Source organism: Cinclus cinclus, chromosome 26 (genome assembly GCF_963662255.1).
Source record: "Cinclus cinclus chromosome 26, bCinCin1.1, whole genome shotgun sequence".
Taxonomy (NCBI): Eukaryota; Metazoa; Chordata; class Aves; order Passeriformes; family Cinclidae; genus Cinclus; species Cinclus cinclus.
This window is the reverse complement of record NC_085071.1, coordinates 4,717,665-4,859,749: the sequence shown is the minus strand read 5'-3', so window position 1 is coordinate 4,859,749 and position 142,085 is coordinate 4,717,665. Positions and strand designations below refer to the sequence as shown.

Genomic DNA, 142,085 nt, shown 5'->3' with positions numbered 1-142,085 from the left:
TGAGTTGCCCGTGCTTTGTACAGCACCAGGCCCAGTGGTTCAGGGAAAGCCTGGGCTGCCAGGTGGCTCTGCAATATTAATTGAGGTGTTAATGAGTGGGGCAAAGCAGGTTTTCTCTCAGTTCCCCCCTCCCTCCCTCCCTCACCTGTTGAGCTCCAGGTGTTCCTTGAGTGGAGCCGCCTCTCCCAGCGCTGGGGCAGCCCTTGCACGATTCCCTTTGCCCGCCTGCCATTACCATAGGAATAAGTCACGATTTAAAAACCACCTCCTTGGAGTCGGGTTAAACCCGACTGGAGTGGAGTCCTGGCAGGGCTGATGATCAGAGGTGAGCACACCAGGGCTTGGATCCTTTCCTTTGCTCAGGAGGTGCCAAATTCTAGGCAGGAGCCGAGCTCCGAGCTGCTCCAGCCCTGCCCTTCCCACTGTTTGCTTTGCTGCCTTTTTTGGGGTGTTAGCTGCATTTTTTAGGGTCTTTCAGAGGTGGTTGGTGGGAGGAACCAAGGATTTTTCCATCTGCAAATACCCCTTGTCCCAGGGATGGGACTCACTGAAGTGTCTGTGGGAGCAGAAGCTCTGGGTGGTTCCACTGGTCCTTAAATGCTTCTTGAATGCAGTGTTGGAGTTGGATAAATTGGAATAGGATTTCCTCCAAAAACCTGGGGTTTTTTTGTTGTTGTTTTATTTTCGTTTTGGTTTTGTTTTGATTTTATATTTTTTTGGGGTTTTTTGGTTGGTGGTTTTTTTTTTTTTTGGTCGGTTGGGTTTTTTGTGGATTATTTTGTTGTTGTTTTGCTTTTTTTTTTTTGTTTGGTTGGACTTTTTGGTTGGTTTTTTGGGTTTTTTGTGCTTTTTTTGTTGTTTTGGGTTGATTCCGGGGTTTTTTGGGGGGTTTTTGGGGGGGGGGGGGTTGGTTTTTTTTTTTGTTTTTTGGTTGTTTTTTTTTTAACTTTGGTTGGGTTTTTTGTTTGGTTGGTTTTTTTGGGGTTTTTTGTGGTTTTTTTGTTTGTTTTTTGGGGGGTTTTTTGGTTGGTGTGATTTTTTTTGTTTGGTTGGGTTTTTTGTTTTTTTTTGTTGTTGTTGTTGTTGTTTTGGGTGGGGTTTTGTTGTTTAGGTTGTTTGGTTGGTTTGATTTTTTCTTTTTATTTTGCTTGGTTGGATTTTTGGGGTTTTTTAGTGGTTTTCTTTTTTGTTGTTGTTTTGGTTTTTTGTTTGGTTAGTTTGTTGTTTTTTATTTTGTTTGGTTGGGTTTTTTGTTTGGTTGGTTGACTTTTTTTATTATTATTTTGATTGGTTGGGATTTTTGGTTTTTTATGATTTTTTTTGTGTTTTTTGTTTTTGGTTTTTTTTTTTTTGTTATTTTTGTTTTTTACTTAGTACCTATTACAAAAACATTTCCAGCAGCTTTTCCCCCCTATTCCTCCCTCTTCCCACCTGTCATTTGACCACAAGCTGGATATCTCCTGTGCTGCTGCCAATTTATTGCACCTCCCCAAGGTGCCATAAAACCCCTCCAAATCCTGCCTGGCTGAGGTGGAGGACACGACCCCCACGTGCACGAGAGGAAAAGCAGGAGAGCAGCTCCCAGAGGTTTTCCATCACTTGTTTAACCTGGTGGCCCTTGAGCAGCAGTGGAGTGAGAAATGGCTTTTCCTGCTCTCTGCCCTTGTGGATAATTACCTGGAGGTTGCTGCCGAGTGCAGGGAGGGAGGAAGGAGAAGCTCCTGCATGTCAGAAGCTGCTGAGGTGGCCACTGTCACCGTGCTGGGGGACACTGAACTGAAATCACGTCCCAATAACCTGTTGACATCGCGACTGAGACATCCTAAATAAGCAGAACGAGCTCTGTACTCAGCCAGGCAAATCTCCCCTTTGTTTTCAGTGGTTTCTCTGCAGAGCTGGGTGCTGCCCTGGGCTCTGAGTGTCCTGTGGAAAGTGCCAGTAACACTGTCCGTGTGAGAAATAAAAAATGAAAAGGGAAAACTGAGAGCTGGAGGCACAACAGGATTTTTCCAAAGAGAAGATGTCGGGGAGAACTGGGAAGTTCAGGATGAGGACTTGGGGTGTGAGGTGATGATGATGATGTGATTTTAAGGGAGGTGAGTTTATTCAGGCAATAATTAATCCCCATTCAGCCCCTTCACCTCTGCTCTTGCTCAGGACTGATGTACTGGTTTGAAAAGCAAAACCAGTAAGACTTCAAGTCAGTAATACAATTTTTAATTGGAAAGAGAGGAAAAAAAAAGGAGAAAAACAAAATACATGCAATAATAAAAATAAAACCACTGACAGAGTCAGAATACAACCTGATACCCTGTCAGTCAGGGGGCTGGTGCAGTTTTCCTCCAAAGGGTCCGGCGATGATGTGGAAAAAATCTGGTTCTTCCTCTGGAATCCAGTGGGAAAAGGCTGCCTTTGGCGTTCTAAACCTCAGTTTTTATCTAGGTAGGAAAGGCTTGGCTCTTCCTCCTGGCTGGAGCATCTCCCAATGGGATGATGTAATCTTATCAGTTATACAGTAGGACTCAATGGCCCATTAACAGAGGATACTTCCCCAGAGATAAGGATGATCACCCTTATCAGTGATGGCCCATTAACAGGAGACATTTCCCACAGAGATAAGGATGATCACCCTTATCAGTGATGGCCCATTAACAGGAGACATTTCCCACAGAGATAAGGATGATCAACCTTATCAGTGATGGCCCATTAACAGAAGACATTTCCCACAGAGATAAGGATGATCACCCTTCTCAGATGGTAATAGAATATGTATCTTGTATTGTAAACCAGGACAACTGACTTGGGGAATTCCATTTTTTGTAGCACTTTTACAGGGTTTGTTCCACCTCCAAATCCTGATGGAGAGGCGCTGCTGGACCAACACCTTCCATTTTCCTTGACTCCATGAAAGAAAAAAGCCCTGCTGAAAGGCCCTGAGCAACTTTGTGTGATTGAAACGTAAAATCCATCGCAATAAAAAGCAGCCAATGTATCCAGGAACGTGAATTAACTGAAGCAAGCACTCTGAAGCCTTTCAATGACACCAAATTAATAACACTAAACCCCAGTGCTGGGTGATGAGCTGCCTTCATTGTGAGCCTGAGTACATTTCCACATTTACAACCTCGCCGTGAATTGTGCTGCTCTTGCCTGTGTGGGCTCCTAATTGAGATTTGAACTGCTAGATAACTATTAGCATGCAAATCAGAAATTGTGGGAATAATAATAATAATAATACAAATGTTCTTAACCTACTCAACTGCTGGAACAATACTGCAGACAGAGAAGGATGATCCTGCCAGTGAGGTGGCTTCTGGATGTGAAGATTAGAGAACAAAAATACACTTGGCCTGCCTGGGTGCTTGTTACTTTATTATATGTTATTATATATGTAATACATATATAAATAATGTATTTTTTAAGCTACGTGAGCTGCTCTTGTTGCTGTACCCCACTGATAATCTGTGCAAATGCCACAGCACAAGTGTGGAAGAAAATTATTCTGAATTCTCAGACTGATTAACCCTTCCTGTGCTGCTAGAAAGGTTTGATTTTAGTGGCACTGCTGCTGCATTGGGATTCTCTGCACCATTTTTTATTTCTGTGCTATTATTTACTGTTGCAATTAAAAAATAAAAGGTCACTCCCACTAATAATTTGTTTCCTGGTGTATCAAATCTTCTAACACAGCCAGGATTAATTATATTTGTCCAATAGTTGTGAAATATTGGTGAAACATTTCAGTCTGACTTGCTGGCCTGAGTGTCAGAGTCAGGCCTTATTTTTCCTTTATTTTCTTCTGTTTCCTTCTCTTTCCTTCTGTTTCCTTTCTCTTTCCTTCTGTTTCCTTTTTCTTTCCGTTTCCTTTTTCTTTCCTTCTGTTTCCTTTTTCTTTCCTTCTGTTTCCTTTTTCTTTCCTTCTGTTTCCTTTTTCTTTCCTTCTGTTTCCTTTTTCTTTCCTTCTGTTTCCTTTTTCTTTCCTTCTGTTTCCTTTTTCTTTCCTTCTGTTTCCTTTTCTTTCCTTCTGTTTCCTTCTCTTTCCTTCTGTTTCCTTCTCTATTTCCCTTCTCTATTTCCTCCACTAGCTGGGGGAGAACTGGGTGTTTCCAAGCCTCCCTTTCAGTGCCTAATTCCCCCAGATTCATCCCCAGGAGGGTCAGAGGGAAATGGGAAGGGTCTGCCCAGGGATGTTTGGAGTGCCCATCCCTGGAGTGTCCAAGGAAGGGCTGGACGTGGCACTGAGTGCTCTGGGCTGGGGACAAGGTGGGGATGGGTCACAGCTTGGATTTTGTGATGTTGGAGAGCTTTTGCAGCTTCAGTGATGCTGTGAAATGAAGCCAGAGTTGCTCTACGTTGGAAATTCCAGGGCTGGCAATTTTAGGAACTCATGGCGTTTATCTGCTGCTGTAAATGGAGCTGCCAGACTGCCCTGGCTCCAGCCAGGATCTCCCCCTCTCCCTCACACCATTATCCTGCCTTTTAATGGCGTGTCCATTCCTGTGCTCCCTTTCAGCCAGGGAGCAGAATTGTCATTTTTATTTTATTACCAATGACAGCATGAGATTTTTCAAGCCCCTACAAACAGTGTTTGGCCGATCACTTTGTAGGTGATTGGGTTATGGTGAATTATGGAGTTCTTTCTTTCTGCTTCCAGCAGATAAAAATACATTTCCTCAGAGCTAATCTCAGTGTAAAACCCAAATCCTGTCTCCATCTGTAACGTGTGATGTGATTTGAGCAGGGGCTGACAGAGAAGAGCCTTAATGAGAGGAGCCATCACCACCACCAGATTTTGGGGCTGGTTCTTCTCCCTCTGAGGGCCTGAGAGAAAACAGTCAGAGATTTGATGGGCCCAGTTACAGAGGCTTTGACAGAGGAGCTGAATTCCTGGAGTCGCTGGTGAAATGTTGGTTTGTCAACATCAACAGCAGCAGCTCCAGCAGAGTGACAGCCCAGCCCAGGGATTCCACTCCAGGCACATCCTTGGCCATAATCCCTTTGCTCAGGGCTGAGGTACAATTATACATGATTATAATTATATGCAAGGGTATCAAACCCCCCTGCACAGCCTGTGCTGCTTAATGCCAGCACACTGTGAATTTCTCAAACACCTCTGTGATCACCTCTTGCTTTGTCTTCTTATCATCAGGATTTAATATGAGGACTGGCAAGTGAGAAACTCACCCTCTCCTCTCCCCCTTATTTGTTGTCACTCTTGAATTAAAGTGGGGGGTTTTAAAAATAAATAAAAATTTAAATTGCATTTTATTTTCTTACCAGCTGCTAACTCTCCGAGACCAATTGGGAGATCAATTATCACAGCGGTGAATAAATCTAATTTTTCAATATAATTTACGGTAATTCCATATCCTCTGCCCGAGAAGCAAATAGTGCTGGCTGGTTTCCAGAACAGGGCTTGGAAAGAACTTCAGAAGAATCCTCCCAGAACCAGCAGCACCACTGAGCTCCAAGAGCCAGGACTCGTGGTCTGCCCGTGGTGCCACAGTGGGGAGGGCTGGATTTGTGTGCTCCAAGGAAATTCCCCTGGAAAATTCTGGAATTGGCTTTGGGGAGAGAACCACAATGGAATTCTGAATATTTGTCCTGGTTTTGGGAGGATTCTGGTTTTGCTGTGAGAATTCTCTGTTGGACTCAGCTGAGCTCTGGACCATAAGCCTCATGTGGGATTTGTCCCTGTGTCTCTCGTCAGTGGCCAGAATAAGGAAGATGCTGTGTGCACTCCTCTGGGTCAGATGGGTTCAGGGATTTAGCACAGGACCGACCCTCTGGAATGTGGGAATTACATGAGGAAGGTCAGCCCCCAGTGTTAGCAGTGGTCAGGAGGCAGGATGGTAAATCTGGCCAATAATCACATCCCAGGATGGCAAATCTGGGTGATAATCACATCCCAGGATGGCAAATCTTCCCTGGGTCCCACCTCAGTCACTGCCCACCCCCCCCCAGATGTCACTCAGCACCTGTGTGGAACCACCTGAACCAATGGGACCTGGAAATCTCCCACCCCTGTGCCTCTAGAGCTGGTCTCCATCTGGAAATCTGTGGGGGAAACTCAATATTCCCTGTTCCAATTCTATTTCTCCAGAATGGCTCCATGGCTAAGTCAGAAAGGCTGACACTGGCAGCAGTTCCTGGGCACTGATGTCATTTCTGGTGCTCAGGTGACTTCAAATGGGCTTAAATAATTCAAATAAACACCCTGCACATGTTGGACAGGGTGGAGGAAACAAAAAGAGGCTGCAAAACTCATTGTGTTCATTTCAAAACTCACTTTAAATCTACCAGGAGTAGGCAGTTAATTGGCAGGAAGTTAGAAATCCTTTCATTTTGGAATCTCTGGGTGTCACCATGGGTGCTGCACATGGCCTGAGATGCAAACAAGCAGGGAAAGGATTTTCCATGTTATTTATGGCTCATCCTCACCCAGTGACAGCACATTATTGTACCTTGTATGAAAGATTCATCCCCAAGCTGGTCAGATTGATCCCTCCTCTTTCCATTAATGCGCAAACAAAGAAATTATTGTCATTTCTCAGTGCAAAATGAATGCAGTGCTGTTGAAGCTGTAGCACAAACACGTGCAGCTCTCAGAGAGCCTGGAGCAGGTCACCTGCCAGGTCACAGATTTTCCCTTTTACCTTGTTCATTCAATAACTGCAATTTCTGCCATTTTCCCCCTGATGTTTGTACATTCCCCAGTGCCCTTTGCGGTGTGTGTGATTTTCCACATTAGGATTGAGCCCTCTATTGTCCAAATGACAAGTTCCACCCGAGTAAAAGCCACACCCTGCATTTTGGGGCAATTTGGGGGTGCTGCTGTTTCAATCCTGTGCTGAATGGAAGGCACAGCACCTCTGACTCCTTCAGCAGAGGCAGGAATTGCTTTTGAACATGCAGGAGTTGCACAATGAGATGCAGAGGTACAGGACAATATCCCTGAGCCAAAATTCAGTGATGGATGCAGTGCTTGGGGACTTACCAAATACCTTTAAATTTGAGTTTCTATGTGAAATGTTGGGATTCAGGCAGTTTTACTGAGGGAGGGCACAAGGCCCTGTAGAATTTTGGGCACCTACCTTGTTGGCAGATTGCAGCAATGCCACCCTTCTTGTCTGTCTGGTTTGCAAACTGCTTGGGCAGAGCCTGCTGTCTGCAGGACACAGTGAAGTCCTGGAATTGTGTTCTTTGGGAATTGCTCTGTCACGGATATCAGTGGATCCTGAACTGTCCAAAAGGCCTGGGAGAGTTTTGCTTTGATGTTCAGAGTGGGAGTTGAGCCGGTGGAAGTCATCCTCATGGAGTGATTATCACAGAACAGCCTGGGTTGAAGGGACATCCAGTGCCACCCCTGCCATGGGCAGGGACACCTTCCACTGTCACAGGCTGCTCCAAGCCCTGGCCAGGCTGGCCCTGGGCACTTCCAGCCCCTCATTCCCCCATCCCATCTCAGCAGGGCTGCTCTGGCTGGATGTGTCAGAGCAGTTGGTGTTTCTCTGTGTGAGCAAAGGCAGGAGCTGCACACCCTGCTGGGGCACACCAGGGATCTCTGTCACACCCAGGGATCTCTGTGTCACACCCAGGGACCTCTGTGTCACACCCAGGGAACTCTCTGTCACACCCAGGGATCTCTGTGTCACACCCAGGGAACTCTGTGTCACACCCAGGGACCTCTGTGTCACACCCAGGGATCTCTGTGTCACACCCAGGGAACTCTGTGTCACACCCAGGGACCTCTGTGTCACACCCAGGGATCTCTGTCACACCCAGGGATCTCTGTCACACCCAGGGATCTCTGTGTCACACCCAAGGAACTCTGTGTCACACCCAGGGAACTCTGTCACACCCAGGGATCTCTGTGTCACACCCAGGGACCTCTGTGTCACACCCAGGGAACTCTGTGTCACACCCAGGGACCTCTGTGTCACACCCAGGGATCTCTGTCACACCCAGGGATCTCTGTGTCACACCCAGGGAACTCTGTGTCACACCCAGGGATCTCTGTGTCACACCCAGGGAACTCTGTGTCACACCCAGGGATCTCTGTCACACCCAGGGATCTCTGTGTCACACCCAGGGAACTCTGTCACACCCAGGGATCTCTGTGTCACACCCAGGGAACTCTGTGTCACACCCAGGGATCTCTGTCACACCCAGGGATCTCTGTGTCACACCCAGGGAACTCTGTGTCACACCCAGGGATCTCTGTCACACCCAGGGATCTCTGTGTCACACCCAAGGAACTCTGTGTCACACCCAGGGATCTCTGTCACACTCAGGGATCTCTGTGTCACACCCAGGGAACTCTGTGTCACACTCAGGGATCTCTGTCACACCCAGGGATCTCTGTCACACTCAGGGATCTCTGTCACACCCAGGGAACTCTGTGACACCCAAGGGTCTCTGTGTCACACCCAGGTATTTGCACACTTTAAATCACACCCAGATATCTGCACTCTGAATCGCACCCAGGGATTTGCACACTCTGAATCACACCCACGGATCTTCACACTGTAAATCACATCCAGGGAAGGGATCTTCATACTCTAAATCACGTCCAGATATCTGCACACTCTGAATCACACTCAGGGATTTGCACACTGTAAATCACACCCAGGGATCTGCACACTCCGTATCACACCCAGGGATTTGTACACTCCATATCACACTCGGTGACATTCGCAAAAGACTTGATTGTTTGCACCCCTGAGCATTTAGCCCTATAAATATTTATTCACCTCCTCTCACCCAGGGATGGCAGCAGAGGCAGAAATGACCTTCCCTGCGGCTGGGGAAGAGGGGGACCCCTTCCATGGAGCAGCTGGAAAGGCTGGAATATTCACACCTCTGACACTTGCGAGACACAGCGGAACAGCAAGGAGCCACAGGAGGCAGCGAGGGGCAGAAATGAGGGGATGCTGAGAGCAGAACTGTTCTGAGCTCAGTGCCAGCACAGCTCTGTCACCTCAGGGCTGCGTGGGCTTGGAATTGCTTTCAGTGCCTCTTCATTAAGGTAGATTGTCTTTGCAGCCTTTGGAGAGCAGGGGAAACTTTGTGTTAGTTGGCTGCTGCTCCTAACTAGTGGCATTGTTTCATTGGTTTCAGATGTGTGGCTTTAACATTGAAAATCCTGATTTTAAACCTCCTGGCTGGGTGCAAGGGATTAATTCCTTTTTGCCTGAAGTAAGCAGTTATTGACAGTAAATGAAATGGTGGTGGTGGGACACAGGGACTGTCGAGAGAGGAGCGGCCCAGGTGCTCTGTAATTCTTCACTTTAAAAATTCTTCTGTAAACCCAGAGTGTAAAGCACTTGCACAGGAGACGGTGACGTGGCCACCGGGAGCTCTGAGGGGCAGTAGCTGTGCTTAAACCAGACCTTAGAGTGTCCAAGTGATTCAGTGCATGGGCCAGAGGAAGTGGTGAACAGGAGAAACGTTCTTCATTTGTAGAGGGAAGGGAAATGAAGCCAGGTGTCTGGAGGGAAAGGTTTCTTGACTCCTCAGCATCGCAGGCGGCATCCTCCACCTGCGGGGCCCGAGTGAAGGCACCATCTGTGCCAAGTGGGACTCACAGAGTCTCCTCCTTTGCTTCAGGGCACGGAGATGCTGCAGGATGAGATGTGTAGAGGAAGCAGGAAGCCTCCTCTCAAGATAACTACCGATTATTTAATGAGCTGGTAAATAACCAGCTGCGGGGCAATTGCACTGTGAGCTTCTCTGGGCTGCAGGGATGGGCTGGGTGCAGTCCCTGTCACCTGCCCCGCTCTGTGCCCAGGAAAACCCCGGTGTGGGTCGAGATCCAAACCCCCTGAGCTGTTGTCTCTGACAGATCCAGGAGCAGCAGCTGTCTCCAGACCCTCTGATGAACCGGGATGATGTTCCAAGGCTCTCTGGTGACACCTCTGCCTGTGCCCTGGGGCTCCTGAGTGGTGTCAGGAGCTCCTGGATAATCCACTGGGAGTTTGTGCTGCTTGGCACCGCTCCCTTGGACAGTTTTCCTAGGATGGGTTAGGTTGGAAGGGACTCAAAACCCATCTCATCCCAAGGCCCATCTTCCACTAGATCCCTTCCAAGCCCTGGCCAACCTGGCCCTGGTTATTTGAACTTCAGTTGAGGGTGAGGAATTGGAACAGAATCACAAAAAAAGTCCCCAAACCCCCAAACCTGGAAATCTAAAAAGATATAGACAGCACAGAGCTGCTGGAGGTTGCAGAACCATTTTGATGTTCATATGCTAATTGTATCCCAGCTCCTCACAAACTGCAATCACTCCATTGTTTTTGTGCCTGTTTTTGAAAGGATTTCATTGAAGCCTCCTTAATGAGGCAGGCAGGGAGAGGGGAGGAGGTGTGTTAGGGATGGAAATTTCTCCTGAATGCTCCATGTTAATTCTTCTTTGATTTCATCTTAGCAAACTTGTTCGGTTTAGAGGCAGAAACCTCTCTGAGAGCCAGGCCAGCTCCCGGGAGAGAGCTGGGTTCCTGCTGGGTGCCTGGCAGGGACAGCGGTGGCTGTCACCCTGTTCTCCCTCCTGGGATGCAGGGAGGGTGCTGAGAAAAGCTCAAGGGAGATCCCTGCCAAAACAAAAAGCCTCTGGAACATGCTCCGTAAATCCATAAGGCTGGAAAAAAACTTTAAGATCTCCAAGTCTGACCCTGAGAACAACACCACCATTGTGCTCACCACTAAGTCACGTCCCCAGTGCCGCATCCCCAGTGCCACATCCCAAATGTCACATCCCCAATGTCACATCCCCAGTGCCACATCCCCAGTGCCACATCCCAAATACCACATCCCCAATGTCACATCCCCAGTGTCACATCCCCAATGTCACATCCCCAGTGCCACATCCCCAATGCCACATCTCCAATGTCACATCCCCAATGCCACATCCCAAATACCACATCCCCAATGTCACATCCCAAATACCACATCCCCAATGTCACATCCCCAGTGCCACATCCCAAATAACACATCCCCAATGTCACATCCCCAATGTCACATCCCCAATGCCACATCCCAAATACCACATCCCAAATACCACATCCCCAATGTCACATCCCCAATGCCACATCCCCAATGTCACATCCCCAGTGCCACATCCCCAATGTCACATCCCCAATGTCACATCCCCAGTGCCACATCCACGCGTCTCCCGAAGCTTTCCTGGGACGGTGACTCCACCACTGCCCGGGCAGCCCATTCCAAGGCTTTAGAACCCTTTCTGTGACAAACTGTGTCCCTAATACATGATCTAAAAATCCCGTGGCACGACTCGAGGCACATCCTGGAGCGCTGCTGCTGCTGGGGGTGATGCAGCTTTGCATCTCCTCAGCACAGAGCCCCAGCCAGGCCCGTGGATTTTTGGGACAATCGAGATGTGCTGGAGTTCTGTGGAGCCCGGAGAGCTGCAGGAACTGCGGTGACCCCGCGAGTGCAGGGAGGAGCCCTCTGTGCAGGTAATTACAATGTCCGCGGGCTCTTTCTCAGTCCTTTGCAAATGTTAACCCTGTGGGCAGCAGCAGCATAAAAAGCCTTTTATTTTCCCTTCTAAATGTGCTGCTGCAATTACATTTTTTATTTTTTTATAGACGAGAGAAGAAGGCAATGAGGCTGTTGCCAGGGAAGGGTGCTCGTCATGGAGGTGACTTTTATTTTGTGTCTGGTTTGCATTTATTTATTTCTTTTTCCCAGCACGGGACACAATTCCAGTGAACTGTGGGATGCGGGAATGAGGCTTGGTAAAGATGGTTCAGCTGAAATAGGAGCAGCCCTAAATCTTCAGCAGGAGCCTGCTGAGAACCCTAACACTTCCCAAATTGCAGCAGAGCTCCAGCAGCCTCCCTGTCACAGCTCTCCCTGTTCTCCATCATTTTGAACACGAGCTGATAAAATTGAAAGGACAACTCTGTATTTCTTGCCCACTCAGCAGTAAAATGTATAAAACATTTGGAATCTCATAAGATTTCCAGACCAAAATGTTTTCAGAGTAAGTAGCTGCAGTTTCTGAAATGAGCCTGCCTGGAGGGTGAATTTAAATCAGAAACCTTTTTCCACACCCCACCCCTCCCAGTTTTAGCACATGCATCCTGGGAAATGATGCCACGGCATCTGTGGGAGCTTCAGATTTTTAGGACTAGGATGAGCTACAGGATGATCACATCTGACAGTGAGCGTACCCTGCAGCAGGGACTGCCTGGAGCCCCATCCAGCCCATCTGCCCCTCCCAGGTGGGATTCAGAGCCTCCAGGTGAGGATCAGGCAGCCTGGTTCCCTGCTGAGGTGTTTCCAGTGGTTCATCATTCCCCATTCTGTTCCCAGGCCTTTAGGATGCAGTTTTCTCTTGGGAATGAGTGTGGTGCTTCCTGCTGTGCAATGGACAGGTATTAAAGCGACAAGAAGTCCAGGGGAAATTCTTATATTGAGATGATAAATTCAGTGGCAACTCCTGGTTCAGAGTGACAGCCAGTGGTGCATCTCATCTTTTGTCCTGTTAGAAATTAAAAAAAAAAAAAAACACCTTGAAATATCCTGTTTTTCCAGTACAAAGACAATGCTTTGGAGGATGACAAATCCCATCCCACTCAACCAAGTCAGAGCCTTTACATTCATTAGCTCAGTGCTTGTTTCCCTCCTTTTGATGCACCTGGTTCCCACCTCCACTCCTGCTCATGCTCTGTGATTGCCTTTTTTTTTTTTTTTTGGAGGCATCAAAGACAGGCATTGCTGTGTTTAAGAAACATAAACTTTTAATTTGATGGCATTATGATCAGCTGAAGACAGGTCCCTTTTGTTCATGTTGCTTTGCTTAGACATGTGCCAAGACAAATTGAAATGTGAAAATAGCTGTCCTGTTTAAACAATTATATTCAATAAGGCTGGAATGGAAGTTTGTTCTAGGAAATAGGAGAGGGTGAGGACTGAAGGACTCTGAAGTGACTTCTGTCCTGGCTTTGTGGCTGATTTGTCATTTGGCTCTGACTCAACAGCAGAAGGAGGAATTTGTCACTGCTCCATGGGTGCTGGTGCTCACAGTCTGTGTCTGTGCCCTCCCAGCCCAGAGCAGACCTTGAAGATCACTGAAGTCACCTCAGAGCTTTTCTGAGCACACCTCAGAGCCAGCTGGGCTGGGGCTCTGCAAACTCATCCTTTAGTGAGGAGCAGAGGCAGCAATTCTCACTTTTATCCATCCTGACAGGGCTGTGCTGTGGTGGCACGGGTGGCACAGGTGACACTGGCAGGACAGAGCTGTGCTTGGGTGGCACGGCTGGCACTTGGGGTGTGTGGCTCTCCAGCTGCTGGAGCTCTTCCCACCCTGTTCTCCTCCAGGACTGAGACTCTCCTGCCCCGTGGGCAGGGGTTGCTGCTGGGAGCCTGCAGGAAGCACAGCAGGAGCTGATCTCAGCTGTAACACCAGGGGAGGGGGTCTGGAGCCACCTGAGAGGGGACAGGGGGACACAGAGCTCAGGGGGAGCCAGGTCCTGGCTGGGGTTTTAGGGGTTTTTAGGACCCGTGGCATCCTGTGACATAAATTAAAGCTCATTCCTCGCAGTGCTGATACTTCTCAGCAGCGTTGCAGATCATGGAATGGTTTGGGTTGGGAAGGAAATTAAAGATCTTGTCCCACCCCTGCCATGGGCAGGGACACCTCCCACTGTCCCAGGTTGTTCCAAGCCCCAGTGTCCAGCCTGGCCCTGGGCACTTCCAGGGATCCAGGGGCAGCCACAGCTGCTCTGGGCACCCTGTGCCAGGTCCTGCCCACCTCCCAGAGAACAATTCCTTACCCATATCCCACCCAAATCTCCCCTTTTCCAGTCTGGAGCCTTTCCCCTTGTCCTGTCCCTCCATCCCTTGTCCAAAGTCTCTCTCCATCTTCCCTGTAAGCTCCCTTTGGGTCCTGGAAGGTCACAGTGAGGTCGCCTCTGGTCTCTTCTCCAGGCTGAACCATCCCAGCTCTGCCAGCCTTTCCTCCCAGCAGAGCTGCTCCATCCCTCTGCTCCTCCTGGGGCCTCCTCTGGACTTGCTCCATCAGCTCCAGGTCCTCCCCCAGTCACTCCAAAGCACCTCCAGCCCTTCCTACAAATCCCACACCTTCCCTTGGAGGAGGTGAAGGAAGCGACTCGTGTTTGCTGCTTGTGCAACCACAAAAAAGCCATTTCCATTCCCACAGTTTACCCAGCTAAACCAACAGCAGGGACTGTGAGAACCTTGGGAGCAGCACAGGTACTTCCAAACGGATCAATTGGAATTGATTCCTGCAGAACAGTGGCAAATAAACCCCCACATTTCCTGGGCTCTCAGCACAAAGCTGTTGTAGTGGCATGTAAAATATTTATACCCCACTACTAAGATGTAACTTACATTATCCATAAATGAGTTCAACAAAACCTTTTCAGAAAGCATTTTATTCTTGAGCAGGGAAGTGCTTGGCGCTCTCCAGAGTTCTGGGCTTTGATTCTACACCTCCTCCCTTATTTCATCTGTTCAGGAACAACTTGCATTTCAGGGAATGGTGTTTAAATTTTTTATTTCTTGTCTGTTTGGGAAGCTGTGTCATTTTGTCAGGTTGGGGGTTTTTTTGTTGTTGTTGTTTTCTATATGTTTCTTCAGTCTGGTAAATGTATCTTTTTCTCTCTTTTAAAAAAGAGAAAAAGTTAATACTCCATTTGAGCTCTTGAACTGGGGAATCAGCTTTGAATTTCCAGCTCCTCTGCCCTGGACTCCTGGGTTTCCTTGTGCAGATTTAGCAGCTTATTGAAACTCAGCTGAACTTAATTATCAGCAGATGTGAACACCTTGCAGAGCTCAGTCAAATTACACTCACTGTGCCTCCTGCAGATGAAAACCGGTGTTAACTTTGTTTTCCAGTGGGAGGAAGCAGGAGGATGAAGGGACACCTGTGTGAGGATGTGGAAGGATCCCTGTGAGGGATTCCTGTGTGAGCTTCAGCCTTGTGCTACCTGTGCTGGGTTGTTTGGGGTGGATTTATTGAGCCATGGAATGTCCTGAGCTGGAAGGGATGAAGGATCATTGATTCCAACCCCAGCCCTGCACAGACATCCCCAGATCCCACCCTGAGAGTGGTGTTAACATTCCTGGAGCTCTGGCAGCCTTGGGAATGTTCCCATTCCCTGGGGAGCCTGGGCACTGCCCCAGCACCCTCTGGGGGAAGAACCTTGCCCTAAATCCAACCTAAACCCTTCCCTGGACCAGCTCCAACCCTTCCCTGGGTCCTGTCCCCATCATGGGGAGCAGAGCTCAGAGCTGCAGCCTCTGCTGAATCTCCCCTTGATGCCTAGAGGAGCTGGAACAGAGGCTAGGCAGAGTTAAGAGGAACAAAATGGATATTTATTGAGGGGCCTTCAAAGCCACACCCTGGTAGTGCCACTGCCTGGATGGCTCCAAGATGGAATCAAAAGAGAGCTTGGTCACGAGATCTCACATTTTTAAAGGTTTTGGTCCATTTGCATACAGAAATCAACTGTTTAATTAACATCCTCAAATAATGAAGTTTCATCCTCCTTGCTTGCCCACCCTCCTCTTTTCACGTTCTTTATGCTCAGGGCCTGAAGTTTGAAGAGATTGTCCCTGAGCCCCCAGCTGGAATAGGACTGTTCTGTCTTCACCACCCTGTGAAAAAAATCCAAGGAACCCTTAATATAAAACTAAAAGCTGCACACCAAAGCAGAACAGAAAAACTTAAAACTTAAGGCGTCACTCTCAGTCTCCTCCTCTCCAGCTGAACACACCAAGTGCCTTCACCCACCCCTCGTGTGGCCCCTCCAGACCCTTCACCATCCTTGCAGCCTCCTTTGGACACTTCTACTGATTCTTGAATTACTCCGAGTTGAGGTTTTTCTGTTCTGTGTGAGCCAGAGGAGCTGTGCAGTGATCAGGAGTCGTGTCCAGCTCTGCTGCAGCCTCACCGGGGCCAGGCTTTGGCTTGGTCAGGAGTGGAGCAAGCTGTGATTTTTGGGAGGATCGGGGGAAATGAGACACAAACCAGCTTGTGGTTTTCCAGGAAACTGTGGGAGCAGCTTTGCTTTGAGGGATTCTCCTGCCAGCCCCAACTGGGTAATTCCATCAGCACTGCCCATCCTCTCTGGTGTTTCTCCCTGTACAGGACATTTTCAGGGACAGAGTGTGACAGTAATCTCCATCTCTGTTCTTTAAGGTTGCTCTTGTTCCAGGAAAAGTCTTGCAGGTTTTTTTTTTGTCATTGTTGCCGGTGTGGATCCATTCCTGTGATGCCATGATGATTTTTTGCCTTTTTTATATATCCCTTAACAGTGTCTGGCTCTAAATTTTAGGATAGGGCATCACCTGCCCTGAGCCATTCTTCTTTGAATGACTGGGTTCTGAGGAGCCCTTTTTAAATGGAGCAGCACAGAGAGCTGATTCACTAGTGCAATTTCTCTCCTTTCCCTGAAAGAATTTACCTTCATCAAATTGGTTTGCACCTAAAACGTCCCTTTTCCTCCCCAAAACATCCTTGTGGTGAGAGGCTGCTGTTGCACAGAGAAATGTGCTGCTTTCATGACTTTAATAATTAAAAATGCACTTTAAAAAAATCCTTCTGCACTCTCTATAGGAAAGGTCTGGTGCATTTATTGTAGCCTCTCATGGATCCTTATCATTTTATGGGCACTTTAATGCAGAAATAAAGATCTTTTTTATATTCCAAAAGCAGATGTCTTTGGAACTGCCATCCTGTTCTGCACAGCCCCAGCGTTTTCCTCTTTAAGATGTTGCATCTGGACCCAAGTTTTTACCTTTCCTTTTTCCAGAGATGAGCCAGTTTAGGGCAGGGGGAATCTCATTCAGCTGGCCCCGTGTCCTGCTGTCACTGTCACGTGCTGGGGGATCCTGCCCTGCACAACCTGAGTGGGACAAGCGTGGTTCTGCCTCAGAAGTTCAGACCTGAAAATTCTCATTTATTTATTTATTTATTTATTTATTTATTGCCTTTCCAAACTTGAGGTACGTAAAAGCATCTTTCATGTGGAGATGGACTGAAAGCCTCAAGCTGAATCCTTCAGGAATGTCCACCCTCATCTTCCTCCTCGCACCCAGCATGAAATGGATTTTGCTGAGGTGTCTTTGAGGCCCAGCTCAGCAGCAGATTAAATCCTAATGTAGTTATGAGGATGTGGCAAGGTTCCCTTTGTACTCACCCCATTTTCCATCTCTAAAAGGAGGAGAAGCCTGAGCTGCTCCCAAAGGGCAGCTCCTAATGAAGCTCCCAGGTCCTGCAAAGGATCCAGATCAGCGTGGATTTGTGTCTGGAATGATCCTGGCACTGCAGGGGGAGGAGGGAACTCCGAGCACTGAAGCATCAGACAGGCTCCAGCTTTGTCTTTGCCTGCAGGATATCAAAGGATGAGAAGATCCAAGGAGTTAGAAGGGGAGTTCTGTTCAGCAGAGTCACTGGAGCAGAATGATGGATATGGGCTTCTCTGGAAGCTTTGGGTGGTGAGGGATGTTTGCTGAGGCAGTGGTAGGTGGTGCAGTTTGGCAAAATATTCTCAGAAAATAAAAAAAGCCACAAGATCTGGGCTCCAGCTGCTGGCCAGGAGCTGCAGCTTCTCCCCTGCTCCCAGCTGGGTCCTGAGCCTCCAGAAAAGCTCAGCTGGGAATCCCTTGGGCAAAGAGAGGAGAGAGACAGATGAAATTCTGATGGTTCATGAAATTCCTGGACTTGAGCAAGACTTGGAGGTTTTGTAAAACCGGTGCCACCTGCAGAGGTGCAAGAACAGATCTTCTGCTGGGTATTTGTTCTGTCTTCCCTCAAATGACACTTAGTTTTTGGTTTAACATTTGCTAATCTATTCCCAGCCCACGGTGAGTGGTGTGTGCCACTGCTGCTTTCAGCCACTGCGAGGGGAGAAAGTTCATTTCCATGCCTTCCCTCAGGGTCTGACAGTCAGGGAGCTTAGGATAGTGAGAGAACCTGGGAATTACTTCACCTGAAGAGGAATTGCAGAGTGATAAGGCACAGCCTGGTGAAGAGCTGCTGTTCTCTGTGCCCTGGCTGCAGGACAGGCTGTGCTAATTACCAGCAATCTCCATTAAGAAATCCCTTCACTGCTGAAAAATCCTGGCTGGCTGGAATATTTCTGAGAGACACGAAGTGGTGAAAGCGATAGCGTAGGGTTAAAATGTTTGCAAAATCATGGGAATTGTATAGATTCAGGGAGTGGTAAGAAAGGTTGGGTCTGGTAGGGCTGGGAGAGGGAACTGGGCCCTGGGAATGAATTAGATCAGGTGAAACTGCACCTGCATAATCATCATATGACAAATAATTGTTAAATGTAATGATTGTTTGGTAGTTGAATATAATTATTGTTTAATTGTAATAAGAATCATGAGAGAGGATGTTATTGTAACAAGAATCGTGAGAAAAGATGTTTGGGGGACCTGATGAAAACGACAAGAATTCATGCTTGGATAAGATCAATGTGTACAATAGAACAATACGGGTTTAATAATTAATATACAGTTATATAACAAAAAGGGTATAAAAGCATGTCCATCTCATATCCTTGTCAGAGTCAGATTTGGGGTTGTACCCCGACTCCCAGAGCTCCTCAGTAAGAGCACCTGCATAAATCATCCTGTGATTGTGCGTTTCCAGGCTAACAAAAGCAGCTCAGGATTCCCAGTGTCCTGCTGGGTGGGATCTCCCCTCTGGGGGCTGCTCCCCACGGGGTGACCCCGGCACAGCCCCATCCCCAGAGCCACCCTCCCAGAGCATCACCTCCCCTTCCCCAGCTTTAGGAGCCCTCCAGCCTCCCTTCTCCCTGTTACAAATACCACTTTTGGTGATGGATCTATTAGAAATAATCACTTCAGCTCCCTGCAAACATCTGATTGATGTGTGTCCCCTCTCCATGTGAGAGCTTTGCCCCTCAGTTCCCTGCCACAGTTTGGATGGGTGGAGGAAAACAGCAATATAGCCAAAAGCCACAATCATTTTTCTGCAGATATTTCCTCTTTCTTGCACTTCTGGTATATCAGATTACTTTATCAGGGCTACTGCTTGAATTATAATATCGTTTATTACAGCCTATCAATCAGATTCCATCATGTGCAATCCCTGTTGTTGATAACGTGCCTTTCCCTTAGCAAATGCTGTAAAAGAGGGGGAAAATACCAGAAAGGAGAGACAATTGCTCAAGGGGGGCGTTAATCAAGAGGTTTGTCCAGAACTTGACAGAAACAACAGAATATTTTGCAGTCTGCAGGAACTGCCTGGATTATTTGAGGGAGGGAAAAAAAATAAAAAAACATATCAGCTCTTCAAAGGACAGATGATAAAATTATTTCATCTCCTCAGATGGCTTTGATAAAGAGTTGCCTCTACAATTCAGAGCAGTTTGAAATGGTGCAAAAATAGGATGTTTTGTGTCAGTGCTGTAGGAGTGGAGAGTAACATTTGCACAGAGCTGGGGAGGTGTCTCCTCAAAGGGAAGGGTTCAATTCTCCTGTCAGGGCTCGCAGGTCGGGTGGTGCAGTCGGTGATTTTTGAGTCTCTGGGTGATGGGAAGGGCGCTGAAGGGAAAACAAATCCAGGGCAGTGTCAGGGATGCTCTGCACTGAGTGTGGCGTGTCCTGGTTGGAAAGAGAGATGTCTGCTGAGAAAGGCAGGAGCCTCTCTTTGAAATGGAGAATGCGAACCCCCTCCCTCGAAATTATTATAATTTTGAAATTAAGGGGCTCTCTGGCAAAGATACAGGAATAGGAATAACAGTTATTTAGCAGGAAAATTAAAATAGAAGCACAGCATAATTAAACCCAGAACACCGACAGAGCCAGAACACAACCTGACACCCTGTCAGTTTGGGGCTGGATTTTAGGGGAAATTTCTGCATGGAAAGGGTGGTGAGGCCTTGGAACTGCCCAGGGAGGTTTGGAGTGCCCAGGGAAGGGCTGGAGGTGGCACTGAGTGCCCTGGGCTGGGGACAAGGTGAGGATGGGGCACAGCTTGGTCTCAGTGATCCTCTGGGATTTTTGCAGCCTCACTGATCCTGTGCCACCTCTCCGTCCCTGGAGGTGCCTCCATCCTGCACCAGCTCCTCACAGGGGACCTGGGAAGTTTTCTGTCAAATCTTCAAACAGACCAAACTCCAAGCTGGGAGTTCTCTCCTTAGAAGTTTGTATTTTTGCAGAAGCACAAGAGGAGACTGAACTATTTTTTTTATTTTTTCATCCACGGTTAGATTAAAATTAGAATTTTGTTTCTGGAGTATTTTTAGTTGTGGGTGTTGCAGGGAGGAGAAGGAGCTGATCTCAGGATGTGTGTGGCAGGTGTTTTACCTTTGAAAAATCCGTGTGGAATGGGGGATTTGTTGTGCTGGAGAGTCCAGGAGGTGGAGATTGAGGTTTGTGTCTGTGCAGTGAGAGATTCCTTGTGCAAGAAATGCAAATGCAGCTTCCCCCCCAAAACAAACAACCATCCCAGTGGCTCTTAGAGGCTGACATGCAACAAAAACCAAGAAAATAAACAAACCTGACCACAGCATTAATACAAATCACATAAAAAATAACCTCAAGACCTCAAACCCCCCCCCCAAAAAACCCAAATAAAACCAACCAAACTTCACCCACACTATTGCTGCCAACAAAAAGTTACATAATGAGGTAATTTCAGTTGGATTTAGGCTTTGATTTTTGCATCTTGGTGTGAATCTCGTCAATGTTTATAAAAATGGTCTTTTTTTTGTGTTCATTGTGACACAACACAGAGAACCTTCAAAGAAGCTGTAGAGAAAAGGGAGTTGTTATTTTTGATAAATTATGTACGAAGGGAAGGGTAAGGAGTAGCTCAGTCTGTCCTTCCTCTCTTAGGACTTGAACACAAAAAGGAAACAAGGTTTGAAGTTTTTTGAGTGTTCAATCAGTGGCAGAGACAGTACACAAGTGCTTTTTAGGGACATTAAGGTCACTGAACATCCTCAGAGAACAGGACACACCGACATGGCAGTTGTTGATTTGATTTGATTTTTTCCCCAACTCTCTTTTTCCATGTGTTTCTCTTTCCTTACATTTTATTCCTTGTGCTTTGACCTACAGCCATTTTTAGGAGAACATTTCATTCCTGTGTCCCCTTTTCTTGATGCTCCAACCACCATTTTTAGGTAATCACAGACTGACCAAAGCTGTGGGGAAGATTTTAGGTGCATCCATTCAAATGTGCCAGGGATGTCTTTTCTCAAACCTCCCATCCTTGCCTGTGGCACTTGGGGATCATCTGGGTGGATGTGGAAAATCCCAGGAAGGGATTTGTATTTAAGAGTGGTCTGAGTCTTGGGGCTGGAAAGAAATCACAAAATCTTCATTAAAATCACCTGCAGCAAAAGGGATTGGAGTCACAGCTCCAAGCAGGATGTGAAAGTCTGGAGGATGGAGGAAAAGCTTCTGTGGGTGGTGTTCAGTGTCCAGAGAGTGTGGAGGGGAATTTCAGGGCTGGGGACAGCAGGTTCATCCTCCAGGATTTTATCAGAAATGGGCTGAAAGCGGCCATGAAGAAGAGAGAGCAAAAAAATCCAACCTTGGGATTGGATTGACACTGAATTGAGGACAGGAACTGAATCTCTGCTCAGATCCTGAAGCTGCAGGAATTGCCAGAGCTGGACCAAAGGATGGACACTGCAGAGACTGGGCAGGGACCTGATGATAATTGGTGAAACAGCAAACGAGGCTTTTGCAGGAATGCTGCAAAACCCAGTAATTCCTGGAACATCCTCTAAAAATAGCTCTGTTGCCCAAAAAAAATCTGCAGCTGCCCCATCCCTGGCAGTGTTCAAGGCCAGGCTGGACAGGGCTTGGAGCAACCTGGGACAGTGGAATGTGTTCCTTCTCATGGCAGGGGGTGGAATTGGATTCAAGGTCCCTCCAAACCCAAACCGTTCTGTAATTCTATGAAAATATTCTTGCAAGGAAAAAAAAAAAATCAACCAAATCTATCATAGAGGGGAGAAAAACCTTCAATTCCCACGTGTTTAATAGCAAGGACAGTCCTTTTGAGAGCCCTTTAGTGCCCAGGCTGTCCAGCTTTCCTTGGCAGACAGGGAAAAACTAAGCAGGAAAACATTGGCCAAAATGCAGCCTAGGGTTTCAAACATCCCCCCTGGGAGCACAAATCCAATTTCACAGGTTGGAAATGTTCACTGGAGCTGTGCTGGGTGTGGATTTTGTCTGCAGAGATCCAATCTCAACCTGGATCTTGACAGTTCAGTGAGTCCTGGTCTCAACTAACCTAAAAATCCTGGGAAGGATTTCCCTGCAGCCCGAGGTTCTGTTCAGGTAGCTGGGATGTGTTTGGTGCTGATAAAAGCTCCTGCTAAGCACCCACTTTGTGTGCTTGGTTTGGAGAGGCAAAAGAAGAGTGGTTTTTGGGGTGAGTGTTGAAGTAATTAGAGAAAAATGAGGGGGTTCTTGCTTCTTTCTAAGCCCCTCAAAGAATATTTTGAGTAGAACAGAGCCAGCTTTGGAAAGACACGAGTTGAGTGGTTAAATAAATCTTAACACCAATCTGATATATTAAGGACATACAAAAATTTGGCTTCATAATAATGGCTGCAAGTTGCTGGCTGAATTATTTTCAAAGTGTTTGTCCAAAGCAAAACACAGAGGGGTCAGGGGAAGAGACAAAACACAGCTCAGCAACCAAATGACTTCTGCAAGGAAGGGGAAATCTGCTTTTATTAAATGATACTGGCACAAAAAAAACCCAATTTCCTTCCTGTCTTGACTTAATTTTTCTCTGCTTGTGCTTTGCCTAATGAGCCTGGAGATCCCCTGCTGCTTCAGGCCAGTCTGAGGGGCACTTTCTCCTTTTCCTTCTCATGCTCCTGTGCACGGAGAGCGTTCTTGAAGCCAGACCTGGGGGGCTCAGGTTGCCTGTGCTGGCTGAGAACTGCTGGGCTTGGAGTGGCGTTTGGAGCCTGGCCTTGGCTCTTTGGCTCTGCTCCGTGCAAATGCAGGTTTGTTGCTATCCCTGGGTCAGGAAAAATCTCCCTGAGGCTGCTCTCCAAGCAGCACGGATCACTTGGAAAGCCTCTCTTTGCACTGTGCCTTCCCTGGGTGCATGGAGCTGCATCCTGCTTTATTTCTCCGGCTGTGGGATGGGGGAAGGACTGCTGGGAGCATTTGGCATCTCCAGGTGAAATGTTGTTGAGATCCCTCCCGTTTTCCCTCTGATTTCTGTGTCACGAAGGCCTTTGCTGACCAGCAGTGACCCCGCATGTGCCTGTCTCAGGCTGTGCCTGAGGAGCAGGAGGATCTTCCCCTGTGTTTATTGGCCTTTGTCTCACCTTCTCCAGCCACATCTGAGCTTCTTGCTGCTGTGGGAGCTCTGACTTGTGCTGGAAAGGGCTCTTCAAATGTTGCAGGGAGTCACAATAGCGATGGAGATCTCTGCAGGAAAAGGGAAGGTCCTTCTGTTTTATAAACCCAGCTGGAAGTGCCAGTTCTGATGTCACAGCTGGGAGGAGGCTGCTGAAAAACCAGAGCCCCATGGATCGATTTCCTCACCACCATCAAACTGGAGAGAAGAGTAATGAGGTGAAGGGAAACCAGGAAACTGTGTCCAGCCAGCTGGAAACCCTCCAGTGCTGAAAATGAACCAGAAAAAGCTGATTTGTGGGTCTGGGGTTGTGGTGTTCAATGTGTCCTTCTCAGCACCTTGCCAAGGGAATCCCAGAATGGATTGGAAGGGACCTTAAAGCCCATTCAGTGCCACCCCAGCCATGGGCAGGGACACCAGTCCCTATCCCCAGGTGCTCCGAGCCTTGTCCAGCCTGGCCTTGGACACTTCCAAGGATCCTGGGGCAGTCACAGCTTCTCTGGGAATTCCCAGCCCCTCCCCACTCTCCCAGGGAACAATTCCTCCCCAATATCCCACCCAAAATCTCCTCTTTTCCACTTCGAAGCAATTCCCTGTGTCCTGTCACTCCATCCCTTGTCCAAAGTCTCTCTCCATCTCTTTTGTGGGTTCCTTTAAGCACTGGAAGGGGCAATTAGGTCCCTCCAAGAGCTTTCCCTTTCGCAGGCTGGACAATCCCAATCCTCCCAGTCTTCCACAATTGCAGAGGTGCAGAACCCAGTGTGTGCAGTGCCAAGTCCCAGCTCAGGGAGGTTTCCTCCCCAGGGCTCTGCCAGGTGTTTTTGGGATTGTGCTGGCCCTGCCTGTCACTCTCTGCTGTCCCCTTCCTGCCTGGCCTCTGCACAGCCAGCCTTGTTTGCCAAACGCAGGAATTGGGGGTAAACAAATTCCTTACGTAACTTTTCAGTTGCCAGGAAATGTGATGATTTTTGACTCCGATGGATTCAGGGCAGGGAAGGTGCCTACAGAAATGAGTGGCTTTCCTTCATTCCAGGACACGGTTGACATTGCAAATCAACTCCCAGGGCTGAGATCTGTGGCTGGGGTAAATAACTGTGACTCCCTGAGCTGGGCTGGATCACTGGAATGTTCATTTAGCGTTGCAAGCTGAATTGTAACAGCAAACTGCTTAATGACTGCTCTGTGTAATGCCCTGAGCTCTGGGGCCAGGGCAGACAGAAGCCACCAGCAGCAGTCACAAATGTCCTGTAGGACCTGTCTGAGAAACCTGGCAGGATCATTAGTGACAGAGAATGGTGCTGAGCAGCATTTCTGCTGTTCCTTCTTCCTGCAGCATCCTGAATTTCCAGTTAGAACACTGTGCATGTGGAATTCTGTCCACGTTGGGAGCAGCTCTGTTTGAGAGAGCCTTGTCCAGGTTCTCAGGTGCCTGGGACAGGTGGATATCACTACCTGGGAATGAAGAACTTCAAAGCATTTTTTTTTTTTTCCTGCCTGACTGAGCTGCACTTAACCATCCAGTCCCAGTGCTCCAGTGTCTGGTGGTCATTAGCCACTGTTCTTCATTTACATGGCAATCAAATGGATGATTATGAGGAGGCATTTGAGTTCATGAAGCACCAGGAGAGCAAGGAGATGCTATCTCGATGCAAAATTATTTTATTCTTAAAAGCTCTTTTTGTTTAAATATGCCTCATCTCAGGGGTAGTTTAAAGTGCATAATAGTCCATAGAACAGTTGTGCAGACTTGATGCATTATGATATATTTATGTAGTGTTTGAAAAATTACAAAGGGAAGGGTTTACTTGCTTTAAAACACTTTCCACTAAAAAGCCAGTGATTGTTGTGAATAATAGAAAATTGTGAGTGAGCAGTGTGAGGTGACTTGCTGATGTTTTGAAGTTCTCTTGTCCCAAAGCACTTTTCAAGGCTGTTAGGGAGGGTTCAGAATTAATGATTGACATTATTGGAAATACAGAGATTGTGTCAGATGGACACGTTGGGAACAGCCCTGGGGAGAAGGATTTGGGAGAAAGGGGACCCTGGGGAGGAGGGTTTGGGGATGTTGTGGCATGAGGGGCTGGACATGCCCAAAAATCCCCTGTCCTGGGCTGATCCCACAGCTTTGGGGTGACCTAACTGTGACCTGAGGGAAAATGCCACATCCATAAAATCCCTGAATATCTGCTGAGTGGGCTGGGCCAGGTGCTGCCATGGATGCTTTAGGATTTTGGCTTTTCTATTTTTCATCTATTTGTAATCCTGCAGTTCTTTGGTGTGTAACTCTAAACTCCATATCCAGTGTGAGCTGCTGCTCTCCCATTTTGGGCACACACAACAATTCCTCTCCAGGCTGGGAATCAAGGACACCTCACTGCCTCAGGCCATGAGAGATGGAAACAAAAATGACTGGGGGGAGCAAATTGGGGTAAATGACTTCGTTACCTGAAGCTGGAATTGGGAGATTAACCCCCAATATGCAAATGGACCAAACCTATAAAAATATGAAAACGTGACCCATCATCCATTTTTGGGTGTAGCCCCTGGGGGGCTTTGTCTGCTCTAAATGTACCTGAAGGCCTTTCAATAAATAGAAATAAATTGCTTTTTATTCCCTTTATTTTGTCTGGCCTCTGTTTTTGGGTACTCCCAAAAAGGATTTGATCACCATCAGCTCTTCCACTCCTTCCCATGGATTCTCCTGGCTTGGCACAGTGCCTGGCCCCTGCCCAGGGAGTTCTGCCTTTGATGATTTGATGAGTTGATTTCCTGGGACAGATGGGAGCTGGTGGAACAGCAGAGCTGCTGCCTCCTGCTGCAGGGCTGTGGCTCCCGTGCTCCAAGCAGAAGGTGAATCCACAGGGAGGATGGAGCCCAATCCCACCCAGGAGCTGGCACCTGATTTTCAGTTCCGTGGAGACACTCTTGCTTCTTCCTCTTTATTTCTTGGTGTTTTGCATTAGTGAGGCTTCCTAAAATAACAATATTTGTGTTTGCACCAAGGTCTGGCTTCGCAGCCCTGTGGATGAGGGGGATTTTACAGCTCCTGGAAATCTGTGTTTGCTCTGACCTCAGCCAAGGGCTCAGGACAGGTTGGGACTTTCTGGCGAGGTTAGGTTGGGATTTTCTGGCAAGGTTTTGAGTGCTTTTGCCATCCCTGGCTCTGATGCTCTGGCCTTACCAAGCTCAGACTCTTTGGGAAGAGGGAATTGCAGGATATTAGAAGGCATCAAACCCTGCTGAGCTCTTCTTGCTGCATGGATGTGACAGAACAAACTGAAACATCCTAAACCTAAACCAGCTGTCCTCTGTCACTCCTTTGTCACTGGATCAGCCTGGCTGCACATCTGAGGCTGCCTGAATGAATGAGGAGCAGAAGGGTTCCCCAGCAGCAGGGAGGATGATCCCATTATCCCACAGGAGAGGCAGGGCTGCTCTGCAGTGCAGGGAAAAGGACTGGGGATGCTGGAATGGACAAGTGGAGCTGGATGGTGAAGCTGAGATTGTCTCTCCTCGCTTTTCATTTCAAGTGCTCTGGAGGCTCAGCATGAAGAAAAGGCGTGGGACAGACTCAGCAGCCTGGGCTGGGAGGGGTTTGTGCTTCACAGCCCAATTCACCCACAAGACACCAAATAAACGAGGCCCTGTGGTATTTGTGCAGCCAAAAATGGGATTTGGCCATCCAGAACCACTTGTTACTTACTGGGAGGACAGAAGATGTGTCTGAACTTGCTCTTTAAAGGGAAGTTTTTAATTTTGGAGGGTTTTTGAAATCCTGGTCTGTATTTTCCGGCTCCCGCATCTACACTGGGCCACCATATATTACATTTGATCCCTTTTGTGCTCTCTTTTGGAGAACTGAGCAAGTGAAGCTCTCCCTTTTAATTCATATTACTTACCAGGCAGGGTTTTCATAGCCAAGCTGCTTGAAAATAGTAAATCTGAAAGGAAAAATCCATTTAAAAATCATTAAAAGCATTAAAAGTGACCTTTACCTGCTGCAAACATAATCCATTAATAATGTGTCTTGTACCGGACAGATAATGGGGATCTTCCACCCAGGGATTAAAGGATTGTGCAAACTCAGCTGCTGATTTCCTGAGGAAATGTGTGCTTTTGGAAATCACAGGAGGGACCCCAGGGGTGCTGTCACCTGGATTAGGGCTTGCATCTCCCAGATTTCAAAATATACACAAGTTTGTGTTTGAATAATTCTGAAAACTTGGGATCTCCGAGCAAGGGGTGATGCCACAGCAGCTTTTTGGGGGGGTTTTGCATCAGAATAATCTCTGGAGCTCTGGAACAGGGATTAGGCTCTGTGGGACAGATTTAGGGTGGCTTAAATCCATCTTGCTGGTTGAATTTACCTTGCTCTCCCTCTGTTCTGAAGGAAGAAAATCCAACAAGAAACATGGCTTATGAGTATTTTTAGCTGTAAGTCAGTGTGCAAGGGTTGGACAATCCTGGTGGGATCCTCTCTGGAAAACCTGAGCTGTTAAATTCACGCAGGACACAAGTGAGTTCCTTGTAGCTCTTGTCCAAAGCAGGAACTAGAAGCTGGTCTGGAATTCTCCCTGGTACCTGCCAGAGCTGAATATCACCCAGATTCCCAGGGGACACCGGGGCGGCCATGCCCTGAGGATCTTCATTGGGATTTCAGATTTAAAATCCACATTTGTGCCTCGGCTCTGCTTCTAGAGAAGGCTGTGACAGCCCAGCCAGCACGGAGCTCCTGGCTCGGTGTGCCTGGGGACAGGGAGGGGGTGTTGGCATTGTCACCCTCATCCATCTCCCCGTGCCTGAGTCGCTGCTGCAAAGGGAAGGTAAATAAATAAATGTTGGGAATGTTCCGACAAAACCTCGCGCAACTCTCGCCGCAGCTGAGGAGGCTTCGCGGGGCCTGGGAGGTGTCAGCTTGATTTATCACTCAGCTTCTGCAGAAAGGGAACAATCCTGGTGGCAGAACACAGCCTTCTCCATTGAAGAGCCATCGGATTTCCCAAGGAGATGGCCCTGGCAGGGCAGAGCCGGATCAGAGCTGCCAGCTGCACCGAGAGCTTGTTCCTGCAGCGAACTCGGGGGAAACCATGAAAGGAAAATGAAATGGAAATGGAGCAAAGAGCAGCTGCTCTGAGGAGGAGCCTCCTTTGCAGGGTGAGGGTGTCCAAGCCTTGGCAGTGACCCCTCGGGGGACAGTTCTCTGCTTGGACTGACCTTTCGTGGCGTCTGCACCTTGTGGTGAAGTCCCCATCCCTGGAGGTGTCCAAGGAACACCTGGACGTGGCACTCAGTGCTCTGAGCTGGTGACAGCGTGGGGACGGGTCACAGCTTGGACTGGGTGCTCTTGGAGGGCTTTTCCAACCTAAATTCTGGGATGCTGTGACTTTGCTCGGGACAAGTGGAAGTGTGAGTCCGCAGGACAGCCCATCGTGTTCTGCCCCATGAGGAACACATTTTGGATCCCTTGGGACCCCCCAGCCTTCCTGGAGGCAGGAGAGACAAGGAGGAGCTTCAGGGAAGGGGAAAGGATGTGGAACAGGCATTCTGGAGCTGGGGAGAGGAGCCTGGAGGAGGACACCTGATGCTTGTGGGATGAGAGGAAGAACTGAACCCTCTGTCCCAGCAGCTCCTACACGAGACAGCCGTGCCCCATTGCAGTGCCATGCTCTGCATGCGCTGCTTTTTCTGGGATCAAGGGAGTCTGGACTGACAGGGAACACACCTGGCCTGGTGTTCCTGACACCACGTGAATTCTTTTGCCTTTTCTCCTTTTGCCTTTTCTCCTTTTGCCTTTTCTCCTTTTGCCTTTTCTCCTTTTGCCTTTCGTTTCTGCTGGGGCTGGGATGGGAATGCTGCAGCTGATCCCGTTGGTCACCTCAGCTGTGCCCACCATGATTTTCCTCTTCCCACTTCCCTGGTGCTCTCTGGCACCTGGAGAGGCACAATTTCACCCCAGTGTGCCAATTTAGCTGAAGCTCAGCCCTGGGCTTCCTCCCCTTGGAAAATATCAGTGTTTAGGTTCTCAGCTCCTTAGATGAGGACAGGGATGTTGCCGACACCCCCAAGAGCCAGTGCTGTGCTCTGGAATCCTGCTCCCAGAGCCGGGGCTGTTATCCCCACAGGGAAACTGGGATGGAGTGGTGAAAGGGGAGCAGCCACACCTCAGATGAGCTGGGAGCAGAGCAGAAGGTAAATCCAAGGGTTTGGTGGGATCTCCTGGACTTTCTGTTGCACTCAACAGGATTTTTTGGTGCCTGAGGCTGTGATGGGAAGGAGAAGAGCATTTTTTCAGCCAGAGCAGCTGCTGCTTTTCCTGCTTCCCAAACATCCAACTGGATCCATGTGAACCCACCCCACAGTGCTGTTATTGTCAGTAGGGATTTCCTAGGCAGCCTAAGTGTTTAAATCCCATTAAAATCCAGCAGGAATTTGGCCTTGCCAGTCTCATTCGTGCCTTTGAAAAAAACCAAACCTTGCATTCCTTGTCTACAAGGGGTTTTACCTCTGGATGGAGCAGGCTGCAGTGCTTTGGACTCTGTGTACTCCTCACCTCTGCATTTCACAGCTGCTCACAAGGTGCATCTGGGCTGCTCAGGGATGCTCCAGCCCATTATTTAGGAAGTATAGAGCAGGGGATGAGTCAGTGAAGTGATTTTCCCAGGAATGGATGGGGCAATAAACATCTCCCTGCTCATAACCCAGCAGCTCTGAAGAGCTACTGCCGGGCTGCTCTGCTGCTGCTGGGCTGCTCTGCACTCAGATTGCAATTAGGTTGTGTATTAAATTAAAAAAAAAAATAAAAACAAACCAACAACAACAAAACCCAACCAAAAAAACAACAAAGCAGCAGAGTTGAGCTCTGCTGTAACTCACTGAAGGTGAAGTTCACCCCTGTTCTGCAGTGCTGGCTTCTGTAAAACTTCCCCCTGTTTATTTTCATGGTGTTTGCAACACAGACACGTTCCTTTTGTCCATGGGGAATCGGGGATTCACAGCATGGCTTGGGTTGGAGGGACCTTAAAAATCACCTCATTTCAGATCTGTGCCATGGGCAGGGCCACCTTCCACTGTCCCAGGTTGCTCCAAACCCTGTCCATGCTGGCCTTGGACACTTCCAGGGATGAGGCATCTATTCCCTGGGCAGAACTCAGCCTCCAGGAGCAGCAGGTTTTGACTTCAGAGGCTGCATTCCAGCCAGACCTCTTGTGCTGGAAGGCTGTGGAGCTTTGCAATATTAATTTGTCTCCTGGAAGAGGTGGAGAGCACTGTGCAGAGGGGAGGTTGTGCTTCATGGTTACCCTCAGTACCCAAACACCCCAAACTGTATTCCAGAGGAAGCTGACGAGTTCCTTGAGCCCCAAGGGCTTGAGCTGAATTTAAACTCAGCTCTTAGGCAGAGACCACAGCAGTTCTTACATTTAAAGTTTGTCCCTTTAAAATGCAGGTCAGCCTTCCTCCAAGTGTGATCTCTCCTCTCAACTCCTGGATTTTGAACACTGACACTGGAGTTACATTTCCAAGACTTTCTTCAAAGGCCCAAGGATGGGAAGCTGGATTTTTGTTCTGCTCTTTTGAAGGCTGAGTGTCTCATGAAATAACATTACGGCAGGAACTGGGAGCAGAAAAATTAACATGATCAAAGGTGGTAGAGTCTGTTAGATTTGGCAAATGCCTTATTTGATTTGTATCTGCAGCAGTGGTCACACTGCTGTGTCCTCAGAGCCTCACACATCTGAGAGCTCTGCTTCCCCCAGCTTTGTGAGTAATGTACTCTTGCAAGTTATTGTGAAAGGGCACAAAAAACCCAACCAAATCCTCTTGCAGGCTTTAAACTTTTGGGGTTTTTTAATAAGTGTTGTCCTAGGTGGGCAGAATGAGGATGAGCCACTCAAACAGGTGAAGCATCCCTGGATGCTGCCCTTTTCCAGTGGCCTGCCCTTGCTTTGGCACATCAGTCCACTCATCTGTCCTGCCAGGCTCCCAGATGGATTCCTGCCCTGGAATCAAAAGGGGAATTTTAATTGATATCTGGCCATTTGTAATTCATGACTCTGAGATGATTACAGGGAGTCTGTGGGACCCATGAGCCACCCTGAGGCTGCCACTGAGCCAGGCCTGATCAGCTCTCAGGGCTTTTGTTTTTTTGTAGTTTCAATGAGGTCATCACCAGTGGCCCCATTGCAGCCCGTTTTTGGCAAAGTGCTTATAAATATAATTAGTGCAGAAAACCTTTTCCCTCTGTCCAGGAGGTGACTTCTCATTAAATGAGGGGAAGAAAAGGCCATGAGGAAGCTTTTGTTACGTGGCAATAGCCAGTTCCACCTCCACTTCAGGTTCCAGCCTGGTGATGGATAGGGAACTTCATAAATCTTAAATGCTTACAGAGAACAGAAACGTTTTGCTCTTTCTGCTGGAAAATGTTCCCTCCCAGTTTGGCAGCCGCTGGTTTTGTTGGGAAGTGTTCGATGGTGTTTGCCTCCCTCCATCCCTCACCTCAGCAGGATGGGAGCTGGCCCTGGGTGTTTTTCTCCCAGCTCTGGCTGGTTCCCTGGGCACGCCTGGGAGAGCACCAGCAGGAGGAAAAGGTCACAGAAAAGATGGGAAAGATGTGAGAGAAAAGAGGAGTAAGTGGAGGAGACAGGAGGAGGTTTGCTGTCTTGCACTAGGAATAATGTGAGTCAGCTGAGGCAGAGGAGGGAGCCCGAAACAGAGGGGAAACGTGGTGTGAGAGTGAAAAGGAAAGGGAGAGGAAGATGTGGAGCAAGAAAAAGAGTAAGGAGGTGAAAGAGAGTTTGGAAGAAAGATGGAGGAGAATGGAGGATTTCCATGGTCAGCTCTGTGCTGTGCTCTCAGCTGGGAATGAGGGATCTCCCTCCTGGGGCTCCCATCTCTTCATTGGGAATGAGGGATCTCCCATCCCTCCACTGGGAATGAGGGATCTCCCTCCTGGGGCTCCCATCTCTTCATTGGGAATGAGGGATCTCCCATCCCTCCACTGGGAATGAGGGATCTCCCTCCTGGGGCTCCCATCCCTCCACTGGGAATGAGGGATCTCCCTCCTGGGGCTCCCATCCCTCCACTGGGAATGAGGGATCTCCCATCCCTCCACTGGGAATGAGGGATCTCCCTCCCTGGGACACCCCATCCCTCCATTGGGAATGAGGGATCTCCCATCCCTCCATTGGGAATGAGGGATCTCCCTCCCTGGGACACCCCATCCCTTCCCAGGGCCACCAGATCATGGGCTGATGTGTGACTGGAGGCCACCATCCCCAAAATCCCCAGGGCACCAGAGTGGTTCTGGCACAGCCACGGTGGCACAGCAAGTCCAGCTGCGGTTGGATTTGATCTTGGAGGTGTTTTCCATTCTTAAAGATTCGAGAATTCTGTCATTCTCAGCCTCTGAGAAAAACTGAAGCTCTGGAAGGAGAGATGAAACAGCCAAACCAGGGAGTGTGAAACGGGACCATTAGATCAAGAGTAACAGCCCCATCCTCCTGTGGAATAGCAGGCTGGAAAGGGCTGAGGGAGTGAGCTGATGGGAGTTTAATAAAGATTGTGATCAGTCCATCAGCCTGCCCAGACCCTCCAGTGCAAGCCAAAGGTGTTGCACCACTGAATTTGGTGGATTCACTCTCTTTTTCCTGCTGGAAAGCAGCAGTGATCCCTTTTCCAGTGGGCAGGGCTGGTTTTCCTCCTCCTTGGCCATGGCAATTCCTTGGTAGCACCTCCTGGGCTGAGCTGCTTCTCGCTGGGGAAGGAGTTAAGGTGAACTCAAAAGCATTAAGGCCTCTTTAATTCAGAAGAGGAGGGTTTGTGTCATGGTCTCACACAGTTTAACTAATCTACTTTAAAATTAATTTGGTTTAATTTTCCTTAGGGCCCCCATGTGGATATACCCTTAAATACCTAGAATAAATAACAGGTAACTCGGTTGTAAATCACCACAAGTAATTGTGTACCTACTTGCTGTTGTAAATCAGCAATAACTCCAGAGGGGCTGATTCTCCCTGTGTATACCTGCAATAAACGAGGAGTAACCTGCTGTAAGTCAATAAAGGTAATTTTCTTCTTACTTTCCTGGGATAAAACAAGAGTAAGGAGCTCGGCTGAGAGAAATTCAAAGCAAGAAGGTGAATATTTTTTGTTTCTGAGGATAATTAATGACAGAACAGCTAACCAGGGACTGTAATGGACTCTGTGGGACTGCAGACTTCTTTTGTCAAGCTCGGCTCACTCCCTGAGCCTGCCCTTGCTCAAGCAGGGATGGGAGGAAGGTCCCTGGCCTGTGGTAGGCAGAGCATCATCCTAAATGAGCATTATTTACTCCTTGCACACAAACCTCACTCCTTGTTAACCCTGGGAGAGCCTGGAGCACTCTGGAAAGTTCCAGGAGGAGGAGGAGGAGGAGGCAGCAGGGTTATCCCACCTCTCCTGGATCCTGGGATTGCTGCAGCCAGGGTCTGGCAAGGAGGGAGAATTGAGGAATAAATAAAGGAATTAATCCCTGCCTCCCACTCCTGCATGGAAGTAAAGTCAGCAGCCATGGAATCATGGAATAGTTTGGCTGGGAAGGGACATTAAAGATTTATCCCACTAAGGACTTTGCCATGGGCAGGAACATTTTTCCACTGTCCCAGGCTGCTCCAAGGCTGGCCTCGGACACTTCCAAGGATCCAGGGGCAGCCACAGCTTCTCTGGGAAATCCATTCCAGCCCCTCCTCACCCTCACAGGGAGGAATTTCTTCCCAATATCCTGTGTAACCCTGCTCCTCCTTCATCCTAAGGCCATTCCCCCTTGTCCTGTCACTCCAGGCCCTTGTAAAAGGGTAAAACTTTCCAAATTTCCAGGTTGTGCATCAAACCAACACAGCTTGGTGAGGTTTCCAATGCCCACCCAGGGAAAATAAGTGGGAATTTGGGTGAGCTGGAGCATCTGGGGCCACAAGTGCTTGACAGACCCCTGCACTGTGCAGTGACCAAATTCTGTCACACCCTTGCACCTGAGCCAGCACCAAGGTGAAGCTGCAGTGGTGGCACCTAAAAAATCGAATTTGAACAAAAATATTTGGTGGGAATAGTGTGAGGTTCTGTCAGTAAAATGTCAGGGTACTTAACTGCTGGCTGACACCACGAACTCGTTCTTTGCTTCCCCTGTTTGTCCATCTCTGTAAGCCCAAGCAGGATTTATGACTTAGGACTCCGAAAAATATCTCCTTACATTAGTGCTGGTAGATCATATGTTAGATTTTTTTTTTCCTCCCCTTTTGAAAAAAACAGCCTCTGGCAAATTTTCCACTCAAGTCTAAAAATTGTGTGTTGCTTCCCGGAGCCGAGCCCTTCTCCTGCTGCAACACGGAATGATGACAGACGAACATAATTAGCAAAGTGAGTAGAAACCCCATCTGATGTTGTGGCATTTCACACCCTATTTACAGAGGAATTAACACCTTCACTGTCACTCTCGGGACAACCTCCAGCTCTGCTCGGGAGGATTTGTCTTGAGGAGAAAATTGATTTAATCACTCGCCAATCTGCCTACTGAAGGGTCTGTGACCTCTCCCCTTGGGTCTCACAGTTCCTGCACAGAAACAGTCCCCAGCTCGAAATTTTCTATTATTTTCTTACTAATTTGGGTTCAGCCATGTATTCGTTACCCAAATTCCTGGCTGTGACTCAGAACTGAACCCCCAACTCTCCAGGGATTTTTATTTGTGTGGCTAAAGCAGGTCCTGCTCTCATTAGCAAGTCTCCATCTCCAGGTGCTCTCCAGCCTGGGTCCTTCACGAGAGGGGTTTGGATCCTTTCCCTTGGCAGCACAGCAATGGGAAGACCCAAAGTTGAGCAGAGGAGTGAAAAAAAGGCTGCTTACTTTATTATCTTTATTGTCTTGCTCAGATCCTATTGATCAGAGCTTGGCTCTGCTCCGCTTGGCCTTAAAGCTGCTAAAGTGGAACAAAAACGTGGAATGGGGGATAACAGCTGGTTTCATGAGTTCTGACTCGAGTGGGGTTTTTGCTGGGGATCTTTCATTTCCATGGCGAGTCAGGGACATGAATAGATCACACATACGTTTATGTCTCATCTGTAGAGAGTATTTAGGGTCGGAAAAATCTGGAAACATCTCAGTGTGTTTCGTGTTTGCATGGCCATACCAGATCTGCTCCCGGAAGGAATCTACTCTGGAAGAGGAGCCGAATGAATGTATGCATCAGCAGAGGCCCGTGAGCCTGCATGAAAATGGGAAAACTCCATCTTTTATGCAAAGAAGAAGATAGAGAAGATAGACTGCTTCCTGTGGCTCAGGTGGAGGAGCACTAAGGAAAGTTCAGCCCCAAAGGTTTGGGGAGAAAACCCAATTCCTGAGGGCAGGCTGTGGAGGAATCTCTTTTGGGGCATCATTACAGGCTCATAAGAGACTCTTTCAGCTCTTCAGCTGGATTTTCTTGCGATTCCCCTTGCCGTAAGTCCAGGCTTTCCTTCTCCTGTTGTACTTGCCCAAATCTCTGGTTTTCCATACCTTTCTCCCCACTCTCTGCCTGTCCCCTCACTCCCCAAGGACTCCTGTTCCCAGGAGGGGTTTTGCAGCAGGCTCTGTGTGAGACGCTGCAGAGGAGCGAGATAAAACCACGGGTAAAACTTCCATGGAAGAAGTGGATGGAGAACGGAGGAAATGGGACTCAGCAGCTCTCCTAAAATCACCTGCCAGGCTGCTCCCTTGGCTGGGAGCCCTTTTCCAGCCCAGCTCCCTCCCCTTCCCAGGCAGCAGAGGAGATTCTGTTTGACAGGGCTGATCCTCGGAGTTAAAAGTTTATTCCTCCATCAGTGCATTAATGAAAAGAGAAATGTAGCTCGGGGAGGAAGGCTTATGAAAGGAAAATCAAACTAAATCTATCAATTCCCCGTCCTGAATAAATGAATCTGTTAACGTGGGGTGAGATGCCTGGCAGATAAGGGGTGTTCCACATAAAACCAGGAATGAAAACCCAGCCAGCCCTGTGCAAACCCAGCGCTGAGCACTGGGATTGTCTCCTGTGTGCTGGCGGCTTCTCCACCTGAGCCACAATTTTGGAAGTTGCTGCCCGTGAGGAGAATGTTCCTTGTCTGGGTTGGGGTTAGGGAAAGTTAATGGGAAGAAATGCCAATAGATGGCGCTTGGGAATACGTGGAGGAGGGAAAAGGCTCAGTGGGAGCGATGGAGACTCGTCCTTGTGCGCTGTAAAACGCTCCTGGATGAGCTCCGGGATTTGCTCTTCCCGGGAAGCACAGGGAGATGTGGATGCTCCTCCTGCATCCCTGGCCATCCTGCCTGGTGCTGCCTCTCCTCTTGTTCTCCAGTTGCTCTCGTTTGGATTTTAAACCAGACAAACCCTTTGGAGATGAGATAAGCGGGGCTGGCAAAGCCAGGTCGCCGAGGAGCTGGCCCGGGTACATGGTGGGTAAATCACGGCTCTACCTGCAGTGACAGCAGTAATTTATCTCGGGCTGGAAAAAGCTGCCGCTTCCCATCCTGGGCTCTGAGGGTCATTCATCACTTTTTGTTATTTTTATAACAGAAGGGAGAGTGCTGGTTCCCTCCCCCCCATCCCCTCCAGCCGCTCCCTGGGGACAAATTAGCTGCTCTGAAAATGGATGAGCTCAGGGGCTGTTTTCCTTTATGTTTTTGATAGTGGAACCAGAGCCCTCAGACCTGCAGTGCTCCCCTGAGCAGGGGCAGATGGAGCAAGGCTCTGGAGCTCTGCCAGGGAGAGGATGTGGCCTTTGGGTCCTGCTGCTGAGGTGGCAGGTGGTGCCATCCCAACGTCCCTGAATCCAGCACAGCATCCAGCGAGAGCCCCGGGCTCCTGCCGAGGTTTGTGACCTGGGGTAGGGAGGATTTTGGGGTTTCTCTGAAGCCCTCACTGCTAGAAACAAGGGCTGTCTCTGCTCCTGAAGCCTCCTCATCTCTGGTCTCTGATCCTGTGCCAGATTCAGCCATTCCAGGGCCATAGGAACATTCAGCTCTGTTTCCTCGGAATGCTGAGCTCTGCATGACCACGGGGTTCTAGTCCAGGGACAAACAGGTACAGCTTTTATCTCTGCTGGTTTGCTTGGGTATATAAATGTATATCCAATAAACTATTTTTGAGAGAGATCTGCTGAACATTCATATGCCAAGAGAAGCTGTGGCTGCCCCTGGATCCCTGGAAGTGTCCAAGGCCAGGCTGGACAGGGCTTGGAGTAACCTGGGATAGGGGAAGATGTCCCTGCCCATGACAGGGCTGGAATGATCTTTAAGGTCCCTTCCCACCCCAACCATTCCATTCTGTGATATATTTCCAGCCCATCCCAGATCTGCCATTGCTCTCCAGCTGTGTGATGAGGCTTTAAGGTTTCTTTTTTCCTTCATGTCTGACTCCTTTGGGCACTGAGGAGCTGTACCCAGGCAGCAGGAGAGGGAAGATTGGACACGGAGTCCTTGGGGAGGATACAGGTGCTCCACCAGCCCTGCCTGGCTGAGGGGACCTTGCTTCAATGACTGTGCCCATCACTGTCCCTCAGCCTGTCACTTGTTGTGCAGCTGGGGAATTCACTTCACAGACTGAAAAGTGGCAGATTTTTATGTCTGGAAGGTGCCATTTTGCATAATTCTGGGCACCAGGGAACAGAGCCTGAGAGGTGGCATCCACAGCCCCATTTCCATGGAAATTTTCCAGCAGGCAGGGGAGGCCCTGGATGTATTAACTTCCCGGGACATTGCAGATGGGCAGATTTGCCTTGTAGTGCTGGAAATTGCTTTTGTGTCTCACACATCACCATGGAGAGCCTGCTCAGAGGAAGGGCAACGAGGAGAAAGGGATGGGGATGTCTCCTGCTGCCTCCTCTCCTCTGCCTTCCCCCACTTCAGGGGAAGCTTTTGGAGCTGCAGATTGTGATGGAGATCTCAGAATTGTGGGGTGGTTTGGATTGGAAGGGACCTTAAAGTCCCTTCATCCAGTTCCACCCACTGCTGATGCTTTAGGATTTGAGCTTTTCTATTTTTCATCCATTTGTAACCCTGCAATTCTTTAGTGTATAACTCTAAACTCCATATCCAGTGTGAGCTGCTGCTCTCCCGTTTTGGGCAGACACAACAATTCCTCTCCAGGCTGGGAATCAAGGACACCTCACTGCCTCAGGCCCTGAGAGATGGAAACAAAAGTGATTGGGGGGAGCAAATTGGGGTAAATGACTTCGTTACCTGAAGCTGGAATTGGGAGATTAACCCCCAATATGCAAATGGACCAAACTTATAAAAGAGTTAAAACCCCTGACTCGTCATCCATTTTGGGTGTAGCCCCTAGGAGCAGGGGGGGGCTTTGTCTGCCCTAAAGAGCCACCTGAAGGGCCTCCAATAAATAGAAATAAACTGCTTTTTATTCCCTTAATTTTGTCTGGCCTCTGTTTCTGGGTAGCTCCAAAAGGCAGCGCTGCTGTGGCAGGGATGCAGCTGCAGGCAGATGTTGGAGTTGCTGCTCTCTGATGGTCCTGGCCCCTGCATGGTGGGGACTGGAGAGGCTGTGCTGGGGCTGATCTGCACTAGACCTGCCTTGCAGTGATTTGGATTCTCATTTTGGGTTTTGTTGGTTTTTGGTTTTTTTTTTTTTTTCCCTTTTCTTCCCTCCTCCTGTTGATTGCACAATGCATAACCTCGGCTGCCTTGGCTGTGACAGGGTGGTGATTATTTATTGTGATTTGCAGTGACTCGGGGACAAGCACAGACCATGTAGAGCCATTAAAGGCTTTTTTGGAAAACTCAGGAGGGGCCAGGCCCTCTCAGGAAGCGAAGTGGCTCCGTTCCCTTGGCTGCAGGGAGCAGCAGGACCTCCTGCTCACCGTGGCCATGGTTCAGGGCTCCTCCATAGCCTCCCTAATTGAGTCATTTGTCTCCCCAAATACTCACCGGCTTCACTGAAGATCTGTGGGTTCTCTTCGTTATTAGTATCATTAATGTTTATTTGGACAGAATTGATGTCCTTGTCTACAGAAGTTGATCCGAAGTTGTGTCTGGAAAATGCACTTTGGGGCTGGTGGGGATGAGAACCCAGGGGTTGGGGCTGTGTCCTGCCCTGGGGGTGACCTGAGGCCACATTTCTTTGAGAAAGGTGCTCGAGCAACCTGGAGGTGACAGAAGAGTTTGTGGGTGGGATTTAGGCCACCTAAATATTGCTCCAAGAGATACAAGACTTCCTGACTATCAGTTCACTGTCGTCTTCTCCTTTTTCTGAGGGTCTTGTGAGCAAAATCACCTCCCAGACACCGTGGAGTGCCCAGATCTCACAGGCAAAAATGTCTTGGATGACTTTTGTCCTGTTCTCCCTGGAGAGAGGTCACGTTGCTCTTGCAGGTGTTGCTGGTCCAAGAGGGGACCTCTCCCTGCTGAGCCCAGCTGGGGCTGAGGCCATGGGCAGCAGAGCTGAGGGCAGGCACCTGCATGTGCTCATCTGCATCCTCCCCTTGCCAAAAATCAACATTCCTACCTTCTTGTAAATCTGAGGGCTCCTGGAGGTGAGGATGTGGCTGTGGCTCCTGTCCTTGCTGGGACAGCACTGGAGGAGGAGGAGGATGATGAGGAGGATGATGATTCAAAGCCCAGTTCCTGCAGTCGTATGGAGCCATCTCTGTGCTGGAAACCTTGGCTGACACTTCATTTTGCCGTTTTGTTTTGTTTTGTTGTTTTTTTTTTTTTTTTAATTCACTCTTCCACTTAAACTCTTCATTTCGCTGCCACTTGCTGGGCCTGCCAGCTGCTAACAACCACCAAGGGACTCCAGGCAGCTTTGCAGACTGCCTCGGAGTGCCTCAGGCAAAGCCTGAAACGCATAAAACATGAAAATAACCTTTGTGTTCCCTTGCAGCCTCACACCCTTCGTCCTCCCTGGGGTGGGGAGTGATAGGTGAGGCTCACATCCAGCAGGTGGAGGTGGCTCTGCGTTGCAGGGTGCTGGGATTCAGGCTGGGGCTCTATTTTTATTATTTTTAGGGCATGTTGCAGGCTGTGATTTGGGACAGCGACCTCCTGCACGGAGCACTTTCAGTCTGTGCTCCCAGCTTGGCTCTAAAGGAAGCAAAGCTGACGTGAACCATCAGGCGTGATAAGGAAAATCAGACACTGCGAGACCCTCACTCTGTCGAGCAGCTCAGGGGTGGAAGTCCCTGAGTGGTGACACTTTCGTGGCACAGCGTTTTGTTGAGCTGTGCAAGCACTGACCCCAAGGTTGGATGGGGCTGAGCCACCTGGTCTGGTGGGAGGTGTCCCTGCCCACCCCAACGAGATTATCTTTAAGGTCCCTTTGAATCCAGACCAGCCTGGGATTCTGTGATCCCCATTTTTTTGTTGGGTTTCCCAGGATGGAGGAGGGCAGAGCATCTCTGTCCCTGCTGCTGCATCCTCAGCCCGTGAGCAGCACCCCCAGGCTCTGCTGGTGCAGGGTTTGCTTGGAGCTCCCTGAGATTCCTGATACTGGTCTCTGGCCCTGAAATTGTTAAATTGTGCTGGCCAGGTTTATCCTTTCTTAATCCTGCGTTATTCAAATGTTCTGCTCTGTCTTTCATGTTAAACAAACAGACAAACAAAACCCCTTAGGAAGCAAAGTCCTGATTTGCTGATTAGACCCAGCCCTGCTGGAATCTCATCCTAAAATCCATCAGAGTGCATCTGGTAGGCTCCCCTGGAGAACTGCAGCATTTCCAGACTCGAAGGGCTGCCTTGAAGTACATTTGCATTCGAGTGCAGATCACAAGGACCTGCAGACAACAAGCCCAGGTCAGCTGTGTGAGGCCAGCTCGCTCGGGTGGGTGTGAAGAGGTTGTAAAAGAGGCTGTCAGGAGCATTAGTGCAGGGGAGGGAAAAGAGCAGCTCTGGTGGGGTGGATTTGCTGCTGTCTGTTATTAGCAGTTAAAACACTGCTGCGCTGGTGACACTTTGTAGTGCTCAGCCAGGAATGAAAAGAAGTGATGAGACTTGCAGGGTAAAAAAAAAAAAAAAAAAAAAAAAGAAAAGAAAAAGGAAGTTCAGGATAAAAAAGGATTTTTTTTCCTTCCACACATAATCTGGAGAATGTGAGAGAGATGTCACCAGGCAGATAAATGTTCCTTTCTCCCTGGCCTTGTGTCTGCACTGGGAGGGAGTGGGAGAGCAGAAAACTTGGACACAAACTCAATTCCTTTGCACGCTTTGCTTTCTGCCTCTGTTAGAGCTTGCCAGAAAGTGTGTTTCACATTCTCCTGATTTAATTCAAGAGCTCTCAGTGCCTTTTCCAAGCTCTGTGTTGCAAGACCTTCCAGTATTGGGAAAAGGAGCCCTGTGACCTCTCAGTGGGGCTCCTCCCTCTGTAGAGGAGCTGGGGATTCAGTGAAGTCCTTCCATGTACCCACTCCTCTGTCCCCAGGGATTTTGAATTGAGATGAGGCAAAGGTTATTTTGTGATCCCTTACCCTTGCTCAGTGAACACACAATCTGTTTATTGTTTTCCCCTTCCTAACTCTCCCATTCCAGGCTGTTCTTTCATGATTAATTTGCCTTTTACTCCTTCCAAGTGGGTGCACATTTTTAATTGTGTGAAGTTGGTCTCCTTAATTCCCTGAGTTTTCCCTTTCTTCAGTGAAAGTTGTCCCAATATTAGGTGCCCAAAGAGATTAAATAACAGCCCCTGCAGCCCTGGGAGATGTTCCCTTCCTGCTGGTCCTGCCCAGTATAAAAGGATCCCTCTCCTGTTTCTCCTCAGGATGTGCATCCCTGCTAGGAAGTTCTGCCTGGTGCTCAGTTTAAAATATTCCCTGCACAGTTTTGTGCCATTATTCCTAGTTAAACTCTCCTGGATCGCCCAGAACATGAGGAATGCACAGCAGCTTCCCACAGCACAGCATAATTAGCTGCTTCCAAAACTACCTGCAAAGAGTGATGCCCTCATTATGCCGAGCAGAGGAGGCTTTGGTGGGGTGAGATGTCTCCAGGAAGGAGATGCATTTCTCTTCAGAGCAAGAACAAGAGGCAGCCCTGGCTCTCCTGCCGTTCCCTTCATCACTGCTTTCCTCAGGAGCCTGAAGGCACCTGGCAGAGCCCCATGATGGAAGCAAACACCTTGGAGCATCCTTTACTTCGTGGTGATCAAAGTAAAGCCTCGTGGTTCGTCTGCTGCAGGAAATAACCACCAAATATTTAAAAATGCTTTATTTGCTATTTTGCTGCACAACAGGTGAGTGGGTGGTGCTTTAGTCAGCCCTGGTGGTGGAGGTTGCTGGGAGCCCATCACATTCCCAGGCTGGAATCCTTCCCTGCCACCGTGGGGAGAGCAAACCCAGTCCATCAGTTCTTCCTTATTCTCTGATAAAACAAAGAAGCTGGCCTTGGGTTGAGAGCCGGCCTTGATTTGTTCCCACTTTATTCCTGGAATCCAGAGCTGGCCAAGAAGTCTCCAGTGCCTGCCTGTCTGATCACAACAACCCTTGATGTTCCTGCAGCGTTTTCTCATCAAGGATCTCTGAGTGCTCTGCAAATAAAAGCTCAATAAGCCTCCTGTGAGCCCTCTGGGGTGGGTATTATGCTCCTGACTTAGCAGATGAGTAAACAAATGCACAGCAGCTCAAGTTTTCCATGTTCAAAGCACTTTGTCAATATTACCTGATTAATCCTCACACCGGCCTTGAGTGGGGAGCGTTGGGTTCCTTCAGGGGCAGAGCAAAGTCACAGGGGGGATGTCCTGAGTGCCACTGTTTGGGGTCACCACACTGAATAATGGGGTGGTGGCAGCTGAGCCACGAGTCAGGGAATCATGGAACGTCCAGAGCTGGAAGGGACCCCCAAGGACCACCCAGTGCAACTCCTGGCCCTGCACAGGACACCCCAATCCCACCCTGTGCCTCAGAGCGTGACTGAGCTGGGCTGATGGGAACTTGGCTCCTTTAGCTGTTCAAATTCTGTTCGTAGCCCTGTCAGGCTCTTCCCTTGGTGCTTCTTCAAAGCCCAGACTTGAGGTCTGGGTCTGTTTTCAACAAGGTTTGGGGGCAGGGGATGATCAAGGCAGTTGTGATTCCTGAGCCACGGCACAGGCAGGAGCCCATGCAGACACGGACAATCAACCAATCAATCAATTACAGAATGAATACCGAGCAGGGAAGGTTTCTTGTCTTGGTGAGGGGGTGGCCTGGTTCCCCTGGGCCGTGACTCTTCTGTGAGTGTCACCCTGTGTGCTGTGCCAGTGTAGGACATGGAAATGTGAATATTTCACTGCTCTTTTCCTAATCACGGCAGCTCTTGAATGTTTTAATGCTCCTCTAGTAGCTGAATAAATACTGCATATAGGCTGTTAGTCAGAGAGGGGCTTTTTTCTTCCATTTTGTGATCTGAGAACAGCTCAGCTCTTTGATCTGAACAGGATGATGCTGATTCCCAGGACAGAGATTTTGCTGCTGTTCAGGTGCCATTTGTTGCAGCTGAGGATGTTACCAGCATTACCAGCCCTGGGAGTGCCCTGGGGATCAGAGAATCGTGGCCACAGGAAGGTTCACAGGCAGCTGCAGAGTTTTCCTGCCCATCAGCTCCTGGGAGCTTTGGAAATGCTGCTGCAGGCAGCTCTGAGCAGGGGTCTGGCTGCTCAGAATTCAGCAATTACAGCCCCTGGGTTCTTACTGACTCAGGTGAGGATTCTCTCTATCCTTGGCTGCTTTTGGCCAACTCAAATCATTCACCAGCAGCTCCAGTCATGAGGCACTGAGTGAGATTACTTAAATATGTCTTTTTCCACAGCAATGCATAAGGTTTGCAAAAGGCCTCTGGGTAAAACCAGAATCTGAGAACTAAGGGCTGCATGTGCAGAGTTGTGCGATGGTTTGGGTTGAGAAGGACCTCAAAGATTATCCAGTGCCACCCCTGCCATGGGCAGGGACACCTCCCACTGTCCCAGGTTGTTCCAAGCCCCAGTGTCCAGCCTGGCCCTGGGCACTTCCAGGGATCCAGGGGCAGCCACAGCTGCTCTGGGCACCCTGTGCCAGGTCCTGCCCACCTCCCAGAGAACAATTCCTTACCCATATCCCACCCAAATCTCCCCTTTTCCAGTCTGGAGCCTTTCCCCTTGTCCTGTCCCTCCATCCCTTGTCCAAAGTCTCTCTCCATCTTCCCTGTAAGCTCCCTTTGGGTCCTGGAAGGTCACAGTGAGGTCGCCTCTGGTCTCTTCTCCAGGCTGAACCATCCCAGCTCTGCCAGCCTTTCCTCCCAGCAGAGCTGCTCCATCCCTCTGCTCCTCCTGGGGCCTCCTCTGGGCTCTCTCCAGCAGGTGAGACATGTCCAACAGGAGTGTGTGTGACTCTGTGTGAAGTGTGCTCAGGACGTGTCCCCGTGTGACCCCCGAGGTGCCAGACCAGGGTCTGCCCTGCTCAGGGGAGCTCTGCAGACCCCCTTGAGTGGATGGGCTGATCCTAAGAGCTTTGAAAGCCCGGATCCAGAAGAGCACTGAAACATTTTATTAGCCTTTAACAAGACAGAGTTATATCAAGTTTGTTCAGCATTAATTATACTTTCTGCAGTGTTCTACCTACACCATCAATTATTAATTAATCTCCCTCTGTATTTTTAGCTGTTACCTGTCCCTAATCACCTTGCTGCTATAACTTTCTGGTCTCATGCCAACGTGTGTTGCCAGACCAGTTGAAGACATTAGTAGGAATGTAATTACCTCGTTACTGCTCTTGGAGTTTTGCATACCCCACCTTGATGACATTAGAGATGGAGAGGGAAAGGCATTTTTCCCTGGAAGTGTTTCTGCTTGTTCCCTCCCTGTGAGAATGAAGAGTGACCCTGTTAGTGCCACAGATCCCCTGACACCATGTGCTGGACACTGTGACCCAGCTCTGAACTGTGGCAGTGCCAGGGGAGAGTGGTGAATCAGCTCCCTGCAGGCAGAACCTCCTGCCGGGGGTCACTGTGGGATCTCCCCAGTGCTGATGGGGTCACTGTGGGATCTCCCCAGTGCTGATAGGGTCACTGTGGGATCTCCCCAGTTCTAGGGGTCACTGTGGGATCTCCCCAGTGCTGATGGGGTCACTGTGGGATCTCCCCAGTTCTAGGGGTCACTGTGGGATCTCCCCAGTGCTGATGGGGTCATTGTCGGATCTCCCCAGTGCTGATGGGGTCACTGTGGGATCTCCCCAGTTCTAGGGGTCACTGTGGGATCTCCCCAGTGCTGATGGGGTCACTGTGGGATCTCCCCAGTTCTAGGGGTCACTGTGGGATCTCCCCAGTGCTGATGGGGTCACTGTGGGATCTCCCCAGTGCTGATGGGGTCATTGTCGGATCTCCCCAGCACGGGGGGTCACCTGAGTGGGGCACTCCGGTACCCAGGCCCGCAGCTCTCCCGAGCTCTGGACAAACCTTTGGTCATTTCTGGCCGCTGTGTCCCCTCGAGCCTTGGCTCTGATCCATCAGTGCTTCAGGCACTGTTTTCATCAGGAAATTGCTGCAGGTGAGGGCTCTCCTGCTGCCTGGTTTGTGCAGCTGTCACTTTGTCATATCCGCGTTACATGACAATGTCAAACGGCGAGAACGGAGGGGACAGCAGCTCCCTGGTCCCTGTTTTAATGGATTCAAGTTTATCCTGTCTCTGTGCCAAGTTCCCTTTGCCTCTTCCATCCCAATTACCACATTCTGATGTTACCACAAGCCTTCCCCCAAAGCTCCCCAGGAAAAACAAACACCCAGCTCCTGCTTTGTGCCTGTTCAAGTCTCCCCACCCAACCACGCTGCATTTGTGTGCTCAGGCATGTCCGGGGCTGCAGGATTCCAGGCTCAGGATAAAACCTTGCCAGCCAGCAAGGTTCCCGGCCAAGTTTTATCTCCTGCTTTTCCTGCAGCTCCGTGGTGTGCGTGTGTGGACGAACAAATGTCAGCACAGCTGGGCTGCGGTGGCCGCTGGAGGAGAGACATCACTGAGCTCCTTCCCTGCTGCAGCTGGGCACAGCTGGCTGGGTCAGATGGTGCTTCCTGTGCCCCCGTGCTGTGACAGAGGCAGCTCTGCCACCTCACCCAGCTTTGGGAAGGGTAGGGCTGGGCTGTGAGACCAAACTCTCCCTTTATTCCCTTCTGGAAAGCACCAAGGGCTGTGCTTGGAGCTGTCAACCGATTGTTGTGTCAGTCAGAGTGTGGGAAGGGAGAGGTTCGGGGGGAATAAAAGCAAAAGGGAAGTGGGAAGGAGTGCTGAGGTAATTCAGAGCAGGATTATTTTAAAAGCCCTCCTACATCCACAGCCCAGACATAAGATTTTAATATTGGAGTATTTATGTTTCTCAGAGCTGGGTAAATATTTGGGATGCTCTTCTTGGATGCTAGTCCTTCATTCACCCAGCCAAGATATTCATGTGAGAAAGTGGCAGATCAGTGAAAGTGGAGTGCCTGACACAAGTCCTAGACCTGCAAGTCTGGAAGCCTCCACTCCAATGAATCACACCTTGGATGGGCTTGGATGAGTGGTCAAAAAGCAGAAAGGAGGGAGAGCAAAGCTGTTAACAGCACAGAACCATAAGGACTTCAGTGTCCCTGCCCTTGGAAGGGGGTGGATCTGGAGGATCTTTAAGTTCCCTTCCAAAAAAGCCATTCTGTGATTCTAAAATCCACCCAGAGCAAATGCAAGGTGTCCAACAACTACTCCAGGGGGAAACCTGGGAAAATCCAGCGTGACAATTAACTGCAATTACTGTGACCCAGCAAATCCATGTGAGGATCATCCCAACAGGTCTGCCCCAGGTCAGGCTGGCAGGAGAGCTGGAAGAGAAAGACAAAGTGCATGAAAAATGCAAAATATGAGGAGTTGGCTCTCAGCAGGCACAAATCAGCCCAGGATTTTTTGACATCAGTGGAATTATAACTTGCACTGGATAAAGCCTGGCCTGCTCTTTCTGCAGGGGCTCTGATTGCTAATTTGACTTTGGGGTCTGAGTGCTGCTGGTGCATTGGGTTCATCACAGCAGCTGATCCTGGGCTGGGAACGGAGCTTTGCTGCAAAGCCATGCTGCTCTGTTTGCCCTCAGAATTTGCCAATTTGCCAAATTTATTCGCAGAGCCAGAGTGTTTGTGGATCTGGAGGGATGCAGGCAGCCACGGCAGGATGGCTGCTTGGCATTTTTATCCTGCCTACCTCTGCTTTGGAGCTGGAGTACCTGCCCAGCAAAAAGCCTGGAAGTGCCTGGATCTGGCTCCCAGCTCTGCTGTCCCATCTGCTGCTGCTCAGGATGGCAGTGCCCGCTCCATTTCCCGCTGAAGGAAAACATTTCCTCTGCTGAACACAGGAGTTGTTCCCCATCCAGCTCTAGAGTGGATTCCTGCTTGCTGCACAGGGTTCCTTGCCGCTGGGTTTTGTGCAGGTTTTGTGCAAGTTTTGTACAGGTTTTGTACAGCTCAGCACGCTCGGTGCAGCTGGAGAATTTCCATGCTTGAGAGAGACGTGGTAGAGAGGAAATTCCAGCTAAGTGCCAGATCCAAGGAGCCTGTGAGGACGCAGGGATACCCAGTGCTGGTTTGGATTATTCCAAATTTACATCTCCATGTGCCACCTATCAAAATATTTCCTCCAAAATCTTTTTGGTTTTTGGTTGTTTTGGGTTTTTTAATTTATTTTTTTTCAAGCGTGAAATGCCTGAAGCTGGGGATTTTCCAGGGAAAGGGCATTCCCACCCCTCATCAGAGCTTGTCATGTTTACTGTGGAACACTGAGATCCCTAAATTCTCAGCAGCTGCTCTGCTGTCTCTGTGTTTATTTTAAATTTGGAGGGCACAAAGCACTCCTGTGAATGGAAATGGTGCAGAAGGCTGGAAGAATAAAAGAGAATAAGGACAAAGTGATGTTTATTTTCCCCTGCTCAGAGCTTTAAATAGGCAAAGCCTGCCCACTCCCTGCTCAGTTCCTCATTCCGACAGGTGATCCCTCAATTCAGAGACATTTCAAGAGAAACAAAAAAAAAAAGCAACCAGGGAAAAATTCTTTTTCCTGAAGAAGCATCCACAGAACCTGGTGTCATTTGGGCAGGTACCTTCCATGCTCAGCTGCTTTCACTGGGCAGAACTGCTGAGTTTGATGGTGAAACCACAAAAAAGTTGGGAAAGGTTCCCAAAACAAAGAAGGAAAAGTGTGGCAGTAACTCCCCTGGCACTGGGAATGATGGTGAAATGTAGGGATTGTTGATTCCATGGGCTGGAAAATGCAGTGGCAGCTCTTGGGCTTATTCTCCAATTTGGCCAAAGTTGTTAAACACGAACTGAGCTTGAAAGTGCAACCCTGTTGTCAGAGCCTTCACTCAAACCCTGGGAGCAGCCTGGGCCAGGGGAAGATTCCCTGGCCCAGGAGGTTGTGCCAGCTTTGAGCTCCCTTCCAACCTAAACCATCCTGTGATTCCATGAAAATGGGAAAACCGCATCTGAGCCTCCAGGTGTTAAGAGAAGAAGAGAACCCCAGTTCCCTGAGAACAGGACTGGAAGGTGCAGATTTCCAGGCTGGAAGGTGCAGATTTTGAGGCTGGAAGGTGCAGATTTTGAGGCTGGAAGGTGCAGATTTTGAGGCTGGAAGGTGCAGATTTCCAGGCTGGAAGGTGCAGATTTTGAGGCTGGAAGGTGCAGATTTCCAGGCTGGAAGGTGCAGATTTCCAAGCTCAGCTCTAATTGTGGAGACCCAGTGGCCCAGCCACAGCCAAGGAAAGCAACACCCTAAATTCAGGGACGTTGTAAAGGTAGGGAGAGTTAAAGTTTATTTGCATGGGATCGTGGGAGTTCCTATGTAAATGAGAGTTACACTGACACTTATGATTGGTTGGAAGATTTCTAGAACGTTCAATCTGTGAGTATAGAAATTGTGTTCACGCCTTGTTCTCGGTTTGGCTACATTCTGGAATGTTCCTGTGTCACACAGAAGGAGAATAAAGGATCCTTGGATTTTCCACCCAAAAGCCAGCACCAGCTCTTTTCTTCCACACAAACCTGTCACAACTGTCACCTGTCCTCGTGGGGCTGGGCCAGCGATGTGACAAATAATCTTTCCATCTCTATGGTTGGGTTTTGTTCTGGTGTGACCCTGTTGTGAGGCTCCGAGCTGATTCCCAAGAGATGGGAACAATGAGGGGAATTGCCCTGGAATCCAGGGAGCAGTGGCAGTCAGGAAGGATTCCCTGGAGTACAGGGAGAGGCTCTACCTGGTATGAAATCTGAGTGCCAGCCCTGCCTTCGCCAAAATACATATGAACCAACACATCCTTCAATGAAAAACTATAGTCCAATAAGTAATAACAAAGTGGGGATTCAGATGGTTCCTTTTCAGCGCTGGAGTTTCCCAGCTTCTGCGTGCTCGCACTTCAAACCTTTCTCTTTCTTACTGTTTTAGGTGATTTCTTTTGTTTTTTGTCTTTTGCTAAAGCTTAATATAACCTAGCACGGATCCATGGCTTAAAACAGTCAGCAGAACTTTTGACAGTAGTGGGGCCCATGGGATAAACCACTCCAGTGCCAGTAAACTTTGATTCTTTCCTCATTATATAACAATGCAAATGTAATAATTTCTTCTCTGCTCCAGTTGTTACTCAATCCCCGATTAATTCAGAAATGGGCCAGTAGTGAATATACAATTGCAACTGCCAGCAGAGTTTAATATGAAGTTTGGGTTATTGTCACATTGCTATTAATAACACTGGTGATTAGGCACTGACTTGTCCCTGAGCTGTTTAAATGTCACCGCCGGAATCAGAGGGGTGAAAGGAATTTAATCTCTTTTCCCCAACCCTCAGCCTCTGTATCACAGGAACTTGGAAATGTGTGGTTTTTCCTATTGTTCTTCATTCTATTGTAGAAGTGCTGCGGTGACTAATTCCTGCATAAATCATTGCCATGACAACACCTGTAATATCTCCTGTCAAACAGTGGAGCTGTGACTCCTTCTCAGGCTAAGGAGGTGCAAATGGGGGTGAGGAGAGTGCACAGACCTGTTCTGGGATTGGAGGAGTGCTGAGCACTGGGGTGGGCTTTGGGAACCTCTCCCCGCCTGCCTGCCTTCCTTCCCGTGCCCCTGGGAGCTGATCAAGTCACCTACCAGGATTAATTGATCTGAAAATGGGGAGAGCGGGTGCTCCAAGGTCTGGCTCTGCTCTTGGGGAGTCCCTCCAGCTCCTGCTGTTTGTTGAGTTGGAACAAACACAGCTCCAAGGAAGGCAGGGCTGGGTCCCACCAGGGCTCCTGAGCCCCCCTGGAACACACAGGGTGGAAAATTCACGCCAGGCTCTTTCCTTCTGGCTGCATTAATGATAAAATATTGATCCCCTTCTACGGGAAAACAGGCAAAGTTGGGTGTTGTGTTTAATTAAGGACTTTAAAAGAAAGACTTGTAAGGTGATCAATATTTATTAGGACAGGGTAATCTTGTTTTGACTTCTCAGCTTGGTGGGTTTGATTCATGCCAGCAGCAGGGCTGGGGATGGGGAGAAGTGAGATGTGCTTTTCAAACAGCTTTGACGATAACCCCAAGCCAAGCTCGGCTTTAATGGCAAAATAGATCAGCCCATTTTTCTCCTGTTCCTGCAAGCTCTTCTTTATTCCCCGTCAAAAGGAGGCCTGTGAAGGAAGAAAGGAGCGGAGAGGTTACTGATTGCTATCTCCAGCCTTGTCACAAAGGAAGATTTACTAACACAGGGTAAAATAGGAACGACTGCGCTGAGCGGATTCCATCGGAAGTGCTTTACAGGCAGGACTGGATTAAAAATGAGGTTTGACTTTTAATGCCAATATAGAATCCATCTGTTTAGGCCCATCTACTTTTTTCTTATCCTTTATTCATCCCTATTGTGTGTGAAGTCTCCTGTGATATGTGACGATCCCAGTTTCACCTCAGATTGAAGATGAGGCTTCTCTCCGGGCACAAAGGGGAGGAGGGATGGAGGCCGTGTGTGGAGCGCCTGGTCCCTGCAGTGACAACACTCTGGGGTCCCTCTTGAAGAGTCCTCCTATGGAGTGACTTTATTTATCCAGAGTTCTGCCTCTTGACCTGGTTTTCTACTCCTCAGTGCCTCCCTGCCATCGGAGCGAGCGAGGCGTTGCTGTTCCAGTTCCTCAGCCTGGGTTCAGGGAAGGGGGGTGGAGATGGAGGTTCAGCACTAGAATTTGGGGTAATACAACCCAGCGAAGTCATGCTGGATGGTTCCTTGTCTAAGCTGTACTTAAAGTTCTCCTGTTTGGGAAATGTGGGGCCTCCCCAGGTAAAGGTGACATGGTGAATGAAATATGAGAAGGGCTCAGCTACATTGTCCAAGAGAGAGGTGGTCAGAGTTTGTTACCTGCTCCTCAACCCCTGGGCTGTCCCTCTCTGATTTATTTCTGTGCTTGAGTATCCTGAGAGTTGCAATGTGTTACCTCCAGTCTAACCATAAATCTCCCCGTGTGGATGGAGATGCTGGGCACAGGTTCACCTGTGGCAGCATACAGGAGAGACACTGCACTGCAAATTGAACTTTCTCTTCCAATTCCACGCCTATGTTCTGGATTTTTGTTCTGATTCATCCACTGAGAAGGACTGAGGGGAGAGAATCTGGATTTGTGTGATGCTTTGGCTGAGCCAGAGCTGTAATCCTCGGGAAAGGACAGAAGTGCAGACAGCCTCCTGATACCAGCACTGCCCGAAAAGGTTCCCTCCCTCCCCTCTTCAGCTCCAAGACAATTAATCCCAAATAAACCCCTTTGTTTTGCACAGCAGGAGCAGGCAGACTGAACCCTGCTTGGAGAGGGTGGCTCAGTGGCAGCAGCAGACCTGGATAATTTGGGTGACAAAGAGTTTTACTCACCAGAAATGTAGTTTTGGAGTGGAGGAGGCAAAGCTGTCTGTGAATTTGGGTCAGATTCAGCAAACAGTTTCTGCCAAAAAAAAAAAAGAAGAAAAAAAAGAAAACACAAAACTCTATTGTTTTTCCAGATAATCAAAATAATTAATTTTATAATTCCTAAGAAGCAGCAAAGCAAAAATACAGTGAGAATTAACATTTTCTTCTCACATGGGAGTATCCCACACTGAAAAATACAGACAAGCAGTGACATTCACCCAGGTAAAACATCTCATTTAACAAAACCTGTTGTTTTCCACAGGAAAACACTGCGTGGTTCTGGTGCAGGTGGCACACGAGTTCCTCCCTGTGCGAGTGGCTGCGGTGTCACTCACCTGTGAATAGAAATAAAAGCAGCAGATGGTGCTGGAGAATGTCCCCCCGGGGTCCTGAGCCCACCCCTGGAGGGTGTCCTGGGCTGGAATGTCCATCGGGAGCCGTGGGGAGGAGGATGGAAAGGAGGAGAATTGGGCATCTCCAGGCTTGTTCCTGCCTGTTGAGGAAAGGGCAGTGCTTGGCCAGCTCTGGATCGTGATGTGACTGATGAAGGTGTGGTCCATGAAGGTGTGGTCCAGGAAGGTGTGGTTGATGAAGGTGTGGTCGATGGAGGTGTGGTTGATGAAGGTGTGGTCCGTGAAGGTGTGGTCCATGAAGGTGTGGTGGATGAAGGTGTGGTCCAGGAAGGTGTGGTCCAGGAAGGTGTGGTCCATGAAGGTATGGTCCGTGAAGGTGTGGTCGATGAAGGTGTGGTCCGTGAAGGTGTGGTCCATGAAGGTGTAATTGATGAAGGTGTGGTCCAGGAAGGTGTGGTTGATGAAGGTGTGGTCCGTGAAGGTGTGGTCCAGGAAGGTGTGGTTGATGAAGGTGTGGTCCATGAAGGTGTGGTGGATGAAGGTGTGGTCCGTGAAGGTGTGGTCCATGAAGGTGTAATTGATGAAGGTGTGGTCCATGAAGGTGTGGTCGATGAAGGTGTGGTCCATGAAGGTGTGGTGGATGAAGGTGTGGTCCGTGAAGGTGTGGTCCATGAAGGTGTAATTGATGGAGGTGTGGTCCAGGAAGGTGTGGTTGATGAAGGTGTGGTCGATGAAGGTGTGGTCCAGGAAGGTGTGGTCGATGAAGGTGTGGTCCGTGAAGGTGTGGTCGATGAAGGTGTGGTTGATGAAGGTGTGGTCCGTGAAGGTGTGGTGGATGAAGGTGTGGTCCGTGAAGGTGTGGTGGATGAAGGTGTGGTCCGTGAAGGTGTGGTCCATGAAGGTGTGGTCCATGAAGGTGTGGTGGATGAAGGTGTGGTCCGTGAAGGTGTGGTCCATGAAGGTGTAATTGATGAAGGTGTGGTCCATGAAGGTGTAATTGATGGAGGTGTGGTCCAGGAAGGTGTGATTGATGGAGGTGTGGTCCAGGAAGGTGTGGTCCAGGAAGGTGTGGTCGATGAAGGTGTGGTCGATGAAGGTGTGAGGAAGAGCTGATGCTGCTGCTCTGCCTTTCCGTGGTGTCTCTCCCTCCCCAGCCCTGCTCTTGGCTCCTCCCCAGGTGCAGCAGCCAGCAGCATCCCCAGCACTCCACAGCTCCAGGCTGTCAGCAGAGGCCTCAGGAACGCCAGCCTGGCTTTAGGGTTTCTTTTCAGATTTTCAGTCAAGCCTTTAGGTAATTTATTTACTTATTTATTTATTTCCTTTTTTATTAATTTTCTGTCTGAGGTAACAAAGCAGCCATGGACAGAGCTGTCTGTACCCTTGTGCTCACCCACTGGGGCTCACGAGCTCGGTTTGGTTTGTAGGGAAAGCAGAAGATCCCATGGACTCTCCTCATTCCCTTCAGGGCAGAAACTGCTCTGGGAAGCTGAGGAGGTTTGTGCTGGAATTCCAGGGGCTGGGTACAGCAGAGTCACCCCCGTTTCACCAGGGCAGATCAGAGCAGATGCCCTGTCCCTGTGTCACAGCTTGGTGACAGCAGCCTGGCGCCTGGTGACATTCCCCATGCTGACAGCTCATCATCTCTCAGAGCTGTCTTGCCAGACTGAGAAGCCACTGATTTCTTCCCCCTCTCATTTCCAGCACGGGAAGGGAGCTGTGAGCTGTGAGCCTGCTCCCTCCTCTCCCTCGGAGTGTGAATTGAGCCCAGAGGAAGCGGAAAGATGCTCAAACATCTGTCCTGGTGCTGTGCCTTGCTCAGCCTGCCAGACTGTTCTGGGGCTGTCACACTCTGTGAGCCTAAGGACACGTGGGGCTGGCATCACTGTGGCTGTAAATGAATCCTCAGGGCATATTTAAGGATGAAACTCCTCAGGACAGGGAGTTCCTTGGGAGGCTGTGGAGATGAGGAAGGGCTGGAGCAGCTCCCTGCCCAGGAAAGGCTGAGGGAGCTGGGGCTGAGGGGATGCTGAGAGGGGCCTCAGCCTTGGGTGTCCCTTGAGTCCCTGGGTGTCCCTGGTGTCCCTATGAGTCCTTGGGTGTCCCTGGGCGTCCCTTTGTGTCCCTGAGTGTTCCTGGATGTCCCTGGGTGTCCCTATGAGTCCCTGGGTGTCCCTGGTGTCCCTATGAGTCCCTGGGCGTCCCTGGGTGTCCCTGGGTGTCCCTGGGTGTCCCTGGGTGTCCCTATGTGTCCCTGTCTGTCCCTGGGTGTCCCTGGGTGTCCCTGTCTGCCCCTGTGTGCAGGGAAGGTCAGAGCAGGACCCAGGCTCTGCTCCAGGGACCCAGCAATGGCACCAGAGGAATGGACAGGAACTGATGCCCAAGAAGCTCCACAGAAATTTGGACAGGGCTTGGAGTCACTTGGTCTAGCAGAGGGTGTCCCCAAGATTGGCTTTAAGGTCTCTTCCAACCCAAACCATTCCATGATCCTGTGATTTCACCAGTTTGGAGCTGATCTCTTGCTCAGTTTTGCTGTCTCAGAGCACGGAGCTGGGGGTCTCACACCTGTAACCCTCAGTCTCTCTCTCTCTGCTGGTTTCTGCTGCAGCAATGTCTCTTGTCTTTGCTTCTCTAGGAAGCTTGGAGTGGCCTCATTTGCTATTCCCACACATCTGCTCTGCTGCAGCCTGTCATTAATCTCCTGGTAGCTTTAGGTTTCCCCCTCTCCCACTTGCTGCATGGCCAGCCAGCAAAGAGACAACGAAATGAGCACTGCTGCACAATAAATAGCGGGTTCCAGGGCTACCTGATAATTGTTTTCTTGCTAAAAAAGATAGGATGCGTCTTTCAGTTAAAGGAAATAACAGTTTGAGAAGTGGGGAGGTCCCTCCAGCCCCATCAGAGTGGAAATGAGCACAATTATGGTCACACAGGGTGCAGAGAGCTGTGCTTTGGGAGAGCAGCCTGGCCTGGCTTTGCCCTGGATACCCCCCAAATTCTCCAGATCTTGTTCCAACACAAAGAACTGCCCTCATTTGTTAGCAGTGTGTGATGGCCCCTGGCCAGAGCCACCAGCAAAGCTGTAAATGCTCTGCCGGGACTGCAACGTGTGGGCAGAAAGGGGCATTTTTAAGGCTCTTCCTGAAGTAAGATGGAAATTAAAAAGATATTTTTGTCCCAAGGCCAGCCCCTGAGTAAGCGTAATTTGGCTCTGATGGCTCCGGGGGAGCAGTGCCAATTTCTACAGCTGAAGACCCATCTATGATATTAAGAATAAACAAATCTCATTTATTCTGTGTCCTTGCTGGCATCACAATCCAGCTATTAAAAAAAATGAACACACTGCAGAGCAGTCCTGCCATCATGAAGTGAGTACACATCAGGGCAGTTAAAATGAACAGAAGGGATTGTTTGTCATAATTTTTAAAAAATTTTTTGTACCTCGAGGGGTTCTGTTCCCACATTCCCTTTGGAAACACAAAGGTGAAGGAACCTTTTTGCTGCTGGACCGCAAAAGTAGGTGGGGAAAAAATACTTTCCAAAAAAAAAAAAAAAAAAAGCATTATATTGTGAGTCTGAGAGTCCTGAATTTTTGTAGAATTGTGGAGTAGTTTGGGTTGGAAAGACCTTAAAGATTATCCAAATTATCCATGGGCAGGGACACTTCCACTATCCCAGGCTGATCCAAGCCTTGTCCAACCCGGCCTTGGACACTCCCAGGGATGGAGCAGCCACAGCTTCTCTGGGAAATCCATCCCAGCCCCTCCCCACCCTCACAGGGAAGAATTTCCCAAAAGAAACAAGGCAGGAACAGAATTTCTCTGGCAGCCCCTTGTCCCTGTCCCCCAGCCCAAACCTGCTCTGTGCAGCTGTGCTGGTGTAACCCACACCAGGCTCACAAGGCTGCTCACGAGCATTGGAATTAATTATTTGTCAAGTGCTCTAAAATTGTCAGATAAAACCTGCCAGCACCTTCTCTGTTTTTTTTATGTTGGTTTTTTTTGTGGGTTTTTTTTGTTTGTTTGGTTGGTTTTTTTGGTTGTTGTTGTTTTTTTTTGTTGTTGTTGTTTTTTTCTCAGCCACTTCAACACGAGGAGGGCAAGGGAGTCAAGCCCTTGTCAGGCTCTGGGTGAGAACAGGGGGCTCAGCTGGCCCAGACACGGAGCCACAAACACACACACAGGTTTGTTCCACCCCTGTCTGCTCGGTAACAGCTAATTTACAGCTCACTCCTAATGAGGGGCTTTTAATGGCGATTTCTTTCAAAAGTGCTACTTATAAATGTGCTGTAGGCATGTAAAAGTGTCAGCAGGCACAGAAATCATCATCACCAGCCACTGCTAAAGACTGATGCACAGAGGAAATTTATATTCTCTCCAAAGTGGGAAGCAGACTGTAAATTGAATTTGTCAATAATTATGGAAATGGTTCCCGTTTTCCTTGTTTTAGCTGCACTGGGAAATCTGGTAATGTGTCACTGGGGTGGCAAGAGAAATTTTCCTGTCTGTGGCTGAGGGGCCCCAGTGTCAAGACATTTGTTGTCAGCTCTTCAGGTCAGGGGTAGAAACAATACAAATCCTGTAGGAACAGAGTCTGGAAGGAGATAATTGCATTTAAGGAACTCAGAAAGGCATTTTGAACAATTTACCTTCCTGGAAATGTGTGAATGGTGGAGGAAGCAACACAATCAACAGGCTTTGGTCCACGCAAGTGATCCTCAGGTGAAATTCCAAGTTCTGGTGCCCGTGGAAGTTCCCATTTCTGTCCTAATTTCAGTCCTGGAGCTCTGCTCCTCAGGTACACTGTGTGGAAATTGTGTCACCTGACTTTAGGGTGGCAAAGCTGCATTTTGAGGGGGATGTGATAGGGAGATGATGTCTTGGGTTTGGATTTTCCTGTCTGCCTGTGGACACTGCACTTCCATGGCTCATCTGTCCCTTGGAAAGAGAGTTCCTTGATTAGGAACCAGTGCATTGGCACTGGGAGCCATGGATCTCTCCTGTGTCCCTTCAGCTCATGGTTTTGGCTTTAAATGTCTCTTGGGTGAAAGGATTTGCACCTCAGTGTTTGCAGAATGGCCGTTCAGCCGCCACCTGCTGGCGTTGGGAATTGGATTTAAGAGGAGGCAGCTCCTTGAAGGAAGAAGGTGGACTCTGAAGACAAAAAATTGAGTTATAAGGCAGCCCTTAGACCTTCAGGTCCTCCAAGAGAGACCAAACAACTCCAACCTATCAAAACTGCAATGAAAGCCCATCACTTTGATAAGTGGAAAAAGTCACCCCAGTATCAGAATAGAGAGATAATTTCATTTTATCACTCCAGGGTCGTTAGCCTGGGGAGCAGAGACACCCTGCTGGGAACTGTGATCCCATCAATCCTGACAGGGCTGCTTTGATATTTTGGTTTAGTGGAGTTTGGGGGATTTTTATTCCTTGGTTCATCAAAACCCCTGGCACAGCTGTCCTCCCCCTTAACACACAGCTGGCTTCCAGGTGAGCAGTGGCTGTTCCTCGTGTCTGATATTTGGGTGTCTGCAAGGGAAAGGCCTTGGGGAGGTTCTGCTCTTCTGTCCCCTGTCCAGGTGAGCTCGTGGCTGGGTTTGGCTGTTCTGGTGGCTCTGCCAGGCTGCTGTGAGCTCCTGTGCCACGGGGACACCACTCTCGCTGTGACAGACTCTCCTGGTGACAGGCATGGCACTCGCATGGTGACAGACAGTCACACTTTGCTCTGCAGTGCTCCCAGGAGCTCGAGGAGCAGAGCTGAGCCCCCTCAGGGTGTTGCTGCCTCTGGCTCATGTCTCCCCCTCCAGCCACCTCCGTGTCCCCCAGCTCCTCAGCACCTCTGCAGTTCATCAAACCATCTTTAAAACTGACCTTAATTACTTGTTTCTGCATCCACCCCTACCCCAAAATCCTCCTGTGCCTCCTGCCAGCAGCTCATCTCTCTCTGCACAGATCCAGCCCTTTCCCACCTCTCTACAATTCGTCATTGATCTTCTCGTGGGCCAAGTAACATGGTTTGATTTAGGGGCAGAGCCAAACTCAGGTCTCTGAAAGCTCCTCCTGACATCAGCGAGGCTGAGTTAACCTTGATGTAAATCCCAGGCTGGTAAATCCCAGAGATAAAGCCCAGAGGTAAAGCCCAGGCTGGTAAATCCCAGAGATAAAGCCCAGGCTGGTAAATCCCAGGCTGGTAAAGCCCAGAGGTAAAGCCCAGAGGTAAATCCCAGAGGTAAATCCCAGGCTGGTAAAGCCCAGAGGTAAAGCCCAGAGGTAAAGCCCAGGCTGGTAAAACCCAGAGGTAAATCCCAGAGGTAAAGCCCAGCCCCTCCCAGGCTGCTCCAAGCCCCATCCAGCCTGGCCTTGGACACTTCCAGGGATCCAGGGGCAGCCACAGCTTCTCTGGGCACCCTGTGCCAGGACCTCCCCACCCTCACAGGAAAGAATTCCCAAAATCCCACCTAAACCACTCTCTGGCAGTGGAAATCCATTCCCTGTGTCCTGTCACTCCAAGCCCTTGTGAATTGTCTCTCTCCATGTTTCTTGTTGGCTCCTTCAGGTCCTGGAAGTCACAGTTAGATCACTTTGGAGCCTTCTTTTCTCCAGGCTGAACAGTCCCAGCCTTTCCTCTCTGCCATCCTTTCCTCAAGGGAGAGCTGCTCCATCCCTGTGATCACCTTGGTGTCTCTCTCCTCAAGGATCCTGGGCTGCAACATGGCCTCCAACTACACTGAAATTCTGGGGTTTATTCCCCTCTGCCCTTTCCAACGTGTGCTGAATTTTACCGAGTCCAGGCTTTGGCTCAAACCCCAGTTTGAGTTAAGCCCAGCCCGTGGTGTTGTGGACAGCTCTGCTTTATCAGAGGAGTGTCAGGCTTCCCCCGGCTGTGACTGCTATCAGTAATTAGCACACCCCACCGAGCTGCTGCTCCACAGAAATGCTGCTTTGTCATCAAAGTACAGTAGCTTGTAACTAATTACATCCCCGCTTTATCTGGGCCCGTTCTTCCTTTTAAATACACTTAATAACTCTGCCTTTGAAGGTTCCAGGAATAGAAATAACCACTTCAAATAATCTCCTGGAGACACATGCCACATTAGGTGTAGAGCTGGAGTAGGCACCTTGGATTATCTGAGCCAAACAAGAGGTCTGGGTCCCTGCTGGGCTGGGATGGAGAGCCAGAGGTTTGGAGTGCTCTGCAGAGCCAGAGTTTGTGTTTTCCAGGAGTCCTGTGCTGCCATTGTCACTAAAGATGTGAGGAAGGACAAGGGGACTGTGCCAAAAGAGCTGTGATTTCACCGGGCACTGACTGACCTGGGTGGAAAGACTAACAAATACCAGGGCTAAAATTCAGCGTAGTCCCTCCTCCGTGACCTGAACCCATGCACTTCTCTTCCTAAATCATGTTTAGACATTCCCATTGGCACTGGATTCACAGCTCTGTCTTCTGTCATCCTCTCCCTGACCCCTTTCGAAAGAAGGACCAAAGAAAACATTTTGTTTTCCTGTTCTTGGAAGTTCCTGTGGGATGGGAAACACCTTTGCAGAAGGAAGGGCTGCTGAGCACGGTGTGGGAACTGGGTTGGAAGTCAGTGGGGAACCAGGATTCATGGACCTGGAGCCTGCAAGTTCCCACTGGTTTATTTAAAAACCCTCTGCTGTCACTGAAGCCATTCTGTGAGGTCAGGGTGCCATAATGAGGCACTAAAATATCCCATAGGGCAGGATCAATTTTTCTTACGGCCGAGTATTTTTAGTGTGTATTTTTTATTATTACCTAATTTCTTCCTGTACAGTGAGCCCATAAACTCCAACGATGCTTAGGATAGATGGGAATGTGCCAGTCCCTGACAGCAGTTTCTGTGTCTTTGAGCTATGGAAAAAAGGCAGGGAATTCAAAAGCAATCCTTGTCAGGACCTTGAGGGGAGGGAGCAGTGACAGGGGCCCGTGGCTCCTCATCCCAAGGTGATCCAAGCAAAAGGAACAAGCAGTGCCATGAAAATGTCATGGCTGCAAAGCACTCAGGAGGAAATCAAGTTTAAGAGGCAGCAGAAGGCGAGTAGATTATGGCACTTTTAATTTAAAGGTGTTTGGGGGATTCCTGGAGGGAAGAGACTGGGAGTTAGAAGGAATTCATTACAGAGAGACTGCACTGGTGAATCACCTGCCCATTAAACCTGTCCTACCCTGCCCTCGCATTGGGGATAGCATTTCTGGGGGTCAGTGAGAGCCTCTTTGTCTGCTCCCAAGTGACCTTTAGCCAAGGAGGCTCCAGGGGAAGGTTGAGCACTCCCACTCCAGCATTTTCCCCCTTCTTTCCCCCTAATTGCAGCTCCAGGAGTGTGTGGTCCTGCCTGCTGCTGAGGCTGAGGGATGGAGCCAGGGGCAGGTGGCTTTAAGGGCATCATTGGCTGCCAAATTGACAGTGGTGCTTTGTCTCATTTGAAATGAAAATGCAGAGGAGGGGAGAGCTGTGAGCGTGAAGTGGAGGGACAGAGTGCCAGGATTTCAGAGGACTTTGTTCTCCAAGGGCCTGTCTTTTATTCAGGGTAAAATTCAAGATCAGTCCCAGGACTGGAGCATGGCTCCCTGTCTGTGCTGTGAACTGGGAGCAGCTTTAATTGAGCTATTGTGGATTTATGTCCAACCCAACCCTGCAAGAGTCATTCCACATTTGCATCTCAGCTCTGCCAGGCTGGACCATCTCCAAGATACTTCCTTGGCTTTGCTGTATCATTTTTCCTCAGCCATTTCACGTGCAATTATTAATGGATACCTCCAGAGAAAATAAAATGAGTAAATTCAGTGCTCGTGGAGAATCAGAAAGTCAGTGCAAGGATTGAGCTGGGCTGATGTTCCCTCTCCTTCCTGCAGCTCCTGCTCTGCCACCAGCCCTGCAAAGTCCATTCCTTTGGATCCTTTGCAGTGCTCCTTCAAGTCTCTTCCCCTGTGGCCATGCTGCCACCTCCTCCTTGGCTCTGAGGGTGACAAAGCCATCACTGCAGCCTCAGTGAGGTGACCACAGCTCATGGGCTTCCCCCAGCAGCATCCTCTCCGTGTCTGAATCCTCACCTTCATCAAACCCCAAATTCTACCTGGAGTGATTTCCAGTGCCCCCAAAACCCCTGTCCCTCACAGATCTGCTCTGCTATGAGAGCAGGAGGCGTGAGCTGTGTCAGTTCTCAGCTCTAGACAGACTCGACAATTTGCACAATTTGCCACCAAAAAACAGAGGTTGTTTTGTCGCCACTCCCATATGGTGGCTCATTCAGCTGTGCCAGGACACAATTAATTATTGGAGGCTGCTGTTTATCTGTCAGAGCACTGTAAGGAGAAGTTTGGGCTGTATTGTTTGTTTGATCTATAGGGGCTTTTGTTTGCTTCAGAATAGTCGATATCTTTTCAATTTTTTTCCTTTTTCTTATCTTATCCCTTTCTAAAGATTTAATTCCTATAATCCAAATGGTCTCTTTCCTTTCATTGCTGCTGATCAGTTATCACAGAGACAGAAAATCATGGAATGGTGTGGGTTGGAAGGACCTTAAAGTTGACCCCACCACTGTCCCAGGCTGCTCCAAGCCTGTCCTTGGACACTTCCAGGAATGGAGCAGCCACAGCCTCACTGGGAAGAATTTTTTTCCTAATGTCTCATCTCAACCTCCTCTCAGTATGAAGCCTTCCCCCTTTGTCCTGTCACCCCATGCCCTTGTAAATGTGGGGAGTCACTTGTGTTGGGTGGAAGATGTGACGCTCAGCTGGGCTGGGAATGTTCATGAGGGCTGATCCCGGCTCCTCATGAGCAGCAGGATCAGTGGGGAGAGTGAAAGGCAGGGAATAAACCCTCCCTGGAGTGACTCAGCCCTGAGTCAGTGTCTGTCTGGCTCCCGGGGACACATCCTGACTAAACTCCTCAGCGAGATGCCCGTGGGCAGGAACGTGCCAGGGGACGCATCCTGCTGGGATCCTGGCTCCAGGGACACGAGGAGCAGGGAATGAATGAAGGGGTGCAGTGGCAGCGATCCCTCTGGAGAGGTACCAGGGCTCAGGAGAGCTGCCCACCACCATCACCCACCCCAGAGGTGTCCCCGAGGTGTCCCAGCAGCTCACCTGCCCCTCTCCGCAGCAGCAAAGGGAGGCTGGAGCCTCCTCAGGCTCTTCCCAGACCTTGCCAGGGGAAACCATCCCCACACCACAGCCTGCCTCCCTCCAAAAAGCACCTCCTCCTGCTGTGGCGTTTGCCAGTCACTTCAGGGGCCGTGGCAGTGCCAGGTGTCCCTGTGGAGGGGCTGCATTCTCCACAGGCAGGTAATGCTCTGCTCAGGAGAGCTCTGGCTCCGGCTGCCTTGGCCAGGTGGCAGCTGCTCCAGAGGAAACAGATGTTTGGTTCCAGAATATCAGGAGCTCTCACAGTTTTGTCAAATCCTGGGGAGAAGAGAGCTGAGGTCAGCACTGAGCTTCCACAGCCTGGGGCTGATTTTATCGTGAGGAAAATGAGTGTTTGTTTGTGCAGGGGAGAGTTGGGGAAAGTATTTCCAGGGGGAGGGGAAGCGTTTGTGAGTGTTGGCTGGGTCTGCAGCTCCTGAAGCCTGAGAGCCATAAATGTTTGTTCCCAGAAGTTTCTTGGAAAGAGGGTCCCTGGTGGGTCCCTTTAGGTGGCTGGGGATCACGTTTTGGAGCATGCCAGCAGGTGCCAGGCTCACCAAATCCTGCTGCAGGGGCTGGGGTGTGCAAGTGCCAGCAGGAAAAACAGGATTGGGGCATTTCCACCTTCTCCACCAAGAGCAGGTCCCCCTCCCTTGTTATTGGTGCTGCCTCAAGGACAGGTCACCCCACAGTTATACCCAAGGTCCTGCAGACACTTCTAAAATCACAATAAACAACCCCACACAAGACCTGTCCCCCAAACCTTTGCTTGGCAGGACAGAACCCCTACGTGATTCCCAAATGTTCTGCTTCCAAAAGCTTAATGTCAGGACTCGGAAGTTTAACTAATTATCTACGTGCAGATTTTGCTTAGCTCAGGTCTTTATTTCCTCTTTTGATTCCATCTGCAGTACAGCCTTCCATGCAGGATACTAATTCCACTTCCAACCAGCTCCTTTTATCCTGGAGACTCCAGTGCCAGGCACCTCGGGGCAAACTGGGTGGCCACAGGCTGGGAACAGGCAGTGAGTGTGTTCAAAGGCAGGGAAAACATTTCATCTGTTCAAAGCCAGCTGCAGTCCCCACTGCTGGGCTTTTGAGTGGCTCTCATAAAAACTGAGGGGATTTAATTACCAAAAGTTAAAAAAAATAGCTGTTGTGAACAGCCCTGAAGGGGTTTGGGCTCAGGTTGCTGGCTGTGTCCCCTCCCTGGCATGGATGTGGTGTTTCTGCCTGACTCAGAGCAGGGGGATTTCTGACTTTGGGGGACAATTGGCATCATTACTTCTGAGGGAAAAAGTGGGATCTTTCCAGAAAAAAAAGGTGCTCATCTAATTGTTCCTCCTGATCCAAACCTCCCATCCTTCCTGATCCTGCTCCCAACCCAAGTAGGGGGTAACTCAATCAAGGAGGCCTTGCTTTCTCCCTTTGTACTCAAAACATCTTTTCAACACTGAAATGTGAAGTTTTCCATCTCATCCCAAGCATTTATTGTTCCAATCAGTAACTCTGCCCGTCCTTGTTCTCTGCACAAATATTTGACACCATTTTAAATCTTTTTAATGCTTGGAAAAGTCACATTCTACTGGGAGACAGGACCCTGCATTCTGGGTGGCCAATGTTTTCTGGGATGTCATGGAACAGCTAGTGTGGAAATCAAAGATTTATTCAGGTTTCACAGCTGTTTAAAGGTGTTGTGGATTTATTGTCTATTCAGGTATCTGGCCGTGAACGTTGGGATTATGATGAGCTTTGTGAGTCTGTTTTCTTTGTAGGACTTGTGTTCTACAGATTTAGCAAGCTGGTTTATAAGACCATGAAAAATTGTGCGTCCATGGCATCCTATAACTTGGAGAACTTACTTTCTATTTCTTATTTCCTTTTTTATTTTAGAAAAGGCCTCTCCTTCCCTTGGTTTTGAATCTGGGTGGGGACTGAGCAGTAGTGGGGGAAAAGCACCATCTGCTCATTTCATATTTGCAGCACAAGCCAGGGAACAGCCCACGAGGTCTCAGTGGGGTCCCCCAGGCCACCTTGGGTGTCCAACAGCACCAAACTCTCCTGTCAGAGCTACAGCCACCACCAGAGCCCTGACCTGGGACTGTAGGAGGGACAGGTGAGACAGTGAGCGGGCGCTCCCAGGTGAGAAGAGCAGCAGCCCCAGCTCAGGCAGGCTGATCTTTATGATAAATGGTATTTCAATTGCTGTGTTTCAGCTGCTGTGGGAGCTGCACACCTCAGCCTGGCATGCTAAATATACCTTACTAATTGCCTTGCTCTTTACACACACACCGGAGGCTGGAGCGCCGTTAAATACATCGGGAACATTTATTCCTTGAGGTTTTGGGGTTTATTGAAATATTCCAGTTCTTAATGACTCCTCTGATTGGGATCAGGCTGAACCTGACTGCAATCCGTGGGTTTCCCTCCCCACAGCACAGCAGAGGTGTCCCAGTATCTCCATTTAAGCCAGACATGCTTGTACAGAGCAGCATCATTGGCCTGGAGGAGTAAACACCTTCTGGGACCATTTAGTGCTGATATTTCTCTGTAGTGCTTCATTATCTGAAGGCTGCAGCTGGGATTGCTCTGTGCAGAGGCAGGAGCAGCCCCTCAAAGTGCAGTTTGCAGCCTGAGCAGGCAATCAGGTGGCAGGGCACAGCTCCAAGGCAGGGCACGAACCGAGACCATCTCCAGGTCACAGCTGGGTTCGCTTCAGGAAGCACCAGGGATGGAGCCCAGGCCCCATTTTCTTACTGATCACCTCAGCTGCAAGGCTGGAGCAGCTGGGCTGGAGCTGCTGCTGCTTTCAGGGAGAGAGAATTTGCTCCAGAAACCCCCCTGCCTTGGGTTCTGAATGGACCATGTCCTGAGAACTTTCATTTTCCAGGCCTCTGTGCATCCACAGGACAGGACTCAGAGGGGCTTTCAAAGAGGAGTGGGAACTTTTCAATTTCTTTTCAAAATGCCAACCTGCATTCACAGTGCTGTAGGAAAGAAAAACCTGGAAGAGCTTTTCTTTCTTATGGGAGCAACCCTAGAGTGGAAGAAAATCATAGAATAATGGAATATCCTGAGCTGGAAGGGACACAGGAGGATCATCGAGTCCTCCATCCCCTGGCCCTGCACAGACATCCCAACATCCCACCCTGTGCATCCCTGGGAGCGTTGTCCAGGTGCTCCTGGAGCTCTGGCAACCACGGGAATGTGACATTTCAGTGCCCAGCACCCTCTGGGGAGAAGAACCTTTCCCTAAACCCAATTTAAACCCTCCCCTGACAGAGCCTCACAATTCCAGTCCACATCACCAACTCGAAGCCTTCTGGGAGCTTCACTTCATGTAGGAAAACAACCCTTCAGCTCCAAATATCCTGTTTTTTTTTTTTTTTAATTGAGAGCCTCTTCCTTTTTTTACAGCTGTTTGTTTTTGCTGTAAAAGCTGGTGCAGCACCTGGCACAGCAGTGTTAGCTCCACACACTGGGTTCAGCCAAACCCTCTGCTCCCTTCCAGTGCTGCAGTGCTTTGGGAGCTGTGCCCTGGGGCTGTGAACAGACTTCTGCCATGGGGAAGAGTTCCAAAAACTCATCCCAAGGACAGGCTGCCTCTGGATCATCTTGTGTCTGCAGCACCTCAGCCCCTTTGAGCACCCAATTCCTCCAGGCAGTTTGGGGTCTGCTCTCTTCCCTGAGTGTGCAAAGGAAAAGACAACATCGATCACCAGGCAACATGTTGTTGTATTATTCATGCCCCGTAGTTGAGAGTGATTGAGGTGGGGTAAGGGAGGAGAAAAACCCTGCAAAACTCATTATGGCTTCAACACCTTGGCAGGATTTGGGGATTGAACTGGAGCTAATGGGTCCCTGCTGCTTCAGGGATAACTTGGAGGGGATGGAAGGGCTGGAGTTCCTGCTGGGAGTGCTGGGCAGGTCAGGATTCGGGGTCCCTGGCACAGGTGAGTCACCTGTGGAGGAGCAGTGCCCTGGCTGTGACACTTCACTCTTGGAATGGAGGAACAGAGCGTGGCACAGAGCTTTTCCTGCAGTGCCTGACATGTTTCCAGCCAGCAGCCCTTGCTGCAGTCCTTCCGTGGGAATCCACAGGAATTGCTGTACCCTGGTTTAGCAGGGATGCAGTACAAACACACCCCCTGGGCTGCAGGCAGTGATTCACCCAATTCCTGGGTGTTCCCTTGGCTGAGGCAGTGATTCAGTTCTTGGATGGGGTTTGGAGCTTTACTTTGGTTTTCAGAGCAGCCGAATTTGGTATTTCCCTGGTTTGCTGCTGGAGGAGGCAATGTCAATCTATCCCAGGAATTTATAGGCTCCCTTATCACAGGACCTGATGTCCCATGTGTTTATCCTTGCAGTGCCTATTGGTTATTAAGAATAGATATTTTTATACTTTGCAGGATGTGGGGAGAGGGGAAAGTCCATGCAGGCTCTTCAGTGGCTTCTCAATGAGGAGCTTAAGGTGAAGCCCCACTCCTGCATCTTCCAGGGCTCTCCAGTATTCTCCTGTGTGGGAATCATTGTGGAATCACTGAATCTTCAGGTGCAAGTCCCATGGTCTAACAAAACAGAAATAGTTTTCCTGGCACTTTTTTTCCTGAATTTCTGCCATTTAAAAGGTGACTGTGTGGCTTCCCTGCTATTTTCCCATTTGCCAGCCTGGCTGATAATAATTTTGGTGTGACACCCCAAAGATGCAGAGGTGGTCACAGGTGAATCAGTTCTCTGAAGAGGAATCTTCAGTTTTCCAGCTCTGGGCTCCTCAGGACAGGAGGGACAAGGAGCTCCTGGAGTGGGTCCAGCAAGGGGTGAAGATGAAAGGCCTGGAGCATCTCTGTGCCCAGGAAAGGCTGAGGGAGCTGGGGCTGTTCAGCCTGGAGAGGAGCCCCAGCTGAGAGGGGCCCTGAGCCCTGGGTGTCCCTGGGTTTCCTTGAGTGTCCCTGGGTGTCCCTTGGGTGTCCCTTTGTGTCCCTGGGTATCCCTGGGTATCTCTGGGTGTCCTTAGTGTCCCTGGGTGTTCCTTTGTGTCCCTGGGTGTCCCTGTCTATCCCTGGGTGTTCCAGGTGCCCCTGTCTGTCCCTGGGTGTCTCTGGGTGTCCTTAGTGTCCCTGGGTGTCCCTTTGTGTCCCTGTCTGTCCCTGGGTGTCCCTTGGGTGTCTCTTGGTGTCCCTGGGTATCTTTGGGTGTCCTTAGTGTCCCTTTGTGTCCCTGTCTGTCCCTGTCTGTCCCTGGGGGTCCCTTGAGTGTCTCTTGGTGTCCCTGGGTATCCCTGGGTATCTTTGGGTGTCCTTAGTGTCCCTGGGTGTCCCTTTGTGTCCCTGTTTGTCCCAGGTGTCCCTGTCTGTCCCTGGGTGTTCCAGGTGTCCCTGGGTGTCCCTTTGTGTCCCTGTTTGTCCCAGGTGTCCCTGTCTGTCCCTTGGGTGTCCCTGTGTGCAGGGAGGGTCAGAGCAGTCCCAGGCTCTGCTCCAGGGGCCCAGCAATGGCACCAGAGCCACGGGCAGGGACTGAGCCCAGGGAATTCCACCTGCACAGAACTTTACTGTGGGCACTGGAACAGGGGCAGAGAGGCTGTGGAGCCTCTTCCCTGGGATATTCCAGAGCCACATGGACACTCTGCTGTGCCCCCTGCTCTGGGATGGCCCTGCTGGAGCAGGGAGGTGGCACCAGGTGAGTCTCTGTGATCCCTCCCAGCCTGAGCAGTCCGGGATTCTGGGATTTTGCATAGGACACTGCAGGACATGGCCTCGTAGCCCCAGCAGAGCTGGCTCTGCTGTGTCCAAAGCAGGACTGGCAGTGCAGAGCCTGCTGGATCCCATAGAGCTCGACAGTAAGTAAAGGATGAGCAGGCTGAGCTGATACAGTCTAATTAACTTCCGTTCAGGCTCTTTGTTTGCTGTGCTCAAGCCTGGTTTCTTCCAGATTTAAATTGATTATGAAAATCAGCACAATGACAAAATGCTGCTTTTGAAATCAGACTTTTCACAGTAAATGGTTATTTGTTTTCCTGCTCAAAATATTGGCTTATCCCCAGTGATAGAATTCTCTCTCTCTCCTCTTCCACCTTCACTCCTGCCTGATTTGTGTGTGTAGTTTAATTAAAATCATACAGTCCTTTCACAGCTCGGTCCGTCTCTGCTGCTAGCCTTGTATTTGATTTATATACAGCATTCCAGTGAAACTGCCTGGAAAAATTAAATAGACATGAATCAACTTGCCGCAGGCTTTTGAAATCCAGCATTTCACAGCGAACTCCCCATGGACATCTCCTTTCAGCCTGGTGCAGGAGAAATGTTCCTGTGAGCACAGAGGGACACAGGGAAAGCACAGTCATTAGGTTTGGGGTTTATAATTGGAGATGTTTGCCAAATGATAGCTCAGGAGCCAGGAAGCCCTTGGATACACTACTTATGATTATATGATTATTAAAAACTAAAAATTAAAAAAAGGAAAGGAAAGGAAAGGAAAGGAAAGGAAAGGAAAGGAAAGGAAAGGAAAGGAAAGGAAAGGAAAGGAAAGGAAAGGAAAGGAAAGGAAAGGAAAGGAAAGGAAAGGAAAGGAAAGGAAAGGAAAGGAAAGGAAAGGAAAGGAAAGGAAAGGAAAGGAAAGGAAAGGAAAGGAAAGGAAAGGAAAGGAAAGGAAAGGAAAGGAAAGGAAAGGAAAACTACTTGGGTTATTAGGCTTCAAATTCTTTGGCTTGGCCTCTGGAATGAGTCTGAACCAGTGGTAAATGTTTGTAACAGCACTTCAGCCCAACTGTGTTTGATGGAGCTGCTGTAAATGCTGGTTCTGTCTCTATCTTATCTGGAGGTGTGAGCTCTTAGCTCATAGACAGAGACTTATTCTTAGCTGAGCTGCAGCTCCCTTTGGAGGCTTCCTACATCACAAACAAAGTTAACTCCTTATCAGCACCTCCTCTGCTTTTATCAGCGAGACTTAAAACAGGGCAAAACAAGGCACTGAGCAGGAGAAACCTGAAACGCTGCTGCTGCCATTCCAGATTCACATATCTGGAGTGTATGAGACCATGGAATAACTCCCTTGGAGCTGAAACTATGGAACGGCCCTTTTAGAACTGAGGACGGATATCCAAAAGCGACAGACAGTTCTCTGCCTTTCTGAGCCCCCCAGCCTGAGTTGGTCCCAGCAGCAGCGAGTCTGGTGTTGAATTTCTCAGAGGGTGAACAGAAAGGGAAGAAAATTCCTTTGTAGCTCCTGGGCTGTCTGCTGGGAGCCCGGATCCCCTGCACAGCCGTGCGAGGAGCCGAGCGCCGCGCTCGTCACTGCGGAACGTCTGGGATGCTGCTCATCCCTCCTGCCTCGTGCTGGATGGGAGTTAATCAAGAATTGCCAGCCTTGTGGAAGACAAAGAGAGCCCGCTGTGGGATTTGGGCTCAGCTGTGTCCTTTCAATAATTTATAATAAGTCTGGGGCTCTAATAACCTAATCGCAAGGATTTGGGGAAGGAGGCGATGAATTTGTTTGTTTCCTGCCAGTCACAGGTGATATTCAAGTGAAGAAAGGAAAATTAATCCCCTTTTCTGATTTGTCTTATAAAAGATATGCAAATGATGTGAGGGGCTGCTCAAAATGCTGGTGATTGCTGGATTGCCACGGGTGAATACTAAAGCAGTGCCTTGGAAAGTGAGGCTGTGGTGGCTCAGGAGCACCAGGGGTGTCTCTGCTGTTTGATACCAAAGTGCTGCAGGTTGGAATGATCCATGAGGTCATCCATGGAAGTCTGTTGATCCCACCAGAAGGATCTGGCTGAGCGATGCAGGGGGAGGCCTTGCTCAGGCCAGCTTAGGCATGCTGAGATGTTAAACACAATCAGAGGGGAGCTGAGCTCCTGGGAGAAGTGCAGAACGGTGCTGGAAGCTGCAGGAGATGCAGTAGCAAACCCAGAGATGTTCACTGGGCTGGAGAGATTCCATGTGAGAGCTCAGCTGTGGGAATTATCTGTGCTGGCTGCTGTCAGGGTGGGAGCTGGGGGAGCAGAGGGTGCCTCTGTGGTGATGGAGGGCACAGCCTGAGCTGGGTGGGAGCTCAGGGAGCTCAGACTGTAGGATCCAGTGGGGGGGAGGAACTGGACTTGAAAACGGCTTACACAGCTCCAGGACCTCCCTCCTGTGCTGCAGGGCTGCTCCAAACACCGGGACTTGTATTGCACTGTGTTTGTGCATGGAAAAACCTCAGAGAAAGGTAAAATTGTGGAGGAGTAGGAATCACAGCATCCCAGACTGGTTTGTGTTGGAAGGGACTTTAAAGCCCACCCTGTTCCACCCCATGCAAGGGGCAGGGACACCTTCCACTGTCCCAGGTTACTCCAAGCTCCAACCACCCTGGTCTTGGACACTTGCAGGGATCCAGGGACAGCCACAGGTGCTCTGTGCCAGTGCAGGGAGCAGGAGGGCCTGGAAGAGGGAAGCAGGAGCTGTGCAGAGGAGGAGCACACCAGGGACGTGCTGGTGAATCTCAGACTGGAGAGCACTCAGTGAAGGCTCTGATTTGGGTTCCTGGCTGTGTGGGGTGTGGAGCTGGCCTGTTTGGGGGGGTGGGTGCCAACCCTCCCTGCCTCCCTGACCTCCGGAAATCCTGCTGCGTGGGAGACAGCCTGCCATCTCATGTTTGCAAGTGCTTTTCAATTTAATACATTTTAATCAGAAAATTAATCAGGAAACACCAGTTCAGCAAGATAATTGAACAATGAAGAGACACGATAATTACTGTTTAGTCTAATTAACTTTGTTAAGTCTTTATTGGGAACAGAGACTTCCTGAGTGAAACTTATTAAATGGTTCTCCCTGGAAAACAGAATCCCCATCAAAAAGGGCTTTGTTCCTCACACTGTTCGTTAGGAACTGGGTGCTGTCTTTAAATCATGATTAGGGAAGCCAGCAGGTGGGTTCTGAGAAAACTTTGAGTTACCTTTCAGCCTCTTCTCCTCCATCCTCAGTTCATTTATATCTCTTTAAACCTGGGTTCTCCTCCTCGCTGCTTCCCAGGGAGGCAGGGTTTGATTGCCAACAAAATCCACAGGGCTGTGCAGTCCCATGGTGCTGCCTCCTTGTGCATCCACACTTGGCTTTGTTCCCGTCTCTCATCCTCAGGTCTGTGGAGAATGGACAGGTGATGGAGATTATCAGCAAAGAAGCCTGAGGGGTTTGTCTGCTGCGATAAACAGATCTAAAAATATCAAATACCAAAATACCCAAACCTTCGATAGGGCTCTGACAGGAGAGAGCTGCTGGCAAAACCCTGCTTAATGGGTATATTGAGAGGATCTGTGGGTTGGGATAATCCTGGGGAAAGCCAGGGTGGGATGGGGAAGCATCAGGGTATTTGGGCACTGCCAGCACCACGATGCTGCCACAGAATATTCGCACCAGGCCAGAAAAGGAAACCTTGGTGAAAGCCCCCAGGAATGAATCCCAGCTCCAGGAATGAATCCCAGCTCCAGGAATGAATTCCAACTCCAGGAATCAAACCTGGCTCCAGGAATCAAATCTGCCTTCATGCCTGCTGTGCTCCTCCGCTCTGACCTCTGTCCTTGCAGGCTCTGTCAGGACTCAAATAAATAATCCATGTTGATGGAGGAATATGAATGGCATCAGGAGCTGTGTCTGCCTGGGCAGAATTAGCATGAAAGAGCCGCTCTGTCTGGGCCGGTGTCTCCTCTGCTTCTGCTTGGCTTTGCTTTCCTGTAAAGGCGTAGCATGAAATATTTATCATTTTAGAATGAAAGATTAAACATAAATATTGAAATGAACTTGATTGGCTTTTGATCTGCTGAGAGAGCCCTTTGGCTGGCCATGCTCCAGCCAGAACTGCCCCACCGGCAGCTCGTGCATTATTCATGGTGGAAGAGGTCAGGAAGAGGAGAGAGCTCGGGATATCGACCCGACAGGGATGTGATTTAATAAACCCCTGGCTACTGGGGTTATCTGCTCGAGGCAGGATAGCAGGGGGAACTCAGGAGCTCAGCCTTTGCTCTCAGTTTCAGTCGTGGCTAGCCCAAGACATCGTTTTCTCACGCGGGGATGTACATCCATGTGGCTGGGCAGAACCCAGCTGCCCTGGGGACACAGTGCCTGGAACACGCTGTAGCCCCTGGGCTGGTGGAGGTGAGGCTGGTTTGTTTGCTGTCAACACTTCTGTAACCACAGAGGTGCTCCTACAGCAGAGCAGGTCTCCCTTTTCCAACACCCAGGTACCTGAATGAGCAATTTTGCAAGAGAAAAATGCTCTGAGTGAACACTTTGCTACTTCTCTGGTTCTCAGTGAGTGTCTCAGACTGTACCCAGCACACTCTGCCCCTCTTCAGAGCTCATTATTTTCATTACAATGAGGGTATAAGATGGCTCCCCACAAATCCTGTTCTCTCCTACAGTTAATTCATGGAACTCAGAGCCTGAGAGTTTTGAGTTCCTTGTTGGCGAGTGGTGCTGTGGTTGAATTTATAATTTATTTGGTCCAGTTTGTAATTAAAGGAAGTGCTCTCCTGCTCTTTGTGGTTGGGTTTTTTCACTCATGTCGTGCTGCAGAGCAGCCCCAAATAGTTCAGTGCAGTGTTCAGCCCCAAAGCACAAGGGACAACCCATTACTCCCTTTTTTCTGGGTCACCCAGTGCCAGGCATCGTTTTGTTGTGTAGAATCATGACTCAAGATGTGGCTCTGTTGGGAGACAACATTTTGGAGAGTGCAGTCAACAGCACTCCCTTTTTCTCCTCTCTCCCCATTAATTACTGAGCAAACTCTGCTGGTTCCCGTGGGATCTGGTAGGATCCTTTCACCAGGGACAGGCATGGAATGGTTTTTCTAGAGAAACCTCCTGATTTAACTTTTCCCTCTCATCCTCTCCCACAGCGTCACATAGAAAATAAAGTTGCTGGAGCCTTAAAGCACTTCCCCAGCTGAACCAGGGAATTAATTATTATTTAAGAGGGACAATTGGGCAAGGTTAAAAGCTGTGAAAGAAAAGAAGGGGAAAAATAAAAAGTTGAAATTGCAAGAAGAGGGGGAAGGAGAAAGATGCTGTTCTGTAGTGTGGTTTAATATGGAGCAGTATCTGCAGTTTCAGTGTGGAAGATAAGTAGAATGATCCTTTCTCGTTTCCTTTTCCTGCAACCATTCCAGAATAATGAACTTGCTCATTTCTCCTTCAGAAGTACAGTTTGGAAGTGGTGACCCTGCTAGTTTTGTTTCAGCCCAATTTGTTGGCCATGCAAATGGTTTGACTCCCTGTGCCTTGAAGAAATGCACCCCCCAACCCTTGTGGTGCTCTGCAAATCACATCCTAAAGCTCTTCTGTGCTCTGCTGCCCTGAAAAGTCAAATCCCCGTGGCAGCAAACCCCATTTGTCTTGTGGCTGAGCAGCAAAGGGCTCAGCACGTGGGATTCCAGAGCCTGGTGGAAAGGGCAGGCAACTCCCCAGGCACCAGCACAGAGCAGGTCATTAAAAATATCATAAAGTCTTAATGGGGGCCTCAGCCTTTTCTGCTGGGTGGTTTTCCCCCTGTAAACAGTGATCTTTTGGCTGTGCTGAGAGAACTCTGTGCTGAGAAAAGCAGAGGCAGTGACAAAGTCGTGTTGGGTGTGCTGAGCCATCATCCCCTCCTTGTCCCCAGCCCAGGGCACTCAGTGCCATGTCCAGTCCTTCCTTGGACACCTCCAGGGATGGGGGCTCCAAACATCCCTGGGCAGTTCCAATCCCTGAGCACCCTTTCCATGAGGAAATTCCTGCTGCTGTCCACCCTGAGCTCCCCTGGCCCAGCCTGAGGCCGTTCCCTCTGCTCCTGTCCCTGTTCCCTGGAGCAGATCCCAAATCCCCCCGGCTGTCCCCTCCTGTCAGGGAGTTGTGCAGAGCCACAAGGTCCCCCCTGATGCCCCTTTTCTCCAGGCTGAGCTCCTTCCCAGCTCCATCAGCCTCTCCTGGGGCTCCATTCCCTCCCCAGCTCTGTTCCCTGCCCTGGACACCCTCCAGCCCCCCAGGGTCCCTCCTGCCATGAGGGACCAGAACTGGACTCAGCTCTCATTCCACACTTCCCTTCCCTCACGGATGCAGAGCTGAACTGATGTGTGAGTTCACAGACCTTGCTCGAGCAGAGAGCATGGGAATATTTTTACCAACAAAGGCTGCTCCTTCCTGAACTCCCAAACCTTTGTGTTTATGCAGTGACAGAGATTTGCCTCACCTCACTGTTCAGAGCCACAAATACCTTCCCTGCTCTGTAGGCAGCGAGTCCCAGGCTCCTGAAGAACCTGCCCCATGCTGTTCAGCTTTTCCACAGCTCCTTGTGCAGCCTTTTTCTTTGCCATAAACCCTTAATTCTGTGCTTCCAGCACTCACCTTGTCTGATTTGCCTCTCCGAAACAGGCAGAATGTTAAATAAATGCCTGTTGGTCATTAAAGCCATGTTTACAGCTCTGGAACAGGCACAGAACCTGCTCTGCAGAATGGTCACCCTGTAAATAGACCACGACAAGCAGCTGGCAGTTAAAAGCTTTGGGATGTATGGAAAGCTGTAATTTGCCGATTACCAGGGCTTGATTGTGGTTATATTGCAACATCTATTCCCAAGAATCCCCAGAAACCTGACCCCACTCCGAAGGGGCCAGATCAGAGAGAAATGCTGGGAATGCAGGAGAATGAGCAGGAGCCGCAGGAGTTTGGGATTGGTTTGGGTGGAGATGGGACTGTGCTGGTGTGGTTGATGTGTCTCCCATCAGCTTTGAACGAGCTGAAGATCCGCTGAGCTCCAATTCATGGAATGCCACTAAAGCAGCACTGGCTTTTCTATGCCCTCTGGTTTTCCACTGCTAATTTGTTGGAGCTCCTCAGGAAGTCACTTCTTCCTCATCTGGATCTTCCTTGGGATTGTTGGCATTCCCCAGTGCTGATGCTCAGGACCTGGTGCACATAAAATGTGGTTTTCCTGAAGTTTCCATGGAGCTCTGCAGAATGGATTTATATACTAATTCCACGGAGCTCTCTCAGACAGGATTTCTGTAGGGTGTGGGTTTGGTTTTACATGAACATCCCTTTCACCCAAAGGCGTCTTCAGATGTTACCGGACTTTATTTTAAATTATTTCTGTTTGGGGGGGGAAAAAAAAAGAAAGAAAGAGACGGGTGAAAAAAAAAAAAAAGGACTCAGGAACATAAATTAAGCCTTCAAATGCATGTGCAGTTCTCTGTGACACAAACTTTGCTCTTGGGGTTTATGATGCTAATAAAATACTATTCACTGCTAACAGCTCTTTCCTTCCTGGCCTCGCAAACAGAGACAAATAAGTGCCTGTATTGAAGGAGTTCACATTTTATGTCTCTTTGCATCAATATGGCCCTGCTTTATTGACATTTTTAGGTAGAAACTGGCTGGTCATGTCTGAACTATATTAACTATTATTTATTATTTGGGCTGAGGACCCGAACCCTCCTTGTTCTAGGTGGTTGTACATACAAATCAATACTATTTGTATCCCAAAGAGCCTCTAAATATGATGAGACAAGAACTAAGTGAGATAAAAAGTGCAAGAAGCAGCGAGGAGGTTTGTGTAGGAGGTGCTGGGGAGCAGCACGAGCAGCCATGGCGAGCACCAGCCTCGGGCTGGGATGGAGAAACATTGCCAAGGGTTTGTGGCAAGTTCCTGAGCATGGAGAAGGTGGCACAGAGGCTCCTGATCTAATTAACCCCCAGATTAATGGGAATTAATGGGACCCAGGGAATGGTGACACTGTGTCCCAAAAGAACCACCTCACCCAAGGGTGTTTCACAAGCCCTGCGCTGTCCCTGGTGTGATTTTAGATTTCATCCACCAGGCGCTCACAAGGGATGCAGTTTGAGGTGGTCAGCAATACTGATTTTGTGTCATGTGAGATAAATCATGTAAGGAACTGCCTGAGCAGGGCAGCATGGATTGGAGCCAGCCCCTGGACACGTGTCCTGGCTGGCTCCAGGATGGCCTGGGAGTTCCAGGGCAGCTCTTTCTGGTGGGATGTTTGTTCTTCTGTTGGAAAATCTGGAGTGGTCTGGTTGGGAGAAGACTGATGGCCATTTAGATGTGGTGGTTTTTTACCTCTTTAAGGGCATCCAGGTCCAAGTGGGTCCCAGATAATTTTCCAGGACGGAGCAGCGTGTCAGGGGTGAAGCCCCATGTCAGAGAAGACGTGGTTTGAAAGGCATTAGGCTGGATTTTCCATCAGAATTTTTGATCACTCTAATCCAGAACAACTTCACACAACTTAGCCATAAATAGAACATTTCTTTCATCTTGTTTCCTTGCCCAGCTTTTTACTGGAACGCTGATAAATGTCCCATCTGACCCAGAGATTCCTACATGGAGCTGTTTGGGGAAACCACAGTGGAAAACCAGCCCTCAAAATCAGATTAACCTTTAGGAAGAGCTCCTAAGGAAGTGGTGTGTCCCCTTCTAGGCACTCTGAAGCCCTGACAAAGCGACTTGGCTTTTGAAGTGTTTGTCAGATGGACAAGGAAAAGACAAATTCAGTTCTTGGAGTGCAGGGAGAGGAACCTTTCCCCATGAAGAACCTGTGGAAGATCTGCCTTCCCACCTTGCTGACTTCCCTGGATCTCATCTCGATGCTGCTCCAGTGGCAGCTGCCCTGGCCCCACTGAGAGTTCCCAACGAGGAGGCTCGAGCTGACCTGGAGTGTGTGATTTCCTTGTGCCATGGAAATCTCTACACTTAATTTTCCAGCTTTTTAGGACCCGGACTAGTTTCTAAAAAGAGAGCTTTATTCCTCATGTTCACTTTCTAAAGGACAATGACAGAGGGAGATCGAGAGGGAGGGAGAAAATGCCATAAATTGGGACATTTTGTTATCACATCCCCTGCACATCTGGGAGCTCTTTTGGTGCATAATTGCTGGCTGATGCTGCTCACGAGCTGCAGCCCCTCGGAAGCTGTTGGGAAGTTGTGGCCCCTGCTCTCCAAATTGAGCGTGACCTCCTGGCCAGGTGCTCAGCTCTGAGAGGGAAACTCTGCCTTCCTTCCCTCTGCTCTGTGAGATTCTGGCCAGGCCACTGGGTAAAAGCCTCATTGCTCCCAAATTCCCTGCACTGGGTGGGTCCTAAAGAGAATTCTGTGGTGAGGTCTTGCTGCTCTGCAAAGCTGACATTGGGTATTGGGGTGAATTCCTTTCTATCCCTGGATTTTCTCTCTGAAAACACCAGCTTATAATGAAATGGAGAAACTATTCCATTTTTCTGTTATTTAAGGGAGAAAATCCAGCCACAGAAATTAATCCAGCAACCTGGAAGTGATTAGAAAACAGCCCCCATGCAACATTTTCCCTTTCTCTTCTCTCATCAAAATTATAGAAGCTCCACAATTCAAAACATTTTGTTGAATGTCCTGACTCTTTAAAACGCCGTTGAAACAGAACTTTTAGGGGGGAAAATCTAGTTAAGATGCTTCCCTACCCTTCCTTGAGATTGTGTTATGTCTTAATTGCATAATCCCAAAATTTTGAGGGTCCTTATCCCAAGGATGTGGCGGGCAGGCTGGTGCTGGGGATGGCTGGAGGCAGCTCCCAGGGAGACTCAGAATATTTGGGACATATGGTGGCAGATAATGGATGAATGCAGGATTAAAGCAAAGATGATTGAGTAAACTTCTGCCATCTCCACCTGGAAGTGGTGTCTGTCCACGCCACATGGTGAAGGTGATAAATTGTAGTGAATTTGTGATCTGGAGCCATCAAATTTCCTCGCTGTCTTTCTTAACCTTGGGACAAATTAAATCAAGTTCTGCTGTGAAGCCTAAAGACATAAAATTTGTTAGCTGTAACAGCACATCCTGCCAAGCAGTCAGAACTCCCCGGTATTAATTACTTTATTCTCTAAGTTAAATAAATGATGTGATATTTGGATTCAGGGGGAAGCTACCCAGGAGTATATAAAGGATGTGAAGATTTTCCTGTCAATGAACATCCAAACTCTGTTGCTAACTTGTTGTGCAGGGAAATAATCGGTTCTATAGTGCCTCGATTCCTGAGTGAGATCCTGCCAGCCAGGATCATTGACAGGACACCTGGAGTGGTGCATCCCAGTGACACTGGGATTTCTGCTGGCTGCTGTGGTGGCTGCTGGGGGTCCCTCCTCCCGTTTCTGGAATAAGCATCATCCCAGCCTGTGGATTCCTTGGCTCTGCTCCCCAGCTGCTGTTGGTTTCCCTCAGCTCTGAGAACACAAATCCATGGAGGAACATCTCTTCATCTGCCCCACATGATCCCAGCTGGGTCCAAAGCTCCTCACACAGAGGGTAAAGTCATCCCCACTGCTCTGGCTGTGGACTGCAGATCCCCGCTCTGATTTCTCTGAGTTCCTCCCTAAAAGAAGTATCTTGCAAAGAGACCCAAACCCAGCTGACACGCTCCTGGGTTGTTCAGTGATTCACTACCCCGTTAAAAAAACCCCACACATTATTTTGAATTTGCCTGCTTTTAATTTCCACTAAGAGATTCTGTCTCTGCTCATCTCTGCCAGGTTAAAGAGCCTTCGGTATCTGATAGTTTCTTCCTGTGAAAGTGTTTGTGCACTATAATCAAATTACCTTTTGAATTTCTTCCTGGTAAGTTTAAAGAGATTAATCTTTTCACAGTCTCCATTCCAAAGCCATTTATTTCCACGAGCCTGAGTCACTCTCAGGCCTTCTCAGCACCCCCTCTCCAGATGTGTGACTTGCCAGAATGCACAGACACTGCAAATAGGTGCAGTGCTGTTAAACTGAGCTCAGAAACAGCCCAGGGGGCTGGGCCAGGTCCTGTCCTGGTTCTCCATCCTGGCTCAGCTGGGGTAGGAACAAGCCTGGGGACATCAAAACAGTGAGGAACCCAAAACCTGCACCTGGTTATGAGGGGAAACTTGTCAGAAGCAGCTGTGGGATTGGAACCCAAATTTCAGGTGCAGCAACACCTTTCTGAGGCAAAGCTGGTGTCACTGAGCTTGGGGAAAGCGGGCAGAGAGCTCCTCACCCATCCTGGTCTGAAATGCTTCTTCACTGCTCCCATGGCTCAGTTCAACTTCCATCCATCATTCCTTCCCTCCCTGGTGGGAGATGGAGAACAGCTACTGGGAAAAAGGTGCTAAATGGCTGCCTGATTTATTATCTTCATTATTTTATCGAGGCAGCTGTGCTTGGCATTACCCTGTGGGGAATGTTTGTATTCAGTCTCTGGGATCAGCCCTGCACTCGGAGCTTGGTGTTTCTGGTGCCATTTCCTGGGATGGACACTTTGTCCAGCTTAAATCCAAAGCAAAGCTTTTTGAGAACTTTAAGAACTACTTTTTATGAAGAGAGTATTAAAAGGACTAAGAATTGGGGCTATTTTTAGAAAAGGCTAAGTATTAAAATGCAAAAAAGGCAAGAGGCAAGGTAGACAGGGAGGCTCAGCTCATTAACACATCCTGCCCTGAGCACCACTGCACCCTCTCTGCTGCTAAACTTAATTTATACTGTAAAAAAAGGAGAGGGAGAGTTAAAAAAAATATGCAAAATCTCAATTCTGCCAGATGCTGAGTGCTTCCTTGGGAAGCACTGAGTTGGCAGGAGCTGAAGCTGCTCAGCCCCTCTCAAACACTCCTCTTCCTCCTCCTTTATTGTCAGCTCATCTGCAGAGCTGGCCATAAAACAGGCAGGAGATTCCAATAAAACAAAACCATTTCCAAGGGTTACAATACGGTTATTTCACTGTACAGAGTCATTCCAAAGGGAGAAATCCTGTGGAGGAAGGGAGAAAGATGTTCAGGTGGAGGAACACAGAGCTCCTACAGCCGGAGGGATGGAGGGGAGGGATGGTGGAGGGACAGTACGAGCCCAGGGGTGCAGCTGGGGCAGGTCCCTGTCCCGTGGGCTCCTGGCTCTGTCAGCATCACTCAGGGTGAACAGGCTCTGGGAGGAACGTTCAGACCTTAAATCATCACCCAAATTACTGCCACACGTTCTGGCTCAGCACTCGCTGGCCATATTTATAGCCCAGGCAGCAGACGGCGTCTCCTTGGAGGTTTGGAAGCTGAGAGGAAACTGCAGGTACCAAATGCTGCACCGTGTTTCAGGTGAGGTAAAAGCGAGGGGTGGTCGCTGCCAGCTCCCTCTGAAGATGCCTGGGAAGAGGTGATCTCTGTTGGTGTCTCAGGTGGATTCCTCCAGGAATTAAGTCCTAGGTTCTGCTGGTCCCAGGAGTTGAAATTTGAGGATCCTGGTGGTTCCTTTCCAATTGCTGTTTCAGGGAGCAGGACATGGTGATAAAAGCCACTCCTGGACTGAAGCTGCCTTCTACTCCAGCTGTGGAACATGGCCTTGATCCTTGCTGTAAGCTCAAATCCCAATCAATGGGATTAATTAACAGCAACAGTAGCAGCTCAGAGCTGTCCCCTGAAGTGGCTCAGGTGTGTGGGTGCTTCATGGCAATGGGATCCCCGTGCAGAGATTTCCAGGAGGGCTGGAGAACAGCCGGGACCCTCTGGGGCTCTGCTCCTGCCCTGGCTGTATGGGACTACCTGGCAAGGGAAGCCTGGAGCACCGGGGAGGGGCAGGCTGAATCAGGAGCATCATTTCCATATTAAACAGAGACTCGAGCAGCAGGGTGAGTTCGAGAGTCCCGCAGTCCTTCAGGAGGCACTCGTGCTCATAAACAGGCTCCCCCCTCTCTCCAGAACCCATAAAAACCCTGTGGTAACGACCGCCGTGACAACCATAAACCTGTTGTTTCCATTCCCCGTGATTTACAGAGCTGGTGGGAAAGGTGGGGCTGCTCTTTTATTGGGATGATCAAATGTTTGCAGAGGGAAAATACAATCTGCATTCCTCCAAGGCTGCTTTTATACAGTGAATCATGAATACATTTCCTTTCCCATTAGCAGTTTAACATCGTAGGACACAGAAACACTTCTTCAAAGTGATTTTCTTTTTTAAGTAGTGTAAAGTCCTGGCTGTGGGGGAGGGAATGCACGAGCCTTTGTAACCATGTGAAAGCTGGGCCAGAACCTCCACAAAGCAGCATTTTCCTACTCTGGGCACCTGTGAGAGAGATAAATCACCTGTCCTGCCCTTGTGAGGTGCTGCCCACGTGCCTGGGCAGTCGAGCAGCCTCAGCAGGTACAGGACAGCTCAGGAAAGAAGACTTTGGTCCAGAGAGAAAAGAGGATGAAGGAAAACAAATCCTTTGAGTCTCTCTTGTGCTGTATCATCCAGGCACACGCAGAGAGGAGATAAATGATGCATGGGGCTGGGGTGTATTTAGACTGCCATTACCTGGCCATTTCTCTGTGTTAAATACTTTTCCCCGTTTTCTGCTGGGTTAATACTCCACACAGGTACTTGAGAGATACTGTATTTAATAGCTGCAAATGTGTAATCGAACACAATTAATAATAGTAATTGTAGTGGCCAGCACGCTGATGTAATTGACCTAAATGTTCCTTACTAATTAGAACAGCTCCAGTTCAGAAATCGTTCACAGCTCTGAGCAGTGCTTTATGCTGGGAAAAACAAGCTGTCCTCGATCTGTGACACACATCAGTGTTCACACAGCACAGATTGGATCTTGCTGTTATATTTATTCACCTTTTCTGGGAGTATTAGAGCTGGATGGACCTAAGGAAGATGGTCTGAGTTTATCTGGGGAGCTGGGGTTTCCTCCAATACAGGTGGTACCTGGTCACACTTCCACTGGATTAAATGATCTGGGATCTCTCCCTTAAAGCTTCCTTCATCTCACATCTTGTGTTGTCATTTATACTCCTGCAAAATGAATATGAAACCCATCCATGAAAGTGAAATGAGAATTTCAGCTTTATTTCTGATTTATGCACTGATGTAAATTGTCAGGGAATGTGCAAAGCAGAATCAAGCTGGGCCTGAAGTGTTTGTGGGTACAAATCCCTGTCACAGCAGCACCACCACAACATCCCCATCCACTGATCTGGGACGTGACAGGATCAGGGATGTGACAGGATCAGGGATGTGACAGGATCAGGGACGTGACAGGATCCGGGATGTGACAGGATCCAGGATGTGACAGGATCAGGGATGTGACAGGATCTGGGTTGTGACAGGATCAGGGACGTGACAGGATCTGGGTTGTGACAGGATCAGGGATGCGACAGGACCCAGGTTGTGACAGGCCCTGGGATGTGACAGGATCCGGGATGTGACAGGATCCAGGTTGTGACAGAATCCAGGTTGTGACAGGATCCGGGTTGTCACAGGATCAGGGATGTGACAGGATCCAGGTTGTGACAGGATCCGGGATGTGACAGGCCCTGGGATGTGACAGGATCAGGGATGTGACAGGATCAGGGATGTGACAGGATCCAGGTTGTGACAGGATCCGGGATGTGACAGGCCCTGGGATGTGACAGGATCAGGGATGTGACAGGATCAGGGATGTGACAGGATCCAGGTTGTGACAGGATCACGGATGTGACAGGATCCAGGTTGTGACAGGATCCGGGATGTGACAGGATCAGGGTTGTGACAGGATCCAGGTTGTGACAGGATCCGGGATGTGACAGGCCCTGGGATGTGACAGGATCAGGGATGTGACAGGATCCAGGTTGTGACAGAATCCAGGTTGTGACAGGCCCTGGGATGTGACAGGATCCGGGATGTGACAGGATCCAGGTTGTGACAGAATCCAGGTTGTGACAGGATCCGGGTTGTCACAGGATCAGGGATGTGACAGGATCCAGGATGTGACAGGATCCGGGATGTGACAGGCCCTGGGATGTGACAGGATCAGGGATGTGACAGGATCAGGGATGTGACAGGATCCAGGTTGTGACAGGATCACGGATGTGACAGGATCCAGGTTGTGACAGGATCCGGGATGTGACAGGATCAGGGTTGTGACAGGATCCAGGGTGTGACAGGATCCAGGTTGTGACAGGCCCTGGGATGTGACAGGACCTGGGATGCGACAGGACCTGGGATGTGACACGTGGCTGGCTCAGGCAGTCTGAATTTGGTGATTGATGGCAGCTCAGACAGAGTTTGATGTTAAACACTGTCCAAGTGCTGCACCAGAGCCAGGGGGATGGGGTTTGCAGCCCTGTCCCTGTGCAGAGTCCTCTCCCCACCCAGTCTGTCCTACAGGACCAGTTCCTCACTGGGAAAATGTCACTGGGACAAATGGGAGAGTGGCATTGTGCCAAAGAGTGGCATCACAAGCACAGCTTCTGGTCGAGCTTTTCCTGACAATGTTGTCACCTGCCTTAGGTTAGAAAGGGATTTTGGGGGCCAGATCCCTGCCTGGCATTAATTAGGATTGCTGGAGATGGAGCAGCTGGGACAGAGCATGGCCGTGCTCCCCAAAAAACTGAGTGTGCAGGAGGACACAGCCACCACTGAGCCAGCATCTCTGAACCCCCAGACAAAGCATCAGCCCCTTCCCTTCCCGGAGCAGAGCCTGGCTGAGGTGAGAGCAGCCCCTGCTCCTGCACAGATCCCCGGGAGGCAGCGCAGCTCCAGCTGCCAGCGAGGCAGAGAGCTCGGCTGGGCAGGAAAATCAAAAAAGGAGCAGTTAAAGGCCTTGGCAGCTGGTCGCCCAAAGCGACCACAAACATGTGTCTCACCCTGGTAGGTCTCATCAGCACAGCTCAAATGTCAGCTCGTGCTGACAAGCGGGAGAGAGCAAAACACGGCTGCCCTTGCTGGAAAATAATGAGAGCTGTGAGCAAGGAGGGAGCAGAGAGCGGTGCCAGGCGGGTTGTGTCCCATTCGTGATCCTCCTCTCCCGCTGTTCTTCCTGAGCCGCTCGTTTTGGGGCTTATAAAGTGCTGGGTTTGCAGCAGCAGTGCTGAGCACAGTGTAAATGCCTGGGAGGGGAAAGCCCAAACCCCTCCAGCAGCTGCTGTGCAGCCAAAAAAGGTTTGATATAAACCACTGAGCACTGATCCACAGAGGTTTTTAGGAGATAAAAGTTCCATTCCCAAATTTGACACGCACTCCTCTGTGCAGTCTCTGGGCAGTTCTCTTAATTCCTTTGTGCCTGAGTTTTCCAGGCTTAGAAAATACTGGAGGGGATTTAGGAACAGCTGATCCTGCTCTGGGGCCATGTGTAACACTGGGAAAAACCACATTGGAGGGACACAGTGATGTGGCATTTCATGATGTGGTTTAGTGGCCGTGGGGGTATTAGGTCAGAGGTTGGGCTGGATGATCCTGGAAGCCTTTTCCAGCCTTAATGATCCATGCCAGGCAGTCTGGGTGGACTTAGACAGATGAAAAGCCAGTGGGATGCCTGTGACACTGTCCCTGCTGTACCTCTGGATCCTCTCTGTCCATCCAGGGTTTCTCCTGGATGAACCAGCAGGTGCAGCTCACACAGCCTGTGCTGGTCTCACTCTGGTTCCTTCCACCACCACACACCTGCTTTATTTTTCCCCACTCGTAATACATTTCAGGCAGAGGCTGAAGTGCAGCATAAAGGAATGCGTGTCCAGGACAGCAGGTCGAGGGAAGGGACACCCTCTCTTCCTCTCTCTTCCAGCCCAGGGCTTCGTTAATCCCCTTCCCACCCCTGCACTCAGCTGGATAACAGCTCTCTCTCCTACAGAAATATGTGCTGTGTCCTCACTGCATTAAGCATTGGCATCAAGTGAATTTCTCTCACAAGCAGAACTAATAAAAGGACTAAAACCTGCCAGGTTCCACTTGACAAATGGCTGGAAGGAGGATATCTCCCCGCTTTTAGTGTTTGCAGTGATTGATCAGGGCGGGCTCGGAAGCAGCTGACCTGTTGAGGGTTTCCAGAGGAGGGGATGATGGAAGGAAGATAATGCTCCTTTCTGGTTGATCACTGTAATTTTTGCTTTTCAGCAGATAACATATCCAGTGTCCAGAAATCACCACCTGTGTTTTGGAACTCGCCCAGGAGCTGCAATTTCCATCCATGTGTGCATCTGTCTGCCCAGCTCACCATTCCCAGGCGGATGGCACAGGCTGTGGGTGTTGCTGCAGACACACAGAGGGACAGGGTCATCCCAAAGTGCTTTATGGCCCAGAATGAAGGTGCCCGAGGTCACACCAGAGCCTGGCATCAATCTACAGAGGGCTCCAGCAAGGCTCTGGCTGCATCCAGGCACTTCCTTCCAGTGCAGCTCTGTCAGTCTCTCCTGGGGAAGCTCTCAAAGCCCATGATCTGAGATGGATGAGTTTTTGCTCAGCTGGAGGTGGGAGAAGGAGCTCTGGAGCAGGGAATCCCAGCCCCATCTCTGGGCAATGCAAACTGGCTGAGGCTGGATGCGGTCCCTGCCCAAGGCTGAAGGGACAGAGCCCCCATTTGTGCAAGGGACCTCCTTTTAAGAAAGTCCTGAGTTCTGGATTCCAATAACAATCTGTTGCACTCCTCCCACAGGTACTGGGGGCCCTGGAGAGTTGTAAAATGTCCAGGTAATCTGAGCTGCCTTCGCTCAGCCAGAGAAGGAGGGACTGAATCTTGGAATCTTGCTCTGTGAATTAACTCATCCCATAGATTTTTCTCATCAAATCCATCTGCAAGCCACAGTGACAGTTGTTATTTATTTATCTAAATAAAAAGAAACAATTAGCTAAGAGGAGATGCACCGTGACCTCATTGTGAAAGCTGTTCCTTGCTTGTTGGGGGTTTCAGACATTTCATCTCCCTGGGGATCACTGTGCTGAGTCCTGGCTCCTCCTCGAGCTGGTTGTGCAGGTGAATGCTCTTGTGTTTAATTGACATCCTATTTATTGTTGAAGTGTTGCCCTTTTCGGGGTTTTTGTTCCCTTCTCTGTCCAGGAAGGAAGATTTGGTTCAGCAGTCGGTCACAAGAGATTAGCAAACAAGCTGAGAACACTTGCTCTGGAGCGTGTTTGAGATCAGGCAGCTCTTCCTGACCCCTGTCTCGCCTCCCTCCTTCTCAGCAGCTTTCCCTGACTGCATTAGGAAACTTCATGGAGCCTTCTTGGAGGTGGATTTTCCCAGGGAGTCATCAGTGCTGCTGCCTGATTTGTCATTTTGTGCAGTGGATAAAAGCAATTTCATGTTCGACTCTGAAACCCCTTGTTCACTTTATGAATAACTCCTGTAAGTATCACTTCAGAAGCTGATCCAGCAAAGTGACAGGGAAGGGATACTCCTGGGATGTCCAAAAAAAAAATAAGAAAAGGGAGACCAGATTGTGTCTGCAAGGTGGATGCCTGGGGGTGTTTTTGTGAACTCCTCCATGTAGGAGGGAGAGCAGAGCAGGCACTGGAACACCGTGCCTGGCACAAAGCCACTTCTGCAGCTTCTCTGGTGTCCCTGTCCCCCTTTAAAGGCCAGAGCTGAGCTGCCACCCCAGGGGACCCCGTGCAGGGGGGTGTTTGGTGCCACCCTGTCAGACCCATCAGTGCTGGATCATTTCTGAGCAACACATCAGCATCTTCCAGCTCAGCTGATCCTCTGCTGGCCCTGACTGAGATCAACAATTCATACTGAATCCTCATTAAGGAAGGACTCTGGTTTTTCTCCCCTCTCCTGCAGCCACTGGCAGGGCACAGGCTCAGGATGCTCCCAGGAAGGCTGGGGCTGACCATGATTGATTCCCCACCACTGGAAGTGTCCAAGGCCAGGTTGGATGGGGCTTGGAACAATCTGGGATAGTGGAACTGTCCCTGCCTATGGCATGGGGTGGAACAGGATGATCTTTGAGGTCCTTTCCAACCCAAACCATCCTGGGATTCTCAGTGTTCCCAGTTCCTATCAGCAGTTATTTGTGTGCTGCCCAGACCCCACTTAATGCAGGTTTCTCATTAAAATACCTGTGTTTAACTCCAGCATCTGGAGGGAAGTGCAGCTCTGTCAGCTCTCTCAATTTTTAATTGTCACAATAACCTCCCTCATTCCTTGCTGAGACATAAAGCCTTCACAGTCTGCTGGGATCTTCCCACATATTCCTGCAGCTGCAGGGACTTGTCCTGACTTCTGCTCTGTTCTTGAGGAGATGTTGATGCATCTACTTGCAGTTGCTGAAGCAAAGAATATGAAGAGATCCCCTGGCCCTGCCTGCTCACAGTAGTTGGTCACTGAAGCACATGCAGATTTTCGCTTTTTGGATTTATTTTTGTGTGCACAATTAGGCTTAGACTGAGATAACTGTGTCCAGCTGGGCTCTGGCATCAGCTGGAAACTCTCCAGGCTGGTGCAATCATTGCTGCCCGCTGTGCTGGGAGGGTTGGGGGGCTGCACAGGCTCTCCACTGGCTCTATTTATCTGACATTCCTTGGGCTATCTCCTTGCACCTTCTTGTCCTGAGCTGTGAGTACGTGGCTGCTTCTTCAGCTGCTGTTGGACAAGCAGGGGAGTGGGAGGAGATCTGAAAAATTTCCCTGAGTTAACTCCTGGCTGGGTGGGGGTGGGAGGGGAGTACCAGGGTCTTGCAAAGGGGGAAAAGGTGACTCCCCATCCTTTTCTCTTTCAGAAAGAAAAGGAAGGGAGGGAAATGTGGAGTCCTGAAATGCCTTTAAAGCAACCTGAGCCAAATAATCTGAGGGGTGAATATTTGAATCCTTTCCCTCAGGTGCCATGGGTGGACCCTGAGCTGGTGACATTTCTGCCACGTGTCCCAAACCCACCTTGCTTTCATTAAAAGCCCACCTCTCCCAAGTCAGGCCCTTGGATACCTCCTGCTCGGGGTAAGCTGTGAGAAGGGGCTGGGGAGGGACTCACACTTATGGAGTGACTGCTCATGGAATGTTGTCAGCCTTTCTTTAATAAGCCAGAGACTTTAATAAGCAAGGGATTAATTGCACCTCCCATGGCTGCCTGGCAGCTTCACCTTAATGCCTGAGTGCATTTGCATGTTTTTATCAGAGGGCAGGAAAATAATGGCATTGTGCTCCTGTTGTCCCCCAGTGAATCCAGGGTGCTGGGATCCTCTGGAGGAGCTGGAGGCTGTGCTAGCAGGCAGGGGTATAAGCTGTGCTCCACAGGTCACCATTCCTCTGCTCCAGCAAGTGTAATTGAAAGGATTTACTCCATGATCCAATCTGATTCCGGAGAAGCTGCTGGATAAACAAGGCAAAGGCAAGGCTGGGGTGAAGCCACACAGCTCAGGCGCCTTTTTGGAGCTGATCTTCACAACCTTGTTTGTGTGGCTGTGCTTGCCAGAGCCTCTGGGCACAGCCTTTGAAGGCCCTTTCCTGCTGCAGGTGATTCATGAGCCAGCTCGAGGTGAACTTTTCTGGCAGGTTTTGTTTCCTGTTCTGGGCAGACCTTGGAGCATCAGGTTTCCACCCACCCCTTCTAGCGAGCAGAAGTCCTACGTTTATGACTTCCCCTGAGGCACTGGGGATGACTGATCAGGCAGTTCTGACCAAAAATGGCACACGAAGTGTTTGCTCCTTGAGGAGCTGAGTAACGCGCTAATGAGCGCAAGACAGATCCTGCTGCTTCCCATCCGATGGGAATTAATGGTGCCTGTGCTGGAGCAGAACCAGGCTGCCTGCTCACGCATTGATTATGGCTTAACTTTCCAGAAAGTACAATTGAGCTGAACTTTTCCCAGAGTTTGAGCCAGGAGTGATGCAGTCAATGAGAGCTGCACCAAGAGCTGTGCCCTGAGCCAGGGCTGAGCTGCTGCAGTGTCCCGTGGTGATCCCGGCATTCCCATCTCCCTCCAGGCAGTGCCAAAGTCTTTATCTTTGATGAACCAAATTGCTTGGCAGAGCGCTGGGCTTTGGCATGGCCTGGTGTGTGTCAGGGGAAGGACTTCCCGAGGCTGCCCTTCCTGCCGGGAGTGGGGCTCTGGTTTTGGGGTGAGCACATCTGGAAGGGGTTCCTGGACTGCTGAATGTGGGACGTGCCCTGTCCTGAGCTGTGGAAGGTCAGCAGGGGCTCTGAAAGGGGAATCAGCACCAGGGCTGCATGAAAGAGCCTCCTTTGGGCTCTTTGGTCACTGGCACATGTTTAAAAATGCTTTTTATTTAAGTAGAGAGAACGACCCCTTAAATCCAAGAGTCAGAGTTTATTGCCCTGAGGAGCCCTGATGGCTCCAGCTGCTCAGGCAGATGTTGGGTGGGTAAAGCCCTCTGAAAAGCAAAGCTGGGCTTGGCTGAGCTGAGCTGGGCCAGCCCCTCACTTGTACCCAGCCCGTGAATCAAAGCCCAGCTCCAACACTGCAGATCTGCCCACAGCCCCATCACTTATTGCTTAACAAGTGCATTAGTGTAAATCAAGAGGCATGTTTCAATTATCTGATAGAAGAATTATTGATCCATGCTCTCCTCCTGAACCTTCAAATGTTCCAGGAGGAGAAGCAGTATTTGTATATGCTATAAAAAAACTGGAGTGTGGTTTTATGTTTCAATTAGGTGGTGCTTGGAGAGCTGGCACAAGATGTTTTTGTAGGAGCAGCTGTGGCCAAACTGTGACAGGCACAGAGTCACTGGTGGTTCCCCAGCCCTGGTTTTGGGGTCACCAAAGGACAGTAATAGATGAAATTCCTCCCTTTCCCCTTAGGATGCTGTGCAGGGAAGCCCAGGGCTTCACTTTCAACTCGTTCTCCATGGGAAAGTGCAGCTATTCCTTAAAATGCCAAATTCAGTTTAAGAGTATGAAATCAAACCAATTTTCTTCTCCCTCTTCCTGCCCCGTGGTTCTGGTGGTTGGGGGGAGGAAGGGGATTTGTGCTTCTTGTGTAAGGAGTTTAAGAAGCCTTGGGTGTCTGGCTGATAAAACAAACATCCCACAGGAGAGTTAATTCCAAGTGGAATTATTCTGAACCTTCAGCTTTCTATTGTCCTGTGCTGACTGTGCAAAATGCCATTGAGGGATGTTCCCTTTTTCCTTTGATAGAAAACATGGGGCTATTTTAGAAACTTAAAACTCATTCCAGACTCTTCTCAGCACTTCTTTTCAAGGCAGCTCAGTTCAGCTGTCAGTCCCCAGCTCCACTTTTAATTAAAAGAGGTTTGTAGCCTTCCCTGACAAGCAAACATGTACAGTAAATTGCCAACTATAGAGCAATCCTTCTCAGCTTAAAGATGCCACATCAAATGTCACTTGGCACCTCTCTAGGACAACTCTCTATGTTTAAGAACAAATATACAAATAAAGTTGTCATCTGAAAAGTTGTTGATAACCCTTTCCTGGGATGGGGAGCTCAGATGAGATGTCATAGCAGCTGCCTGTATTTTCTGCAGTCACAAAAATGTTTCTGGAGACTCCATGACCCTGAGTTGTTTTTTTTTTTTTCCCATTGTGCACAGACACAACTCGTGAAACGGTGTCAATGTGCTTTGGGGGAGCCATGGGGCAGCTGAGGGGTCCTGGGCCAGTGGGGATTGCTCAGCCCACCTCAAAACAGAGCTGGGGTGACCCCCAGGGGACCCTCCCCTAGGAATGGAAGCACAGGGAAATGTGGGAACAGCCTGTGCTGGAGAATTTGCACAGAATATTCTTTGTGGTTTGAGCACTTCACTGCCAGAGCAGGATTTCCCTGCTGGAACAAGGCAGCTGCTGAACCTGTCACTGCTTTCATGTTCTGCTTATTGAAAACCTGAGAAACCCTCCAAAAGCAAATAAGATTAACTCCAAACAAACGCGTGGCACAGAGCAGCAAATTGTGCTGCAGGTTTATTGCTGTCACCATTCTGAACAAGTTTCTTCTCCTGGCCTGGCTGCTGCTTTATGTATTTTTCAGTGTTTAATTTATTTTTTTTTTAAGTCTCCCAAAGGTCTCAGGGTTAGGGGAAGTTGCTCTCACCCTCTTTTGGGGGTCAAGCTGGGCTTCTTTAAAGAAGATTGACCTGTAACAAACAGTGGGGTCACAGAACCCTGGGTATGTGGTTAGGGAATTGCTGCTGCAGCCGGGTGGTTGGGATGGATCTTGTGGGAGATGTTCAGCTTCGAGGGGCTAAAATGGTCCAGCCTGGAGTGGCAGACCTGTCCTAAATTACCACAATCTGCCAGGACAGTGTTCCCTGCAGCACTGGCATGGAAAGGGACTTGTCCCTGTTTCCCAGCTGCAAACCTGTGCAGTGTCAAATATTCCCATTCCCAGCCAGCCCTCACCCCGATTTCTTGGACCCAGGGTGGGTTTGTGACTTTGATCCACATTTTTGGGGGCTACCCAGCAGGAACCACCCAGCTCCTTCCTTCTCCCACCCCTGCTCTCCATTCAGAGCCCTGCAGCAGATCATTCCTCACCCTTTCATGGAGCAGAACATCCACCTCCTCCAGGCTGAACAGTGTGGTAAATCCATCCAGGTGGGAAGCATCAGGAGAGGACAGCAGTTGTATTTTCCCTCTGCTGTTTGCACACTGCTTTAATTAGCAGGCTGCCTTTGATTAACTGAAGAAAACCCAAGCTGTGTCAATTGAAATTAATTTCTCTCTATCAATTTATCCTTTGTGAAAAGTTTGGGTGGCTTGCTCCAAACTGGAATGTGGGCAGCACGGGGAGAGAAATCAATTTTCCTACCAGTTCTAATCATGAGCTGTGTGAAATTAAGTTGTCACCCAGGCCCCCTAATCCTGTTCTAAGTGCATGTTGGGCTGTTTGCTGAGGCAATTACAGGAACCTGGTATTCCTGACTTCCCTTATTAGAAAACACTTAAGGGCGCAGCTCCCTGTGACACGTTGTCATCAGGGAGGGACAAAAGTTTCAGATGAGAGAAGTAGAACATGTAAGAGCAACATGAACTGGTAGGAATCAAGAAGCTATTTATGAGCCATTTACTTACTTAGCCCTAAAAATAGCTGGGGCTTTATGTGAAAATAGGGCTGTGATTGAAATCAAGCCCTAGACGTGAGGTAATGGGAAAGGTGGGGTACAAAGAGAGATGCAATCAGGTGTTCTATAAATAGCCTTGTTCGCCTGTCCAGGGATGGGGCAGGGGTTTGGAGGGGGTCAGTGAGGCTGGAGGAGCTGCCTTGGGGTGCAGCAGAGTTTGCTGCAAGGCTGAAGGCAGCAGGGACATGAGCAGGTGCTGGGACTGAAATCCATGAGGATGATCTCCCAGCACCTTAAATCCCAGCTGCAGTGTCCCAACTCCTGGCCAGTGCTGTCCCTGGAGTGCTGTGTCCAGTCCTGGGCTCCTCAGGGCAGGAGGGACCTGGAGCTCCTGGGAAGGAGGAGATGAGGAAGGGCTGGAGCAGCTCCCTGCCCAGGAAAGGCTGAGGGAGCTGGGGCTGAGGGGATGCTGAGAGGGGCCTCAGCCTTGGGTGTCCCTTGAGTCCCTGGGTGTCCCTGGTGTCCCTATGAGTCCCTGGGTATCCCTTTGTGTCCCTGGGTGTCCCTGGATGTCCCTGGTGTCCCTATGAGTCCCTGGGTGTCCCTGGGTGTCCCTGGTGTCCCTATGAGTCCCTGGGTGTCCCTGGACATCCCTTTGTGTCCCTGGGTGTCCCTGTCCGTCCCTGTCTGTCCCTGGGTGTTCCAGGTGACCCTGTCTGTCCCTTTGTGTCCCTGTTTGTCCCAGGTGTCCCTGTCTGTCCCTTGGGTGTCCCTGTGTGCAGGGAGGGTCAGAGCAGTCCCAGGCTCTGCTCCAGGGGCCCAGCAATGGCACCAGAGCCACGGGCAGGGACTGAGCCCAGGGAATTCCACCTGCACAGAACTTTACTGTGGGCACTGGAACAGGGGCAGAGAGGCTGTGGAGCCTCTTCCCTGGGATATTCCAGAGCCACATGGACACTCTGCTGTGCCCCCTGCTCTGGGATGGCCCTGCTGGAGCAGGAGCCCCTCTGTGGTCCCATTAACCTGACCTGTTCTGAAATCCCAGGATTCTGTCCCAGCCCTCCTGCCACAATAAGATGCTTTGCAAGTCCAAAGGTGCTGAGTAACTTCTCCTGGAAGCAGCTCTCTGCAGCACAACCGCTTTGATCTCCTGCTTCCATCTGCTCTTTTATTGCTCCAGAGCTGCAGCGTTGAAGTTTTTAACTCAAGAGGTGACGTTTGGGTCCTTTCAGGTCCCTCAGTGCTGGAGCAAGCCCAGCACCCTGGCTGGGTGCCACAACCAAGCTGTACCTATCACCCTAACCTGCACAGGAGCACTCCAGGGAGGGCACTGAGAGGAGCAGATGGAATTAAATCCCTGTTTACTGTAGGTTTTTAATAAAAGAGGGGACATGTGTAACATCAGCAGCTCTGCCCACGCTCTGGGGAATTCACCCTGTGACACTTGGACAATTTTCCAGCCCTTCCTTGGAGTTGAGAAGCAGAATTGTGCTCTTGCCACGCTGCAATTAAAGAAATTCACTACTCCCCATAAAGCCTAAACCCTATAAAATACAGCTGTTCTCTCCTGCTGGGTTTAAAAAGAAATGCTTTCACAGAAATGGCTCCAGGTGTGCGTTTGTGCCAGAGAGGCTTGTGAATGCCTGTTGGAAGGGCTGTGGAGATATTTTGGCAGATGTTGCTCCTGGCCCAGGGGATGCTGCTGCAGGGAATGAGAGTCTCTGAGTGGGGGAATGCAGAGTGGCTGGGCTGAGAGCTGTGGCTGTGAGGGACAGCCTGCCCCAAGTCCTCAAATCGTGGTTAAGAGGGCACAGTTTAGTCAAAAGTTGGACTTGATGATCCTGGAGGGTATTTCAAGCCTTCACAAGGCCGTGATTCTGTCTCTGGTGTAGTCCCAGACTGAGCCAGCGCACCCAGAGCTGTGCTGCTGCCACAGGCCCTGCTGAGCATCCCCTGCCCTAAGCTCTGGAGGTGAAAATGCTGAGCCCTCTGCTTTTCCAAGTCTTCAGCCCTGCCAAAGCAGGGTGCAGTGTGCTGGCAGCAGCCTGGTCTGCTCTTCCTTAAAATATGTTTGAAATCAGGGAGCTCAACACCTCTGCAACCAAGGAGAGTGGGAGGGAGCAGAGACCGAGCCCAGCTGTGCTGGTGCAAAATGGGATTTATGACTTGTGACCATTTTTTGAGTGAGAAACATTGATTTTTGTATCATTATTTTCCTCATAGAATTTCTTCCCCTTGAAATAGAATAGATTGCCTGAAGCTCCTGGTTTCCCAGGGATCCAAGGCCATTCCTCCTTGGTGCCCTGAGCTGTGACTTGTGGAGCTGTGCTGGGAGGTTTGCAGCCAGGAGGGGCTGGGGATGGTTCAGTGCTGGAGCTGGAGGTGCCATTTTCCCAAAGAATCTTTGAATTTAGCATTTCTCTTCATGGCAGGGCTGTTTTCCTTGCAGTGCTTCACAGTCCACCAGGAAGGAAACCCATTCTTTGTTTCTGACTTACCCTAAATGCCTTTCTTTGTTAAGGTCGGACCATTCTTTTTGCACTGCCTGTTCCAACACAAAAAGAAACAAATTCTTTCTATGCCAAACTGCAGAGTTTTTTGCCCCAAAAGTGCTGTTCTGATAACTTTAGAAAGGCTGCAGAAAGTTCTCTTGATAGGCACTAAAACCATGCAGATTTTGAAGATTTTCAAAGGTTGGACTTGATGATCTTGGAGGTTTTTTCCCAGCCTTAATGATTTTCAGATTCCATCTCTGTGCACTTGGGCTGGGGAAGGATTGTTCTGAACAATTCTGCTTCCTCTTGCCTTTGCAAAGTCATTACTGCAGGCACAGCCATGAATTTAGGGAGAATAAACTCTGCCTCTTGCTTCCCCTCCCTGAATAATGGATGGTTGGGGTTGTTAATGCTCCTGTGAAGTCACAGCCCATCTGTGAGCCTGGAGAGAAATGGGAATAGCAACGTTTTGTTTTGTCTGCTCTACAAAACAGGAGCTGGAGATTGATTAATTCTTGTGAGCTGATCAGAGAGCTGGGGGGATGTGTTCCAGATAGAGGGGATCAGGAATTGGGGGTCTGTGTCTGGGTGATGAGATGTCTGTGGACCTCCCAAGCTTTGGTCTGTCCAGTGTCACTGCATCTGTCAGAGAGCCTGGGCAGTGTGTGGGGACAAAGGAATGGAATAAATAAGGAGATAATAAAAAAAAATGCTAATTGAAAAGCAAAATGAGATGAATTCTAACTGATTCCACATCGGGGACTGAAGTGACAGGACAAGGGGCAATGGATTCCCACTACCAGAGGGCAGGGTCAAATGAGATATTGGGAAGAAATTCTTCCCTGTGAGAGTGGTGAGGGGCTGGAATGGATTTCCCAGAGAAGCTGTGGCTGCCCCATCCCTGGAAGTGTCCCAGGCCAGGTTGGGCAGGGCTTGGAACAACCTGGTCTGGTGGAAGATATCCCTGATCATGGTAGGGGGATGAAAATGGATGATCGCAACATTTCCTTCCAACCCAAACCATCCCATGATTTCCTGATTCTGTTTTCCTTCTCATATGCAGGAACGTGGCCTTTCACTACTCACTTAAAGAAATAAAACCCACACTGAAATAGTGTGAAACAGTGACTTCAGATCCCTCTGTGAACATTCCCCTGCAATTACTCAACTCTGTTAGAATGTTTCAAACACTTTTGGATCCTGACAGAGAAACGCTGTTTATAACTTCTAATTTCTACAACTGGGTCTGAGAACTAATTAGTAAAACAGACTGTACCATCTGCTTCCCTGGGATGTGCTCTTGCTGTAACTATTTATATTTCAAGTTGTTTTTTTTTTTCTTTTTAAATTTGCTCTCGCTTCTAAAATGGTTCAATCCAACCTATTGTTATTTTATTGTACAGTCATATTCCGCTCCTTCTGGATCTGCATCTCTTCTTGGCATCAAGAGTACCTGAGAGGAAGGAAACATAAAACAAAACTTAATCCTGTCATTCTTTCTGCACAAATGTGCCTGGTTTATATTCCTGGGGCAGCTCTTGCTGGAAACCACTGCAGAGTTTGCAGGTAGGAAAGGCAGGAGCTGTTCACGTTAAAGAAAACAGAAATTCTCCATGGGGAGAAGGAGCAGGAGAAGGAGATTCAGACTCCCATGGTCTCCTCAGCCCTGGAAACAGGGATGGCACAGGCTGGGAGGGTTCATGGCTCTCGGTCTTGAAAAATTCTGGCTTTGGAGCAATCTTTGGAGCAGGGCAGGGCTGATGCTTTTGCCATGCCAAGGAGCATTTTCCACATCAGAGACTGGCAGAGCTCAGTGATTCTCCGTGGTGGATATTTCCCCTGATATTCCACTTGAATTCTCCATCACTCATTTTAATATTATTATTCCTTTTTGCACACTAAACAACCCTTCCTCCCTGCTGGTTGATGTTCTCATTGTGTCTGCTTTCTGCAAGGGAAAGCAAGATTTTCTTCAGTTGAACTCAGTGGTGGAGACTTTGGAGCCCTGTTTTGCCTCTGGGTTATGCTTCCCTGGGCCTCCACTCCCAAATGCACCAAGCTGTGGACCCCAGGCTGTTGAGAAAGGATTTTAAGCTGGTGGGTGAGGAAGACAGTGCTGAGTTTTTGGCAGCTGAGCGGGAGCAGTGATCCCTCCTGGAATTGCAGTGCTAACTCTGCTAGAGGTGGGACAAGGAAATCGAAGTAACTCACAGTAGCCAAGTCAAAATTGTCCATCCAAGCTGCATTCATGTTCTGCTCGTTTCTCCTCACCTGCAAAAGGATCGGCTCTTAAGCAGAGAGAAAATTAAAACTATAGTTATGGCGTGGCTGAAAATCCACACATGTGGTGGATGCTGCTCCCCCTCTCAGGTTCCAAAGACCTTTAGACCTCCAGCTCATGAGATTCCCATCAAGCCAACAAAGGTCATGCTTGGCTAATAATGTGTCTCAGATGAGTTTCTTCCTCTGCATGAGCTGAGCTGCTTAGATCATGCCCTGCTTTTATCCCTCCCTTTGAGGGCTCCCAGGCTGGTGGCAGGAAAGCCATTATCAAGGAGCTGTTCCTTTGCCTTGGCTTTGTGGATATAAATACTGACACCTTGTTCCATTTTTCATGCATTACTTCTTTTCCTGCCCCATTCTAAAGAACAAAAGGAGTTCTGAGCTCTCTGAGCCTAGAATTTGACAGGTTTTCCTTGGTAGTGGCATTGCTGTTTTTTTTTAGTTCTGCTCAAAAACAGCTTTTTCCTTTTACTTGATGGGGAAGAGGGGGGGAAATAAAATTATGGGGAAAGCTGGAGGAGGTTAAACCTGCATGCATGAAGCAGCAATTCCAGTGATTTCATTGTTTGGGCTTTCTGATGGTTGTCCCAAATCATCAATAAAGCTCTGGCTGTCTCTGCTTCGCCCTCCTCGTTAGCTGGAGGCACAGCTCAGTGCTGGGGCTCTTTGGCTGGCTGGGAAGTGCCTGCCTGGCTAATTCCCCTCTCCCTCTGCCTCTCCAGCTGCCCTCACTCCCATTTGGAATATATATGGGACGAGAGGCACGCATGGCTCGGGGGAGCGGGTGGGATTTATGGCCAGCACACAGTGTTTAGTACAGATGTGCAGAGCAGCAGCTCTCAGTTGCCAACAAAACCTCTGGAGAGATACATCATAGCAAGAAGTTGTCAGCAATTAATTTTCAGAGGGCTAAACTTCACCCATTTTTTAATAGAAGAGGAGTCTGAAGGACCAAAGAGAGAATAAATCATTTGGACCCCTGGGAGGGTTTTTTAGCTTCTTTCCTGAGCAAGTGTTGCTGCTGTTTTCTCCCTTGCAACAGGTAAAACACTGGGGGTTTAACCACTGAGACAAATATTCTTAAATAAGCAAGACTTAAAACAGAAAAATAAAAACGAATAACAGCTTTTCTCTGTGAGGTCCCTTGAATCCTTCTGCAAGAAAGATGCCAAACACTTGGATAAAGGTCTGGTTGATCTTGCAGGTGATACTTGAGTGACAGAGTGAGGGGGGGGGCTGAGCTAAATTGGTGAATGTGAGAAGTTTACTGACAGAGTTGGGCTGCTGACTACTGTAAATTTAGTTTTGGGGGGTTGGTTTGAGGGTTTTGGGGTGGAGTTGTTTTTTTTTTGGAGGAGGGGGTAATTTCTTTGCAGCTCAGCTCCTCTGCCAGCCACAGATTTCAGAGGGGAAGAAGAGAAGGCCACAGCTCAAACCAGGGCTGCCTGAATGGTGGTTCATGGTTGGAGCTGAGTCAATGATGCTTTATTGAGGCTGTGGCATGAAAGGAGAGTTTCTGTTCCTTCTGAAGAACCTCAATTCATCAAAGCATTTCATTCCTTTCCTCACAGTTCAGCCAGGGTTTAAGTCCAGTCCTACTGTGAACAGTGTAAATGGGGTGTGGGGTGTGCAATGCCCACTGTGGTGGCTTTTAATGCTCCTAAAATTTTCCATTGCCACCAAAGTTGGGGATTTTCTTCCTCTGTGGAAGCTTCCTCATGTCACAATGTGGTTTAGAGGGCATGGTGGGATTAGGTCAAGGGTTGGACTTGATCCTGGAGGCCTTCTCTAACCTTCATGATTCTGGGATTCTGTATTAACAAAAACCTGTTACAATTCAACAAAAACCCACAAATCATAGAATCATGGAAGAGGGGACCTTAAAGCTCATCCCACTCCATTCCCCACCATGGGCAGGGACACGTCCCACTGTCCCAGGACCATCCAAGCCCTGTCCAGCCTGGCTTTGGACACTTCCAGGAATCCAGGGACAGCCACAGCTTCTCTGGGCACCCTGTGCCAGGACCTGCCCTCCCTCACAGGGAACAATTTCTTCTATATATCTGACCAAAATTGCCCTCTTTCAGTCTGAACCCCAAAATCTTCCTGTGTCCCAAATGGTGGTGGCAGCTCCAGCTTTTCTCCTCACTTTGAGCTGTTCTGTTCCTGCAGCACAAACTCTAAGGGAAGGTAAAAGCTCCTGGAAATGGAAGCAGACTTGTGGCTGCCATCAGCAGAGCTGCTTCCCCCAGGTGAGGCAGTGGTCTGCAAAGCTCAGGAGATAGAGAACTTGAGCTGAAAATTCACTGTGGAACAATTCCACAATTCCACTTTGTCATCTTTCTCTTTATTACCCTTTCCTCTGCAGCCATGATGGGAATTGGTGATATTTCCATTTGTCTGTTTTATGTATTTTGTTTTCCCTTCCTCTGAAAAATGATTACAGGATGAAAAGTTTGTCAGGCCTTGGAGTTCAGCAAGATTCTCTCTGGAATTAATTTCCTACTGAGGAGTGTGAGCAGGCATCTAGAAAAACACTATTTGATAATGCTTTTGTTTTCATATAAGAAAATGATTATTTTCACTTTTTGGTGGGTGTAGAGCAGTGTGGGAAAGGCAGGATTTTTATTTATCAGACACCTGAAGACTTAAAATACTGAGAAGCAGTAATGAGGAAAGCTGAGGAAATGGAAGCTTTGCTCCAGCTGGTTATTCCCTAAGTGTCAGAAGTCCATGGCAGAGGAGAAGAGCAGAAGGAACAAGGACATCGACCTGGAATCAAACACCTCAGGGGGATGAGCTGGGATCTGTCAGAGCCCGAGGCCCAGCAGAGCCAGATCCATGAAATGGCTCCTCTTGATTTTCTCATCCTCCCCGTCGAGCCTCTCTCTCTTGATTTAATTGAATGGGTTTGTTCTGACACCTGCTGCAATCAGGGCTGAATGATTTCCATGGAAAATCAACGCCAGGAACAAGGCTTGTGCTGGGCTCTTGGCTCCAGTGCCTCTCCAGCACTGGTTCCCACTCACTGCCAGTTGCAAGAGACCCTTCTGCTCCGTCATTCCTTCCACCTGTAGCCAGCCCTGAGAGGTTCTCATCCCCAAAACTTGTGGATCTTTCCTGCTCCACCACTTCAGCCTTCCCCAGAGCACCCTGCTCTCACAACCTTCCTGATCATATTGAGAACGAATCAATCCCCCATGGTGGGGGTTTGGAACGAGACCATCCCAGCCCAAACCATTCTCTGTTTCTGAGACATCTGTGATGTTTTCTGGCTCAGCAGCACGAGGAGGGATCCCATCAGGTCCTGCTGCTCCATTAGCTGCCTGACACCATCACTCCCCATCCAGAGGGGGAGGCTGAAGAATTCTGACTCCTCCTGAGGGGTCTGTAGGGAAGAAAAATCCATCATTTCCCCTCTCTTCATGTTCCCAGTGCTGATGGAGGATTCACTCTCTCTTTAAATGAAATAACCTCTGCAAGGACTTACCGTGACTGGAGCCTCAGACCTTCGTGCCAGGAGCCTCAGACCTTCGTGCCAGGATGGTTTATTCTCCATCATCCAGAATAATTCCCTTTCTCCAGCTGCTGGCCTCAGGTTTTGTGTGCTGAGAGGAGCTGACTCAGAGATGACTCAAACTCTTCACACGCTTTTGTGGGTTTGCAAATGAAAGAGCAGGGTAAGGTTGGGTGGTTAAATAAGAGACCGCAGCCAGCAGCCAGCCCTTTTCCAAAATCCCAGGGGGAAGTCTGGACCTGGAAACACACCCTGGGCACGGTGATCCCATGGAGTGAGCAAAAAAACCACTTGTGAATACATTTATTAGTGCTGAGGCTGTGGTTGGAGCTGAGGCAAAGGAGAGAAGCCACACAATTATCTGCAAATTCCTCCTGAAGTCAGGGAGTCTGTAGGTCAAGAGGGTCAACAAAGGTCAACAAAGAGCAAGGAGCAGGGAGATGTTTCTGTTTTGCTGTGGGTTTTATTTAATTCCACATCTTCAATTCTGATCTTAAAGGCAAATGATAAAATTGGTGTTTTTAAAAGGAAATTGCCAATTTGGAGGCAGCTGCAGAACGTGAAGAGTGCCGGGAAGCCTCAATACCAAAACTGGTCTCTGATCTGGGTGTATGGAGGGACTTGTCTGAAAAGATTCTGAACCCATCAGCTTTTTCTCAGAGCCAAAGCAGAGGAGCAGCAACCCCATGAGATTCCTGAGTCCACCCCCATCCCTGGTTATGCCCAGCTGCCAGAAAATACTCTGGGGATGAAGGAGCAGGGTGGGATCCTTCACCTTGGGTTGCACAACAGGAATGAATTAACCAAAAAAAAAAATGCCTTTGAGTCTCAGTTAGGAGCAAAACCAGCCCCTGAGATGAGCCCAGGCCCCATCCCTTGAAATTCAGGTTTTCCTCTCGCGTTTAGTCAGGACCGTGGGTGTTGCAGGAGGGATTATCACCCCGTGTTCTGGAAGAGCTGAGATGTGCTTTGAGATCCTGCAGCGCACGGTTCTCAGCCACGGGCATCTGTCATTCCTGCTCAGCACATCCTGGGCTGCAAGTGAGGGAATTGCACTTGGGTACAGAGCTTTTCCTGCTCCTCAGCTGGGGACACCTCCCACGTGCTGCAGGGTCTGAGGGGGGATTATGGGCTTTAAAGTGTGCAGGATTTCCATAGGGCTTAATGGAGCCAATACCTGTAAATTAGGATATTTTTTAATTTACAGAGGTAAAACTCCTGTGGGAAACTGCATTTGGTGTTGTGAGCCTTAGAGGTAATTATAATCTCCTTTTTTGACACTGCACTGTTGGGAGTGAATGCCAGCATTTCCATTTGAGGGCTTATTTGATTATTTTTCTCATTTTGCAAAACATTATTATATTAACCCGCCACTCCTGAATCCTTGTCCTACCATGGCATTTATGCATGAGAGGGTCTGTGCTCTGAAAGGAACATCAGGCTGAAGAATGCTCCATGATGATGGAAAGGCTTCTGTTTATCCTGTGGCTTTGGAATAAGAGCTTATTTTTGGCTTGGGAAGCAAATGTGACCTAGTTTGGATCCAAAATGTAATCTAAACCTTCAGCTACACATCTCAGATATTTATTAGGGCTGAAAGTAGTCAATAAATGTATGTGAATCTGAGTCAAACTGAGAGAGGGGAAGTTTAGGTTAGATATGAGGGAGAAATTTCTCCCTGTGAGAGTGGGGAGGGGCTGGGATGGAATTCCCAGAGCAGCTGTGGGTGCCCCTGGATCCCTGGGAGTGTCCAAGGCCAGGCTGGACAGGGCTTGGAGCAGCCTGGGATAGTTAGAGATACCCCTGCCCATGGCTGGGGTGGATGAGATGAGCTTTAAGGTCCTTTCCCACCCAAACCCCTCCAGGATTCCATGATTTTACATAAATCAATAATCCACAGCACCAGGGTCCTGGGACCCTTTTGTTGTGTCCAAGCCCTCACCTCCCTTTCCATCCCAGTTACACCAGAGGGGCAGGAGGAGGCTCCCCCAGCCTGCAGAGATCCCTCAGCCTGCTCTGACCAGGTGAAACCATCCCTGAGAAAAATCCTTCCCCACCAGGGCTCACTGCTCTTCATTTTTCCTCCCAGTCTCTGCTCACACAGTTCTGGGTTCTTCCTCTTAGTCCATTCAATGCTTTCCTTTTTCCTTACTTGCTTTTAATTAAAACTCACCACTTGAAAAATCCCAAGGAAGACTTTACAAGATCCTTAATTTGATTTTTATTTTCATTAAGCTCAAACTTATATGACAAATCTCCCAGAGCTGTTGCTAAATGCACTTTGTTTTCATGCAGTGCTCTTCTGGCTGAAAGTCCCATTCCTGCCACAGGGAATATGGGCAGGAAGGGAATGTTCACCTGGGGTTTATGACCCTGACAACCTGTTTTTGTTATGAAAATCGAGGCGAGCAGCAGAAGCGATGAAATACTGAGTTCTGTGGAGTCCACAGAGTATTTTTTTAAACTCCAGTCATTATACATTGTGTTGGCATAAAAAACCAGAGAAAGAAGATCCTTCATTTGATTGATCCTCCAAGCAATTCTTCTTGGACCTTATGAAGTTAATTATTTTATATCCCATAACTGAAACTTGTAACTCACTGTAATTGGCAGGAGAAGTCCCACAGTAACAATCACGGGGCTGGTTATTGTTTCCTCTAGTGCTCCACTGTGGGAATGCTGGAGAAACAGCCTCCCATCCTGGTGTTTATTGGCAAATGCTTAAATAAATCATGCCAGCCTGTACAACAAGCTCAACGATCAATAATCTCTCCTCTCAAAAAGGGAAATGTTGCACGAGGGGAAGAGGTGGGGACAGGCAGGGTTTATGGTGCCCGTTTAGCTGGGATTGTGCTTTATGGATTTGGGAAAACCAGAGACCAAACCCAGGCTGGATGGTGCAGAGAAAGGTGTCCCTGTTGGGTGGGATGTTTTAACACCCCTTCAACCCAAACTATTCTGGCATTTCATGTCCCTTCAACCCAAACCATTCTGGCATTTTATGATTCTCTGATGATTTTATGAATTCGTTCTTTTCCCAGTCTGCCAACACCTCACTGTGTGACCATAACAGGACGTGGATTGACCTTGTGGTGCTCCCATATTCTGTTTAAAGCCCCTCTGATTTGCCTCAGGGCCTGTTTGCAGCCTGGGTGAAGGAATCAGCACTTTGTGTCGAGGTGCCCACTCAGCATCACAGTGCCCTGGGGTTCCTGACCCCTGTGTTCAGCCCAGTAACACCAAACCTCCTCGTGCTGCTGCCAGCACCTGTGGGAACGACCCCATCACCCCCATCCTGAGGGGTTTTGTGCAGCCACATCAGCCCCAGCTCCTGAGATGCCTCTTCCAGCTGTGCTCAATCCATGGAGGTTCTTGGCTGTGCAAAATTTGATTTTACCCAGGGGCTGCTGCTGCTGTTCTGTCTCAGAGACCCTCTGGAGCTTTTGCAAGTGGATATATTAAGATATTTTTTTTCCTATCTACCAGTAATTTCTGCCTATTTGTGTTCCAGGTGGAGCCTGCAGTGACAAGAGTGACACTTCTGTGAACACTGGCACAGCCTCACTCAGCACTGCCTGAAGATTCCAGCCCAGCCAGGGAGAAGGGCAGGGATAACAGAGCTTTGCTTAATGTCACCTTTGCTACTTGGGATGGGACATTTGAAGTGGAGGGAAAGGGCAGATCAGGAAACCTCTGGTGAATGTGGCACCTCCACCCTGCTGCTTCTCCTGGGAGTAGCAGTGGCTTAGGGGTGGCTGTGGATACAGCTCCAATTTAATGCTTCAGCAGGAAATCTTAGGATGGATCCTCATCTGGGATGAGCTGGCCTCGTTTTCAGTGGGAAGCAGGCGGTTTGTGAGGGATGGGGTCCGACCTGCTGCTCGTTTGAGGTCTGCAAGCTCATCTGTTAAACTGTACTTGAATTTGCAGGCTGGCATCACATTCCTGACACGTGGAGCAGGAGCAGGGCTGAGCACACACTCAGGATTAAGCATGTGAGTGTTTTACAGAAATACACCTCGTGTCAGTTCAGATATCCCTGTGCCCTTTTTTCTGCATGGAGAACGCTGGCTCAATTAAATTGTCATCTTCCTGGAAAAAAGATGTCCTGGTAGCAGGCCTGGGTCTCTTGGTATCAAACCACAATTCTGGAAGGAATTTAAACAAAGTCATCAGTTTTAGGGGTTGCTGAATTTCTTTTTCTATCCCTTCCATCACAAAAAGGAAATATGCTCCTGAACTCTCCAGGTAGCGATTTCAAGGTAGGATGGCTCCTGTTAAATTAGACATTTATGAACTATTTAGTAAATTACCTCAGAGACAAAACCTTCCAGGCTTGTTTTCAGTTTCATATGGACTATTTCAGAAAATTCATCAGGATTATCTGGGGCTGGGATGAGTGGAGGAGCATTTGGATGTGGGAGAGGTGTCTTGGCTGGGAATTCCCAGTGACTGGGGAGAGGAAAGCAGCTCTGGGAACGCACAGACCCAGTCCTGCCTGAACTCTTTCCCAATTTCAGCAGCCGAGGAAAGGAGCCTGAATGCTGCTGGACCAGGTGAATGTTGGAGAGGATGTGACGTGATCCTTCTGCAGCAATGGCCCGGAGGTGTCAGGGGGTGCCTGGCCCCAGGGGAGGCTCTGATGGGGCCACATGTGGCCAGATGTGGCTGCAGCTGCTTCCTCAGCCAAACACCCTGGGCTTCCCCAGGGCCAAGGCTGCAGCCCTGTGGCAGGAGGTGCTGTTTAGGCTGTGGAGCCTGGAAACATCCCCAGAGAAAGCTACAGACTGGGGTTTGTGGGGATCCATGGGGGGCAGGGCATTTGCACAGAGCACACCTGGCCAGCTGTGGGTTGGGTTTATCCTCCCCCAACCTGTATCTCCTCCCATCAGTCCCTTCTCTGCTGGCATTGAACAGAACCTGGTTTGAAACAGAACCTCCTGCTCTGGGATTTGTTTGCACTTTGCACTGGGAATTCTTCTCCCTTTTGCTTTCACAGCCCCAGCCTGACCTTCCCCTGGTGCTGGGATGTCAATTAAGGAGCTCGAAGCAGGGAGGGCTGTGGATGTTATTGATTAGGGCTCTAATTGCTCATCTCCCCACGCTGTCCAAGCGAATTGGGCTGGATGGAGACGCACAGAGTGAAATGGAGACGTGGCTGCCACGGGACTCACTCAGACATCATTCCTCAGCACGAGGCTGCAGGTTTTGGGGGCTGTTCTTGCTCAACCCAGGCTGTTCTTTCACTGCTGGTCCTTCCCAACCTCTGTGTTTTCATGAGGTCCCTCATTGTGACCAGCCACAGGTGCAAGGGCAGGGAAGGGTCATCACTGCAGACACACCTTGTGTGCTTCTGGGAGCACCCCCAAACATGTCAATTATCTTATTAATTATTTCTTTCCAGCCCAGGACCAATGCTTGGACATTTCAGGGCATCACAGGGCAGCAAGGGCCAAGTTACATCTCAAATATAGACCAGAGATGGTTTTTGAAAAATCCTCATCTCAAGAGAAGTTTAAAATGTGGGAGATACCTTTTCAAGCTATTAGCTGTTCACAGCCTTGGTAACTTGGAAAAGAAGAGGAAACCTCACCAAAGACTGAAGCAATGTGACATTAAGGAGTGGAGAGCTCTCAAGAGCCAGGACTTTCAGAAACAAGAGCCCTCTGCCCATAATTTCCTTGTCCAGGGAGGCTTTAGCCACCAGAGGTGTGGAAAAAGCCAAGTGAACTCTTTGTTAGCTGCTGCAGGAAACTTTGCTGCCCTGAGAGGCACAAGGATGATCCCAGAGTTGTCTAATTAGGCAGACAGTTGTTTAAAAAAGGATTTCACATCCAGGCCTGGAAGGGCTGGAATTGACCCATGAAGTGAAGAAAAGGCTGAATTTCATTCACAGCCCCTGCGCAGAACCTGGCTGAGGATGGGGAGCCTCACGCTGCCTCTCTGCTTGGGGTGAATTTCATTAGAATGGGCTGATAATTGCATTGTACAGCCAGATCCAAGCAGGGGGAGTTTACCCTCAAGGCCCATGAAGGTCAAGATCAGCCTCAGAACAATATCAGGCTTTTCAAGACGAAGTTTTAATGTGAACAGGGAGAGGACTTGGTGAACTCAGGAGGCTTTGCAGGTGTTCAAGGCTGACAGCAGCCATTCTGTGCCATTTTTCAGGAGAGCAGCTGGGCCTGTGGCTCATCCAGGGCTTCTCTTCTTCAGGGGATCATTGGGTGCAGTTGTGGAGTTTGCTTTCTGTGGTTTGGGATATGCTCCAATCCTTTGGGAGGCAAGGTCAGGAGGGAGCTTGAACTTGCTGGGAAGGTACAAAATGCTTTACTCCTAAGGAAGCTCTTTTGGGAGCCTGAGCAGCTCCCAGAGGCTGCCAGTGCTCCTTTCCAGATGTGCTGCACCTCTGGGACAGAAAGAAGATGCAGGATAAGCTGGAGCTGCCCTTCCTCCTTAGTGAATCCTTCCAGTGTGGAATCAGCAAACCCCTTGGAGATAAGAGCAGGTGGCTGCAAAAAACAGCGCAGATAAGGGAGGATTGAAGACACTGGAACTGTTTTTAGGTAAATTTCTGCTTTTCAGATCAGATCTGCATGTTTATCCCCTATCTACACGCACACTTAATCCCCAGTTGCCATGGGACAGAACTGCCTGTTATTGCAAGCTCTTTCTCTGAGCAATTTCCTGTTGTTGATGCAGCTCAGTCCCTTGATTCCATTCCAGTCAAATCATTCCTGTTGTCTTTTCCGAGGTCATTGAGCTGCCTTGCAGTACCTAAACCTCTGTGCTGGCAAAGCTTGGGAATAAAGAGCCTTCTCTGAGGAGCTGCTGAGCCAGGCTGCCACAGCCAGGTGAGAGCAGACCTGAAAGGGCATTTCCATCCCTTGATCAGCTGCCGGCCCTGCTGCTCTGGGCACTACCAGGCTCGGCTTCAGATGTGTGGTCTGACTTGATTTATGTAATCCTTAGATCTAGATAGTCCTCAGAATGCCCCACTCAGGATTATAGCAAGGTAAACACATTTTTAGCACACAAAAAAAGTGAAAATCTGATTGTTCTGGTGAAGCAGACAAAAGCTGGAAATTCTTAGCAAGGATATTTTTGAGGTGAGGTATTGATGTTTGAAGGAGGGAGAGCAAGGTCTGGCCTGGAGAAAATGGGCTGCGTGGCAGTAGTAGAAAAAAAAAAAAACTTCCTGCTTTTCTTAAAAGCAACCAAATCTGGAATGGCAGAGGTGGCTCCTTTCTGCAGAGCTGCCCCTCTGACCACAAACACAGCATCGATGTGGGGAGCAGCCAGTTGTGTTCCAGACTCCCTGACAAGTGAGAATACACTGTGCTCCACGCGTCTTCAAAAGAAATCTGTCACTCAGCTGAAGGTCTCACCCCACTTTGCAAAGTCTCTTTATTCCCCTTTTTCTGAGTCACAAGGTGAGGGGGGAGGTCAGGCTTTGTGGGCTGCAAGGAACCCCAAGAGCCTCCCTGGCCACCTCATACCAGTGGTGGGTTGGAATTTGCTGTGATAACTCCCCTGCTGAGGTGACAAAAGAGAAGGGAACAGAATGGGCCCATCATTAGGTTAAAAATAGAAACTCACAGTCACAAAGTGTGTGGGACCTGGCAGTGAATTGGGTCCTGGCCCTTCCCCATTCCTGGAGCTGCTGTTGCCTACATGGCTGAAGGAGTCTCCCCTTTTCCCATCCCTGTGGCACGCAGAATTCCAGGTCTCACCCGGGAGGGTGACAAGTGTGTCCTGGTGGGAGCAAGGCACTGATGCCCTTGGCAGGGAGCAGGTTCCCAGCTCCTCTTCTCTCCTGTTCCCATCCCAAGCTGTGGGTAGGATGGGTTTGTGCTCTGCTGGATGATTCCAGAGCACATTTTCTCCTGGGCAGAGTGCTGGCATATGCACACACATGCAGCAGGCACTCACTGGAACTGGCAAGCTGGAAAAATAACAGCATCCTCTGGGAAAAAAGAGGCTCCCGTGTTGGTACCTTCCTCCCCTCTGCTGGCAGTTGTTCTGCACATCTCCAGCTCCAGGCTGCTGCCCCTGAAAGCCGGGGAGGGAGATAAAACAATCTCATCACAGCGACGTTATTTCCCTCTCCAAGTCCTCTCGCGTTTTCATATGTGGATGTTGATAGCGAGGGCTGTAGATGTCACCACTCTGGATTTATGGATAGAGATGTGCAGATGAGTGTGACAGCTGGGTGTCTGACTCCTTTCCACTGCAAAATCTGATCCCCCTTCTCTGCCATCAGTTGGATTTTGTGCCACTCCTGACTCTGTCGGCAGAGCTGGGAGCGGTGCGGGGCTCGAGGCTCCATTTCCAATGAGCTTGCCGGGTCTCAGCCCTCAGCAGTGAACTCATTACCAAAATCAGCACTAGTGGACATCCCCTGACTGCAGAGGGGTCGTGTCTGAGCTGCCCTTCCTCTGCAAAGGCTTCTTCCCTTGGCCGTGCAGGGTCGTGTGTTGGGTTTATCTCGCTGAGAACAAACCATGTCGTGCAGCAGAGAGACCCCGCTGGGACACAGCTCAGGTCGTGAGAATCCTCTTCTCCAGAGGCAGCTCGGCATCCATCTCTTGTACTGCTGGCAATCAGGAGCAGTGGGGTTTAATTCAACTGCTGGGGCTGTGTTCTTACAGTCAGAAATCACAGCAACAGGAGGGACTGTCAGCTCAGCATCATGAAAGGGCCTGGGGTGACAGGACAAGGGGAATGGCCTTCAGTGAAGGAGGGCAGGGTTAGACGGGATATTGGGAAGGAATTGTTCCCTGTGAGGGTGGGGAAGGGCTGGGATGGAATTCCCAAAGAAGTTGTGGCTGCCCCTGGATCCTTGGATGTGTCCAAGGCCAGACTGGATGGGGCTTGGAGCAACCTGGGACAGAGAAAACTGTCCCTGCCTATGGCAGGAGGTGAAACTGGAAAATCTTTGAGGATCTTCTCAACCTGAACCATCCTGGGATTCTACGAGTCTGTGCCAGGAAGGCACGCAGAGTGGTTAGGGATGGGCAGGGCTGCCCGTGAGGGTGAACCTGCAGGGATGTCCCAGACAGGTGTGTCCCAGGTGTGTCCTAGGAAGGATGTCCCAGACAGGTGTGTCCCAGGTGTGTCCCAAGCAGGGATGTCCCAGGCAGGGAAGTCCCAGGTGTGTCCCAGACAGGTGTGTCCCAGGCAGGGATGTCCCAGGCAGGGATGTCCCAGGTGTATCCCAAGCAGGGATGTCCCAGGTGTGTCCCAGGTGTATCCCCGGCAGGTGTGTCCCAGGCAGGGATGTCCCCAGACAGGTGTGTCCCAGGTGTGTCCCAAGCAGCGATGTCTCAGGTGTGTCCCAGGTGTGTCCCAGGCAGGGATGTCCCAGGCAGGGATGTCCCAGGTGTATCCCAAGCAGGGATGTCCCAGGTGTGTCCCAGGTGTGTCCCAGGCAGGTGTGTCCCATGCAGGGGTGTCCCCTCTGGGTCTCCCCATGCCGTGGCTCTCCTGCAGCACTGTCTGCCCCAGAGCATTCCCTGCTGCAAGGCTGAAGGAGCAGCACTGCTGCACGTAGAGCTGAGCTGATGAGGCTCAGCACCCCCTCTCCTTGTTTCATGTTTAATTAGCTGGTGCATGAAGGATGGATTGGATAGAACAAGGAAGCAGCGGGGAGAAGGAAGGTTAATCTATCCTCTAGCCTTGCTATTCCTTCTTCTTTGTGATCTTGTGAAGCAAGGAGATGATGTGTCTTTTGAAGTGTAAAGTACTCCCTATCCTTCTCCCCCCTAAGTCTCCTCCTCCTCCTCATCCCAGCCTCAGTCCAGCTGCTTCCTGCCAGCTGCTGCTGATGGCTGAGGGATGGTTCCATCCTCCCCGGGGCTGCACGAGGGGGTTTGGAAACACAGAAAGTTAGGACTGGCTTTTTAAAACACCTCAAAGCGCTGTGCAGACAGTCCTGGAATCCTGGGGTGCTGCCTGTCCCAGCCAGGCTGGACAGGGCATGGAGTCACCTGGGACAGTGGAAGGTGTCCCTGCCCATGGCAGGGGTGCAATAAGATGAGCTTTAAGGTCCCTTCCAACCCAAACCTGTCTGGGATTTTGGGATTATTGACTTAGTTTGGGGTTGATGCAGCAGGAGGAAGAGCATGGGGCTGGGAGGATGCTCTGGAGCCCAAATCAGTGCTGGGAAAGCCTCGGTGTCACCTGGGGTGTCCCCAGCACCTCAGAGCTCACAAACAGCAGGGTCACCCCCTGAGCTGTGTGTGAGGAGAGGAACTGGGCTCTCTCCTCCCAGTCTTCATGGACTCTTCCATTTTTCAGGAAACTCTTTGAGAACAAGGAGCAGGGGAATCAGGACAGAGGAGGGGGCTGGCCTGGCACGAGCAGCACTTCCCCAGGCCCCATGTTCTCCCCAAGTCACAGTAATTGAATTGTTTTAATATTAATGGCTCTTCTCGAGCTCTGCTGGTGGGAGGGAGGGAGAGATGTTTCTTCCAAAACAGTCTTAAGCTAATGCAGAAAGTATGAATAAATCTCTCAGAGATTATAGCCCCTGGAAAGCTCCTGTGAATATCAGAGACATCCTTCCTGCTATGGGAGGTTTGATTGAATTACAAATTTGAGGCAACTCCAAAGCAAAACTGATTAAGTCTTTTCTTTCTCACTCTCTTGTTGTAGCTTTTTAAGGCGCTAAAGCTTTTTAATAATTAGAAATCCCCCCGTCCTGTTTGTAAGTGGTTATAATTGGCATCGCCCTGCCTGTAAGTAGCTCTAATTGGCATCGTGTCCTCGTGGATGGTGATGCACCAGAGCACAAAACACGGTGGGAAGCGTTGTCACTCCTCATGTGTGAGGGAGACCCACGGCCTGTGCTCTGAGAGGATCATCTCAGGGCTGGGAGAGAGGTGATGTCCCAGGGATGAGCCCCTGGGCAATGCAGGAGGCGCCAAAAAAAAGGATGGGGCTCCAGCTCTGCTCCCAGAAGGAACTGGAGAGCTCTGGGTATGGCCTCTTGTGTAGGAGAACGCTGTGAAAACAGCAAAAGCCCTGTTTGGGGAGGAAAGGGAGGGTCCTGCCCACGGGGCTGTCTCAGCTCTGCCCCTCGGAGCCGTCCGGCGCCCACGGCGCTGTTTGATTAACGCTGGCACTGCACTGCCAGGATCTAAGGCTTTGCTGGGAGAAACACTAAAAGGGTAAAGGCACTGTAGAAATCACCTTATTCAGTTCTACCCTATTAGAGAACAGACGAAAAAAGGAAGAAAGGAAACAAAAGAGAAAGCGTTTTACCATCGGAGCTTCGCACATGGCTGTCTGTAGCAAAGAGACAGCTGTGGTCTTCACCAGCCCTTGACAAGTGATCTTTCCAACAATCAGATGGGAGAACATGCTCTGGTAGGCTTATAATTGATAATATAGCACTGTTGAAATACGCCTGTCAGTTCTGTGGGGAGATAAAATTATAGCATTGATATTTCAGAACAGTTTTCACAGGCAGATTCCAAAACCGTATCCTGACCCTGGCAGGTGAAAGGTGGGATGGGTGAGTGTGTAGGCAGGATTCAGCCTTCAGCCTTGCTCTGAGGGTGAGGGGGGACCCCACTGCAGAACCCCAGCCCTGGGTGGGCTCTGTGGAGCTTTTCCAGGGCCCAGCAGGCACCTGCACAGGGAGAACCCAGTCACAGAGGGGTTAAAATGTGTCACAGGATTGTTAAACTAATGAACAGGGAAATAAATTATCCAAGCCAGTCACAGTGGTGGCTTTGTTAACAGGGAAGGAGTTAGCTAGTGGACACTTCAGAAACCAATCCCTCCATTCCTGGGAATGTTTTGAAGAGGAACACAGGCTTTGGGAATAATCCAGCAAAGCTCTTCATGTGCACAGCTGGGGTGAAGGGCTCTGGCTGCTTTTGAGGTCACAGGCCTCCACAGGGGCTATGAATCCCTAAGGAGCTCAATGTCACGAAGTCCCACAACCTCCAGAAATCCAAGAACTTTTTGGATCACTTTCTAAAGTATGTTTGGTGAAAGGAAAACCTGAGACAGGGAGGGAGCCCCAGGACCCACCAGCACCTGACTTTCCCTTGTCAGTCCCACTGCCCACTGGTGTGTGCCCAGAACCAGGAGGGCCACACCAGTTGGGTTATGAGAACCACCAGTTGCTCAGCTGGGTTCTCCAGGATCCTACAGGATGGGAGGGCATGGGAAGGTTCCTCACCTTGTCCAAATCTTTGGGGTGTTTGTGTTCCCACGTGGATGCTGGTACTGGAGAGACAGAACAGGATTTATGGACCAGGGGCTGGAAACACTCTGAGCTGTGGGACAGATGGAGGAAGGGACTGCAGGGACTGTTGGCAGGACTTGGTTGTGTCTGCTTGAGCTCCAGATCTGCGATTTGTTGACAGGGAGGGGAGATGTTCCCAAGCCTGTGCTGATCCAGCATCCTGCACAAAATAAGAAGGTTTGAAACAGGATAAAAGCAGTCCTGGAAGCAAAAGGAATAAATAATTCTCTTCCTGCTGGTGACCAGGTGGAGAGCAGCAGGTGAGGCACAAGGTGGGGGCTTGGCAGAGATCACAGCACCTGTGTGCCAGCCTTGGCTTGGGGAAGGGATGCAGCAGCCTCTTCCCTCTCAGCCCTCCCTTCTCTGTGTCCCTCTCTTCTTTCTCTCCTTTCTTGGCACAGAATTCAGATAGGTTGAGTGCAAGAGCAGTTAAAAGAAATTTCTGACACCCCTTTGTTGTTCTCTGCTCCAGAGGGGGCTCAGCCTCCAGCCCCTCTTGCACCCCAGTGAAACCAGTGGCTGGGATGGTTTGTTCATCCCCAGCCTCACTCACTGAAGCCCCCAATTAGCATCTCACCCCCAGGACACCTGGGCCTGGCACAAGCATGCCTTCGTCAGGGTTAGTAACTCAAATTTGGAGTCAAATTAAAGGTGTGTCGCTAATTATGAGCTCCGGATTCCCTTCAGGGTTGGCTGCACTGAGTGAAATTAAAGTTCCCAACATCCTTGTTCCCATTCCCCCTTCCTAATTAGTCCTCCCCAATTCTTAGAGGCTGACATTTAAAATGAACTCAGCTGAAATTAGTACTTTTGTAGTCAATTTTCAGTGCTGATAATGGGAACATGGAGGGGACAAACCCCTGCCTCAGTGGTGAGGTGACAGGTCCCAGCTGCCACCAAGCAGGGTGGGCACTGCTACCACCCAGCCCGGCTGCACCTACCTGGGAAGGGGCCTTGAAGGTCCCTTGGATTAATGCATTAAGGAGATTTTTATTTCCTGATTCCCTGATGAAGGTCCCTTTCATCAGAGATTTCTCCCCTTAAGACACAAAAGTCAGTAAATTCTGGGCTCAGTCTGCAAATCTCCAGTTGACGTTTGTGACTTAACTCACTCTGCTGAGTAAAACCCTGAGCACAAAGCCATGAGTTGCAGCAGGGCTGCTGTGACCAGGCTGCCAGGCTCTTAAACCCCCAATTTCCTGCCTTTTGATGGCTTTGAATCACGATGGGCCTAATAATAATGATAGTTGGTACTTATGTGCCACTTTATCTTAAAAGCTCTGTGCAAACATTAATTAATTATAGACACAGGCAGTGTCTGCAAACGTGGAGCTGCAGATGCAGCCGGGTTTGGAGCCACGCACAGCTCAGAGCCAGGAGCTTCCCAGCAGGAGAGATCTTGGATCACATCTGTGACCCTTCCGTGGGCAAAGCCCCTCATTTCTGGCAGTATCTGCCTAGGGCGGCCCCAAAAAAAATAACCTGTGCCTCTGCAAACACCTCACTGCACAGGGTCTCAGGGAGGATTTGCTGCTGCCTGTTCCTGGCTGGAGAGGTGGCAAAACCTTGGGCTTGGCTCCTGATTTGGAGCAATTTGTTCCAATGAGCAACCTGGTCCTGCCTGGAGTTTCAGCCTCCTTATGGCTGCAGGTGGTGCTGTTTTGGGGGATGCTCTGGTCCCTCAAATTTACAGGTGATGCAGAGATGAACTTTGCCCATCTCCTACTTCTCCAAATTAAATCAAGCACCCCAACACTGCGGGGAAGCTGGGAATGCTCCGTGCCTGCCTGGGAAGGAGGGAGGGAAGGAAGGCAGCAGCAGCCATGGAGGGAGGCAGGCTGTGTCTTCACAACCCTTCTCCTTCTCTGACCACATGCTGGACATGCAAAAGATCCCTGTTTCCTTGGAAACGGGCTCCTTCCACATGTGCTGCAGCGAGTTGGGCAAGTTTGCCTTCATCAAACCCCTACGGTGAGGAGAATAAACTCCAGAGAAGCTGTCCTGGGGCAGGCAGCCTGGCTGCTGCTGCTTCCCTTATTTGCATCCCTTTAAGAAAAGGCAAAAGAACTCGCAAATCTCTCTCCTTCCCCTTGCAGAGGAGATCCCTTCTGGTTCCTTGCAAGCTCTGTCATTGTCTGAGGGCAGAGGAAATTACTTCAATCGCTGACGCAGGGCTGAACACCCTAAAACTGCCCATCCCCTCCCCAAAACTTGGGCTGCAGGTGCTGCTTTCCCTGGGCAGTGACAAACTGGGGGCAGTGGAGGGACGTGTCCCCTCATTTTGTTCCTCTTCTTTCACTTTCCTGTAAACTTAGCATCAAGTCAGGCTTGAGACAAGAGGCCCAGAGTCTTCCTGGAGCATTCCCTCAATAGCAGCAGCTTTGCATTTGCCTTTGCCAGCTTTATCTGACCTGCCCAGGACACAACCAGAGCACCCCAGGGTGGTGCTGGGGAGATGCTCCTTGTGCCAGAGCAGTGCAGAGCTTGTCCCTGGGTGCTGGGCACCAGGAAGGACCACAGCAAGCAGAAGAGGGAAGCACAGGGACATTCCAGAGCAAGGCTGGAGGGACAGCGAAGCCCAAAGCCCAGCTCTGAGCTGATGTGTGGGTGTTTAACCCAGCAGATATAAATGCTCCAGGCCTGCAGTTTAGAGAAACCTCATAAATATTTTAGCTCGTGGAGGATGAAAGGAAGACAAACAAATATAGGTTTGGGCCTTTGGGGCATTGCTGTATTCATCTCTTCAGAGAAACAGAGGTGGTGCTGGTGCTTGGTGCTGACAGGGAAGCTGCTGACACATTGTCTGACAAGCACTGCCACCAAAATATTGATTTTGGAGTGAGGGAAAAGCAAGGGAAAAGGTCCAAACTTTTCTAATGAGGCGGTTTTGCTCCTATTATTCCAGCAGGATTCGCCAAACTAACCCAATGATCAAAGCCTGGAGTTTTGATCAGAAATGGGTGGGCAAATGCCGTGAACATTTGTGCTGTTCTCATACACTTGTTTTGACTGTCTCTGCCTCTAAAGTCTTGTTTGAATTTGAGAGTGGAATTTAATTTGATTATTTTTACAGCTAGAAAGCAATGAAGGATGAATAAACACTCTTTGCTGAACATTTCATTTGAAAAATACACTAAAAACCACTGAATTAACGATTCAGTGATTGAGGCTGTGAATTCTGGTTGATCATCATTTTAAAAACGATCCTGGTAGAATTTTGCAAGCGGAGGAATATCATAAAGTGTTCCAGTTGTTTTGCTGCTGTAATTATACAAGACAGACTGTGTGCAGATGCAGTGGTGCTGGTACAAATTGCTCTGGTGCCCATGGTGGAGCCAGGAAATGCAGATGTGGGGGATGGCTTAGGTGGAGCTGCCACAGTTTTGCCCAGGGAAGTGGTTTTGGTGTCAGCCTGTGCGTTAATACCAGGCATTAATTGCCTGTTAATTACCTGGGTCTATTTGAAACCTGATCACTGTAACTCTGTAAATATTTGTGGCAAAACTCAGCATCCACAAAGATCTCTTTACTCTTGGGAATTCAGCACTTAGGCTTTCTGTGGGTTTGCTGGAGGCACTGACAATCCTTCCAATGGTCACCTCCACTCTAGCAGCTCCTGGGCTTATTTTGAAGAGAATCCACTCCCTTTTTAACAAATATGGATGCAGTTTATGGAACTGATGCTCAGTCGACTCTGTTGGTTTCAGTATAAATCCCAAGAGAGATCAGCATTTTGCTTTAAAAACTCTGAGCTCAAACAGAGGGATGGATAAAAGGAAATGTTTGCACAATCTCTTTGCAAATCAAATCTTTAACATCGCGCGTCGCTCTGGAGAGGTGAGGAGGAAAGATAATCCCAGATTTTGACTTTGAGCTCGCAAGGCAAAGCTGCCCTTCAATGTAAAACCAGTGGGAGCTTGTCTTCAACTCCCACGGGAGTTTCTGGGATGGAATTGGAAGCTCCAGGGTCCTGAGACATGAAAACAAATTACACCGTGATCGCTGTCTCAGCCTGACTCCGGGAGGTGCTGCCCTGTGCCAGGCGCACGCGGAGCGCGAGCGTTTGAACGTGTTCCACTAATCCCAGAATTTATAAACGCGCTTGGCAGCGCACACGGAGGTGATTCAATCCTGCAGCACAGCCCTGGAGCCGGGATACAGCGCATGGAGACTGCCAGCCAGGGCCTCTCACCTTTCCCCAGTCTGGGGATCAGAAATATCAGGACCACCGGGGCTGGGCTCGTCATATTCCGTGCTCACTCTTGCAGTGTGGAAAAGGGAAGCACGTGCCAAGGAATGGATCCAGGAGCAATCCTGGGGTCCCAGTCTCATCCGTGGCTCACTGATCTGGGATGCCACAAAGGTAGTATTTCATTCTCCTCTTTGCAGCCTACTGATTCCCCAGCATCTTAAAATTCCCCAAATATCCATGCATTTGAAATCCAGGCCCCTTCTTAACGCCTAGAAACACTGCTGTCCCGCACTGAAGAGTGATTCCTCAGGCAGTGAATAAATTCTGGGGCTGTCTGGGTTTGGGCTGAGGTTTGGAAGTGTGGACGTGCTGCTCAGTGACTTTAGGACCTTAAATGCCTCCCCTAAGCTGGAGTTTGGTCAGCAGCCAGGAGCTGCACCCAGCAGGAGCTGGGAGCCAGCCCGTGGTGCCGGAGCCGGCGGAACACGCTCATTATCTCTACCTTGCTCAGAAAGGATATTGTGATTTTAATAACTTCTTGGATCCATTTTTTCCCTGGTAGCTCTCGTTGCCTTGGATACAGGCTCCGGAGAGGCTCAGCCCTGCTAAAGATGGTAGATCATTTAAATGGAATAGAAGATGAGGTGTGGATTTGCGAAGCGCTTTCTGTGCTCCCGGAGCTGGCTGGGAGTGCTCTGGTAAAGCCGAGCGTCAGCGGGATGTGGGGGTTTGTTCAACAGGGTTTTGTTCCTGGGATGGGACACCAAAGGTGCATTTGCACTTGGTGTGTGTGGTGTCTGATGTGTCCGTGTGACAGCGCCAGGCTGAGACAAGCAGCGTCCCAAGGCTTTGGCGATGGTGTTGAATCAACTCCCAGGGCGCTGTGAGAATGAGCAGAGCCGAATCTTGGCACCTTTGGAACTGGGTGTTCCAAAGAACTTCAACTCTGCTGCCATCCTCTTCCTCTTTCAGCACCACCTCTGCCCTCACTCTGACTTCCCGGGGTCACACAGGACCTGCAGGGTGCTTTAAGGCCATGAGCTCTTCCAGCTGATGTGTGTTCATGGCACTCCAGCTCTCCTGGGTATTCTCATTCAAAGCTTGATTCCCATTCCTAGCATTCCCTCATTCCCTTTCTCCCAGCTTACACATGCAGCTTACCTACAGAGAAGCCATACAAAGAGAGAAATTCTCATTTCATGAGAGGTTGCCCACACCTAAAGGTCACCAAAGCTATTAAAGAAAACCCCTCGTGCCCAGGGCTTTGGACACCTCATTTGACTTGCTTTGGTCAAATTTCACGCTGCTGCAGTTTTTGATTTATGCCCTTTGAAAGTCTCTTGCTGTGCTGGAGGAAGCCCACTCATGTTCACTGTTGTAATCAAGCAGCTCTGGCTCTTTGGAGCTGAGTTTTCTTCTCTTAACAACTCTGGGATATCTGGGGCCATCCTTATAACAACAAACTAAACAAATTGCTTTTTCTTCCTGGTCCTCATTGTAAACACACTTGGATCTATGATGGCTGTCTGGAAAATTGCTAAGATCATTTAATCACTGCCAGAATAAATCATCCTGACTGGAGACTCTGTCCTGAACCTGGGTTTGCTGCTGGGGTTACCGAGGGTGAGATGCTTGTGAGGCTGGGCTCAGAAACTGGTGCTTGATTGCTTTGGAGGAGCTGGAGGTCACAGCCCTGCTGTGCTGGGTGACAGGCTGTGCCAGGGCTGGTGGAGGAGCAGGAGGAACTGAGGGAGAGCTTCTTTCCATGAGAGTGTCAGAGCACTGGAAAGGGAGCATGGGGAGTCTCCTCTCTGGAGACATTGAGGACCAGGAGAGATGTGTTTGTGTGGGCTCACCTGGGAGCTCCAGCCCTTCTGCCACCAGCGCAGAGCCGGGGAACTCCTGCCAATACCTGTCAGCTGATTTCCCCCATTCCTGCCCATGGATGTCCCTGTGCTGGTAGGAGTTGCTCACCTCAGTCTGTGCCAACCCTTCTTTCGACCCACTGCCATCCACAGCCCATGGGAAGGATCCCATGATGCCTGAAACTCTCCAGAATTTCACCCTTCGTGCTGCTTCGGGGGTCTGGGAGAGGAAGGAGGAATCACTGAAGAAGTAGCAGCAGAATGAAGAAGAGAAAAAGAAAAAAAAACCCAACACTTTTTCTTTGCTTAAAAAGAAATCTCAGCCTTCCTGGAGAGAAGAAAAGAAGAGGAGGGAGGGAGATGCACCACACAAAGAGAAGAAAATGGGCTGAGAAACCACAAGACATTTTAAAGCTCACCCAGGAAACCCCACTTTGATATCCCCTCTCACTGGAAGCATTTGAGGGCACAATAATGCTGCCATGATTGATCACACAAAGGGATGAGAAAGGGAGAGGATCCAAGAGCTCCTTTCAGCTTCTTAGGACGAAAATAAAAAATAAAATAAAAATAAATTTTAAAAATCTTTGTATTCAATTTCAGTGTAGGAGCAAAGAACCCTTAATGCAGTGTCTGTTTGCAGGGCTGTGTTTGTTGGGAGTGATGTGTGGGCCCTTCCAGGAGCAGGAATGGGAGTGGGGCAGGACAGGAGCCACAGGAACGACATCTTCAGCCTGTAGGGACCTCTCTGCTCTGGCTTTTCCATTGCCTTCAGCCCTTGGGAAGTGGCTCAGGTTGATTCATGGCCAAGGAGAAACTGAGTCTCATCCAGGGAATTTCCCTGCACTGGATATGTGGGCACAGGGTAACTCATCTTCAGAGAATCCTGGACTGGTTTGGGTTGGAAGGGACCTTAAAGCTCCTCCAGTGCCACCCCTGCCGTAGGCAGAGACACTTCCACTATCCCAGGTTGCTCCAAGCCCCATCCAGCCTGGCCTTGGGCGCTGCCAGGGATGGGGCAACCACAGTTTGTCTGGGCACCCTGTGCCAGGGCCTCCCCCACCTCACTGGGAAGAATTCCTTCCCAATATCCCACTCAAATCTCCACTTTTCCAGTTTGAAGCCATCCCCCCTAGTCCTGCCACTCCTTCCCTTGTAAACAGTCACACTTCATCTTACCTGTAGTTCCTTTAGGTCCTGGAAGGCCATAGTGAGGTCACCCTGAGACTTCTCCAGGCTTAACAATCCAAATATTCCCCCCCCCGCCCCGCCCAGTGCATTGCCTGGGACTTAATTCCATCTTCTGTTTGTCCAGCAGCTCAGCTCTATAGACTTCATTTTATGCTTGTTGAAGCTAATTTCATAATTAGTGCAGAGCAGAGGCATTTTGGCTGGGAGGTCGTTTGTAGCTGGTGTGACCAGGGCAGCTCTGGGTCGTGTCTGATCCCAAGGGATGAGCAGATGCAGCAGTGCCCACATCCAGCTGCTTGGGTTGGTTGGAAGGGGAATGCTGACTTTCTGTTAAGGCAAATTGGTGCTGCTCCTTCCCTAAACACAGACTGGATATGACCTAGGAGAAGAAAAACCTCAGCAAACTATTTTTCCTTAAATTTCATCCCTAAATGTTCATCCAAATATCCAGCAGAGCAGTTATTGCTGAACAAATGAACTATGGAGCTGCATCAAAATCAACTTTTTTAGCAGGGAAATGTTTATTATATACTGTGATTTTATTTCTTTTTACTGATGGGAAAAAGAAAGTGTTCAAAATGAACATTTTTTAAACTGATGAAAAAATCGATGTTAAGAAAATAAATGCTTCATTTTTCATTGGGTATGTCCCCGTTTTTTAACTTCCAGATTTCATTTTCAGCAATTTGACTTTTCTGCCTGTCATAAACCAGCTGGATCAGACTCCTTGGTTGGGAAGCCCGTGCTGGTGTCAGTCTCTCCCTCTGCTCTGGGGCAGTGTAGCAGCTCCAGAGCAGGACTTTCCCAAGCTGCAGCAAGAAGAGAATGAGAAAACCTCAGCCCACGATTCTTGGTCTTCTTCCCATTAGCAAAGCAACTTTTCATGTGGCCAGTCCCTGATTTTCCATCCGGGACCTATTTTGTGTCTCTCTACCTGCAGCTTGGAAAGGGGAGATCCTCAAAGGCAATTTGGTTTTTAGGTATTCCAAATCTGGCTGAAAATGAGGAAAACTGAATTAAACCTGAAGAGAAGAGGGTGAGTGAGTCCAGAAGCAGTGTTTGCCCCCGGTGCTGAGGTTTGTGGTGCTCCTGGTCTGCGATTCTGGAGGAGCAGTGCTGTGTCCTGGCAGGCAGTGCTGCTGGGAGGGACATCCCTGTAGGCACATCCTGGCAGTGACAGCCAGGAAATTGTCTCTGCCTGGAAGCAGCAGCTGACCTTGCCCATGGAAAGGGGTTGGAACAACTTTGAGGTCCCTTCCAACCCAAACTGGGATTCATGAATATCACCAACCTCTCCCACTCTGCTCACCCCCAGCTCTGAGCCTTGGCATCGTCTCTGTTCCCACTGGAGGGACAGAAATTCCCCTGTCACCTACACAAACCTCTCTGGGACCCAGCAGGACCACCCAGGATGTTTGGGGCTTGTCATGTTGGCCACTGATTTTCCTGGAGGTCTCATGAGCCTCCAGAGCAAATCTCCTCCCAGTGCCAAGCAGATCCTGCCTCTCCCCAGCCCTCTCTCCACTGGGATGACCTGGTGTCAGAATACACATTGTCATCTCTGCTCGATGGATGCATCAATCCCACTGTGGCAGCCGAGCTTGTGCCCAGAGCTCCCAGCTCCTGTGACTGATCTTTGTCCCCTGCAGATGGGATGAGGGGCAGAGAAGCCCCCACCACCCTCAGCATCACCCAGGCTCCATTTGTCTCAGCAAGAGAATGCTGTTTTTCCTTTTCTCCTAAGCAAAATGCGTATTTGGATGGGATTAAATCTAACCCCCTTCAAATGGTGAATTCTGACTGGAATGCAAACAGTCCCTGTGGGCCCTGTGGTTGCAGGCAGCAGTGTGAGGATGGTGGTCGTGTTATGCCTGGAAAATATTTCCAATTGCAAAACAAAAGCGGGAAGAGAGGCCTTAAATGATGTGAAAATAAGATGGTTTGAATTAATGTGTCAGCCCTGATGGATGCTTGTGCTACCCAGGGTTTTGAAAGGGCTCTGACGGGTAAGATATTACCAGGTGAGATTTACCTACAGCCCATGACTTTTAGTCAGCAAAATCCGAGATGAAAACCCATCCTTCACTCCACACTGACTTCCCAAGAATATTGAATCAAGATAAAGATCTAAAGGGCCACATACACAAAGCTGTTTTGGCATCTAAGTCCCATTCATTTTGATGCAAGTTTTGACATTTTCAGATATTATCTTTAATTTAGTCAAGTAAAGGAGGGTGAGTCCTTATTCCCAGATCACTCAGTGCTGGAGTACAGGTCATTCCCTGTCTCTGGAACTAAAGGAAGGGAGTGAAAGTGGGTTTCACTGAAGATCCAGGCTTCAATCCCCTCTCAGCTGTAGCCATTCTCACCATAAACTTTTGCAAATCACTAATGACTGAATTCTCCTCTTATCCAGTGATAGAGCTGGGGAGGAAATTGGGGTTTTAACCCTGACGGTTTTACAGCGGTGGAATTCTTTTCCTCCTCTAAACTCTTTGTGAAAACACAGCTCAAAGTTCCAAGCCTTGGAAACAGCACAGCCAGAGGAGAGAAAGAAAGGGGAAAATGTGTGTCTGCACTGAGGAAAGAAAATCCTAAAAGAATATTGATAGAGGAGTTTTTTTATTGCGAGGAAGGAAAAACCCCCAAATTAAAATCGAGGCTGTTTGGTGTGCAGAGCCCTTCAGAGGCTCAGACGAGTGTTTGTTGTTTGAACACCCAGCATTTAAGGCAGCACTTCCTCCCCAGCCAGATAAGTGAAGGGGTTTTTTGGAACTTGCAGTATCTACACTCGGCCAGCTCCGGCAGCCAGAGCCCAGGAAGCTCCACAGCTGCAGCAGCCACAGCTCCTCCTCTGCCCATCCATTTTTTTTTTTTTTGCAAAAAAACTTGGATTAAAAGAAACCACGGGAAGGAGCAGTCTGTGTCCGGCCTTGTTTGAGACCAAAATGAATTTCAAAGCAACTCCCGCTCCGCTGGCTTTGGTGGGGCGTGGGTGGAACGTGGGAGGCCACGGGGTCACGATCCCCGCCTGGATCTTCATGTTTCATCCTGCCACCCATCTGGAGCATATCAGAGCATTTTCCATGGAAATCAATAGCAACAGAGGTTTCTTCATGGACTTTAGAGGATCGAGGTTAAAAGTCAGCTGTGTACTTTTCGATTTTTTTTCTTTAATTTTTCAAATTTTTTTAAGATGGTTTTTGATCATTTATATTTAAGATCTGAGGATTTTGCTTTCTTCTTGGTTTGAGTTTGCTGCCAGGTAACTCTAAAGCCCTTCCTAAATAGGTGCTATTTTCTTGGCAGAGGAAAAGGGAGCAGGAGGTTGCTCTGAGGAGCTGATGCTGGAGGTGGAAGGGCAGTCCCGTGTCCAGCCTGCCCCGGGCAGTGGAGTCTGTCTGTCCCTCTCAGCAGATCCAACCCTGGATTTTCCATCCTCACCCAATATTTCAAGAAGCAACATCTGCACATGGGACCCACAAGGATCACTGAAGTCCAACTCCCGAGTTCTGGAGTGGTTAAATTGTGAGTTTCACCTCATAAGGCACCCAGAGCAATGTTAAGATTGGGGTTGGGACTAGCCCAGCCTGGATTTGGGATTCTGGTAGCACGAGCAGCAAGGCTGAGGGCTGGGTGGGCAGGGTATCCCCAATTTCATCCATCCATCCATCCATCCATCATCCATCCATCCATCATCCATCCATCCATTATCCATCATCCATCCATCCATCATCCATCCATCATCCATCCATCCATCCATCCATCCATCCATCCATCATCCATCCATCCATCATCCATCCATCATCCATCCATCCATCCATCCATCCATCATCCATCCATCCATCATCCATCCATCATCCATCCATCCATCCATCCATCCATCATCCATCCGTCCATCCATCCATCCATCATCCATCCATCCATCCATCCATCCGTCCATCCATCCGTCCATCCATCATCCATCCATCCATCCATCATCCATCCATCCATCCATCCATCATCCATCCATCCATCCATCCATCCATCCATCCGTCCATCCATCCATCCATCATCCATCCATCCATCATCCATCCATCCATCCATCATCCATCCATCCATCCATCCATCCATCCATCCATCATCCATCCATCCATCCATCCATCATCCATCCATCCATCCATCCATCCATCATCCATCCATCCATCCATCCATCCATCCATCCATCCGTCCATCCATCCATCCATCATCCATCCATCCATCATCCATCCATCCATCCATCATCCATCCATCCATCCATCCATCATCCATCCATCCATCATCCATCCATCCATCCATCCATCATCCATCCATCCATCCATCCATCCATCCATTGTCCATCCCTCCCTCCCTCCCTCCTTCCCTCCCTCCAACCAGTGCAGGAGGCAGAAGGTCAAATCTCTCTGCATTGAGGTTTGGTGGGAGAACTCCCTGGGACAAGATGAAAGCAGTGGTTTGATTTTTAGTGGAAGATGACAGGACTTTCTGGACAGCTGGAGTCTGCATTTCTCCAGAACATCAAATTCTTATCTCTGTGACTGCAAATATTTGCCCCTGCCCACAGAGGAAATGGAAAGTTTCTCCATTATGCATTTATCTGTTTCAAGAAGCAGACTTGTAAAGAGAAGAGGAGAGCAGGAGGTTCCCTGTATTATTCTGAGGCACGAGCTAAATCAACATTTCAAAAGGTCACTTCCTGCACCACAAAGTCCTTTCCTCTCGCTGACATCTCCCTTTCTGTACTGTAACTTCCATGGCCAGCAGTCCTTACCCATTTCAAGCCCTCCAAGATAAATCAGTAATGGGGGATATCACTGACAAAGGAAATCCTGATCTTTGTCTTCTGCTTGTGAAATCTTCCAGACTGTGCTTCCCAGCATTCATCCACACAGGGAAACATCACTGGGAAACCAAAGCTGAGATTTCTGCACCACCACCTGGCTCCAGGGTCTGGAGCATCCTCAGCCCTCACAGACTCTTTCTACCCATGGGACTGTGGCAATTCTGTTTTTCAGTGTTAAATCCAATGGGACTGAGCCAGTGCAGCAGATTTCTGCCTCCTCGGGTGAAGACTAAACTGCACAGGGAGTTTCTTGGTGGCCTTGCAGATTGCAGCTGGTGTAGGGAGGGTTTGGTGGCCACCTCAGAAGATCACAGCAGGGGCTGGAGGGCAGGTGATGTAACCTGGCTGCTCTGCCATAGAATCATTTGGATTGGAAAGAGCCTCCAAGATTATTGAGTCCAACCTTGGCACTGTCATCCCCACCTTGTCCTCACCCAGCCGAGAGCACCGAGTGCCACATCCAGTCCATCCTTGGACACCTCCAGGGATGGGAACTCCAAACCTCCCTGGGCAGCGAGTGCCACATCCAGTCCATCCTTGGACACCTCCAGGGATGGGAACTCCAAACCTCCCTGGGCAGCGAGTGCCACATCCAGTCCATCCTTGGACACCTCCAGGGATGGGGACTCCAAACCTCCCTGGGCAGCTCCTTCCAGTGCCTGACAGCCCTTTCCATGAAGAAATCCTTCTTGATGTCCAGAATGGACGGCTCATGCTCCTCAAAGTGTCCAGTTCATCCTTAGGTAACTTCCAACTCAATCATGCCTGATTTTACCTGCACAGAAATGTTGAGATCCTGGGAGCCCAGCACTGCCTCATTTCTTCTGTCACGCTGCCTTCCCCCTGCACAAGCCCACGGAGCTGTGCCTGCTCAGTTCTGCAGCTTTGCTGCCAAGACAGGGTAGGATTTCGATGAGGAATAAGTGTGATTTGGGAGAAAGCCCAGCAGAACGTCACTTACCCTTTGCCAGGATTGATGAGGCTCTGCTCACAGAGCCCGTGTGCCAGGCTGCTGTGGCAGAGTGGCTCACGTGGCTTTGGGTGCCATGCCCAGGGCAGATCCAGACCCCTGGGTTTGCAAGAGATAGGGTTGAAGTGGTGGCAGCCCCCTAGTGCAGCACCCACAGCCTCTGTTTTGGGGTAACTCTCTGAAATGTGCCCTTTTTGACAGTTCTGTTGAAAAGCCCCTCTCTGAGCATCAGGATTTGGCCCCATCAGCCAGTTCTTCTCCCAGCACTCCCAGGAGTCCACAACTCCCTGACAGGAGGGGGCAGCCAGGCAGGGGCTGGGGGTCTGCTCCCAGGGAACAGGGACAGGAGCAGAGGGAACTGTCTCAGGCTGGGCCAGGGGAGGCTCAGGTTGGACATCAGGAGGAATTTCTCCATGGAAAGGGTGGTCAGGCCTTGGAAGTGTCCAGGGAGGTTTGGAGTCCCCATCCCTGGGGGTGTCCAAGGAATGACTGGACATGGCACTGAGTGCTCTGGGCTGGGGACAAGGCAGGGATCAGCCAGCCCAATGCTCTTGGACGATTTTTCCAACTTTGATGACTTTGTGATTCTGTGATTACTGATTAGAACCCACTCTTTGCCAAAATATTGAAAAAGCAGGATCGAGAGTTAGAGGAAAAAAATATCTCAGGGAAGTGGAAGCCACAAAACAAACCAGTGCTAAGGTATTATTAATATATTCATGTCAGCATTAATAGCAACTCAGGGTTTTGTAGCTGGTTTAGTAAAAACGCTACAGCTTTATGTATTAATAAGTGTGGTAATATTAATGCCACTTGCTGTGATAAATAACATTGGTGATAACATTGAAAATAGCACTGCATCGCCAGGTATGTTTAAAAATTCTGCTGCCTGCACTTTTTGGCCAGCCAGAACCCCCTTCCCATCACTGCTGGGTGTCCCCCTGCAGAATTCACTCCATGCATCCCCTCCCTGCTCACAGCACCTCTTCTGCTGGATTTCCTGGGTAATTCCCACACTTCCAGCCAGGACTGAAGCCCTCGTTGGTTTTGCAGCTTTAAGTTCTTTATTCCATGTCCCTGCAGGGGTTGGCTGCCAACAGAGGCTGAAGGAGATGACAGAAAGAGGCACCTGTATCCTGTCAAGTCCATCTGTGAGTTTCAGACTGCTCAGGACAGAAGGGTGTGATGGAATCAGCCTTCCCAGCCTCTTCCCAGCTGATTTCCAGCTCAAAGATCTAACCAGGGGTATGAAATAAGGCTGCTGCAGAGAAAAATTTCTCTGCTGTGCTCACAGGCTTGGTGGGCAGTAGGATGTTGGCTGTGGAATATCCAGGGAAGGTGTGGGGAAAGCTCTTGGGAAAAGAGAGAGAGAGAACCACACAAAATCCCACCAGAAGGGTTTGGAATGGAACTGTCAAGGTCCTAAGTTGGTGTGGAGATGCATTTTTGTGTGGTTCAGCCCCTTCCCAGTGCTGCCTGCTGAGCTCTTGGGGCTGTGCAGAGGAGGAGCCGAGTTGCCAGAGCCAGAGGATCCAGTGTCTGAGCAGCTGAGAGGATCTGAAGCCCTGGATTTGCCACAGGGATCCCATTCTGGAAATGGTGCCAATCCCAGGCCCTGGGGGTCAGAGACATCCTGTACCAGGGGGTGACAATGGGCTGAGGTGCCTTTAGAGGGGTTTTAGTACCAGGGACAGAGCAGGCAGTGAGAGAGCAGAGATTGGAGAGGCAGAATTTCACAGCTCAGCAGCACCAGGTCCTGGCTGCTGGTCCGTGCTGGGAGGAGTCCCCAGGGCACGGTGATGATTGCTATCAGTGAAAATTAAACATTATCCCTTGGCTGATGGCTTGAGTCCTCCCCTGGCCTGTACTGGGCTGTGCTGCAAGGCACTGACCATCACAGCTCTGGGCACTGACCATCACAGATCTCAGCACTGACCATCACAGATCTCAGCCCTGACCATCACAGCTCTGGGCACTGACCATCACAGATCTCAGCACTGACCATCACAGCTCTCAGCACTGACCATGACAACTCTCAGCACTGACCATCACAGATCTCAGCCCTGACCATCACAGATCTGGGCACTGACCATCACAGATCTGAGCACTGACCATCACAGCTCTCAGCACTGACCATCACAGATCTGAGCACTGACCATCACAGCTCTCAGCACTGACCATCACAGCTCTCAGCACTGACCATCACAGATCTGAGCACTGACCATCACAGCTCTCAGCCCTGACCATCACAGCTCTCAGCCCTGACCACCACATCTCTCAGCCCTGACCATCACAGCTCTGGGCACTGACCATCACAGATCTCAGCCCTGACCATCACAGCTCTCAGCACTGACCATCACAGATCTGGGCACTGATCATCACAGCTCTGGGCACTGACCATCACAGCTCTCAGCATTGACCATCACAGCTCTGGGCACTGACCATCACAGCTCTCAGCACTGACCATCACAGCTCTCAGCCCTGACCATCACAGATCTGGGCACTGACCATCACAGCTCTGGGCACTGACCATCACATCTCTCAGCATTGACCATCACAGCTCTGGGCACTGACCATCACAGATCTGGGCACTGACCATCACAGCTCTGGGCACTGACCATCACATCTCTCAGCATTGACCATCACAGCTCTGGGCACTGACCATCACATCTCTCAGCACTGACCATCACAGCTCTGGGCACTGACCATCACAGATCTGGGCACTGACCATCACAGCTCTCAGCCCTGACCATCACAGCTCTCAGCACTGACCATCACAGCTCTGGGCACTGACCATCACAGATCTGGGCACTGACCATCACAGCTCTCAGCCCTGACCATCACAGATCTCAGCACTGACCATCACAGATCTCAGCATTGACCATCACAGCTCTCAGCACTGACCATCACAGCTCTCAGCCCTGACCATCACATCTCTCAGCACTGACCATCACAGCTCTCAGCCCTGACCATCACATCTCTCAGCACTGACCATCACAGCTCTCAGCACTGACCATCACAGATCTCAGCATTGACCATCACAGATCTCAGCATTGACCATCACAGCTCTCAGCACTGACCATCACAGATCTCAGCATTGACCATCACAGCTCTCAGCCCTGACCATCACAGATCTCAGCATTGACCATCACAGATCTCAGCCCTGACCATCACAGATCTCAGCCCTGACCATCACATCTCTCAGCACTGACCATCACAGCTCTCAGCCCTGACCATCACATCTCTCAGCACTGACCATCACAGCTCTCAGCATTGACCATCACAGCTCTCAGCACTGACCATCACAGCTCTCAGCACTGACCATCACAGCTCTCAGCCCTGACCATCACAGATCTCAGCACTGACCATCACAGCTCTCAGCCCTGACCATCACAGATCTCAGCATTGACCATCACAGCTCTCAGCCCTGACCACCACAGCTCTCCCAGCTTGTCCCTGGTTGCTGCTGTACAACCAGACCTACAGCTTAGACCTCTTTTTTCTTGGTTATGAATCTCTGTGAGCCTGCAGGCTCCTTGCTGCTCTTTTTCCTCCCTAATTGGCTCCGGGTGTGTGTGTGTGGATGTGCATGTGCCTGCCTCCCTCATCAGCATCACCCCTGGTATTCACAGGAGTAATTAGAACATCTCAATCTTCCCGCTGGAATCAATGGTGATTGCTGCAGACGTGAGGGATCCCACCCAGCTCCCAGGAACTGGAGCTGCTCCTCGATTTTTCTCTGGGAAGTCTCATATTCAGCTCCCCCCCAACTCATTTATATAGAATATAAAATATGTTATATATAAATATATTATTAACTAGATATACTGTACATAAGTATGTTATTAAATAAGTATTAATAAATATTTATATTAAATAATAATTAATGGTATCCAATTAAATCTAAATATAAATTGTTATGCATAAAGACTAGATAAAAAATCGAAATATGCTAATATCTATATAGAAATATAGGTATAAAACATACTATATAAAATGTGTTATATAAAAATATATTATTAACTAGATATATTGTCATAAGTATATTATTAAATAACTATTCATAAATATTAAAATTAAATAATAATTAATTGCATTAAATTTCAGTATTGTTATTAAATAACAACATTGTATAAATATAATATGTAAATATATAAAATTCATAGTTCTCTTTTACTTATACCTGTATATGTCTATTTATACATTTCTACTTCGTTTGCATGCTATTTTGTATCACATAGAAATATAATATATATATATATATAAAGATACAATGTTTTATAAATTATTTACATATACTTACATGTTAAAATATCTATAAAAGATATAAAATAAATCTAAGAGGAGGCTGAGGAGTGAGGGCTGATCCTCATTAAAATATCTATAAAAGATATAAAATAAATCTAAGAGGAGGCTGAGGAGTGAGGGCTGATCCTCATTAAAATATCTATAAAAGATATAAAATAAATCTAAGACGAGGCTGAGGAGTGAAGGCTGATCCTCATTAATTTCATGTTCATGACAGGCAGTGACCACTCACCCATTTCCTCCCCACATGGGCTAAGTGGGGTCAAGGAATGCAGAATTTTATTTTTTCTGATGTCTTCCTTTCCCCCTCCCAGCCCAGCTGGAACATGGAGACCAACTCCACACCTTCTCTCTCCAGCTCCAGTGCTTCCCAGATGCCTTTAAAGTTTTTCTGTCTTTCCTTGAGGATGCTGAGGCTCTCTCACTATTCCCAATTAAAAAAAAAAATAAAATAAAAGCCAGGGAAGTAACTTTGTTAATGACTTTGACTGGAATCATTAAGGACATCTCAGCACCATGACTGCTCTTCTCTGCTTTCAGCAGAGATATTGATTGCTGGTTTAATTTAAATCTTGGACAAAATCCTTCATTTTTCTCTGGGCTTACCACAGGAACTGATCCCTGGTCCCTGGTGGAGGAGCAGGAGAAGGGGGAAGAGTGGGTGGGTGAATTCCCTGCCATGAGCAGCTCGGGGGCAGCTCAGGGGTGTCAAGGACCTACTTCGGGAGCACTGGAAAACTGGGAATTGAGGAGAACTGCTTGAAAATGCTTCCAAGAGGAGGCCAGGGTGACATTTTCAGAGGGGAGGTCTCGTGCTCTGGGTTCTCTCTGCTCTCATTACATATTTTCCAATTGCTCTTATAGATGCCTCAAAGGTTAATGTATGTTTGTGATGAGTGCACTTTGGATAAATGTTAATTAGCTGGGGTGCAATTCAAGGGATTCTTCCCTCGGAAATAAATGCTTTTTCTGTATTTTTAGCCACTCTTTTATCAGTACTTATCCAGGAGATGAGAGCAAAGGCTGGAGCAGCAGAGTTTGGTGTTTGGAGCTGCTGAACCACCCTGGGACTGGGACCAGTGGGTGGTGGTGGGGTTGGGACTCAGAGTCCCTGGGTGATTCAGGGACCTGGCATGGAAAACAGGGCACCTCCTCTGCCCTGGGGCCTGGGGCAGGGGCTGTTCTCACACCCTGCTGCTGCAGGAGAGAGGGAACCTGTGCCCCCAAAACCCTCACAGGCCTGGGGTCCTCCCACCCCTAAAGCCACGTCCCAAAATCCCTGCGGCTCCATGTCCGTGTGACCTCTAGGTGCATCCAAAACATTCGTGGGTGGGGAATCTCCAGCCACAAACCCTGACTTCCATGGGATAGCGAGTGACTGCTCTGCCATGTGCAACGTGTGGGGACGAGGTGGGATTTCCATCAGTGAGAAGGGAGAGGAGATTTCCCAGCTCCCATTAGCTGCTGATAATTGCTTTGAGAGCAGAGGTTTCACCTCAGGATTTCACACAGCGACTTTCCAGTGATGTCCCCTTCCCCAGGTGCCACATCCACAAATTCCAGAGCCCCAGAGCAGGGCTGCAGCTCCCAGGGCTTCTCCTCCAGCCTGGAGGGGACCAGGCTAGCCCTGACAGCCACATACCTGCTGGACAAGGGGGTGTCTCAGAGCCTCCCCCCTGCCACAACCACTGCATCTCTGCAACACAAAGGTCAATCGAATTCATTACAGAGTAAAAATGAAGTTCTCTGATTGATTGAAGGTTCCTCTTTAACACTTTGAGTAAATGTGTTGGTTTCACTTGATGGAAAGCTTTAAAGGTCTATTATAAAATACCCTTTCTATGTGAGAAGGGATTTTTTTACATCATTTTTCTTTCCCTTAATTTTTGTGGGACATAATTATCCTTTTTTTTCCCCTCACCTCCCTATCTTCTTAATCTATTTTTTTCCTTCTTTTCCTTCCCCAGTGCAAAGAAAGGAGCCTTATTTAAAGGGACACAGACACAAAACCCAGTGGTATGATGGATACCATGGGTGGAAGATGAGATAGATCCATCCATCTCAGACATTCTGTGGCTCACATCAGTCACTTGATTTAAGTTTTCAGGGTGAGGAAAGCTGGAGGACACAACATGGGAGGTTCAATGCACCTTTTTCCATGCTCATACTGGAAGGGGGGTGACGTGGGGGTCCCTTGGGGCTGCCAGCCCTCATTTCCTGATGCCAGCTGCCGCTACTCCAGCCAGGACATGTCCTGTGGAGCCCACCTGAGCAGTGGAGTCATCATTGCCACGATTAATTCCTCCGGTTTGCCTTGCAGAAAATCCTGAGTGCACTGAGGAAGCACTTGCTGCCCATTTGTGCAGCACTGCTGAGGGGGGAAGCTGGGGACAAAAGGGGGAATGATCCCATTTGAGGGATGACTGATGGCTCCATGCTTGGGGGACGCTGCAGCAAGAATTAATTCCTGACACTTTTGTTGTCAGGATCGACTGCATCGAGTTAAATCCAGACTAAATAGGAGCTGCTGGGACTCAGCCACAGGTGGAGACAGCAGCTGAAGAGGCTGCCCTCACCACTTTGGATCAAGTTTTACATTGTCCACATCCTGGGGAATCTTGTCATTGATTCCTGAGACTCCCAGGGGAAATGCCTGACCCAAGAGCAGCAGCTCCTTGGGCTGGGTTGGACTGGCTGTACCCAAGCAGGGCCCTGTGCCCATGAGAACAGCACCACAGTCCTGGTGCTCTCCTGTCCTGCAGTTCTGTGTCCATGGAAATTCAGCACCACAGTCCTGGTGTCCTGCCCTGCAGTTCTGTGTCCATGGAAGTTCAGCACCACAGTCCTGGTGTCCTCCTGTCCTGCAGTTCTGTGTCCATGAGGAGAACAGCACCACAGTCCTGGTGCTCTCCTGTCCTGCAGTTCTGTGTCCATGGAAGTTCAGCACCACAGTCCTGGTGCTCTCCTGTCCTGCAGTTCTGTGTCCATGGAAGTTCAGCACCACAGTCCTGGTGCTCTCCTGTCCTGCAGTTCTGTGTCCATGGAAGTTCAGCACCACAGTCCTGGTGCTCTCCTGTCCTGCAGTTCTGTGTCCATGGAAGTTCAGCACCACAGTCCTGGTGTCCTCCTGTCCTGCAGTTCTGTGTCCATGAGGAGAACAGCACCACAGTCCTGGTGCTCTCCTGTCCTGCAGTTCTGTGTCCATGGAAGTTCAGCACCACAGTCCTGGTGTCCTGTCCTGCAGTTCTGTGTCCATGGAAGTTCAGCACCACAGTCCTGGTGCTCTCCTGTCCTGCAGTTCTGTGTCCATGGAAGTTCAGCACCACAGTCCTGGTGCTCTCCTGTCCTGCAGTTCTGTGTCCATGGAAGTTCAGCACCACAGTCCTGGTGCCCTCCTGTCCTGCAGTTCTGTGTCCATGAGGAGAACAGCACCACAGTCCTGGTGCTCTCCTGTCCTGCAGTTCTGTGTCCATGGAAGTTCAGCACCACAGTCCTGGTGCTCTCCTGTCCTGCAGTTCACCTCTGTCTGATATTTGGGCTGCAGTGACCTTTCAAACAAGAGTTTGGCAAAGAGGATCGATGTGCCAGGGCTGGGCTCAGCACTCAGCACGGCCCAGGGAACTCGACAAGACAACGTGCTTAATTCCCATATTAAGAAAAAAAAAATCCTGGTGTCTGTTGGTGCCCCAGGGATGGCCACCATAGACCTCCCTGTCTGACAAGGTGCCAGCTCTCGTGCAGTGTGAGTAATGCTCTTTGTCAGCTCCGATAAATCCTGAAATCTATCACCAGCCCTTTCCTCCAAAGGTTTAGTTACCGAGAAAAGTAATTACAATTTGTCCTTAATTCCAGAAGTGTGCCTGGAAAACTGGTTGGGAGGAGGCTGGGGAGGAAGGGCTGGTCCAGGGCAGTCACAGCCTCCGGCCACCTCCAGGATCCTGAGCAGCCACCTCAGGGCTGCTGCAGCTGGAAATAGAGTAGGGGAGGTGACAACAGCAGCGGGGCAGGTGGCTGTCCTCGAGCAGGTGCTGTGACATTGATGCTGCAGCTCCTGGCCATGCTGAGGAGGGGGAGTCACCCCTGTGAGCATCTCCATGAGCCCCTGCCCTGGCCAGCTGGGCCTCTGGGCTGATGGATGACACAGAATTTGTTTTTCTACTCCAGTTGTTCAGTGGAAGGGGAAAAGCTCTCCTTCTGCCTCTGGATCTGATGCGATGAGACATGTGATGGGGAAGATGAATTGAGGACTGCATCTGAAGTGCCAGATACATAATCCATCCTAAATAGGCTTCATTAGTGCTAACAATTAAAGTTACCATTGTGGATTGGATACGTTTTCTATTAACTTTGCCCTTGTCTGCAGCTCGGACTCACCTCGCAATAATGAGCTGTGTCACTTCTGATCTATTTCTCATAATAGCTCCTTTCTCCTCTAAATCTGGGCAAAATATGATTTATAGGCAGGGCTGTTGTCTGGGTGTCGGGCACTCACCTTCTGCCAGGGGGAAGGGGTAAATGTGGGCTGGAGCTCAAAGTCCTCACTGGCTCTGTGTGGGGAGCAAAAACCGTGCTGGGGCTGGGATTTGAGGTGATGTCCATGGCTCAGGGGTCATCAGGACAGAGGCGAGCTGGAGGAGGAGCCTTCCTCATCCTGCTGGAAAAAAAGGAGTGACACCATTTGAGGACTGAGCCCCAAACGCCCTGGCAAGGACCCACCTGCCATGGATGTGGCCAGGTTCCCCATCCCCTTGGAGGAGCTCCATCCCAACAGGCAGCAGATGTTCCACGTTTTCCCAGGACAGGTAATTTTTTTGGGATCTCTTTGCATCTCCACATCACCTTTTTGCCTCAACTCTGAGGAGATGTGCCTAGCTTTCTTACTGGTACAGAGTGCCCTGCCATGGAGCATGACTCTGTTTCAGCTCAGGGGACTGAGGCTGGAGTTGTTCTGGCTTGGCCAGAGCTGTGGGCAGGAGGAGGGTTGGAAACTTGCCCCTGTCCCCTCCACATCCAAATCTGCTTTGTCTCAGTCGAGCTCCAAACCTCTGCCAAATGGAGAGTGAGCCACAGCAGCAGCAAAAGCCCTCCTGACAAATATGTCCCCCTCCTTTGAGGCTGACTGTCACCTCATTCTATCAGTAGTGATTAAGGGAGGAAACTGGCAGGTAACCCTCTGCAAGGTGTTTTGGTGATAAATTGAGAGTGCCTGGTGTAAAGCTGTAGCATATTAAACATGATTGTGGGTGGATAAAGCAGAAGGCAGAAGTGACCTGACACTTTTCTCCAGGGCACCACAGTTCAGATGAACATGGCCTGGGCATCTTAGATTTTAAATAATTATTATTTTTGTTTGACATGAACCCTGTGTTTTACACAAACAGAGCCAGGAGAAGTTCCCATGTCATATTTTTGTCACCTTCCCAACCCAGAGCCTTCCCAAGTCCTGGCTCAGCAGCACAGGTGGGATGTTCAGTATTGGCTAACCCTGCCCACTCCTCTGTCCCTGCAGGGCTTGGATCTCCAGCAGGGTTATTTGGAGGGAAAAAAAACCTCCAGGATGAAAAAAAAACCCAAGGAGTTCTGACAAACAAGATCCATCAGCCCAAGTTAAACAGCCTGCAATGCTTTGGGACCTTTCCTGATAATTAAAAGCAACGTGATGGCTCTGTGCTGGTGAGAATTTATTCTGTCACTTGGCCTCAAAGAAGCCTCCATGCCAGGAAGTGTCACTTGTGGGTGTCAGGGCTGTCACTGAGTGCTCTGCTGCGGCTGTTGGTGGCTGTGGCTCCTCCACAGTACAGATGGATGAGCAGGCAGGGCTGGATCTTGTCACCCTGTCCCTGTCACTCTCTGCCTGTCACCCTGTCCCTGCCTGCTGGCCCTTCCCCAGCAGTGACACTCCACACTGGGGCTGTGTTGGAGGAATTCACATCCATCCCAAGAAAACACTTCCCATCAGCGAGGCAGCATCGCTGCCAGCAGGCAGTTGCCACGGCAATGAGGGTCTGGAGTGGCCTGGACAGGCAATTATTATTATTTATTATTATTTATCATTATTTATCATTATTTATTATTTTAATTTTCCTCTGTGAGAGCCAGAGCTATGCAAGGCCTCTTCTCTGGAGCGTGGGGGCTCAGGCTGGGCAGTGAGGGGAGATGGGCAGCACTGAAGGTGTGCAGGAGGAGTGGAAGTTCCACCTGGGAGGGAAGGAAAGCATTGCTGTCCACACCAGCACCATCTTCTGGTTGGAGAGGGCTGGAAGGGACAGGACCAGTGTGGCCCCAACATGTTTGGGGGTACCACGGGCAGAGCAGGAGCCTCCCCATGTGCTGGCACTGCCCAGAGGTGACCCCAGCCCCGTGTAGGAGTGTGGTGCCAGCAATGCCTGGTGTGGGGAGACACCAGAGCCCTTTGGAGGAAGCTGTGCTCCCCTCCAGCTGCTCTCAGGCTGGGATTCTGTGCCCTGGGAGGTTCCCACAGCTGGTGGAGCACATTTCTCAGCGAGCTGAGCAGTTCCTCCTGCTGTTCTTCTTGCTGTGACAGTGGAGCAGTCCCAGGCACCAGGATGTCCAGGGAGATCTGGGGGTGCCTCAGGGGGTGTTGCACACACTGGTGCTCCTTGGGTTGCAAACAAGGGGGCCAAATGTGTTCAACCAGGTTCTGATGAGCTGGGTGAGCTCAGAGAAGGGGCAGATTTTGCTTGGCTGGGGCTGAAGTCACAGCACCACATCAGCTCTGTGCAGACCTGCTCAGAGCTCAGCTGGCACAGCCTCCTGTCCTCTGTCCCCTTCCCCTCCAACCCCAGGTAGCTGAAAGTGTGACACCCAGATTTGCCCCTACTCTTCTTCTGAGAGGCCATGGATGGGGCCATAAATCTTCCCCAGCACCAGGGTGTGGGGTCTGTGTGGGACAAGTGTAGGGTGAGGTTCCAGCACCACCCAACCCCTGCTCTCCTGCTGAAATTTAGGTTTTTTATCTCATGTTATTTAGTCTTTATATGCAGCAAATACATATATTTATACCCACACCCATTACATGTCCCCTTGGGGGTTCAGGACTCTTTTGAGGGGTCACTGCTGGATTCCAGGACAGGACAGGGCTCTGCTTTCCTGACAAAAGCCTGGCTCATCCTGCACTGCACAGGTACCTCAGGGACAGCCCAAGGTCACCGGGATGTTATAGCAGCCCTTGGAATTGAGATTTTATCTTGTGGAGCTGCTCAGTGCTTTGCTCTCAAAGCTATCCTTCATCCCTCCTAAGGGAAGGGACTGCCTGGCCCGGAGCTTTTCATACACAAGGTATCAATCTCTGAGAGGGAAGCACTTTTATATTGCAGATCTGATGGAGGAATAAATTCCCACAGAAGTAGAAAGCAAAAGCTAATAGGCTTTTTCACAATGAAAGAATAGATCTGCTGACAAAGGCATTTCCAGGGCATCAAAATAAACTGTATTTTCTGCGAGGACCACGGATCCCCCAGAGCTGCCTCCCTCCCCTGCAGCCATTCCTGGGATGCTCAGGGCTGGCTCCTGAGCCCCATCACGGTCACCTCATGTGTCACCCACACAGAGAAGTCCTTGCATGGTGTGTCTTGGGTCAGTGATGTCCCTCCTGGGTCCTGGTCCCTCTGCTCACCCACTGCTTGCCTGGACACTGCTCTCCACTCCCAGCCAGCACAAGGGCCCTGCTCCTGTCCTCTCCATTATGGAATTCCTTGGCAGTTGTCTGGCAGACTCACAGTGCCTTTTTCATTTCGCTTTTTGAAAAAAAATGTGTATTAATTTGTCTTTCCTATCAATTGATTTTCCAGTTAAAACCACTCTGTGCCTGCCCTTGCTTCCCACCCCACAGGAAAACCAACCCTCTGAAGGAAATGGCTTAGGAGACCAAAATTTACTGAAGTCTTACATGCTCCAGTCCTCAAAGGGGTGGGGAGGGGGGGAGAGGAAATGATTTGTTCAATTAATTATAAATGTTTTAATTTAAATGGCTAATGTAGAAGATAGTCAGATATAAACCAGCAAACGACTGAAGTGGTTTATGGGTCCTTAAAGAGCACTAAATGCTTGTTCTGATTTGCTAAGATCACTCAAATGACTTTTTCTGCCGAATTCAGGGTAGGGTGCAGTGGGAGGCAAAGAGAGGGAGATTTCCTCTTGTATTTCTCATCCCCCCAGGCAAGTTGTGATAAACGTTTAGCAATTCCTTTCTTTGGAGCCCGGAACTTGCCTTTGAAAAACACAATGGTTGCCCCGTGCTGCTGAGAGGTGGAACGAAAAAACAAAAGAAGAAGAAGAAATCTTCTGGGTCAAGGTCACCTCTTGCTGTAGGATCATTCCTACCCCTACCAACCACATCCCTGTCATCCTCCTTGATACCTGAGCCAGCCCCACGGCTCGGGACAGCGCTGCCGTGATGTGATGGATATTTCAGGTACATCTGCCTTTGTTCCCTGCCTGCGTTCCCTGTCTGCTGCACAGCACCAAAGCCCTCTGTACACAGCATTAATGAGCTGATTTACACAGGGACAGCTCCTACCCGCCCTTTTTCTTGTCAAAAACACAGAAATGCAGAGTTACGAGGTTTAACGTAGAGAGGAATGTTGCCTGCAAGGGATAGATGGTGAATGGAAGTTTCTTGAGTGACTAAAGGAGAGGGAGCCCATGGGTCTGTGAGTGGCTAGAGCAGAACAGACCAGAGAATCACGGAATATCCCCCTGGAAGAGACCCACAGGGGTCACCCAGTCCAGCTCCTTCCCTGCACAGACACCCCAACAATCCCACCCTGTGCCCAAAAGCATTGTCCAAACCAAGGACAACGTTGTGCCAAGCCAGGGCCTTGCTGCCACCAGGATTCTCCTGCTGATTTCAGCTCTCACCCCTTCCTCTTGCAGCTCCTTGCAGTTCAAACCCACTGTTGCCATCGTATTCTCTTGGCTCTGTTTTCCCTGTTTTCTGCTCAGTGGCTCCAGCAGCAGTGCCACTGCTCCTTCTTCCCCACTGTTCCTATTTGGTGGCTGAAATGGAGCAGACAGCCTGGGAGAGGGTAAATTGGACATCTAATAAATGCATTTTCTCAGCTCTTTTCTCCTCTATTTTCTCCAGACTGGCCTGCCCTAAAAACTATTTTCCTGGAGTTCTCGTTGTTGACCCCTAGAGCTCCAGAGATGTTACCTAAACTAAATAGCTTTGCTTTTCATGCTCCAGCAAAACCTCTCTCGCTTCCAGCACAACCCATGTCCTCCCAGGCCACAAAGAAACAGTTACAGCAGCAAAAGGTTTCTACACTCATAATTACAAGTCCTTGTGATGCACCAGTGGGCTGAGAGAGAGTCTGTGCAAAAGAATTTTGGATTTGGGGATTATAAAGGGGTTTTTTGTTTGTTTGTTTTTAATAATTTTTCTCAGCCTTTTCCCAAGTGGGGGGAAAAAAAAACCAAAAAAAAACAAAAATCCAGAAGTAGTTTCAAAGTAGATTTCTCATTGGCAGGGGGATGTTTTAGTGGTGTCAAAGCCCAGCTGGCTCCATCAGCCAGACCCCACAGCGTTGTCAGGAGGGATTGAGGGCTCCAGCTCCCTAGCACCATGCAGGGAGGTTTTCTGGGAAGCTCAAATCTCATCTCTGGCCTGAGAGCAGGAGCTGAGTGGCTGCCAGGGGAGAGCAGAGCCTGTGCAAGTGACTGTGGACATGGGGGACAGGCGTGTGGCAGCCACCTGGAGGGGTGGGCAGCAGTGTGGAACCCAGGAGTGAACCCCACGGCACAGGGAATGCCAGCAGCCACCACTCCATCCTCCCCCAGGGCAGGCAGGAGCATCAGGAGCAGCAGAGAAGGGGCTGAGCTGTAACCTGCCTTGTTAGAAAGCAGAAAGTCTCTCACAAATGGATTTCCAATTTCCTGTCCACCTGCTTTAGCCAAGACAGATTTCTTGTTTTTATAATTACTTTTTGGGTAGTTACAGGATCCGGTATCCAGGCAACTTGACGCCTCTTAAATCCTCTTGTAAATCTGTTTTTTTCTGTTGGTTTCTAGATGTTGGGGAAACATCCACCAATTCCTTAAGGCAGACACAACTTTCCCCATGGCTGTTTCTCTTTCCCCAAAATCAGCTGGGCAGGCATGACGCCGTGTCAGATTTTGAGGGTTCAGGTTCATGATGCAGCAGCTCCCACAGGCTCTGTGTGGCAGCTCTTGGTCTCATTTCTGATAAGATAGTGGCCAAAAAAAGGCTGCAATGCATCTTTGTTTTCCCAACAGCATCCCCAGGCAGCAATGTCTTCCCATGGCTTAGGTCTGTCCCTGCTCTTTGGGTCATTCAGGGACATGCTCAGGACCTCTTCATTTTGGGGGTGTTTGTGCCCATCTGGGTCAGGGCAGGTTGGAGATGCTTTAATTAAAGCACAGCCACAGTGAATCCCTCTGAAGTGTCCATCAGGGGCCGGGGCAGGAGCGGGGCTGGTGCTCACCCAGCACATCTCCCAGCAGAGCAGGTCTGCACAGGGACTGAGCTCTGGCTTTGCCCTCCTCCCACTCATCCACACTTCCATGGACAACCGAAGGAGAAGGGAAGCAGGGAAGGCACAGGCTGCTGCTCCAGGCCCAACAGGCTCCTCATTACCATGCAGAGAGCACAGGGAAGTCAAGTCACCCTGCAAAGGTCACACATCAACACGCGCTCCGAGGCTCTGACCTCTGGTGGGGGAAGTGTAATTTAATTAACTTCTGCTTTGCTGTTCACCTGCTGGAGTCATCTGCATGTGGGTCACATCCTGGGGGCTGCTGGTCCCTCTGTCCTGGCTCCAGCCCGGGCAGCAGTGTCCCTCTGTCCCTCTCCTCCCTGGGCTGGGTGTCCTTCAGCACAGAGACAGCGCTGGTGCTTGGAGCTGTCGCTTGTGGTCGTGGTGGCAACAATTAGACCATCAGTCAATAAACTAATACTCTCATTTACAGTCATTAGGGACTGCGGATCCAAGCATCTGCTTCTGCTAATGAGTTTAAAAGTTGGCTAAATATGGCAGACCTGCTCTCGTGGAGAAGGAAGCAAGAGGAGCTCGATGCGGAATTGGGCTCTGGTGAACACGACATCAATTTTAATTAGCAGGCGTCTACAGCTTCCCAACCAAACTGAAATAAGTGGCAAAGGGAGGGCACTGGAGGCTGCTCAGGGCTCGTTTTGGGGTCCCAGGTGGCTCTGCCAGGGGGAGTGAGCCCCAGGGGTGCCCTCCAGGCAGCAGTCCAGCTTGTGCTCAGTGCTCCCTGGGCTGCGAGCGCGGCACTGCTCTGCTGTCACACAGATCTTTTAATCTAGTGAGGAATCATTCATTTCCACCTCCAGGCCTAACACAGGCTGCCAGGGGGATGCTGAAGTTTGAAAAGCCCTATCATAGATCTGTTGTAGCTCGGAGAGAAGAGAAAAAGCTTTTCCTCTAAATGACTGTAAATGTTTTTTGCTCGGAGGTGCTGGCTCACAGGGGGCTGGTGATTTATGAGCTGGTGTTTGACCTCGGTGATGGAGACCTCCATCACCTGTCACCTCCCAAGGCCACCATGGAATGGTTTGAGGCAGGGAGCAGCAGCCTCTTCACTCAACACCTCTCAGGTTGGACGGTGAGACTGCTCCATGTCCTGCCTGTGGAGCATTAAGCCTGGCTATGTTCTCTGGGATCTCGCCAGGCAGGGGACAAAACACTCCCCAGAGCCCAACCCATCATCCTCTCGGAGCAGCAC

At 49.5% G+C, this 142,085-nt stretch overlaps 1 protein-coding gene across 1 annotated transcript; it reads right to left on the bottom strand.

Annotated features, from left to right (window-relative positions):
• Nucleotides 1–50,795: 50,795 nt before the first annotated feature.
• On the bottom strand, nucleotides 50,796–100,757 carry LOC134053700 (uncharacterized). Its single transcript, XM_062508841.1, has 8 exons — nucleotides 100,689–100,757; nucleotides 100,228–100,351; nucleotides 88,368–88,384; nucleotides 88,011–88,029; nucleotides 85,663–85,697; nucleotides 52,555–53,733; nucleotides 52,184–52,253; nucleotides 50,796–50,960 (listed from the first exon to the last, which is right to left on the bottom strand). Exons 1-8 carry the CDS (start codon nucleotides 100,755–100,757, stop codon nucleotides 50,887–50,889), a joined length of 1,587 nt encoding a protein of 528 aa, XP_062364825.1. The 3' UTR covers nucleotides 50,796–50,886.
• Between the last annotated feature and the right edge of the window lie 41,328 nt (nucleotides 100,758–142,085).

Excerpts from the sequence above, each read along its gene's own strand:
- LOC134053700 (XM_062508841.1), bottom strand. The coding sequence starts at position 100,757 with ATGGAGAATAAACCATCCTGGCACGAAGGTCTGAGGCTCCTGGCACGA. Across the intron at positions 100,352-100,688 it reads GGTCTGAGGCTCCAGTCACG|GGTGCTCTGGGGAAGGCTGA; the intron begins GTAAGTCCTTGC and ends TTGTGAGAGCAG. Across the intron at positions 52,254-52,554 it reads GCTTTTATTTCTATTCACAG|AAACTGTTTGCTGAATCTGA; the intron begins GTGAGTGACACC and ends TTTTTTTGGCAG.